At 31.6% G+C, this 144179-nt stretch overlaps 3 protein-coding genes across 4 annotated transcripts; 2 read left to right on the forward strand and 1 right to left on the reverse strand.

Annotated features, from left to right (window-relative positions):
• The first annotated feature begins 5390 nt into the window (after positions 1–5390).
• Positions 5391–15276, forward strand: LOC132749163 (hillarin-like). Its single transcript, XM_060738863.1, has 5 exons — positions 5391–6608; positions 13543–13656; positions 13906–14132; positions 14453–14661; positions 15161–15276. Exons 1-5 carry the CDS (start codon positions 6423–6425, stop codon positions 15190–15192), a joined length of 768 nt encoding a protein of 255 aa, XP_060594846.1. The 5' UTR covers positions 5391–6422; the 3' UTR covers positions 15193–15276.
• Positions 15277–17100: 1824 nt separating this feature from the next.
• On the forward strand, positions 17101–20543 carry LOC132749158 (uncharacterized). The gene is made up of 5 exons (XM_060738854.1): positions 17101–17454; positions 17705–17879; positions 18465–18745; positions 18946–19131; positions 19811–20543. The coding sequence occupies exons 1-5, from the start codon at positions 17101–17103 to the stop codon at positions 19886–19888; spliced, it is 1074 nt and encodes a 357-aa protein (XP_060594837.1). The 3' UTR covers positions 19889–20543.
• A 3243-nt stretch (positions 20544–23786) lies between these two features.
• Positions 23787–66933, reverse strand: LOC132749165 (cytosolic carboxypeptidase 1-like). 2 transcript variants are annotated; one of them, XM_060738865.1, is made up of 24 exons: positions 66909–66933; positions 51281–51351; positions 50763–50893; positions 50134–50201; positions 48547–48613; positions 47798–47944; positions 45298–45429; positions 44776–44907; positions 44071–44217; positions 43436–43654; positions 42302–42414; positions 40915–41741; positions 40526–40672; positions 39916–40006; positions 37015–37171; positions 36066–36298; positions 35361–35514; positions 34961–35032; positions 34044–34152; positions 33474–33603; positions 32934–33071; positions 32164–32343; positions 31316–31479; positions 23787–30780 (listed from the first exon to the last, which is right to left on the reverse strand). In XM_060738865.1, exons 2-24 carry the CDS (start codon positions 51295–51297, stop codon positions 30651–30653), a joined length of 3705 nt encoding a protein of 1234 aa, XP_060594848.1. In that variant the 5' UTR covers positions 51298–51351; positions 66909–66933; the 3' UTR covers positions 23787–30650. The 2 variants fall into 2 exon arrangements, with proteins under 2 accessions (XP_060594848.1, XP_060594847.1); XM_060738864.1 differs by lacking the exon at positions 66909–66933 and adding an exon at positions 61649–61727.
• Positions 66934–144179: the final 77246 nt, after the last annotated feature.

A 144179-nucleotide genomic window follows, 5' to 3' on the forward strand; every position in this document is an offset into this window, starting at 1 on the left:
TAATGTCTTTGATACTATTTGTAATCAATAATAATAACGTAGGAGGTCCAGATGAAAAATACAACACAATAACAAAAAGATTATGCTGAAATGTGTTATGTATATATAAGACTTATTAAAGGGAGACAAAAACTGATGACCGTATCGCATTCAGTAGAATTCAATTATATTACTCATACACACACATATCCCAACAAATCCCATTGCAAATACTAATAGTTTTAAGTCTAGTATTAAATGCTAAGCGATTTATCTTTTATTTAGAACCCGACAAGTCGTTGACACTAAAATATTGGGTCCTGTTTTAGATTAAAAAGCAATTTATTAGCTTACAATTTATTTTAATACATCTGTAAACTCGCTTATTTTTGTGGTAAAAACATTTCATTTGTAACAATATCACAATGAATATTGCAATTGAAAAAAAACCAGAGATTCTTTACTTCTTATACATGTGTATGCATACTGTTCATAAATTTGTACAATGTATTGATTTGAAAATGGGTGAACTTTGATGTCTCCACATTTTCATTTGATATCCTTCTTTTTTTCAAGCATTTTAAAATCAAATGTTAATATTCTCAAATCTTTATGATTATAAATCCGCCTTAACTTAAGAATAAAAGTTCCAATGCACGAAAAATAGCAGTTTTACAGTTCTGTATCTGACAACGATGCATGTCGACAAATATTCGTCAGCGGATTAGTGATCAATACCAGAAAATACGGGAAAATCTACAGAGTGATTTATCGTTATCCATCTACAGCTAACTATTTATGATTAACGATCATGGAGACGATTATATCAAACAGTTTGAGAACCCCTGTAATCTTTCAGCGTATTTTAATAAACTGATAACACAGAGCTATCTAATACTCGTTTAAAAAGACAATCCATTAAAACACACTAGGCTAACATGAATGTGATGTACAAAAATCCAATCATTGTAATGGCTGTTTGAAAGGTTGTAAAATTTATTAAGTTAGCATTGTACTTCAAGTCTATAGTGGGTTCAATCCATAAAAGAATAGGGACCATAATTACTCGCATTACAACAGTACCTAGCAGCTTTAAAATGACTAGAAAGTGATTAACATAAGTTGAATTTCGTTTTCATTTTCTAACATTTTAGATCTTTTCAATGTGTTCAACCAGGAACGTGCATATTTAAATCTATATACCCTGGTTTAACTAATTTTTCCGAGAATATCTATAAAATCGACAATTTGCTCAATTCATTAGAATGGAAAAATTGAATTTTGAATGTAATAAAACAAACAGTAGAGGAGTATTGAAATCATTAAATGCACAAACGCTTTCAAGACTTAAATAAATTCAAAGGCGTTCTTCTCCACCTCTCCAGCAATAAATTTTATACTCAACTACATAATATTTGATCAATATTTGTTTTCTGAATTTCATTTGCAATTCGTTTGTTGTTGGATGTTTTGTATACTTTAAAAGGTGTAGGCTGATGTTTTGTGTAGCATTTCCATATTCAGCTTACATTTACAATGAATAGATTAAATTGACTTTGATAAAATGTGTGTCTTTCTTTAAAGGGAGAATATAAAAAATGGCGTCTGGATAAACAGATGAATAAATTAGATGATCTTTAAATACGAAGTACAACATTGAACGTATGAAAAGAGAAACAGTTTGTAAATGCCGCTGTCATAAAAGAAAACGCGTCTGAGTCTTTTTTCTGAAAATACAATGCATCTAGCAAAATATGTTTGAGCTCTACCATATACCTTCCAGGAAAAAAACTTAACACTAAAATTAAGAAATATGGATTAAAATATCATATATATTTTTCTTTTGAACTTCTTCATTATGATCAATTTACTTCAGTGTCAAAATATGCTCATGAGAAAGAACACATTTGTTACATTGTATAAGATGTCGAGCATGCATAATATTGTCCAGGCTGGAACAAATGATTATATTAACATGATAAGTCATTCAGAGTGAAATGATTATCATTGTTCTGTTTAGTGCTTTGCTTTCAAATCAGAACAAATCGATATTAATAAACCCTGATTCAACACCAACAATTATAGTTGAAAAGAATTTCTATAAGAAGAACTATTTTACGGACCCTGGAATAAAGCAACAGATGCCATCAACTGTAAATTATATTGATGAAAGGTCTATATAAAAACAGGCACCTTTTCAAACTGTATCGATTATCTAAATATCTCGAAGTATAACAACGATATTTGTAGAAAAATATTTGTTACTTGAGTATAAATCACACATTATCTTGACCTGGATTTTTAACATTTTTCATTACAAAAAGAAAAGGAAAGAAGGGCATTGGTCTTGACAACATAAACCCGGAGCAAATCACATGAGTTAGGATATAAAACATGAAACTGCGCGGATGCTCAGGCTGGTCTGGATCCATGCTGGTCGCAAGCACACTATGTTGGTTTTGTCATGACGTGGCTCATATGTGAAATTGATCAGGTATAGAAAATAAATTAATCAATGCATCAGATGAAGACAAATATATAGAAAAATATACCTGATTGACGGAACTTCATTTGTTGAATACGAGAGTCTGAAAAACAGGACAATAATAATTTCATACAAAGTGAATGAATTGTAAGGTTCTAGTCCATCAATGATTTGTTATGACAATTTTTTCATTATGATCTTGTGTGAACTCTTTTGTATTATAATGATCAATATATCATAGAGCTAATATACCCTATGTAAAATAACAGTTTAAAAAAACAATTGTTCTTATATTATATATATGACTCGTTAGAATGATATCAACATGCCTACAACCCTGACCTCGACACTTTTCAACTTTTGTTGAATTTTGAAATAAAGCCCCAAACACATCCGTCGATAAGTTGCTTTAATGCATTGTATTAATTTATATTTAAATTAACATCTTAAACAAACACAATATGTTATTTATAATCCTTTCTGTCATTCATTGTAGTCATAATGATTTGTAGAATTAGTTAATGATAATCGATTAGGAGAATAGTTATATTAATTCCCTCGAGCTAAATAAAAACTGAAAAATATAATATTTGAAAATTGCATAATTTATTTAATTGAGTCTGTTAATGACAGATATTGGAGAGTGCAATATATCTCATACCCCTTCCACAAGCCCCCCCCCCCAACCCCCAACCTCCCAACCTCATACCAGCACAATATTTCAACACTAAAGTATTAGAAATTATTGATCCTGAAGGACCTGAAGAAAAGATATCTGCCCAGAAATAAAGACATACACCACTTTAAATCGTTAATAATGATAACTTCCCATTATGATTATGCAATATAGAACCTTTTGCGTGGGAGGTGCATGTGTATAAATACATGTATACGAAGCCTATTTCTCAATGAATACTTAAGTATTGGCCCGTTTATGTCAACACTCGTCATAATTTCTTCACTGTCAGAATGTTTGAATGTAGGGTTTTGAGGAAGATTTAGTGAGTTTTCTGATAGGAAATATCTTAGTGACAATGTTTGCCTACTTTATATATTTGTTTAAAACAACTAGCAAACATTGATATTAAACATATGATAACCTCCTAATACAATCTCTAATATATACTGGCGTCTGAGGAAGAAATTAATGATATTCTACTACTACATCCAAAATAAACCGCAATTTTATTGACAAAAGTCATATTTTTTTATTGTAGACATTTTGATTTCTAACAGACAGCCGTGTAATTTCCCTGTTATATAAACATTTCGCACTTTTCATTAAAGAAATACTGTTTACGATACATAAAAAAACAAACTTATTTACACTGAAGATATAAATACTCGGATAAGTCGTTATCTGGTCTCTCTCAGTGTGTCTTTATGTGTCTCTGCAGAGATTAGTTTATTGACTCATGGTTCGTTTATTTAAAAAAAAACTTTCTTCTTGTAATTTAAATTAATAGACTTCAAACTTCAAAACTTCCTTTCCTGAATAAATTTTCTTGTTAAAGCTGCTAACTACCAATACCGCGGACATTTTCAAGTGAAAGTCAAATATTGTAAGTAACTGTGTAAAATGTGAAGAAGAAGAAGAAGAAGAAGAACTTTTATTTGCACTAAAGCCCTATAAAGAGCCATTGATGTGTCCCTAAACGTTTTGCTTTCAATTACAGGTACATTGTATATAACTGTTATGTTTGATGGAACTGCTTCAAGTCACATATCATTGCTGTTTGTTATGGTATATTCTAGTTTTATATTATCACCTAGATCTATACCGTTATCCGTGTAAACTGGTATTTAGTTCTATAGTGTAAACTATATAACAAAATCGTGTTTATTTTTTATGTAGACTGTCACAAAACCGTATGTTTTATTCACTACTTCGACAATTTACTTTAAACTGATTAGAGACGCCCATGTTTACATTTGAGAATAAAGAGCTACATAAAGTATAGAGAAGTGTCCTCGATTGATAACTTACCCTTACTTGAAATGATAAAGACAAACTGTTATCACGTTGAGATACATTTCTCTACAGCAAACAACTATCTAGTGACAGCCTTTATGTTATAGATTTGTTCAGTTATAGATTTGTTCACTTTAGTCATTGGTTTGTGCTACAATTTCATGCGATTTGCACATCACACTCGAAATTGATAGCGTGGTCTTATGGCTAACAATGACACACAATATTGTACGACTTTTTGTTTAAAAAAAATTCAAATTCATTGTTTAACTAGATTATCAGAAAGAATAAGAATGTCCAGGTGCTTGTCGCATTATGAAACAACTTGCCGAATAATTCACTTTTTCTTTTGTTTACATGCTGCTTTTCATGTCAAACACTGGTCAAATCTAAACTGTAATTTGATTTTGTTTATCCCGGGGATGGCATATATTACAACCCCTTTATTTAATTTTGTTAATTTTATATACAAAAAAAGTGAAAAGGCGTTCACGTTCTGTATACCATTCTGTAAATTAGCAATCATTTATCGCTTTAAGTGGTTAAGGTGTCTGCCTCTCAACTTAGGGATCATGGGTTCGAACCCTAATCGGGTCACACATGTCTCTTCATGACACCAGTACTGGTTGGTTCCAGGAAGCAGACTCGAGAGTGATTAATATAAGTTGCAAGAACTTGTTCGCAATCTAGCTTAAATAGATATGTTTAAACTTTAGAATATCACGAACATTTAAAGCTGCGCGTTTCTGTCTTAATATACATTGTATTAAGAATATGTACATTAAACTTGGGCGGGATTATCTTAAAGTTTATTAGTAATATAAAAAGCTAAAAAAGATTGAAAGATACTAGATGAAGAAAAAAGTAAATAAAAGCATTAAGTGCGATAAGGGGAATATTTCATAAATTAACAATTATTTGCGGGTGTATTGATATTCTGAATCTTCCGAATCTTGACTGGAGTAAATGAAAAAATATAAATGACATTTATAGTGTTAAAATCTGAGATACAATGCATTGGTAATCGATTTCGAAACGTCGATCTATAATTATGCCGCGCCGTGCTTATAATTACAGAAACTTTTATTGAAGGGTTATCATGTTCTATACTGTATTTCAATATTTCTACGCTTATTCACAAAAGCTTCATATTTACAAGGTGAATATATAATTAAGGGTACAAATTCAAATAATTTCTTTTGTGAGAATGATTGGTTTTTGCCTTTTTGAAAAATGATCAACGGCACGATGTAGGAACTTATATACTTGCAATCGTCATAAGTGTTTGATTGGAGTAAAATAGTTTAAAATATGTATGTTATTTCCAAAAGATATAAATCTGATGCAACAATGTGTTTATTCGCTCATTGAATGAAATACAGAGATAAGTTGAGGCCTGATGGATACGGTATCATATAACAAACACGGATGGTTTTCTATCTAGAGGAAAACATCGATTGTGGTGAATTGAAAGCGCGGGCACGTACCGTAAATCATAGCAACACACTGTTTTGAAATAAACACAAAACGGAAAATAGAGGGTTTCTGGGAAATTGAATTTAATAAACCAGAGGAAGTAAAAATAATTGGATCACTATTTAGCGTTAATTTTGAATCTGCTTTTATTGGATTTATCATTGTTTATGACATTAAGTATTTTTATGATATTAACATATTGAAGCCCAGCAAGTGAATTCAAGTACTCTTAAGTAAGGGCAAATATTTGATAATTCATTCAAAAAAGTAAAAAAAAAACGGTTTGTAAATCAAACGCACCATGGATACATCAATATTCATTATCGTTGAAAGAATGTAAAACGGAAAAAGGAATATATGAATTTTAATTATAAAGAAAAGTGGCTTAAGAATTAATAACTTTAGTCCGGTTAAGTGCTTTATCTATATTGTCGGAGATTGAACGTGATAACGTTAAAATAAACGGTTTATATGTTAAGGGATATGGTTGACAATTGACAAATTAGAAATATGGGTTGCGGAAGTTCATCAGAGGCATCCGATCCAAATAACAATGAAAAGACCGGCAAACAGACGACAAAACCAGTCCCGAGTAGATCAAACAAGACCGGGCAAGAAACTGGGAACGACCAGAATCAGAATAAAGGGGAACGCGGAGCACTTCCGATTTTGAAGGACGAGCCAGAAATCGAAGATGTAGGTATCATTTTGTTTTCCTTATTTCTTTTCCTGTAATTTAATATGTTTTGGGTTTTTTTTTCATTAAAGTGTGATCTCGCTTTTGCGAATCACGCGGATTTAGTTTATCCATCAAGTGTCTTATAGTTTTGTTTTAGTAAGCATTCGCTACTATAGAAAATTTAAAAAAAGACTGGAATACTTATTCAAAGACACTACAATTCAGTCGAGTTGTTAAAAATATTCCCGCCTTGATTTGAAAAAAAAAATGTGTTTCATTAATAAATGTATTTTTACAAGATAAATGGATTTTTAACAAATTCAACACATAAAAAAGTTAGATATTTGATAAGGCTGTAATTTTGTAAGCAATATCTATCTGAACAGCTACATTTAAATGTTCTTCGGCGCAAACTATTTCATTTAACTCCACGCGAGGTTAAATGTCTGACAATCCTGAATGTCTACTAATATACACAATAATAATATAAACATGCAAGTCGTCGAGTTTCTTAAACCACATTAAGATAAATACTAATGTATACATGCATGTCTGTCATATAGATATATGATATTATTTTATATCTGATTTTTTGTTTTGTTTTTAAAATGCAATCAGACATCTTGATCTTATGGGTGATAGAGTGTTGAATGTAAATAATTGTTAGATATTAATATAATATAGGTAGTTTATTATACCGGGATCTATCAAATATACATGTACAATGTCATGTACAACGTTATTAATTAAAGACCCGTTATGCTTAAGAAATGCTTTTCTTTTTATTTCTAAAAATATTATATTTTTGTTGTCCTGTTATAGTTATACACATTGGCCTAGTACCTGAAACATCTTTTGCGGCTGATGTTTTTGTTTAATTCGTATAGTTATAATGAGTTGGAACTTAAATTCTACATTGTTTACATTTTGCTACTTTTATGACAAATAATTTAGTGTCGTTGTCTTCAGGTGATAAGTTTAGTATCTAACATGCTTTCATTTAAGCATTATTAAACGCATGTTTACCATTTCAGTAAAAAGAATTATCAATTTCAATAAATAAATTGTTTCTTAGGCATAATATGCCTTTAAGTATACTAAAAATTGTTGCGTACAGTACGCTTTATTCATTACTCGTACATGTTCAGAAGGCAATTAATGAAAAATACAACTTTTCAGATTTTCCTTTGGGTTTAAGTAAATAAGTTCGACAGATATACAATGAAAAAAGAAAGTGCTCGCATGCTTTTACGTTAAATCACACTTGCTTTCAGATCGAATATTGTCTGATTTTATTGACCTGTCAATTATGAATACATTATAGCACTCATTTAAATATTCGACCCCACTTCGGTTTGGTCCGTGTAGTTTACGAGAATTAATGTGGAGTATAAAAGTCATATTTTGAAAGTCAGGCCAGCTTAATGTGAAGGGTTTCGTTAATTCGCAATAGCGCAGTCGGTTAAGAGAATGCCTGATAATTGAGAGGTCTGTGGTTCGATCCTTACTGATGACATTCTTTTAGGCTTTACTCTCTCTTTATTTTTGCAATATATTTTAATGGAACCGATTTGTAGTGTGTTTTACGGCATTGTAAAGACATTTACTGATTTTAATCCGTTTTAATTTAAACATGAATTCTTAAAACATGTTATTTAAAAAGAGTATAGACTTTGCAAAATTAAGTAAAACATAATAAAACAAAACAAACAACATAAAAAATAATCATGTGTAGCTTTAATAATGTTGAAAGTATTAATAAGAAAAACAACAACATGGACCAACGCGGTCTCGAACTTAAAACATCTATGGCACTTATTATTGATTATAAACTCGTGCTTTACCCTATTGCGCTATAACGATCAGTTCACTTAGTTCATACAAATTAAATTAAATTCCATCGTACAGCGTACATCTCACGGAGCTGACCGAAAATCTACCGAAGATTAATATATTGTGTGCATCGACCGTGTAATCAGTATGTAATTGACAGGTTAATAAAACCAAACAATAGCTCATCAACACAATTGTTTTTTTAGTTTATCTATGCATGCTCTATAGTTCATGTGTACATTTACTGCATTAAGGTATATGTGTTCCATAAATGAAATAGAGAGTGAAGATTTACGATTTGAGTAAAAGTAAACGTATTCCATAGTTAACAAGAAAAGCATTGATGCAAAGCATCAAAGGGCGACGCCAAAAGAATTTGATCCAGATTTGCACCTAAATACTTAACAAAAGATGTGTACTTTATAGCAGTACCATTACATGTGACCTGGAGGCTATGGCCAGGTTAAGTTGAAACTTAAACCAAAAAAGAATAGACTCTGTCTTGCCAAGATGCAAAGGCAATTTATAGTCAATTAAGCAATCTTATAAGACTCATGTTATAAGAAAGAATTTCTTCAGATTTCATTTATGAGACACAAGGATTCCTGAGTCATCAGCATATAATCACAGGCACGAGTATCAGACCTTGGATGAAAAAATATGGCCAGATTGATAAAAAAACCTGTGTTCATCTTAAACATCTTAAAAAATAAAATGTAAATAATGACCCCCTTTAAAAATATACTTCAAGTTGAAGTATATTTTTAAAGGGGGTCATTATTTACATTTTATTTTGGTTGTTGACACTTTTAAGATGAACACAGGTTTTTTTATCAATCTGGCCATATTTTTTCATCCAAGGTCTGATACTCGTGCCTGTGCATTATAATAAAAGCTTATTGCTTAGGGTTGAAGACATGTGATTGACATATATTAGACATAAAAGAGGACCTAAAATGAACATCAGGGGGACAGCATAGGTACTCAGAGCAGTAGTAGAATAAGTACCAGCCACATCAACCAGCTACTATCAGAGATAAGACTTAACCTCTGATCCCCGTTCAAAATTCCATTTTATTTAGTTCCGCCCATTGTTTTCTCGTTTAGGGCACACGCTTTTTATTACTTGGGGACCATACGCCGCTTTTCATGGAATGGCACGGAAGTGTCACATTGAAGGTTCTATGATAACCGCCGTATGAACACATCTGCGGATGTTTCTAAATTCAAAATTTTACTGTTTCGTGTTTAAACGTTGAATTCTGCTTAAGCCGGTGCTAGGGGGCGTGGACGGTAACTTGCACTTTCCAGTACCGTCCATGAACAGGCTCAATCAAACCGAGCCTGCAACATTTTCAATTTTGCCGTGTTGGGCTTTCTTTAGGGATTCTGTATTTATCTATTAAACCATGTAAGAATGTCATTATATATGGCAGATGCTTGAAGTTTCATGAAGAAGAAGAAAAACAACTTCTTCATGTGCAGGATAGTGTGTTTAACTGTATCAAATGCCCTTTGTAGATCTAAAAGTATCATGCAATACTGCCTTTGTCCATTTCAAATAATGCAATCTGTTAAATGAATCAAACATGTGTCAATTGAAAAACCACTTCTAAACCCTGACTGAAACTGCCTGACCATGACTCAAACCCATGACTTTCAGAAGACCAACTGAGCTATCCGTCCTGCTACACATTTTCTCTTTAATAATGAAACAGTTCTAAAACCACAACATATTTCCCCACTATATCGATTTGTGGTCGTGAATTTCTTATGTTACAGAGCATAGGAAATTGAACTCATGCTTATATGCAGTCATAGGATGAGAAAAACTTTGAGCTTGACCAGAAACTCATTAACCTGTGACCAACATAAGAAATTTTATGAAGGCTGATTTGTATTTTGCATCAAGGGCACCGGGCAAAAACATGAAAAATGCAACAAACAAACCACTTTGTGGTAGATTGTATTTTCATGTTTTCATCTGGCGCCCAGTTACTTTTTGTACTATGTTGTTTTTCTTTTTCACCATTGTTTTCATGTGGCACAAATCACCCACTATAAATTTAGTGCACAAATTTATTCAAGGGCAAGTAACAATCTACTCTATGTACAGTCTGTTGTCGCGTTGACTCAGGAGACCTGGAGGTTGAGACCGGTGTCTCTTCATTACAAATAGATAAGACAGAAGCTGTCCTTTTCAAACTATGCACATGTTAGGAAAAAAATAGAATAACTATTCAGAATATGATTTTTTTTGAACTTTATTAATTATATTGCTTGATCCAAGTTTAAGGACATTTTCAATCAATACATGTTTATCATTTATAAACTTTAAATGAAAGTCTCATCCCTTTAATAATAATGAATAACTGTATCTCTTAAAATGCAGAAAAATTATAAGTCTCAACATATCAATATACTACTGTCTAAGATATACATGTACATGCACATAACATTAATAATTCCCAGTTTATATTAAATTAATATGAAATCCTAACATTAACATTAACATGCTTTTGATGACCTTACAACTGGTGAATTATATACAACAAAAATAGTATTATAAGTAATACCTAAGATAGACAGAAAAGAACAAATAATTTAGTAAACATAAGTTTACTTCCCCTTTAAAATAAAGAAAACCTGAAACCCAAAAGAACACGATAAACAGCAAAATTATGAAATGTTGCAGGTTCAATTTTATCAAGCCATGCAAATTAATGGTAAAGTATTCATAAAAAAATAGATGGCCATGTGTCAGCAGTAATTGCAGAAAATCGGATAGCTTTCAACATCCGGATACTGGTACACTTGTAAAAAAAACAACCATTCTGCGCAACAGATAAATGTAATAAGGATAAAATCAATAGGATAATCGTTTACAAACAGTTCCATTACCTATCCTTATACTCAATTGCAGGTGAACTTTCTTCTTGTAGGAAAATTTTGAAAATGTATAAATGATACGGCCTCAATCTAGACCACAACGATATTCGAAATCCGGGTTTTAGTATTGTCATTAAAACTAAGGGACAAGCTGTTAAACTTAACCCGCAATTTCGTGAAAATAATATCACAATGCACATGCTTTTTACATAAAGTTATTAAATACAAATATAACAACACATTTGTTTACTTGATTTTTACGAATCAAAATAAAACTAATTTACACAACATGAAATTAACTGCTAATAATAACAGCTCCTTCCATAGGCAAAAATAAAAAGCGTTCCATAATAGACGACGCCGCTCACCGGCGTCGCCAATGAACGACAATGAATTTGCATATTTACATGTACTTTTAAGTTAAGTATACGTGTTTCATATTTTATAGATGAGATAGAAAGTGCACATCTACAATTTGGGTTAATTTATACGCGCATGTTCCAAATTTCATAAATGAAATAGAAAGTGCACATTTTCTATTACATTAGTTAAAGTGTACGTGTTCCTTAGCTCATATATGCAATAGAAAGTGTACATTTACTATAAGATTAAAGTCTACGCGTGCCATACTTGGAAATAGAATGAAATAGAATGTGCGAATTTACAATTTGGGTTAACGTAAACATTTTCATAGTTAATGAACAACATTGAATATGCATATTTTCTATTAAGTTAAGTGTTTCATGGTTTATAGATGAAATAGAAAATGCACATTTACTATACGGTTAAAGTATTCGCGTGCCATAGTTCATCAATGAAATAGAAAGTTCAGAATTGTTTTTATGTTCAGTTTTTCCCGTCAATAGTTCAACAATAAAATAGAAAGTTCACAGCTGGTTTTACATTCAATCGATCAGAGATGAAAACGAAATTACTAACGCACATTTAACCGATTTGTCAAGCGACAATTACTTATTGTTCACTATTATATTTCATTTGCTCTTATATATAAGATATTCTGTCCGGTTGGGAACACACCGCATTTGAAATCTAGCGGCAGCCAGTCCGATCCTTGGGCGTGACGAAATTTCCCCTCAGACATAAAGATTTTATAGTCATTGAAATAGAAGCCTTTTACTTGCGGAGAACTAGGTAATTGTTGGTAGGTAATCCAGGAAATCCCGGTTGGAAGGCATAAAATGCAAAACAACCAAAAAAAGAATATGAAACTTAATTACATATTTATTTCAGTAAATTGTTCCCTTCTGATTACTTTATTCAGCTAATCAATATTATAATGCTATTGAAATATCAAATAATTATATGTTGCCTTATGTATATTTAAATAATTTAAACATTGCATTATGTATGAGCTTGGATTCAGATACGCAGAAGCAAAATCATATTTATCTATGTGTTTGATTTTACGTATGTGTTTGTTTTTACATCAAAAAATAAATAATTAACGTCAGAATTACTCTAACAATGAGGTTTAACTTTAGAGAGCCTTTTTTATTAAACCAAGCGTTTAGTTTAGGGACTACCTCAGAAGCGTAAACTATAAAGAAATAATGATATATAAATTTATAATATACGAGTACAAGGAACTGAACAATAAACAAACAAGAGCAAAATCAACTTCAGTGTAGTCCCGAATTTATTTACCTCATTGTACGTAGAGTGTTCTGATGTTGAAACATGTGTTATACATGTAATTTGAAAGCTCAAATGAACTCAGTTTGTGCGTATAATAAAACAAAAATCAATTAACAATAAAAACGGTTTCATATGATTTATTTTGTATCAAAGCCAGTATGTGAAACGATTTTAATAGCCAGTTTCTTAATTGGTCTTAAATGGCATTACGTTATGTCAATAAGTCGATGATAGCATGTTGGATAATATCAGACAAGAAGAGAACAAAATAATAAAGTCATTCCTAATCTATATTAATTTCAATCCCTTCTTAAATAAAGAATCATTTTTTATTTATGGTGTCAGATATTATAAATATATAGGTAAAGGTTACATATAAAGCAAATGCTATAAATTTTATATACACAATGTAAATATATGTACTAATTACGATTATTCTGATAATTTTTAAACTTATCTAATTGCATTAATTTTGTGATCTAACTATAGATTGTTATCATCTACATGATTTTTGTTGTTAACCTTTGTTCTATTTTGATATATAATGGTTTTGTCTATTTTGTTTGAATTCAGGTGGACGTAGCGAAGACAGAGGCAGGATATCCTGCCGTCAAAGTGCCAACAGAAAAAAGGGACGCCATCTTTAATGCCAGTAAAATGAAACATATTGATGAAAAAGCGAAACAGGTAATGTTGTATCCGTCTATGTTGAGTACCTTGTTTACAATTTTTTGTTAAACAGGCAAATACATGTATCTTGAATAAGATGCAAATACAGCCAGGCATGTGGAAAAGTAATCACATTCAAACCAAAACCCTTGAATCTAAACCATTACCAATAAAACAAATCATTCAGAACTTTAAATTCATCCTGTGATGTTGTCCATTTAAATTGAACAATCATGATAAAACAATCAATTTAAAACTGTATTTCAGACCCCTGCTGATAAGGCAAACGACTACCAAGAATTAATAACACACCTGACATCATTCTGTAAGACTGATGTGGAAAAGGTCCGCTCCATCTTTTGTTGGATGACCTGTCAGGACGTGGACAATGCAGACTACTCTTCTGTTACCGATAGCGACACTCCATTAGGGTTTCTAAAGCTAATCCGAGACCACAGAGCATCCAAAGGTTCCTTCTTTGCAGTTCTGTGTCGGTAAAATATTAAATAATTATTTACAATTAGTATTACATTTCATGTGGAAGATTTAATCGATTAACAATCCTTTTATATAAAATGATACTTGATGTAGTCTAGGGCAAAACTAATCGTGATTTTGAGTATCATTTTCCATATTAGAGATACATTGATATATATTTGAGCCCATAAAATACATTTTTTATACTATATAGCTAGATAGTCCCCAAATATGTATGCATGTTTGACGTTTTTAAACTATTACCGAGCATTTCGGATATACATATAACAAGTTCAATGTGTTCTCATGCATAATTATAACATAATTATAACAATAGGCATGCGAACATACCGTGCGTTATTATCAACGGTTATGGAAAAAGTGTCTCCTATGATGTTGGCGATCCTGACGAGAAGGTGATGACACTAAATAACAACTGGAATGCCGTGTATGTGGCTGGGGGATGGCGTCTTGTGTTTCCTTTATGGGCAAGTTCTGGTGTTGTAGGACATTCCAGTGGGGCTTACACCAAAGTGGAGTCAAAAGGTAACACCGAGTAAATTAAATTTTTAAACATACACAATTTATAGATTTATGGCTGAATATATATTTTGTAGCACACAGTAGTCGTTGTCTCTTGATTATTATACAAAAATGGTTGAATTTGAAGAGTTCGGCAACATTTCTTATACTAATCAGCCAAGATTGTCAGGCTCCTTTACAAATATAAAGGTAAAAAGGAAGAACACCTTTAAGATGGTGACAGCTAGCTATGAGCATGTCAGATTTTGCGCATAGCAAGCCGATTGCGTTTATTTGAATTGATTCGTAGGACGAATTTAAAAAGATTAGAAAGGATTAAAAAAAATTATGATATTTTATACAGATTGAACTATCATTTATTCCTGGCTTTACATACTTCTTCTTCTTATGATATGAGAAGACGCGTTCTGATAATCGCGTTTCACACGTCACACCTTTAATAACTAAACATTGCTATTATTTCTACAAACTGAAGTTGATATATGTTTGTGCTTTATTCCAGACCCCATACCGGGTAACTTTATTCATTTTTAATTTCACGTGTAGAAAGATGATGACATAAAAAGTAGATAAAATTATAGGAGTAAAAAAACAACAACAACAAAAAAAAAAACAAAAAAAAAACACGTAGATTTCTACTTTAAAAGTAGAAATATATTTAGTAAACGTTATTTTAAGTTTTATTCTTTTGGCCAGATAAAAAGTAAAAAACAGTGTTAGATAGACTGTATTTTCTATGGAATGTTCCGAACTCAATTTCTTTGATACGATCATAATTTCAGTATTTGCTATGTCAGTTTAGAAAGTATGCTTTCCTTCCTTAAATTCTTTCAAAACGAAAATATATATAATTATATATAGTTTACATCATAGTTTTATTAATTCTTTTTTTTTTTCTAAATAATTGCTGTAATAAATCGCAAACATTAATTTTTAAATATTTTGTATGCATTAAAATTTTAGTTTTTTTTTTTTTTCCCCAGTACTTTTTCCAACTCTTTTTTAAATAGAAAAAACAAATCCTCCATGTTACTAAAACCACAAGGGAAGTTGAATATCATTAAACCCATCATTTTAAACCCGATTAGTCAATCATACTTTACTTACTTTGAGTTTTCTACCAAAATAATGATTTCATTCTATATAATAATAATTTTATGATAAATGATGATTTCTTTCATCAATTTTTATTTTCTCCTGATTTCTTATGTTATTTATTTGTCATCAAATTCTGATAATTTTTGGATTTAACTTTTTATGGTTATATGACTTTTTTGACCACCATTATTAAAGGCTTGTACATAAACAGGCTTTATCAAAGCAATTTTACCGCTTTGTGCGTTCTTTGGGGATTTCGTTTTCTCTATTTTGTAGATTTTAATTTTTTTAGCTCAAGTTCGATTTTCTTATGTCTGTTTATTTAAGCAAACTTCTTACATTTAACTAACTTTTCGTATGTATTTAAGATTATGAAGAACTTCATAAATCTCTTGTTATACAAATAAAGTTTCGTACCATACTTTTTATCATAACAGTCAAATATACATACACATGTACGAATCAACCATTTTCCTAGTTTTGTATAAACATAATGAGAATATACTGTTAAAATGTGTACAAGAAGATCAATAAAATATGTTTTAAATCTAAAATGCATGTACGAATATTAGCTAAATTATTTGTAATCAGGGTTAATCTCGATATAAAAGACAAAAAAAAAGAAAAATAAAAACGTTTTTTAAAATTTTTTTGATATTTGAAAAAAATATGATTAAAGAAAAAAGGTATTAATAATTTGTAATATTTCAAATTTCCCTAGTTCCCGGGCATCTTTTTAAAATAAAAATAGGGGAAAAACTGTTTTGTGAAAAAGGGAAAAGGAGGCTGCTGGAACCCATATTCAAAAATTGGACGATTACTATTTCTTTACCGACCCAGAAGACTTTGCATATGTGGCACTAGCAAAGGAGAAGCGATGGCAGCTTTTGGCTAGGCCTTGGACTGTGCAAAAATTTGCTGACGTACCGTTTTGTTCACGCTATTATTTTGAAAAAAAAAGTAAAGTTTTTAGTGTTTGTTTTGGGGGACTAAAAAAAAAAAAGGGAAAGGAAAAATGTCCCTGTGGGAAAATTTGGGGGTGAGGGAAACCCCAAAAAAATGGGATTTTATTACGAATTATATTACAACCCTAAAAAATTTGGGGAAAAAAATATCGGGCAAACTTTGCAGCTAAATAATTTTGTACTGTTAAAAAAAGATCTGATTTTTAAAAGGGATTTTTTTGGGAAAACGGTTTTTTCCCAAAAAAGGAATTTTAAAGCTGGGAGATAGTAGGTGGAAGGCATTAAAAAAAATAAGAATGTGTTTCATTTTTAAAATTTTTGTAACGAAGTTCAGGAAAAACTGTCCCCATAACCCCTTTAAAACCGGGAAAAGTTGGGTATGGACCCCAAAAAGCAGATACTGAAATTGCCGGAAACAAAAACAACTTTACATCAATCCGGAATAGTCAAAGTGTTTGCACGAAAGGAAATAGTTCTTAACTTCAACTTAACAAGAGACATACAAGTAAAAACCGAGCTAGTACACAATACTTTATCAAAAGAAGAATTATCGAAATATATAAAACAGACACAGTCAAACAGAAATGTTAACGTTCAAGTGAGCGTCCCGGAGAATGGAGAGTATGCTCTAACAATGCATTCAAAGCAAAAGAATGAAAGCGAATTCAAGAACGTTTGCAATTATCTGCTCAGTTCAGAACATGGAAAGAAAAAGAGGATTCGAAATTGGGAGGTAAGACTATAAGTATAAAAAGGGACATTTGACAAAATATTAAAATGTGGCAGGGAAGATCGTAATAAATAATTCAAATATTTCAAACTTCATGGTGGATACCTATTCTTAATTCATTAAAATCAATTAAATACTAAATGTATGAAGTTAAGCATTATCTAACGCAATGGCAGATGACTAAATGTGTTGCGTTTTGTAGTTATTGAGATATTCTTTAATATCTATTTGACAGTTATTGTTTTATTTTAAGAACCCAATAGAAAAGAGAACGAGAAACAGTATACAATCGATGGCAAAGTCAAATGGTACTCGAGACATAGAAGAACTCGAACTTCAGTTGTCGAGGTTTGAGAAGATGGATATGGACGATAAAGGTGACCTGACAGCTGGACAAGATGCTTTAGAACTCAAGAAAGTGAAGAAAGGTACATATATTTTCATGAAAGCGATGTAGAAAACTAAATATTAATGATAAAGATTAAATGAAAGGGAGATAATTACAATAAGCTTTTAGCTTTCAGTTCAATCCACTTTATGATGCCATTGTATTTAAATTCTAAATCTTGTTTACATCTCTTAGAAATTTAACTTGATAAAAAAATGATTGTGTTTAAATAAAAAAAAGTAAATGGAATGCCGTTTAGATCTTGCCATGCATGTGTTGTACATGACAAAATGAAGACTGAAAGCAATGTGTAAGTTGAAAAGTGTTTAATGTCACAAGACAATGTTTGAAAAGGCAGGTTTGACCAACCTCATTATTACAAAAACCTTTTTACATTTTTTTAGGAATTATCATTCGGAAATTAACCTGGACTGACTGACACTAGCATCACCCTTAATTATTTTGCCTGTTTTAAGGTATCGCGGTATATTAAGGACAAAACTTTCACAGTACATAATTATACTGTGTCAGAAAATCCTTATTTTTCATAAATCACATGAAAAATGTCTTAAAACAATTATTGCATCTATCATCTTTGCGTTTCAACGTTCAACACTTTTTTCAGAGCTCGAAGATGCTATCATGCGGCGTCATCTTCAAACATTGGACAAAGCAATAAAGCGCGGGAAAGAATCACGTTTCCGGGAAAAAGTAAAAAAGCAAATAAACGAGGCTGAAGATGTCAGTGAACATTTAAGACACCTCAACAAGATCGCGCATGATGTTCTCGAAATGAAACAACCAACAATATCAGAGTTAAGAAGCTACAAATACCCTCCTAAAGTTATATTTGATGTTATGAAAGCAACGTTTCTTTTGCTTGGAGATAAAGAAGAGTACGTTGAGGTAATGACTTTAAGAATATTTAATATTTGTTGTACTATTAACTGATATACCGGTATTTCAATTAAGAATTGGTTTAAAGCAGTATGGAAATAAGCTTAGTATGAATAGCTTGTGGATCACTCATTCACTCACTCACCAACTCACGCACTCACTCACTCAGTACAAAACTTATGATTTATAATAAAGATGATATATTTCAGGACTGGGAGGATTTACAGGTGTTAATGGGTAAGACAGGTAAAAGTGGGATGTTGAGACGAGTGAGACAATTTGACACGGTGAATGTTCAACCTGACACCAAGTATCGTGTAGAGAAAACATTAAATGACCACACAGAGGTTGAGGTTAGACTTGCCAGTGCAGGAGCTGGAACATTCTACGTCTGGGTAAATATCCGATAACGTTCCTTAACACGGGCGTTTTTAATGATATTTCTTTTTTCTTTTCAAGAAAGAAAACTATTTAATTATGTGAAATCCTTAAAAACTAATTACTTAGTAACACCAAAATTGAGTTTTCTGTATACCTGTACATCTATATATTCTGATTTTAATATTTCTGAAAATTTTGAAATGACATTATACTTGATCAACTATTATCATCTATCAAAGATTCAAGTTATGATGAACATTTTCAGTTATGATTTCGTGTTAAAATATTTTACTAGTATTTGACAACAACCGAGCTTAGTAAAGGGAGACAAAACAAATTTCAAATATCCTGTTATACATTGGATAAAAAAGAAATCTGTGTTCTCTTTCCGTGAATAATTAGTTTTCCATGTATAACTACTTGTCTTTTTTTGTTTTAAATGAAAATACTTATGAGCACATATATCTATTCATATAATTCACTGGCCGATAAATACAGGTGTTCTAGCATGCATATACGTATTTACGCACCATGATTGAACCACCGTTTATTGTTTAACTGAAACACCGTAAACAAACGAAAAAGAAATATATGGGGCCGTCATGGTAATTAGTATTAGTCCATATCAATTAAATACTATAATATCTACATACACTTATGCCAAGTTAGGTTATTTCTTACTATTTATTTCAGCTGCGAAATGTGACCAAGGCCATAGATTCTGAGGAAGCCAAACAGACATCTGAGGAGCAAGAGAATGCTCAAAATTGAGTGTCATATGTAAAACGGATACATATCATTTTATATTCACATTAAATGCTGTGTGATATACTATTATATTTGCCATACTGCCTTCTTTGTGATAAACATTTTTTTCAATTTGCAATAGTTTTCTGATTTAGGAATATGTAATTATTTGCAATACCTTTTTATTATTATTATTATTTCATCTTTTCTGTATATCTATGTGCACAAACATTTACTGCATGCATAAAATTCTTGTGTCAATGTCCTTAATTTCCGTTCTATTGTCTAGTTAGATTAGAAGCATTGTATAAAAGTGTGTTACCGGCATTCATAAAACAAAGCAGTAGAAAAGTTCTTAGAGACAATGTTTATTAAGGAAATCTTTAAGACGTCGTCATGGTCTAAAACTCCTGTATTTTCGGCACGTTTACATTGTTTATCTTACGGTTACGAAGATAAATATAAGTATTTTCTTTTAAAGGGTATCCACTGAGGTTTTTTTGACATGATTGAACTGAAAATAATTTTTAGAGATATATGTTTCATTTCATGTCGATCTAAGCTCACAACTTGTGTATACAATTTCAGATCATTCTCTCATTCTCTCTCTTTCTCTAGAATAATTATTGTAATTATGAAAAATGATCCAAAAATTTAATCGGGCTAAGAATAGCACAAACATACGCTTTTTAGTTTATTCCTGTATTATTTCTTAATATTTCTTTTAAATATCTTTCTGATTAAAGTGCCCCAGCTAATCTACATGTATATAAGAATCTCAAATTTCATTTCTGATACTTTTGTACCTTGGTGGAGTTCCTTTAAAATGAAATATGTGCCCAACAACAAAAGCTTTTTTGACAAATAATTCCTAGTTAAATGTCGTGCTAATAATTTCAAATGGAGTGCAAGGCTCTCTATCTAGAAATGTGTTTATTGTTCAGAACTGATTTCTACTCACATGTCTTATATAATCTTCCAAATACTGCCAAAATAATCAGAAATTGTAATCATGATTTCTTATGTACATAAAATATCTGTTCCGTCCTAAAGTTATCTGTGATTAGTAGTATACTTTTTAACTATACTATAATGATAATAAATGATCAAAACAAATAATTCCGTTTGTTTTACACTTAAACTTTAATTAGTAACTAAAGTAAATTTAATCTGGACGAAAGTGGAGTTATTTAATCTTTGATCGCTAGTTTGAGATACTCTTTGGGTACTAGCGACAGTATTGATTCATTCGACGTCTAGTATTGATACAGAATAATATGGCACTGGACGCTAAATCCGATTCTGAATCCAAATTCGCAAGCGGCAGTTCTGGTTTTATTGACAGCACCTGTAATACTGATACCTTGGATGCTAGCGAATGGGCATTCAAATTCTTCGGACGTTAGCTCAGATAATGTTTCTTAGGTCGCTTGGGGCAATACTGCCTCTGTCGTTGCAATCAGCAATATCAACTTTATGGACGCTAAACTAGTATAGGTCTTGCTTTTCTTCGGATGTTAGATTAGATACTGACTCTTTGACCGCTTGTGGCCATAAGACACGTGCAGCAATACTGACCCGTTCGACGGCAGTAAATGCGATAGTGATTCTTTTGGGCGCAATAAGCAGTACTGGCTCTTTAGACATAAGTGAAAATTGGCCTACTTATTCTTAAGACGCTAGCTATGATACTAACTATTTCAAAGGAAGCGGAGATGCTACCTCTTCGGTTGTTAGCAGCAATACATTTTCTTTTGACGAAACGGCAATAGTGACTGATTCCTCGGCGCCATTTGTGATGCCGAGTCTAAAGGTGCTTGCGGCGGTACTGAATATTTGGCAAAACTTACTTTTGGCGAAACTGAATCTTTAAACACTAGCAGCAAGTAGGTCAACTGATCCTTTAGACGCTTGAACGCTGACGGCGATACTGACTCTTTGGACGCTAGTTGTGATACTTATTATCTGGCGCTTGCCAGAGTACTGATTCTTCGGAATTATGCAGTAAAAATGATTTGCTAAACATATGCTACAAAAATAGAGATAGCCAAAACTGCAAATATTTGTATTTGTTTCTTATGTTAACTGCTTAATTATCTAAATATCTTTTGAAAACACTAACTTGCAATAGCATAGCTTATATTCAGCGGCAAATTCCATGGGAACATATGTGAGACAATTCAAAAACTAAATGGGTTCATTATGCTATTATTATTTCTTTACAAATTTTAGCAGTTCTAAATGTGTCAAGCGCATCGTAAAATTCAATTTAAACCTTTAATTCTTCACTGAAAAATGTTTTATCTTAATTATCCTTACAATACTTTGACCTCAGGTGCATGATTCATAGAACTTTGTAGAGATCTACTAAGCATTGCTACATGCCAAGCATATACGTTTTCCACAAAACATTTTGGTGTTTGATGTTTTTTACATATCACTCTATATAAGGCATGTGTTCCCCATGAGCATAGGGTCATGGTTAATACAATTTTTGCCGAAGACTACAAATTGATGCTACAAGCAAAATATTAAGGATTAAGGAGTAAATACATTAAAGATATGTTTATAAGTCAATATGAACTAAGTGACCAAGATGGGGCCATTTTGTACCCCAGGGTAATGATTTACTTAGCTATTAAAGAGGTCAATTAAGATATGCTACATACAAAAATAACTTAGCTGTGCGTTGTAGTTTTACACAATAATACTTAATTATGTTTTCCTATAGAAGTCTATATGAATCAAGTGACCCCAGGGTGGGGGAAATATTGATCCAAGGGGCATACTTAATATCATTTATGTAGATGACTACAAGACATTGCTACATGCCAAATATCTAATCTGTTGACATTGTGGTTTGCACAATAAGACTTAAATGCGTTTTTTCTATATAGGTCAAGCTTAGCTAAGTGACCCCCAGGGCGGGGCAAATATTGACCAAGGGGCATGATTAATATCAGTTTTGTAGATGTCTTTGTAGATGACCACAATACATTGCTACATGCCAAATATCTAAGCTCTTTGCATTAAAAATAAAACTTGTTTTTCTATACATGTTTATATAGATCAAGTGACCGTCAGAGTTTGGTCAATGTTGACCCAAGGGAAATAATTCAAATCACTGTTGCAGAGGTCTTGTCAAGTAAGGCTTATTGCCATTCAGTGGCTTACATTTCTAACAGCTGTCACTTCGATATGGCGAATGCTAACATTAGGCGGCATTTGAGACAAGCAAAGTAATGGAGGGCTGTAGTGATGGTGCAGCAGGAGACACCTTTCGCCAGTACGGACCGTATAGTATACACGGTGGACCATACAACACTGCCTAGACTTCACAGATAGGTGAGCTAGAGTCTGGAGAAGACGAGGTGGACGGTTTCAGGCTGCAAATATTGCTGAGCATGACCGCTACGGAGGTGGGTCAGTTATGGTGTCGGGAGGCATAAGCTGAGATGGACGGACCGACCTTGTTGTTCTAAATTGACAGGTCAGCGATACATAGACGACATCTTAGACAAACAGATTAGGTTGTATACTGGAGCAGTCGGCAATCAGTTCATTCTAATGAACGAAAATACTCGCCCCCATAGGGCCAGGGTGGTCGAACGGGAATCTATTGAGCGCATGAACTGGCCAGCTCGCTCATCGGACTTCAATCAAAATTTGGAAAGCACGCCTCATGTTCTAAAAATCTTCAAAGAGGGGGGTCATCCTCTTCTCTAGCACAAAATCAGTGTAAAAGTCATTTATAGTGTAAGATTTGTCCTTCAGCTGAATTGATAAAATTGAAAATCAACATTTAAAACCTTTCGTTTGCTGTAAATAAAATTATCCAAAAAAATATTCACACTCAAATAATGGTGCTTAGCAATAGTAGTTTATAATATTTTTAAGGTGTATAAAAATGAAGATAAATATATAAATGCTTTTTTTCTTTATTAAAATCTAATGCATTCAATACAGCATATCATGCTAAACAAGGGAAAATCAGCTAAACTACAATATTACAACTACGGTTCCCTGTGTGCAAATCAGAAACTGGTATATATTCTGTATTGGCTTGTTTCTCTTTATACCCTTTACTGTACATTAATATTTCTTTACACAAAGGGAGAAAACTATGCAAATAAATGTAATATAAGGAATTAAAACGTTTATAAGCTAGACAAAGGTTATATACTAGCAGCCTTGGAGTTGATTCTAGTGATGGTATTCTTTAAAACTACAAACTTGTAATAAGCGACCACGGAAGGGAAACGCCAAATATGGTCGCTTAATACAACAGTCTCAATGGTACCAAATTATGTTGAACATAACAAACTTTAACAAGAGCTGTCCGTAAGACAGCGCGCTCGACTTTTTTATTGCTTGCCAATAAAAAAAGTTTTTGCAGTAAAAGGCAATACAAGAATCTCTGTATTTTTAAAGTGAACAATGGCCATGAGCATTAAGATATTTAGTGAAGAATTATTTTACTGAATTGTGTGATACCCTTGAACACTGCAGCAAAGTTTGAAATGTTTAAGTCAAAAGAGGGCTGGTAAGAAAGAAAAAAAAACTGAGTTGAGCCTTAAATAAATTTAATAGTATTAAACCCACTTTGAGAGAATAAGGTATTTTTACGTCACTCAGAACACCTTGGTAAATGACATAATAACATAATTTTTCAAGAAATCTATGCCAAGGAAGCAGTATATTTTTGTACAATCAGCATAATATATAGATTTGACTTTGTATGTGAAAGTATTATAGTTACCTTATAATACAAGTAATAGATAAATTTTATCAAGCTTTTTTAGATTCTAAGTCGATAAAAGGCCTTAATTTTTAAAACAAATCCTTGACAGAGTTACCTTCTCTTGCGTACAGATGGGGGTAATGATGTGTAATAGCATTAAAAGTTTTAAAGCAATATCTCAAAGGGTTAAGGCAATAAGTGGATTTTACCCATATTCAATGTATTTTCTAAGTCAAAAAGGGGCATAATTCTGTCAAAAACCTTGACAGAGTTATGTCCTCTTGTCTGTTGATGAAGGTCGTGATGGTAAACAAGTATGGTCAGTTTCAAAGCAATACCTCCAATGGTTTTGAAATAAAGTGAGGTGGTACAAAAAACTTAACCAAGCTCAATACACTTTCTAAGTCAAAAAAGGGCCATAATTCTGTCAAAAACCTTGACAGAGTTATGTACTCTTGTCTGTAGATGGAGGTTATGATGGTGAACAAGTATGGTAAGTTTCAAAGCCATACTTGTAATACTTCTGAAATAAAGTGGGGTGGTACGAAAAACTTAACCAAGGTGTGACGCCAACGCCGACGCCGACGCCGGGGCGAGTAGGATAGCTCCCCTTTTCATAGAAAAGTCGAGCTAAAAATGTATTGGATTATGTTGGACAACTGGCCAAATGCCTCTATAACTCTATGTCTAGCTAAATTATTTAAAAAATAACATATCACAGATTAAAACATGTAAATGTATGCAAAGCCTGAACATAAATCATATGCTAAATGCAATCAAAAGCTTAAAACTTCAACAATTTCAAACGGCAAATGCTCCATCAGTCAGTTGTGGCAGATTTTATTTTAAACGGAAACATCAAAATTTACTTTAAACGTTTTAATATCAAAAAGTTTGTTTACTATTTCGTATCACTTTCTTGTAATTTGCTGACATAGCTTTGAATTTCATTTTCGACATTAACAAAGTTTCCATAACTAAATGTTATGTGTTTTCCTATAATCCAGCAAAATTAATCAAAACACCCTTATTGCAGTTTCATTTATAACTTTATTCTCTTGTAGACTTTTGATGAGACAATAATTTCAATTGTGAATTAATCTTTTTTAGTATAAAAGCTTAACAACCCTTGAAACTTGTTAAAAAATCTTATTGTTAGTATAACTTAGCTTAAACAACATTAAGCATCTTTAAAACACTAAACAAACCAAAAGACAATTCTGGGAAAATAAAAATCTTCATTATGGCTGTTATGTTTCAGATGTTATGTTATGTTTCAGATAACAAAGAGTTTATAACTACATCATACTGTAGGCACATTATATTTTTCATTTCACAATGATAAATACTGGTTATATGATTCAACTTTAAAATAACCATATTAATTCATTTTCAGGCTTAACAATAATTTGGTTTATACTCATCAATGTCCATAAACATTTTCAGTAACAAACGTTTCTGGTTTTAGAATGAAAGAATGTTCAATAATAGGAACATTTTCTGTCAAACTGACTTTACATGATATCTCAAATATTCTTTATCATATGATGTGGCTTGTTAATTCTTGTTTACTGGTATATAACCAGGAAGTATTTCTTCATATTACACTAAAAATTTACATTTTTCTAAAACATTTTATGGCTATATAATATCATATGATAACCTACACAGGCTGTCATCAAATATAAACTTTTAATCATTTACCGATATTTACAAATAACCTGTTGAAACCATAGCAACCAGTATACAGCCAGGCCAGCTTACATGTCCATGCAGTCTTACCAGGATCTATACTGTTGGTGGACTGACGTCACACTTTCATTTTTGAAATTCACAAAGTAGATAAAGGGAAAGTCTAAAAATGGAAGCTTGACAAGTCCATTTCAGAAAATTCAACAGGTTCAAGGTCAAACTCATCTATGATAAGTTATGAATGTCCATTACTTTCTAAAACCTGTTTAATTCAAGTATATATAAAATGACAACTGTATGAATATCCTATACATATTTTACTTTATTCTTTCAACCTTTTAAACACTGATAAGTATAAACCAAAGTCTATTTGAAAAAATATATAATAACATATGTTAATTAAATTTGTCCCCTTTTCTTATAAAACTGGCATATAAAATTAAACAACCTGTAAAACACAAATAATGTCCCAGAGCAAAAATCAAAAACAATAATGCAATAAAATCTTCACATTATATATACAAAATCTCTGAAAAAAGATATGAAAAGTGCACCTATTGATGTGAAATGATAAAATGCAGTGTTATATGAAAATATTGAGTAGGCTTTTTTATACTAGAAATCACTTTCTCAAGCTCTTGCCCTGTATATTTTGTTTATGGTTTATAGCTATGTTAAAATTTACTAATAATTCAAATGGCACCCTTTAAAACTGTAAATATGTTGTGTATACATCTGCTTTCAAAGAATATGCTTTATTATTTCAGCTCTTTAATCCCTAAAACAGCTGTTGGTAGGACAGCGTGCTCGACTTTTCACAGTGCATCATAGTAAAAAAAAGAGCAAAAAAAAAACACAATTGTTAAATTGTCAAAGTTCAAAAAGGGTCATAATTCTGTCAAAATCCATTTAAGAGTTAGAGGCCTTAGATAGTAACCTATTATACGCTCAAAATCAACCCATTTCCCTTCAGTAAATTTGGGGATACCGACTAGCACACAAAAACTTAAGCAAAGTGTAATGCCGAAGCAGACACTCACACAAATGCCTTGGTGAGTACAATAGCTCTCCCTATTCCTCAAATATTTGTGCTAAAAATTGAACCTTCAAAATCCAGAGTCAAAATACATAAAAGTGTTAAGTTGAATTTCCCATAATGCATTTGTTGTAAATTTGTATCTAATCTATTACATTTTTCTGTCTACATTATTTATTCCTATTTCAAGATGATAAATAATTACACATATTTTACTTTGACAATTAACAAAGCAAACCATGTTATAATTCTGTATGTGCAGACACTAATAAAAAAGATACATTTCATCAAATCAGTCATAAATATGGAACTATACATTCTTCTATGACTAGATATCTAAGCTTATCAAAAATACTGACACTGTTCTGTAAGTAACACATTAAAAGATACTGGGATCTTGAACATTTAGATAAATACTATTCAAGACATTCTATAAAAATACAAGCTGTACCTAATCATATTCTTTTCCAAAAAAAAATTATAAACATATGAATATATTAAGTAAAACTTAATTACATAATTCAATCTCAATATAACCAAAAACATCAATTAAAGTCCACATCCTAACCTACACAGAAATAATTTGAAATACGGTATAAGTAACTATCGATAAAACTTATATTAAATGATACTGTCGGAATCATATTTAATGCCCAAGTGCCTTGCCAAAGATATACATGTATATCTGGTTGCATGTCTTAAACAGCAAATTGTAACTCCCTATCTACATTTACAACTCTCTATTGTTTTAATCTAAGTGCCTTTTTATATGTAATAAATTTACAGTCAGACAAAAATGAACTTAAGGTTTGGCCGACAACCATCAGAAAAATGCAATTTTCTTAACCTTGTAAAGTGCAAGTACTAATAATCTAAGTTTCAATATATTCTAACGTAATATTTTCTAAGGCACTAGTTTCACAATGGTTATCACTTCCTAGCCATTTTACAATTATTTCATATACTTATCAATAAAACATAAATAAATTTCTAAAATACTGAACAAAAGCTAGACTACAAACAAACATGAACACTTTTTTAACAATAAAACAATAAGTAAATGATATGAGAATTAATGCAACTTCCAAATATAAAGATTTAGTTCATTCAACAAGTAACAAACATGTTTCATATACATATATATGTGAACCTATGAAATTTCAATGCAATATATACTTATAATATTTACTTATAAAAATAAAGAATATTTTAAAATGATATTACACTGATTATATAATTATATTTCTAAAGTTAATATATTTTTTAAACAAACTGATACTGTTTATTTTTGCCTCCAACTTTAAGTACTATTAATTGTTAAAAACATCCAACTAAAAAGCAATTATTGAAAAATCTTACTGACTACAACCTTAATACTCCCCGGCTGTATAGAGGGGCTTAATGACAAAGTGGTTAACCCATCAGACTATTAAAAACCCAATTACAAGCAAGTCATTGTTTCCTTGAGCAAGAAACATTACACTCTTTGGAATAGATTTGAGTGTGTCTATATATTTCTATCTTCCTACACAATCAAACTTAAATAAATTCTGTACAAACTATTGAACACTCTCTGTCACAACACAATACAATGATATCATATTATAAAGGTTACTCCCTAAAATGCTCAAAACTAGAGTCAATCACATGTGACTTGTTTACCACAAATATGGTAATCTAACAAACAAAGCAGCAGCAGTAGTTTTGAAAATAAAAACTTTAAAAAAAAAAAACTCGAGCACATACCGTAACAAAATGATTGGCAATCTATATGTACAGACACTTCAATTGAATGAATTTAAATGTACAAATATACAGGAAACAAAATAAATTTAAAAAAATAAAATACAAAAAGCTGTGTATGATCATGTACAAGTATATAACACAGAAATTTTGCTTCCAGCTTTTTAATCAAAACTGAACATACCACAGAGTTAATAAACTTATCACAGGTAAGCAAAACATGGACCTTAACCCTCACTCCATTAAATATGTCAAATCAACTTGTCCATCATTCAATCAAGACAAATAGGTTTGTCATCTATAGGGAATGTTTCAAAATAAGTGCTTAATAAATAGCCAACAGTGCAGACCACAACCAACTACACAGACTGTATATGCAGTGTGAGAGTTAACACATCTTCATTCTGTATAGTCAATCAGCAAGTTATGTTGAAATTAAATATTTCATATTTACATGAACGTTAGAATGGTTTTTCTTCTTGTTCTTATTTATCTTTTATTAAATTAGGAATTTTTTTCTTTTAAATGTTATTAAAATTGGCACTTATATACATCGTCATCATAATTGCCATTATAAAGTTACATGATAATTTTTTAATTTGGATTACTGAAGAAAATACCACAAAAATATTTATCAGCTAAGGCATGTTTAAGCAATTTCAGTGAATACCATTTAGCTAAAATTGAAGAAATCAATGCATTCAAAAAGAAGTAAAGAACATTTAATTTCAAGAAAATTGCTGATTTTCATCACAGGACTGTTCTTATGAAATTTGTAAAGGTTAAGGTCTCTTAAAGTTGGACCACAATTATAAACATAACATTTACATAGCACATTGATAAATTAAAATAAAAAAACAACATTTCATTGATCAACAATTTGCAACTTTAACAAATAACTGAAGCTAAATGCTTTTTCATTCCAAAGCTTTTTAACTCAACAAAACATAAATTCATTTAATAATTCAGTAATTTGTATTTTGATGACTTTGATGTTGTGTTGATAAAATATGAAAGTGTTTTATCCTAACCATAACTTATAATATATCAGTTTATATATCATCATCCTTAATAAAGGGACATAATTCCAATTCAAGGGTAAATGGTCAGTGAACAGGTAAAAATAAAAATAATTTTATATCCGACTATGTAAAAAGAAACAATAACCCACGTCACCAACAGAAATTCCTAAAATATAGTTCACAATTTATCACTTATGTTCAAATCTTAAAAAAAGTGTGCCAGTCTTTTTATAATTCAGGTAGTTTCTATATTGTTTCCTAAAACATATTTCGCCTTTCATTATTTGTCAATCACTATTATAATAGCCATTCTTTTCAAATATATTACTAATTTAACTCAACTTGACAATGAAAGAAAGAGCAAACTGTCACTTTAATTAATTATATATTAAGTCATCATCATTATCATCATCATCATCCTAATCATCATCATCAATGTGACCAAAGCGATCATCATTATCATTGATTGACTTCTTTAAGGTGATGGTTTCCCATTATCTTCATCATCACTGTAACTATACTCATCATCACCATTATTAAGTCAGTGATGATTTACATATCTTCATCATAATCATCATCATCCGGGGTATCAATACATGATGATGACTCATCATCAGCTAACAGATCACAATAATCTTTATCTTCTTCCTCTATAGAATGGAGATTGGCAGGTACGTCATCCCTGTAATATAAAACATACACTGCTAATATATAACATATATAGTACTGATATATATTTTCTTTCTTATTCTTATTTAAGAATTAAATGAATTTAATTATGCAATAAAGGTTATTTTACAATGTACTGTATGAATAATTATAAGATATCAGGGTTCTGTAAACTAGTTGGGTAGCTACTTCCAAAGACAATTCTACATAACATTAGAGAGCAACTGATTCCATGGCAAAGACCTCACAAACAGCATCTCTTTTAACTTAACCACTACAATATGCAAAGTTAATGCCAGCTCTCAAAGAAGCAAACATACCAAAAAAGATCCCATTTGCCTCTAACATGAAGTTCAAAACTATACACTGATACAAGACAGCATAAACAGAAAGAACAAGCAACACACTTAAAGTGTTGCATTTTTAACTTAGAATTACTTATGTAGTATTTGAGGGAAACAAAGTTAACAAACTTTTAAATACACAATGTTTAAATAAAGTAATAACAGGAATAACATTTACAAAAAATATAAATTATGAAAACTTACATGTAATCTTGCGGATTTCCATAAGCACCAAGTTGTTCTAATGTGGTTTCTGAAGGCATGGCAGAATTTGCATTATATGAGGTCCTACCCCGTCCAAGCCTTAACAATGCTTCACAAAACTTGTGACCCATTTCTTCTAAATGCCATGTAGAAATATGCTGATCCTGAAATATTTAAGAAATAAGTTGATGTTTTTTTAAATACAATTTTTTCATTTCATATTCTTCAGACTACCATGGATTATCTTCTGTTTCATTAAAAAAATGAATAAAATGAGACTTATAATAATCATTGACATTGCAAAACTTATTCTCCAGTAGAACTTCTGTAAGTCAAAGCTGGAAGGTCTTATAAAAATAACTTGCGACATCGGGATTTCCACCTGTGTATTGTCTCAATTTAATGACACAATTTGAGCTGTCAATGTTAACAAGTGAGTTACGAAAGACGTAACAAAGGGCAATAAATAAATCAGTTTACAGGAAAGATAATACATGTAATTATCATGTGACAGAGTCTCTAAAGATTTCAAACAAAATGTATTCTGTTTATTTTCAAATAAAACTATGGCAATAAAAATGATAACAATTAAAGCATATAGTCTCATACATAAGAACACACACAAAGACTGTAATAACACACATAGCTATTTAATCAACACCCGCCAAACAGCCATACAAGCTGATTGGCAATTATCAGAATTTCTGCTGTTTATATTTTGTTTTGTATTTTAGTATGTCCCTTGCTGTAAATACACACTCTACTGTTCATTGTTACCTATGATCTTTAAATATGTAAATATTACACAATATACTGTATTTGATGACTTTAATCTGTAATTAAGTTACCTTGTATTTCCCCTCTCTATCCATACCACAGTATGTACTCTCCATAGTGTAACTTCTATTGACACCAATCTGTCGCCACACCACAACACGTCCTGTAGCCTCCTTGGTCTTCTCCACAAGAAAACTACAGTTTGCCAGAGAGAACTGTGGAGCTATACAGTCTAACACTCTTGGCAGTGTCTGAAATTAAAGACATTTCATATGAAATTTTAAAACCAGTTTATTAAAAGAAAAGCCACTTCAACACAACAAAGTGTATTCTAAGCCATAAACCTTAGAAATTTATCGAGGTTAACAAACTCAATTCGTCTAATGAGGCTTTAACATTTGGTTTCCCAATCTTCCATGTGAGCCTCAGCAATGTGTAATTAGGAAATAGATATCAATTTTGAGTGCATTGTTGTAGAATAATGCAGGAATATAAGGCTGACAGGCCTCAGTGATTAATTAAAAAGCATTTGAATGATAGACCATGCATTATTATACTAGTATTATGCAAGAAAAATTAGATACCATGTAATAATGCACTTGATTTTCCTATCTCATAATCTGTTTGATATGGAAATAGTGCGAAGTGTGTTAGATAATAGAATGATTGATATTTCATTTTTTGTGTGAATTTTTTGGCAAACCATATTACTAAAGCATTGCATAGGAAAACAACAAAAGCAACAACTATCAAATGTACGAAAACATTTATTCTTTTAATATTGTATATATCTGTATTTTGATATAGAATAGACTTGCATGTTTAGACAGTATTATCTTACTTTGAAGCCATTATCTTCTATCTTGTTTCCTGTAGATCCAGGGTTGTTGGTATCATTGACAATCCATGACATCGCTGCACTGCAGCCATATATAAATATATTCTTCCTCCTTGAGTGACCATGATAGTCACAATATACCTGTAAACATGACATTATTGATGTGAATAACAATGTCTAGTATCTATGTCAACTTATTGACCATTTAACATAAGTTATAAGAAATCAATAGCAGTAGTGGTGGTTTACCTGCCAGATCATGGCAGTAAGCCACTTTGAATTCTGCACAGCATAACAATTAATTCTACCTAACAATTAATTCTACCTGTGCAGAACAATAAATGCTTCTCTAATCTACATGAAGGCATTTTTCTGGAAAATGCACAAAAATAAATCATTGTATATCAAATGTCAATTTACATACAAAGCCAAAATTATTCAAATACCAAAGTGGAATAATATTAAACATATAACATTGTAAAAATTAATATATCACCATGAAACTAATGCACACAATGTAAACCATGACATGTAAAAACCTACCAGAGGTGTTTTGTTGATCATCTGTAGGTATTGTAAAAGGCCCTTGGTGTGATATATGGTAGGATGTAGTTTAGGACAGGGATTGTCCCAGCGACGGTTTAAATCCTCGCCTGCCAGTGAACAACGATGACTGAAAACAAAGATACATATGTTTTCATTACAGAAACAATTTCTTGTCACATTATGTAGATCATAGGACAAATTAGAAGTAATTTTTTTAGTGTTCAAAGTCTAGTATGTTTAAAGAAAGTATTATATAAAATGCCAAAAGATGCCAAAAGATCTGAAGTCACTAGAAATATGTACAAATGAAGCATAATTTAAGCAAACACATACAAATGATAAACATCTAGTTACAAAACAAACTGATACATAAGAAGTTTTAAGCCTTAAAATTAGAATTCTTTGACAGTGTAATACTGTCCAAATTACTGCAAGTTCTTACATGTTTCATACATTGGAAACACATGAACTGAAACGTCAAAAAGAATTTACAAACAATTTTACCTGCAAATAAAATGTAAAAATTCATTTGAACAAAAAAATATCAAAACAACCAAATGAACTTACTTTCCATTGAGAACACCATCTGGGTTGAGCATAGGAACAATTTTAAATATGAACATTTCGCGTAGTCTGTAGGCTGCTGGCCTTCTGCTTAACAAGAAATCTATAGTGCCTACAATATATCACACATATCACCTTGAAAAAAGTATTATGTCCATTGTTATATAGAGGGTATTGAATGAGTGTAGGTTTAATACTAAATTTATTGAACGAGTTGAATAAAATCATATTATGCGAGCCTCTGGCGAGCATAATATTGTTTTATTCAACGAGTTCAATAAATTTAGTATTGAATCTACACAAATATAATATTGTATTTATCACATATATAAAATAAGAACGGTAAACTGTTATCAAGAGTAATTTTTCTTTGACGCGCCTATAGTGTCACGCTAACATTAGCGGGCTTTAACGCTATGTTTATAGCGCAAATGACGTGACGTCAAAGTGTTATTACACTAGTGTAATATCGTCTAGTGTAATATCGTTTTTATTAAATGGCTTTATTACACTCCTGCGCCGCGGTTTATGTGATAAATCACCATAATATCTCAAATAACGAGCTGTTAAACATTTTGAAAAGTACAAAGTCAAATGAGAAACTAACATGAAAGTAGTAACTTAAAGTACATAAATCTATGGTTAAACTTGACAAAATAATCAAGAACATTTAATTTTTCTATCTTCTATATCATAACAAACTTTTGACACTTCCAAGGTGTCATTTTCTATTTTGATATTCCAGCTTTACTGTGGGAGGACGACCTCAGGTACCCCTGTTATGCAACTGAACGTACATTTCCTAGTCATCATCATAATCATCATCAAAATCATCATCATCAGCACCATCATCAGCATTATTTCAGATATTATTGTAAAATTCATCAAACAAAGGGAAAGAACATTGTGTCTATTCTTACCTTTCATAACCCAGCTAGAGTTACTCTCCCCTGGATGAACTCTGCTAGACAGAAATATATATGGTCTGCTTCCTGTTTATGAAAATAAAAAAAAACTATTAGCAAGCTATAAGAGCTAGGGCTTGCTACTACAGCAAGCATTACAGTAATGCAAGTATCTTCAATGGTATGATTTGAGATTCGACTTGAAGTACTTTCCTGGAGAGGGAAATGATGGATATTAAGTCAGCCAGCTATTCATTTGGATATAAGAATTTTCTGAACACATTCAATTACCAATAATCACTATATATATCACTATAATTATAATCACTGATGATTTGCCCTCACTAGCATACAAGATCAAATCCAGCAAAGAATGAGAGCAAATAATTATATGAAGGAATTGTTATATACTTACTAAATTCTTCAATACCCTCTCGAGTTTCAGATTTAGGTCTGGCAGTTATAGTAAGCACCGAAACCGGATTACCGGACATTGTCTCACAAAAGGTTTGTTGCCTGAAAAACACCTGCTCACAATCCACGGCCTGTTCCCAATGGACTAGATGCATCTGATAATAGAAAACATTCAAAACAACATCACAATTACACATTGTCATATTAATTAACCTTAATATAGAAAGTGGATAATTTTTCTGATAATAGAAATGTTTTAAATATCATCAATTTTTTACACTGTTGATAATAAGACATACAGAGACTGTTTTTCATGGAAAGATTTTAAGTTGTACTGGTTTAAAATACAAGGTGCTTCTCCATTAATCAAAATTAATTCAGTAAGTGGCAGCATGGCTGAGTGGTTAACACATCAGACTAGAAATCTAAAGATTGCTAGCTGGGTGGGATTAAACCCCATCAGGGGCAAGTCAATGTTTCCTTTAGCAATAAACTTTACACTCATTGCTTAGTGCTGATTGGTTCAAGGAATGGATTCAAGAGTGTTTCAATAAGCTTATAGCTTCCAACACAATCAAACTAAAATAAATCAGTATAATCTACAAACAATTCAGAAATAAGTCTGCCAATGGGTAAATTTAAAGAAAACCTAGCTACATTGTATATAAGGTGAAATAGCTCTAATTACAAATGCAGATAGATTTACCTGAAGAGTTGCAAAAGTGTACGGATAATGATAGGCCATGTAGCAGACGTCTTTACTATGTTTGAATGTAACAGTAAATGTTGTAGTGTAATATGTCTTTCCTTTCACCCCTCCTGTTGCCTGGGCACTGCGTGTAAAATGGTTTCTATAGTAACAGATATCTGTCCCAGTTCTCACCCAATATGGCCGATTTTCCATAGCTTCCATTACAGAAAACAACAGTGGTTTCATTCCTGAAAGTAAACAAATAATGGTACATGTATAAGGGTTGAAACCTTTTTCAAAGGCTAAAAATTGTCCAGGACTAGTGCCTAAAATATGTTTCTGACCTTTAGACAGTAACAAATTGCCCCCAAAATATTGTATAAATTATTCCCGACATTTTAAGTATCGGAAATTAATGCAATACCGTGAAAAAATCTGAATTTAAAAAGGCAAATGAATTGTTTCTAAACACTATATGCACTTTCTAAAAGTGATGCCAATAAACAAGTGTTTAAAGTTTCAAACAAATACTTAATAAGCTTCAGAGGAAAAAGATGCAACAGGAAAACCTTAACCAAACTTGTAATTCAAACATGGGGCATAGCATTTTCAAATAGTTATGTCTTTCAAGTATTCCCAAGTTAAATGCAAGAACAGTGATATGAGCAAAGTGGATGCAAATTCTGTAAAAGAAGGAAATCTTACCATATTCTTCAAATTGTTAAGCTTAGTATTAATAAAACTGCAAAAATGGCCATTTTTTAAAACTTTGTTATGTTAGTATTAGAATTTTCAAACTTTGCTCATACACTGTAGTTATTTTTTAATTTTTGCACATATTCCATTTTGTATAAGTAATTTGGAATGAAAATCACACAGTTCAGATAAAATATACAATTACTACTCTACAATTAACTATATTTCTCAAATAAAGTCGTTTTTATTTAATAGGAAGTATACATACCAAAGTTGAACTGGCTGTTCAATTTCTCACAGTTGACAATATTAAACCTGTATGGTCTGTCAGCTACCATATTAGATACCTCAAAATAGAACCATTGATGATGGTGATTTGTGTTGATGTCTGGGTTCAATATCAGATCATACTCATATTCTCTCACCTGTAATTATACATATCTTATATCATGTAACAAGTACAGCAATTTTTTATGATTTAATTTTACTTTTGCTGGGTATGACACTGCTAAATATAAGAAATAGACTTGCCATGCTTTTGATCTAGAACTGTCAATAAATGATTTATGAAACAAAGTGCTAAAATAAACAAGTTAGGCAGCAGTAAAATACTCTAGTCAGACTGCATGTAGATACTGACTTGGAGTAGCTATTTACAGTGATAACATTACAAACTTTAATGCTATAAGTGGCGGCATGGCCAAGTGGTTAACGCTTCGGACTAGTAATCTAATGATCGCTAGCCTCATAGGTTCAAACCCTGACAGGGGCAAGTCGTTGTTTCCTTGAGCAAGAAACTTTACACTCATTGCTCAGTACTGGTTGGTTCCAGGAACGGATTCGAAAGTGTGTTTATAAGCTTATAGCTTCCTGCACAATCAAACTAAAATAAATTCTGTATAAACCAAACTTTAATGCTCGGCAAATTGATATAGTTTGCATTTCAATCTTTTTGTTTCGTATCTGCTGCATTTTTTAAACATAACAAAATTTAAAAAAATTCTAATCATTGTTTTTTATCAAGCCAGCTTGCCCATTCACACACTACACTGCAAAAAAATCTACATGCATACATAAAAATTGTAAGCATGGGGTACATTCACGCAAAGTAAAATCATCAGAATGAATGTTTGGGATAGCCTAATATGCATATCAATTAAATGTCGTTGCCATCTACCAATTGTTAGGTACGGTCTAAACTCGGTCTCAATTGCATGTCTGCTTTCAAAAAGTCATCTCAGTCTGATTCGTAAATATTTTAGCTACGTCTTTACATCACATGTTCTGTCTTAAGAAAAAAGGTTTTGGATATTTACAAGTTTACAACTGCCAAAAAGTATTTTTAGTTCGCAAATGATCAACAAAGTCAGTAACTTGATTTTTTTTTAACAATTTACTTCAACTTCAATTGTGAGCTTTACAAATGTTAACAATTGACCTTTTGAAATAAATGAACACAATTTCGGATATACAAAATTTGGTTATTGGTAATAACCGTATGGACTTAACAAAAGATCAGTGATTGTAATGGCTGTTATATTGCTACCTTATGTGATGAGTTTGTGTCTGTGTTAGTGGGTAGTAATACTAAGTGAAACAGCTGTTCATTAATAACATGTTGACTAAAATGTTCTTACAAACAACAAGAGGGCCATGATGGCCCTGAGGTCGCTCACCTGTATACAGGCCCCCGGAGTGGGGCCAGTTTAAACCCCAGGGCTTTTATTGGAACAAACTTGGAAGACACCCATTAGAAGATGTTTCATGATGTTAAGTTTTTACTACACACATATAATGAAAAACAATGATCTCCCCCTTCCCTCCTTCTCCCCCCCCCCCCCCGGCAGGGCCAAGGGCTTTTATTTGAACAAACTTGGTAGACACCCATAAGAAGATGTTTCATGCTAAACATCTAAGCTCTAGCTCATTGGGTTTTTTAAAAGAAGATTTTTAAAGTTTTTACTGTACACATATAGTTAAAAACAATGACACCCCTGGGGCGGGGCCAGTTTTGTTCCCAGGGCTTTAATTTGAACAAACTTTGTAGACACTTACTTGAAGATGTTTCATGCTTAATATCTAAACTCTAGCTTTTAGGGTTTTTTAAAGAAGATTTTTAAGTTTTTGCTATACACATATAAAGAAAATCAATGACCCCAGGGGCGGGGCCAATTTTGACCCCAGGGCTTTTATCTGAACAAACTTTGTAGACACTTACTAGAATATGTTTCATGCTTAATATCTAAACTCTAGCTATTTGGGTTTTTTTTCAAAGAAGATTTTTTAAGTTTTTGCTATACACATATTAGGAAAATGAATGACCCCCTGGGGCGGGGCCAATTTTGACCCCAGGGCTTTTATTTGAACAAACTTGGTAGACACCCATTAGAACATGTTTCATGCTAAATATCTTAGCTCTAGCTCTTATAATTCTTTAAAAGAAAATTTTTAAGTTTTTACTATATGCATATAGGGAAAATCAATGACCCCCTGGGGCGGGGCCAATTTTGACCCCAGGGCTTTTATTTGAACAAACTTGGTAGACACTCATTAGAAGATGTTTCATGCTAAATATCTTAGCTCTAGCTCTTTGGGTTCTTTAAAAGAAGATTTTTTAAGTTTTTACTATATGCATATAGGGAAAATCAATGACCCCCTGGGGCGGGGCCAATTTTGACCCCAGGGCTTTTATTTGAACAAACTTGGTAGACACTCACTAGAAGATGTTTCATGCCAAATATCTAAGCTCTAGCTCTTTGGGTTTTTTAAAAGAAGATATTTAAAGTTTATTCTTTCGGTTGCCATGGCAACCAGAGTTCTGCATGGAATTAAATTCTTTGAACAATCTTTAAAGGTGACCACCAAAGGAACATTCCTGTGAAGTTTGGATGAAATTGGCTCAGTGGTTTCTGAGGAGATGTCATTTAAAGTAAAAGTTTACGGATGGACGGACAACGGACGGACGACGGACGGACGCCGGACGAAAAGCGATCACAAAAGCTCACCCTGTCACTTTGTGACAGGTGAGCTAAAAACACATTTAAACTTCTGTGTACCCCCAGATTTTGAGTGGGCATACTGCAAGTTCTGACAGGTAACAAAATTCCATGTATTTACGAGTATGTGGACTTCATGTATACATAGAAATTGTTTATAAACAATTACTTACAAATATTGCTTTCCTCAGGTTTCCACTTTCAAACTGTGATGAGAATCTAAGACAATCAGGACCTGGTTCATATCTTCCACCTGATCCAACCCTGTATAAACATTAAACATCTCCACAATCAATTACCTTTTTTAGATGATTACAAATGTTTTTGTATTGTACATTTATGTGTCAAGGGCCAGTGGCCTATATCACAAATTCATGAGTTGAGAGTTGAGTTAAAGAAATCAAATGCATCTCTCAAAATAAATTTACTCAAAAACAAAATCTCTTGCTGAACAGTTTCTTTATATATAAAGTTGTAGGCCAAACTTAAATTCATAGAAACAGTAAACATACTAATTGTATAAATCAAGTTTCACATGCTAATTGTTGCAAGTTTAATTCAAATCAAATCCTCTTTTGCCTCTACCTCATACCAATACACCATTTGAATTTTGGTATCAAGACGTCTGCACATTTACCATTCATCACTTTCAATTTTCATGATAAATATTTCTAGTGAAAAGAATAAGTCAGCCTGTCAAACAACCTTTGAATCTTGTAATAACCTTAAGATTGTTAATTAGAACAAATAATACGGAGCATTAACTGTACTGGTAATAATTACCTGAATTCATCCCTGTTGGAGATATTTGTATTATCAGATGAATAGTTTGCACCAGTTCTGGCTTTTATAGCATCTAGGTCATAAGTGTCTCTGTCTATTACAAGTTCAGGGTGAATCATACGATCAATGTCTTCAAACACTTTTGCTCTGAAAGAAATATTACATAGTAACTATGATTTTTAAATATTTTTTTTTATCTAATACATGGTATTGACATTTAAGAGATCATGGTTATATCCCAAGACATCTTTTTTTTATCTAATCTGGTTTTTAGGTCACATCGTCACTTTCTATTTATTTATTTAAAATATGTAGACTTTTCAGCTTTAGTGGAAAGACCTCAGAAACCTGACCTGTGTGACATTTATTAAATATAAACAGTTACTGACCTTTGAACTCCAAATTTTCTATGATACAATGGTTCTATGTCAAGAGGTGACCTTGCTCCACACAGATCTGGATACGCGAGTTTTTCAAACTTGTACACAGATTTTGTAGCACGTCCCATCTCCTGGTAAAGTAATGGATCTGGTTTTATATCAAACACATCTTCATCATCCTCACATGGTGAAATATTTGGATCATAATCATCGTCTTGATCTATCACAGTTGGTATTGGTGTGATACACAGTGCATTAGTGAAACATCCCATTCCATCTTGACCAGATTGACTGTCTTTTGTTGTTTTCTTTGGCTTCTTATCCTTTCCAGCACGTTTTGAACCACCTTTGGCTTTCTTTGATCTTTGGTTTGCTGACTTTTTAGAACTTCCTGATTTGCTAGAACTGCTTGACGAGGGAAAATCTAATGAAATCACACTAGCACCTGTTTTGAGATTAATTGCACTGGCTGTACTTGATCGGCCATAACTTTCTATATATTCAACTTCATTAGAATTTTCTGGTAAATGTCCAGTTCTAGAACCACTAAAGTATCCCGAACTATCAGAATATTCACTAGAATTGGATGGAATTCTAAACATGGATGATGGACATGATACTGATTTATGTAAACTGTCTGTAGAAACTGGATAAACGCCTCGTAACTTCTCTCTGTCTATCACAGTATCATATGATGCTGTGGGAACAACCACAGATTCTGACGGCTCCTGAACATCAATTTCAAACAATTCTGGGAAAAATTGATTATACTGTTTCAGGTCCTCAGGTGAACGTTTGAAAGCTTCGGGACTAGAGTTACATACATCATCCTCTATCTGTAATCAAGGATAGTGTTTAGCAATAAAACAAGTAACGGCATAACAATAAATCTATAAATAATAAAATAACATTTTACACAGTGACTATACAAAGTAAACGTTGACTTAATTAACAGGAAGAAATACAGATGGATACAATGCATTACATCAATGAGACAAGGTGTCTCGTGAAATAATATCCAACATCTCTGTAGAAACTAAGCAAAATTCAAAGAGTACATCTGTGTTGAACCAGTAATTCTCTGTTTCAAACAAGAGCTGTTGGTAGGAAGGCATGCTCAACTATTCTCACTGCTTGATAGTAAAACAAAGAGTCTGGATAATGACCTCCAATTATGCTACCAAATAAGTGTTTCAACCCTTTCCCTTTAGTAATTTTAAAGATACCAATTTATGCGCAGAAACTTAACCAAAATGTGATGCTGATGCCTTGGTGAGAATCATAGCTCTCCCTATTCTTCTAATAAACAAGCAAAAAAGGATTGCCTTTGTACAAAAAATTGTAATTCTTCAGATTGGTGAGAAAAAATGTAGCATAACCCAGCATACAAGTATACCTCATCAATATTGTCTGTTTTGAATCTTTCATCATCACTGTCTATATCATCATCATCATCTAGTGAACTATTATCACTATCCCCTCCCTCTGTATTCCTTGCCCCTCCTGGTTCTGTAAATATAAGTAAATCATCTACATCAATATTACCATGTAAAGGGGAATGTTATCATTTAAACAGGTAAGTGTCTTAGATCAGAATTATAAAACATGTTGGTTTGAAATATATGCATTGTCATGATAAAAGTACAAATCATTAAAGGTTTCTCTTTGGTAAATTTGTATTTCAGTCATACCTACACTACCAATTTTGTCTTGGTAGCTTTAATGTTTTATTGGTGGAGGAAGACCCTGTCATTATGTGTGTAAAACTATCTCACTTTTGCTAAAAGATAGTTTAAACGCATGAAAGAAGTGCACATTCTAGCAAGATCAGAACCAACAGCATCTAGCCTTTCAAACAACATAGCCACATCAGGCCTTCATTATTTATAAAACATGCATAGATAAACTATAATATCCATAATTTAATGTTACAAATGAAAAAGAAGGCTTTAATCATGCAAATGTTTACAGTATTTTGATTCAGTTCAATTATTCATTTGCTATAAACATTTACAATGCTTCAAGCATAATTATAAACATAGACTTTATACCTTACATTAATGTGTTTCTTCTCTATTCATATAAATGTTAGCAGGCCTATATATAATATAATATTGATAATGGACATAAGCAGTGCGACAAAAAGTATGGAGACTGCCTGAGCAGGCATTACTATCTTTTTGTTGAACCTCTAAAATTTAGCAGTGGTAACCACAAGGTATATTTTTAAAAAGCATGCATTATACAAGCTGACTGCCAACAGTGTTCTGTACATTTTACTAGAAGTTTTGTTATTTCAACAATATGATTTCCTTTATGTAACAGAAGAATGCAGCATAATATAAGAAATAGAACACAGTAACTTTGGCTTTTCTGTTTAAAGCTTGCAGGGTGACTGATCAGTCACTATAAGTATAGAATGCCCTCAGTGCTGTCTTTTATTTCTTAAATAAGCAGATGAAAAACATGTCCACTTTATCCCAAAAGAAATTTGTACAATATTTAATCATGAATATTCTACAATACTTACCTAAACCTTCAGGAGGGTACAATTCTGATTCTGGTAATTCATATTTGACAACACTACGTATATTTCCTAGTGGTAGTTTGTTTCTAGGGCAACATTTTCTCATGATAACACTGGCAAGGAGAATAAGTCCTTCCATTTCTCTACAGTCAATAACATCCTGGGCACTTTCATACAATACCCGTATGCCATTAGCTTCAACAAGGGCTTTCCTACCTGAACCTGTAAAACATTACAATTTCAGTAATTCATCAATCTGTATTTCAAAATGGTCCTTAACACAATTCATATGAAACAGAGCATGATTTATGGGTCTATCAAGTTCTAAAATACAGACTTTCACACGATTACTTTAACTTATGTTCAAAAACCTTTTTCAAAAATCCTGACTGTAAGTTTAAGGAAGTCCTCATTGGTTAGATATCTTCAATTTTGAAGCTAAAAAGAAGTTCCTAAAACAACAAATAAAATTTTTACTTCAATAAGAACAAATCATTTCTTGCCCAAATGCTTGCTTCTGTATCTTAACTTTTAAATTTCTAAATTGTTTTAATAAAGTAATAATGTGTATTTATCATTTCCTGTGGATATTTTTGTTTATAATGTTTTACATATTTTACATCATATAAGATACATACGTAAGTTTGTTATATTTTTGAGAATGTTGAGCAATCCTTTTCTAATGCTGACATGTCTATGTTTGGTGTCTGCCTGATGCCAGTCACTGTACAGGGACAATATAGCTGGAACATATTCACCACCAATAGTCCTTGCAGCATTGTTTCCTGTTAAATACATGTAGACAGTCATAATTTAAATAGACAGGTAAACATGCACTTAATAGTGACTTGTAGTGGCATAGAACCAGACCAGTATTGTAAAAGATGGTCATATTTCTTGATGGAAAAATATCCTCTGTTTCACATTGACCAAAACACTATTCCATTCTTCCAAAGTATTTAATGTTCTGAATAATACAAAGTAACTTTTACATACATTTTGCATACCAAGCAAGATAGTCTTTATAAGAAAATATATCAGTGATCACTAGTAAAGAAAATAATATTATGCTATGATACTAGCAAAGGTTCATATGAGGAAATAGGCTTGATAAAGGTTAAGTGATTAAAATAAGCTTGAAATTTTCATCACAATTCAGCTAAAATAAATATAATTGATACCAGAATTGTGTCCATTTAACATGCCACAGTTATGTGAGTCTACGGATGAACAAGGCATATATATGCTCCATCCCTTGATGGAAGCATCACTAGTATTGTGTGGTCACATTAATCCTTGAACACTATGAAGATATTTAGATAAATATTGTTTTAAACACTTACTTGACTTTGTGAAGTTATTGAGTATATCAAGACCATATTTTAAGGCACTGGCATGTTTGCGACTACACTGTAACACTATCTTACAGATAGGTGGAATAGAATTATGCTTCCCTAAATATGATGAGTTCACACCTGAAAGGTATAGATCATGATACATGGCATTATTCTACATATAAAATGTCTTTAGCGCTGACTGAAACGCAACAAGTGAAACTGATGTATGCTTCCCTGAAACAAGCTTACAGTACTAAGCCAACCATTTCAAAAGAAGGAGCTTCTTATAACAAATGCAAAAACTTATTAATTTTAATTTAATTAAATATATATATAGCACATTTAGCTTCCTGAAATATTTAATGAAAATCATATCGTTAAAATATAAATTAACAAAAATGTTGAAACATTTTTACCTTCAAAACTACTTGAAAATATAGAAATATATCATATAAAATAATCATCACTTTATTTTTCTCCAGTTCAATATATTTTTGTGTTCCAGTATTAAAGGAAAAAAGAACTTACTGTTATTTGTGTAGAGTTTAAACACAGGTAGCAAGATCAAAAGGTTACGAAAGTTCATGATATTATTCTTTATCAAGTTCAAGGTCACTAACAATGCTCTATTCAATCTTGCTTTCAAGGCAAATTTTCGATCTGAAAGGGAAGCAAAAAACATCATTATACATCATTATGTATCGTATATTTTATTTTTGTTCGGTTTGGTTTTACGCGGCACCAACAAAATTTAGGTTGTATTTGTGCCGAAATAGGAAAGATGATTTTGGCTAACCTTGGGTCTTGCAAACTAAACTTAAAGCAACACCAGGGTTTCAAAACCATCTCACCTGCTTGAGCTAAGATATGCATAGACTCCAGTAATTCAAACCATTTAGTCGCCTCTTACAATCACACAGGATTAAATGGCAGCTGTAATTCTGATACATCAACAGGCAACCTCTCAGCCACAAGGAGAAAACTAGAACTATCACTAAATGTGATTAATACCCCCACGAGTCTGCTTTGGAAATGAGGATGTTACTAGTAACAGAATACCTTGTAAAAGAATTGAAATATAGAGTTATGGTTGTGGGCAATTAAAGATAATTGTGGTTCATGTATGTTGCATTTCCTTTCAATGTGGTTGGCCATTGATGAAGTTTAAATTGAATTACTCTGTAATAAGTCCAGAAAGACAAAGAAAAAGAACAAAGGGCAATAACTCTATAAATACTGAAGATAGAGTTATAGTTCTTGTGCACTGCAATTCCTCTTATTGTGCTTGACAATTGTATGAAGTTGTTTTGAATTCCAACCAGTACGTTTTAAGTAATGCTCCGGACAAGGAAAAGTATCAAAGGGTAGTAACTCTGTATTTTGTCAAAATGGAGTTATGGCTCTTGTGCACTGCACTTCCTTTTAATGTCCTTGACAACTGTATGAAGTTATACTGAATTCCAAACAGTAGTTTTCAAGTTATGCTCTGGACAAGGAAAAGTAACAAAGGGCAATAACTCTGTAATTAGTCAAGATGGAGTTATGGTTCTTGTGCACTGCACTTCCCCTTATTGTGCTTGACCATTGTATGAAGTTGTTTTGAATTCCAACCAGTAGTTTTCAAGTCATGCACTGGACAAGGAAAAGTATCAAAGGGCAATAACTCTGTAATTTAAATTAGTCAAGATGGAGTTATGGTTCTTATGCACTGCACTTCCTCTCAATGTGCTTGACCATTGTATGAAGTTATAATGAATTCCAACAATTAGTCTTCAAATTATGGTCCGGACAAAAGAAAGCAATGGAAAAGTAACAAAGGGCAATAACTCTGTAATTAGTCAAGATGGAGTTATGGTTCTTGTACACTGCACTTCCCCTTATTGTGCTTGACCATTGTATGAAGTTGTTTTGAATTCCAACCAGTAGTTTTAAAGTCATGCTCTGAACAAGGAAAAGAAACAAAGGGCAGTAACTCTGTAATAAGTCAAGATGGAGTTATGGTTCTTGTGCACTGCACTTCCTCTCAATGTGCTGGACCATTGTATGAAGTTATAATGAATTCCAACAATTAGTCTTCAAGTTATGGTTCGGACAAAAGAAAGCAATGGAAAAGTAATAAAGGGCAATAACTCTGTAATTACTTTAGATAGAGTTATGGTTCTTGTGCACTGCACTTCCCCTTATTGTGTTTGACAATTGTATAAAGTTGTTTTGAATTCCATTCATTAGTCTTCAAGTTATGCTCCGGACAAGGAAAATGCAACGGACAAAAAAAAAAGCAATGGAAAAGCAACAAAGGGCAATAACTCTGTAATTACTTTAGATAGAGTTATGGTTCTTGTGCACTGCACTTTCCCTTATTGTGTTTGACAATTGTATGAAGTTGTTTTGAATTCCGACCAGTAGTTTTCAAGTTATGCCCCTGACAAGGAAAAGTAACAAAGGGCAATAACTCTGTAATTAGTCAAGATAGAGTTATGGTTCTTGTGCACTGCACTTCCTCTCAATGTGCTTGACCATTGTATGTAGTTATATTGAATTCCAACCATTAGTTTTCAAGTTATGCTCCGGACAAGGAAAATGCAACGGACGTCTGGACCGACCGACCGAATGCCCGACCAACCGACCACCAGGTGACTCCTATATACCCCCCCAAACTTTGTTTTTGGGGGTATAATAACTTATTTAATTAACAATGTGAAAGTAAACTGATAGCAAATCAAGCTGGCAGTATATGTTACAGTGTGAAGTAGTCACAATTACTAATATTGAGGTCAGAAGCAAATGCTACTTTATTGTTGAAGATATTTTTCATTAACCTCATAATATGTAATTTCCATTTTCAATCAAGAGTAAGAATCTAATGTTGTTACCTTAGTGCAGTAACAGGTTAAATCCTTACAAAATTTAATAGGAAAACATGTAACTGCACTTAGGTGACACATTTTCAAACTTATTGCTGGACTATCTTAGAATAAAAACAATAAACTTTCTTATGAAAGATACCAGCACAGAAAAGGATTGTTACCTTTTTGACCAACCCGTGACAGTACATGGTGACAGGTCAGCATAAAGTCCTCAGAGGGGCTGTTGTCCTCTGACTCCTGCACCATGGTTTGAAACACCACATTTGTAGCATTTACACTTACAAAGGCACTTGCTTTCTTTCCAACTTCTGTAAATGTAAAGCAAAATAACTCATTTACTCTGGTTCTATGGCTATTTTAACAGGCATTTTTCAATGTTTTCAGTCAAATTAAAGGTGACAGTTTTTATATCTTATTCACTTCAAACTTTGATTGCATATCAGTGTAATGAACTATATATCACACACATTGGCCAATTCACCATATATCAGAAATGAGGACAAACGGACATAAAAGACACATCAGTTTTACACAAAACATGGAAAAAAATAACTTTTTTTCCCCCTTGTCAACCTACAATAATTACAACGATACCCTTAATGTATGTTGTTAAACCAAATTACATTAATCATTTTTTTAAGTGTTCAAAACATTTAGTAGGCATAATTTCAGGGTTGTCATTAATATTTTTGCAGAAGGTTTGTTTTGAAATTGAGGCGGTCATTTCTGTCTTTATCATGCATAACAAAGAGTGTTTTCTTAATTTTGAGGCGGCCCATAATGCATTTGAGACAGGCATTTTTGCCGCCTCGTTAATGACAACCCTGAATTTAAGAGTTAAATAAATACAATTATGTTTTTAGGGTTAATAAACACATTAAAAAAATTACATAAAAACATGATAACATACGTGTTTTTCCCAGCAACTCACTACATATGTTGATGATGTTAACCAGTACTGCACGGTCTGTAGCACTCTACAATATATATATATATATAAATAATGTACAAACTAGAATGAAAAAAAATATAACACTAGACAGTGTATGATCTTTTAAAGGATTCATGAAAAACTGCTGCAAAATAATATGCTCTACGGTCTGACATTAAAGCATTGAATGACCTTGTGTATAACATGGTTACCTTTCTACAAGGAGTTAGTCTGTGACCCACTGGGGTCACAGACATGTTTTAATCAGATACACTTATAAAAATAATTCACAAGTGACATAGTGACACTCAAATGAGGTTGGAAGAACTTTTGATCTAAAAAAACCCACTTAAAATGCAAAAAGCATGTTAAAATTATTATTTCAAGTTAGACAAAATGCTTTATTTTCAATTTATTTTCAAAATTACAGATTTGATTTGCGTTAAAACATTTGCCTAGTTTAACTTATTCACTGTTGAATTCTACACATATAAACTCATGCTTTGCTAGAGAAAATTTCACCTTCATAAAATTACAACAAGACACACAAACTATTACACAATAAGGTTACAACTTCTCATTTATATATGTACAGCAACCTACAATAACATTCTTACCTCTAGAATGTATAAAGCAGATCTATTATAATACTTTGCATTTTCAGCCTTTAGAAAATATTAAATGTAAAAGGTTACTTTATGTTTGTATAATAATGATTTCTATAAAGTCAGTGGAAAAGTTTTGGACATTTAATATTTCAGATGAAAACAATAACAATGATAACAAGCTGAAAATCACCACAATAAACAAGATCAAGGATAAAGAATATCCCAGCTGTCTCTATAATACAGAGTTAAAAGTTGGTTAATTTAGCATTATTTTTGAAAGTGAACACTTGAGTTTAAACCTTAGTCCCTCAAAGAGTAGATTTGGCAGTTCTTTACAAACTTGTCTGACATTTGACTTAAAGGTGTGACCTTGACCTGGGACAGCAGCAGCATAGTTTTTGCACATCATCATGTTGAAGGTGTTCATTTGAGCCAAGTTTAAGGAAAATTCTTCAATGGGTATAGCATATAACAGAAACAAAAACAACTAACAAGTAACTTTGACCTTAAGGCAGCAGAAAGTCAGCATATGTTAAGCAAATAACCTTACTGACCTAACATTTTGGCTAAGATTGAAGAAAATCCTTCAAAGGGCAAAAAAATAATAGAACGGGAGAGGGGGGGGGGGCAGGGTTATTATTATTCTAACTGGATGTTTGCAATTATCGTTCATAAATACATTGTAGTGAAACAAGTTATATGTAAATCTGCAATCAAATAAACTTACAATTTATACAACTGACTTCCACATACATATGGATATTTCAATGTGTGTAGGCAGCAGAAATTATGATGTAACATGAACTAATTCTTGAATCTTGCAACATTTTTATCACTGAATATCATTGGAATATATTTATTACATCTGAGTTCCAAATGTAAATTGTAAAATAAAGGCATTCCTCTGTAATAATTAGCAACTATTTAAGACAAATTTCTGCTAAGAGGAGTCTCTTACCTTTAAAGTCTGCACCAAAAGATCAAGTTGAGCAGGGTTCTTCAATATTGAGTCTTTATATATCTTCTCTGAAATTAAATATGTACATTATGAAAATGTCAAGTAGTGACTTATTTTACAAATTATGTATGTGTCACATTTATATTTCAAATTCAAAAAGTAACTTGCAGGTTTACACTATAGATACAGAAGGGTTTTCCCCGATGGTCGCCCTTTGCAAGCGACTGGCATCTATGTAATAGCAATTTGTTAAATTGGTCAGTCTTGCAGTCGAAATATTGAGACAACGCTCAAGTTGTGACTTCATAACACTAGGTCTCCCTAGTTAATAAAAGAGGGGCTGGTTAACACATGATTTGAATCTGACTGTTTGAGTTCTTTGTTATATGTTAATTTAGGAAAGGGTATCAATTGTATATCTATGGTTCTACCTGAGGTACTACATCTTGCATGAAATAATGTATGAAAGCATCAAAAAGGACTTTCATCCAACAGTAAATCATGAAATTTATAGTTTAGACAAATAACCATACCAAGAGTTGCTGTTATTTAAGGACCAACCAGTAAGTAAACAAACTATACAGATTTTGTTTTTTATACTGAAGTCTACGAAAAAATTTCTGACTTACCCTGAGTAGTGATAATCTGGAATATTTTACATGTTACATATCTGATCTGCTGCAAGTCTTCCCCTGTCTGATGTTTGGCTGCTTTTCCTCCAATTTTCTCCAACTGCTGGAACATGTTCTGCAGCCTTGATCTGTTCAATGATTGCAAAACATATTGATACAGTATATATAAAATACGGAAAAAAAATAAATTAATGTACAGTGGCATTTTGTTACTTAAATCATAATAAAACTAATTATATACAAGTCACTGATGTAAAAAAATATCTTTTATTTCATTTGTCCATTGACACAGCTGTATTTTTGACAGATGTTTTTTTACACATTTGGAACAGATCTGGCAGACAAATTTCCCTACAAGTAGGACAAGTCTGGCTGAATTTCCAAATCCTTTATCAAATATAAAAACAGAATACATTTTCAGATCAATTTTTTCTGATCAGTTTATTTCTTTTTTATTTGTTCTGAAAGTTCTCAGCATTAAAGATACAAAATGAAATATGGAAACATTAACTTACCCAACACTGCGGTCCATGTTTGCAGACTTATTTCTCCAAAAACTAGTATAAAAGTGTCATTTCTTCTTTATCTGTGTAAAAAGAAATAATTAAAAAGTTGATTTATGCTTCATAAATAAGGACATGTATATCTTAGCCAAATATTTATTGATACTTAAAATGACGTCAGACAGATGGATTTTAAAATTCTTAACTTAAAGGGAGAACTTCTAATGTATGTGTACAAACTTTTTGGGTACTAGACTTGTAGGTGAATTCAGTGAATTTATGGTACCCGTAAATACTTTTTGGTACCAAGTTATACTAAAAGACCCCCATACTTTCTATCTGCTGTTACAGATTAAGATTTATCAATATTGTAAATTTCAAAAAGCATTATTTATAAAGATATTAGAGTTAAACATTTCATGAAAATAAAGGGAGGTAATTAGAAATTTATTTTCTATAATTTCTCAGTCAAATTTTCAATAAGAATTGAATGTATATAATTTTAGTGATCAAATATAATGTGCACAAATGTTTGCAGAACATATTTTACATATTCTTCGATGTTTGAAAATTGTTTTATAAGCATAATTATATGCACATAATTTAATGTGACATTACACACTGCGGTATACCGTACCCCGGATATTGCTCGATATTATGAGGACTTTCATCCCATTTCGCGACTTTGAACGGGGAACGAAGGTAAGTTCAGCGACGATATTTTCCAAACTAATGGCTATTTCATTTATCTAAACGGTTTTTATATATCTAGAGGTATTTTTGTAGCTCTAAAAGACGTAAAAGTATTACAGGTATTTGTAAAATTGATTAAACTACCCCTAAACGATCCGCTGCTCACTAGAAAATACTGACCGCGATACTGTAGAATCGTTAGAAATTATTATATTACCAATATAAAAAAAATTGAATCGAGCAATTTTTTTATTCACAATCCAAGTATGCCTTGTCCAAATTTCAGGCAAAAAGTGTGAAAGTACAAAAAGATACAGGCCAAAAAAGATACAAGACAGTGTACCGAGTATTGATTTTAAGTGTACAGAGTATTGCAAAATAGCCCAACTTTAGTGTACAGAGTATTGCAAAACAGAATGAGCACATTAGTATGGAAACTCGATATTTTTGTCTAATTTTCACGTCTGTTTATCGATTCAATTTCATTTTTCTGATAATGTACTGTTTATATGATATTTATTCAAATATTTCAGATTCAACAGTGCATTTTCAGTGTTTTTACTGTTCTTTTCCTACGGGCAAAATACAGAGATTTAATTTCCAATTTGGTTGAAAATCACACTATGGATGAAATTAAGTATGTGCAGGCTCGGAAGCAAGGTAGAACCATCAAAATTGACGATAAAAAACTTTAAATACATGTCTCAAGACACTTTGATCAAGGAGACCCATCTCTGAAATTGACAAGAATAAAAAAAATATTTAGATGAAATTGATAATAGGTTTTTACAGGGCAAGTTTGCCTTAAGAAACATATCGACGCACTTAATAAAATATTGGCCTGAGGGCTTATGCCGTCCAAGCATGCCGGTATCGTCTTAACCTTTTACTGCATGAGCATAATGCGAAAAATGGCTGTTTTCATTAAATTATAATTAAGCCTCTTGTTACAAGTTCAAACTGCTATGAAACTATAAAAAATGCTTCAATACTGATCAAACAGGGCACAAATGTTAGCTGGACCATAGCCTGTGGAATAGCATGCTCAATTTTAAATTTCCAATTATCATGGCAACGGGGTAGGGGGCGTCTCAAAATTGCCAAAAACCTCTATTTTGCGTTGTTTTTTCCCATCAAAACTGATTTCAAGGTGCACCAACTTCTCAATTGATTGAGATAAAGTCTTAGGTTTTCGGCGTTTATTACACGGTACCTTTAAATAGACCTGAGGCCATTTAGCCCCCCACAAGTTCCAAGTCTTCTCGGCGATTAGAGGGGCTACTGCCCCACTTCAAACCCCCAAACAGAAGGGGGCACATCCCCCCCCCCCCTGCGTAACCCCCTTGATGTACCTTTTTAATGGGGGTGGCGCCGAAAAAGTGATCACTCTTTTGAACAACATTTCTCAAACGAAAAAACCGTGTTTGGGGCCTAAATAGCGCATGTTTTACACTATTTGAGGCCTCAAAAGGGGTGGGGTGTAAAGCCTTCAAAACACGCCTTTATGAGGTAAAAGGTTATAAGGAACATAACCTTTTTATTGCATCTGCTGCCCTTTATCATAATCTTATCAAAATCTATTATTCGGTTTTTGAGCTGTACCCGCTCGGCAGTCATACGGTAACTCATTGCTAATGGCGTAACAAAATTTCACGTGCAGACGGTCTGCCGTTGCTAGAGTGCAGGTACAAAATGCCCGAAAGTTACCTTTATATGGATTTTTGGCATAGAAGGAAGTCGGTTGATATTAGATATTGGCACACTTGCTCAATACCGTCTAATATTAACAATATTGAGGCAGTATTAATGCACTTTGGATGCATTTTTTTACTATTTAAAGTAAGATATGCAATAATTATTAACAAATTCTGGAAAGGTTGATCCTTCGATAGCAACGAGAACATTTCAAACACAGAAAATTGCTGAGTTCGTTCGGCTGAGATTTTTCACGAGCAGGAATGTAAATCTGGATTATTCGCAGATGTTTTCAGTAAAGTACCTCCGAATTCTGCATATTCTGCACATATAGTGTAAATAAGTATACACAGTAAGAAATATTTAAAATTAAATGTGGTAAATACTTTGTGTTTACTACTTGCATTTACTCTTCATTAAAACCAATACTCGTTACACTAAAAGCAATACTCGTGCCACCGGCGGGCAACTCCAACGCAATACTCGGTACACTGACATGTGCATTTATTCTCTAAATGCACTGTCATCTGAGGTTCTATTGTTGATTGAACATTTACAACATAAACATTATCATCATTATCACATTTCACTCGATTCAAGTTTTTCTTTTAAGGAAGTATATGCACAAAAACATCAAATTTGACTGATCTGAGCTCATTTATCACGTGAGCAAAGAGACGAATTTTACCTCCTAATTATATTTCAAAGCAATTTCTCAACATTTTTTGAGTTTCAGTAACTAGAGAAATTATCGTAGTATTTGTTTTTCTACAAAATTTATATCAAACCAATTCAAAATAACTAAATATCGTCACTAAACATACCTTCTTTCCTCGTTCAAAGTCGCGAAATGGGATGAAAGTCCTCATAATATCGAGCAATATCCGGGGTACGGTATACCGCACTGTTACAACTTACAAGATCATAAAAGAATTTCTGTAATCATTCTAACAGAATAGACAGATATTGTTAAGCAATATCCAATGTAACTTTAACTTCTATTAAAAGTGAGGAAAGTAATAATATAAAATTAATTTATTCATCATACTTTTTCTTACACATTATTATCAATAAATCTACATGAAAATATATAAACAAATATTTAGAGAAAGCTTATAAATAGCTGATAAATAGACTGTGTTTATATTATAGTTAAAGGATGTATAGCCATGCACATTGAGTTGTTTCCCTTCTCCCTATTTTTCACGAGGAAGTCACTTCTCCCTAAAATTTCCCCCCAGGATGAGCCCTGCTGTTGTTTTTCAAATATGCATCACAGTATATTTTTTAACAAATTTAAACAATTTCTTCAAAAGCTCTAGATATAATCAAATGTAATTTGCATTGTGCATTATTGTTGTGATGTTTTAAAACCAAAAGAAGATTTTGTTTGTTTGTTTTGGGCTTTACTTCACATCGACACAGTATAGGTCATATCGCGACGTTCCAGCTTTACTGGTGGAGGAAGACCTCAGGTGCCCTTCCGTGCATTATTTCAGGCACGAACGGGCACCTGAGTAGAACCACCGACGATCCGTAAGCTAGCTGGATAGCTTCCTCACATGAAAGAATCCTAAGTCCCTGTCAGGATTCGAACCCAAGTAACGTTTGGTTAGCGCGAAATCGGAAGAACTCGGATTTCCCGCTTATCTAATGGTTACTTGACATTATATTCAGTGCGGTAAAGTAGGAAATGGTTACTCTCTGGTACGGAGCTGTCAATAATTTTTATTTTATTTGCTTGTTGGCGTTATCATCGGACAGTTGAGAAGTAAAGACTTCGCAGTTTGACTGTAAACAAGTGTTTTAAAGAAAGTATGTGAAAATTTTAACAGTTATTCGTTGATTTTGTAGAAATTGACCAGAATTCACCTTTGTTTACTCGCATCGCTTGGACGTCGAAAACGACATGCAATGACATTTCAGTGAAATTTGGAAACTTGTTCGTATTTTGGAGCATTTTGAGTGATTTCGATGAAGTAAAAAGTATTTATGATAGGATAAATTATCCCTAGAGACGACCACAAAGACAAAATAGTGATCTGGTGTATTTTTACAGAACAGTTTTTGTTTGTTTTGCATGATAGTTTTCTCTTGTTAGGGGCCTTTATTCTTTATAGCGAGCTCGACGAGCTGGCCCGAAGGGCCTGCTCACAAAGCGAGCTTTACGGTAACGCAAGTACCTGCTAAGCGATGGTTTTGAAAACTTTGGTCCGAAGTAGTACCAGGGTTCGACACTAACGGGGTCCCGGGATTCCGAGGATCCCAAAAAGTCGGGAGGAATCCCTGTGATTCCTAGCTGGGGATTCCGTTGGGATCCCTGAAAAATTGCTGTGTAAATTTTTGAAATTTTCTGAATTAATGTCATTGAATCACAAATATTCAAGAAAAGTGGTTCAAGAACTTAGAAAAGAAAAACCCCGCCGGTAAAATCTACACTTTTGAATTATGTACGCTAGTTTTTCTTTGTGCAGTGACTGCTATCAACTCATTTGCGATATATAATGACAAAAAAGTTTTGACTAAAGAAACGTTCTTGTATAATTTTATATCATGCATTGACTTCATAAAATAGAGTTGTGAAAATTCAAAAAAGAAATGTAATTATCGTATAATTATAACACAAGCGATGTGTACTTCAAATATGTGTTGATCGGCAATACCAGCGGTAGCTACTGTACAGTTATCCAGTGTTTGTTGTTTGTTTTTTTATTGCCAAAATTCGGCACTTGTGACCATTGTAAATGTTCGTCAAAATTGTGAAAAAAAGATAACTGGTGTATTTTTTCTCCCTACAGTAGACTACAGCAAAAGTATGGCGACATATAGGGATCACTTCTCCGTCGTCTGTCTGTCCGTCTGTCTGTCTGTCCGTCTGTCCGTCCGTCCGTCACAAAACTTGTCCGGACTACCCCTCATAAACTACTGGTGCAATTTCATCCAAACTTTACAGGAATGATCAGTATCAAGTCTAGTTGTGCATATTGTCAGCATTTTCCGGTTCAATGATTTTTGTCAGAGTTATGGCCCTTTAATAATTTTTAATTTTAAAGTTTGTCCGGACTACTTCTCTTATACCACTTATGCAATTTCAATGAAACTTTACAGGATTGATCTGTAGCTCAAGTCCTTGCGCATATTGCAAGGGTTTTCCGGTTGAATGATTTTTGGCTGAGTTATGGCCCTTTGATAAAAAGGTGTTTTTTTCTGTGTGTTGCCAGATACACAATAGCTTGTCCGGACTACTCCTCATAAACTACTGGTGCAATTTCATCCAAACTTTACAGGAATGATCAGTACCAAGTCTAGTTGTGCATATTGTCAGCATTTTCCGGTTCAATGATTTTTGTCAGAGTTATGGCCCTTTAATAATTTTTATTTTTAAAATTTGTCCGGACTAGTTCTCTTATACCACTTATGCAATTTCAATGAAACTTTACAGGATTGATCTGTAGCTCAAGTCCTTGCGCATATTGCACGGGTTTTCCGGTTAAATGATTTTTGGCTGAGTTATGGCCCTTTGATAAAAAGGTGTTTTTTTCTGTGTGTTGCCAGATACGCAAAAGCTTGTCCGGACTACTCCTCATAAGCTACTGGTGCAATTTTATCCAAACTTTACATGATTGATCAGTACCAAGTCTAGTTGTGCACTGTCCGTCTGTCTGTCTGTCTGTCACAAAATTTGTCCCAACATGAAATTGGCCATTATGAGGCGACACATGTGATTACTGATCGCTCGTTTTTTTATTGCCAAAATTCGGCACTTGTGACCATTGTAAATGTTCGTCAAAATTGTGAAAAAAAGATAACTGGTGTATTTTTTCTCCCTACAGTAGACTACAGCAAAAGTATAATTAACAAGAGCGATCAGTAATCACATGTGTCGCCTCATAATGGCCAATTTCATGTTGGGACAAATTTTGTGACAGACAGACAGACAGACGGACAGTGCACAACTAGACTTGGTACTGATCAATCATGTAAAGTTTGGATAAAATTGCACCAGTAGCTTATGAGGAGTAGTCCGGACAAGCTTTTGCGTATCTGGCAACACACAGAAAAAAACACCTTTTTATCAAAGGGCCATAACTCAGCCAAAAATCATTTAACCGGAAAACCCGTGCAATATGCGCAAGGACTTGAGCTACAGATCAATCCTGTAAAGTTTCATTGAAATTGCATAAGTGGTATAAGAGAACTAGTCCGGACAAATTTTAAAAATAAAATTTATTAAAGGGCCATAACTCTGACAAAAATCATTGAACCGGAAAATGCTGACAATATGCACAACTAGACTTGGTACTGATCATTCCTGTGAAGTTTGGATGAAATTGCACCAGTAGTTTATGAGGAGTAGTCCGGACAAGCTATTGTGTATCTGGCAACACACAGAAAAAAATACCTTTTTATCAAAGGGCCATAACTCAGCCAAAAATCATTCAACCGGAAAACCCTTGCAATATGCGCAAGGACTTGAGCTACAGATCATTCCTGTAAAGTTTCATTGAAATTGCATAAGTGGTATAAGAGAAGTAGTCCGGACAAACTTTAAAATTAAAAATTATTAAAGGGCCATAACTCTGACAAAAATCATTGAACCGGAAAATGCTGACAATATGCACAACTAGACTTGATACTGATCATTCCTGTAAAGTTTGGATGAAATTGAACCAGTAGTTTATGAGGGGTAGTCCGGACAAGTTTTGTGACGGACGGACGGACAGACGGACAGACAGACGGACAGACAGACGACGGAGAAGTGATCCCTATATGTCGCCACTACTCCGTAGAGGCGACACAATAAACAAAATAAAAAGAATCCATACTTTTAAGTTTAAAATCCTTTTTGAAACTCACAGCCTTCAATGCTAAAAAAACATTGTCTAACTAAAGTCTAAGGTCAATCAAGGTCACGCATTATTTACCGACAAGAAATACAAAAATCCTTACGTGAAACATACAGCAAATGACGAAATATACAGCAAATGACGTATATTTCATCTGACAGTGCTTTGAGCCAATCAGTGTTGTGAGCTACATGACTGCTGTATGGGGTGAGTGCCTTTGATGTGACAGGTGTCAAAACTTACAAAAAAATCAATACACAGGGAGGAAAGGGATCGGACATTTCAGTGTAAAAATTGAGAACAATAAATTTGGATATTGCACATCCTGTCATGGACTTGGAGCAACTTATCATTTTTAAAAATGAAATCATTTAAAGGTACCGTACTTGTAATGCAAACAAAACTGTTTCTTGATATTTTTATTAGCTTAAGTAAAAAATTATCAAAATATTTAATTTACAACAATCTATGGGATTTTTCCTTTTAAACACAAAAATGTAAAATGAAATCAAATATTCTTTTAAAGTGATCATAATTAAGAATTTCCTTAAAAATGACATGAAAGTAAATAATTATAGACAGTTATCCATACCAGACCTTTCTGGAATATGGAGCCTAATCATTACCTGTAACTTTTTAAGAATGTAGGACAAAACCCCACCAGTTAAAACCCCACCACTCAAAATTTTATAGAGTGGACAAAACCCCACCACTAAATTTTATAGAGTGGACAAAACCCCACCACTTAATTTTATAGAGTGGACAAAACCCCACCACTTCAGTGGACAAAACTTTTTTGTAAACATGTTAAAAAACAAACAATTGTGCATCAGCAGAAACTCAAAAGAATGTGTGAACAACTCATCAATAAGGAGAAGACTGTACCCGAGTTTCTTCAGGCTATCAGCCACAGTATCCACTTAAACTAAGTACAATGAAGTACAATGAAGGAAAATTGACTGAACTGAATGAATTAGAAATGTGCTATAAAAATGTGCCAGTTTTTAATCATTTATTGATGAGTATGTGCTACATTCTTGATTAATAGTTAATAGTTTTTTTTTATATAAATAAATTGAAGAAATGAATTTGAAGAAACTAAAAATAATGGATAATTCAAGGTCATAAATGTAACACAGTCTCAAATAAATGACTACTCTTTAATGTTGATTTAACAGTTTGTAAATTATTTGTATAATCTCTTATATTACACAAATGTTATATTGAAATTAAAAAATAAAATGTGAAAATGTGTACTATATATTATATACCACATTTCAATTCATCAAATCTTGCCCAATAATTGGTAAGTGGTGGGGTTTTGTCCACTCTGTAAAATTTAGTGGTGGGGTTTTGTCCACTCTATAAAATTTAGTGGTGGGGTTTTGTCCACTCTATAAAATTTTGAGTGGTGGGGTTTTAACTGGTGGGGGGGGGTTTTGTCCGTCTTCCACTTTTTAAAGATCTACATATGATAAGTGGGCTCTATTTCAGTGAACCCTAGGCTATCTGGGAAAATGTTTCCCCAGTTCCTATTTAACTTCAAAAATTCAAACCACCTTGTCAAGTCACTTGCACTATACCTTCATTTAGATACAGCAACTGGTTCACAATGATCAACTCCAGGGAGAAAACAGGTTTTAGCAAGATAGCTATTTTCAAATCGAACTCTTGTTCAGTGAGCTTAATGTTATTCTGTTTCCATGTTCATGTAAAAATATAATATTATGTTTTAATTTATCTTAGCAGTCCAAATATATATATATATACTAGTAAAGTTAACACTTTGAAACGCTTTTAAATATTTAAATAGCATTTTTTCCAAAGGGCTCATAAACTACATTTTCTGCATCTGAAACAAGACAATATATCCTGTATGTAGTCTCAAAAATGAAAAGAATTTGAAATCAAATTGCTGCACTCCCTTGTTATTCTTCGCCTCCATATTTTACTATTTTGATCTGAGGAATCCCTGACATTTAGGAGGAATCCCTGAATTAAATCTCAGGGATTCCTATGGGATCCCTGGTCAAAACAGTTAGTGTCGAACCCTGAGTACCGAATTGGACACATCGCAACTTTTCGAATTTAAAGATAACGATAAAAACTGAGGAATTCTGACTGAAAACGGATATGTAGACTGGTCACCATAATTGAACAGGGAACCAGAATAACGGAAGCTGTGTATAAAATCTCGAATGACAGTTTTAAAATGGAAAATGTAAAATGAAAATTGAAGGCGCCATTTTGATTGAAAAATCCGATAAATAAAAACAATTTTTTGTCGAATTTTGTTGTGAAAACTATCTAAAATGAAAGAAAATGGTCTAACTAAGAAAATGAATCCGAACACCAATATCTTTTAATCAGTCGTTAACGCTGTACAGACGTTTAAAGTATTGTTTACGTGACGTCACAATGTAGGGCCAAACAGCACGTGCAAAACAATCAAATCAAGTACGCTATTTTAATGTCGCAAATGTTTTAAGTTTTACATTTATTTCACTTTTGATAATCTTTATTTCGCTTGAAAAATTATAGAGTGAAATAAAATAAACAAACAAAGTTTTATCAACGTTTTCAAAACTCGTTATTCATTTAACGACAGGGGTGGAGCCATATTTAACACAGTACCTGTGACGTCACACGCACTCGTCACTGCATTTGAAATAAAAATGAGCGATTATTTCATACTATTTCATGTAAAAAGTACATCGAGCTCGCTTTGAGGCTTTGCCTTTTTCATATTATATAGTTCTATGAGCGTATATGGGTAAAATAATTGTGTCTAGTGCCTGTGGTATCAGATGACGAATACTGATGATACATCGATATTGCGATATTCAATGACAGCCGTAATATTAATGGTTGCACAATTTAATAATGTTAATAAAATTAAAACATTGAAAATAAATGTAGATAACATTTTGAAATATTCTAGCAATCCTGGTACAATTAATATCACGGTACAAGTTATATTCACACTGTAAGATATGCTTTGGTACGAATTATATCGGTAACGAATCAAAGTCACATAACATGTATTTCAACAGGATTGTGATTTAACCTCCAATCTGACTTATGATAAATTTTGAGCACAAAACTATGTAGATAAATAATACACAAAGATAATCCTGAAACAGACCTAGCTTCTCTTCTTTCTTGTTCAAATATTTTCGCTTGGTTTTTCTCGGTTATTCGCCCCTGTAGTTACGGAGCCGGTGTAGATGTAATTAAACTAATGTTGTGATAATTACGATTGCAATCTTTATGACCGCGAAATTTAAAATTTAGTCCGCAACACGTGTTACATGTGACCTTCTTCTATAATTGTTAACCAATCATTACAAAAACATGATATTTACATCATGTTACTGTCGTGGATGTCAACCGACAAAAATGAAAGCCAGTTTAGAAAATAATTTTCATCATGGCACGGGAAAGATTTCAATTTCACCAGTAGATTTTACAACTGCCACTAATTACATTTGTAGGCCTAATCTACTTTTACTTATAATGTCTATTGGCCGCTTTATAAGACCATGGAGTATATATCTGTGATAAGGCACACCAAGCAATCTAAATATTTTAGATTATTGTGCGAATAGCTAATATTTATGCGTTAGAACACTGTTCAAACACGAACCTATACTGTACCGTTGGTGCAGGTGGGTGGAGGAGTGAGAGTGCGGGGGGGGGGGGCTTTTAAAGGAGTTGAAGCACCCCCACACATAGTTTCCCTGACTTCTGAATGTGAAATATATTCTAAATTATAAGCCAAACATGGCATAAAATGAATGTACGCAACAAAACTCGATCATATACATCTTGAGAAAATTTGTTAAAAGGTATTTTATATCCTTACTCAAGGTCACTGCAGACGCAGAATAGATTTCAAGGGTAGCTGAATAAATAACTGTATGACAAGAGTCCCTCAGTATATCTACAGTAAAATATTAATAGTCTCATAAATGCTAAAGAGACAGACGGTTTGTATATATAGCAACATGGATAGTAGACTACAATACAGCCATCTTGGATACATACTCATATTAACCAGCATGTTAAAGCTTTCACTTACCAGCAATATGTACGTACAGTTCCCTACCTTCAGACTTATTTATTTTTAAAAATGTGTCAGTGCCATTATCATGCATTTTTATCAGAGTTAAATATTTCTTATGAATATTCTGTTTAGATTATTAATTCAAGGGATAAACAATCAGGTGAATAGTGGTGGCCAAGGATTTTGAAAACCAAGCAATGTATAAAGGTGTGAATTTGATATATTAATATTAATTTGATAATTCCTGAAAAGCTTTATTGATGCACACTTTTCCGATATAAAAGCTTTCATCTGAAGTTATGAGGTAAATATCCTCCTGTTTAAATATCTTACGAAAAATTATTATCAGTATTTAAAGTTTTAGCACGGATCTTCATTGACAATTAAAAGGTCCGTAGTTTTAGGTAGAACCTAGGTTGATGATATTTCTTTTCATGTAAATAATATTATCTTATATAATCGGTATTACACATTTTCTTTGACTTAATTCATTGTCAAGCTGGCCCGTTATGTGTCATAAAGATGGACATGTGAGCGGTTGTGAAAAAATTAATCAGTCGTGGTGTTTCATTACCATAAAGTAACATAATTTATGATTTTAAGATAGCTTTTACATGTTTGTAAAGTATGAGTTATTGAAATTAAATGTGTACTTTACGTGACGCACAGCCAATTTATGTTCATAACAAGTTTAACAAGTTTATAAATATTCTGCACATGATTAAAGCGTTTCGAAGCGATACAATTTTTGTTTTCATACAAATCTACAAATAACAGGGGAGTGAAAGTGTATTACAATACAACTTATCATAGTTAATAAACATGGTGAAACGGACTTCATAAAATACAATTTGCATGTGACATTATTGTACTACCATATTTATATTATTTCTATGTTTAAAAGCTTCTTTTAGGTACATTGCTAAATTACATAGTTCTTTTTTGTCATTGCTGTTTAACAATTCATAAAATTTGAATACAGACGGTCTTTTATATATTATATTATCATTTACTGTACATACTTTACTCTAAGATTTCGATAACAAGGACATATACATACAAAGTGGTAAATATCTTCTATGTCATGTAAGTTACAGTTTAAACAAATTCGTTTATGTCTAGGTATTCTGTTTTCCCCGAATCTTCCGGTATGAATGCGAGGAAAGAAAGCAGAAATACGTATAACCTGGTGATGAAAAAGCTTAAATTTTAGGATCTTTTATGTAAAGGATCTTTTAAAATGTGTGTATTCATCCAGGATACCATTTCTGCTAACTGCTCCAAACCATTCTTGTTTAAAACAATCAAGCAGTCTAGTTTTAAATACAACTTGGAAATGTTTTAAAGATAAACAAATATAACTATTTACAAATATATCAGAAAGTCCATAAAAATATAGAATACTTTTTACTCGACTTATTTAATTCGTATGACACATCTAACACATTTTATGACATTTTGATAATAATGTCAATTTTCAACTGAAGCAACAACAGCAGAAGGTGCACCAGGCAACCATTAATCAGGGTCACGTATTTCAACCACGCTTTATTGGTTTCATTTAATAAATCTATAAATTGAAAGAATCAAATGAATTTTTTTCAGGGATTTTCAAATCAATTTCTTCTCACATTTGCATGTTTTTCAAAACAGATTTTTTTAAATGTTAACAAATCATATAAATTAGATCAGAATGCTTAAAAATCTTTATAACCTTGGACCCTGATCCTGTTTCGATAACCGCATCTGTTTAAACAGCTGTATTTGGTGAATATCTTACTATATCATAAAATACGAAGTTGTTTTTTTTAAATGCACTGCACACAAGAGGTTTTCGTCATACATAGAACACCATAATTATTATGAAACCGGCTACACATACGCAAGCACGCCGCGCCCCCCCACACACACACAAACAACAACTGAAATCCCTCCAAATCCCTTTCTTTTAAAGAGCTAAGCCAAGTGCTCTACTTGTTGAGCTTTTAACAATCTCACACTTTACTACAGATAATCTAACAAAAATATCAAACAGAAATTAATTACCAATACTAATTTCTGGACAAGACTTCAATATTTAATCATGTGATATGTGCTCACTATCTTTGGTCTAAAATATACACTATCCAATATTTCTCAATATATAGATAGATATCAGAGCATGAAATGCAATACACATGCAAATTGAATAGCAATACAATGTTCAAACATGCGAATGTGTAAATAGAATACCATGACCTTGATTAGCACAATGTTATAATTAAGTAACATATTTGCTATGTTATAGCCTTTCCTCCGATAAAACATTATATCTCTAAAAGAAGATTATGCACATTTCGTTTCCATTTGTAAATTAAGAGTCAAACTAAATTATCGAAATATTATGTGTCAAACTATATTTAACGTTAGTAGTTATGACACTCGATAGGCAGTTTATCATTTCTTGATTTCCTGGAATAATTGACGAATTCCCGAACCGCTTATTTACAAAGCAATGATATAAATAGCTTACTTAATTGAGTGTGTGTATCATTTCCCAATTGGGATCATTTTTATACTTTCATTACGTTAATTGGCCAATCGTTAAAGTTTTGATGACATACATAAAAGAAATTGGCGGAAATGACAGAACACCTACGAATCTGATTAATTAGCTAAATGGCAATTCGAAACGGTATGATTTCTACACATTTCTGGATGTTTTGTTGAGGGTCAAAGTCGTAAAGTAAATTTTCCTGGTTTTTGCATAAGAACATAACAGAACTGTACGTACATTACTTTAATACAGATTCATGCATTTATTTTTTTGTTATTTATACGGGGAAAAAAATAAAGAAAAACAAACCACCATGCAACATCGCGTACTTTGAAGAAACATCAATGTGCTATATTGAAAGCAATTTATAAATTTATGAAACATAAACTACATTATGACCAAACAAACGATACATTGTTGGAGGCCCCATCTTCTTTAAAATTTCATACAGGTGTCAACATTTTTGTGGCAGCTGTTAAAAGTTGCCCCTTACTTTCGTATTGTTATAATTTTTCTGGTCCTTCAGGCTCATTGATGAAGTGTTAAAATTGAGTACCACTCAAGCCGGTGCTAGGGGGTGTGAGGGATGTTGCACTTTTTCAGTATCCCTTAAAGCTAGTCTGCAATTTTAATGTAATTTGTTGTGATAATAATTCCGAGGGACCATACTTCTTCCAGATTTTTATACATTAGCGTTTGGAAGTTCATTTTTTCAGATCTTTAATTTTTGGAACGATCTTACTGTATTATGGTTAAATTCGCAAAATATATTTCCATATAAGAGAACTTAAAATACGTATTTACCTTTGCTCAAGTTAAGATGAATTGACGAATACATGCTTATTGTCTTCATCAATATGTGGAGCTAGATATTTTATTTAATCTTTTTATGTAAACAATGATTATAGGATATCCTCATTAATTGTAACATGTTCATTTTAAGATAAGGAAGTGAATGATAGGTAGTTTGCTATTATTTTGTTCATGATATATATACATGTATATCAAAATCACTTTGCCAATTATTTAAACGATGGTAGACACTTATATATTATAACAGGTAACTTTCATGCCATTACCAATCTGTCAACTATAGAACACTCTTGTAACAACACATTATCATGTACTCAAAGTTCGTACAAAACCAAGTTAAAGTGACATTATGTTCATTTTATTACTGTCAAGCTCAGATAAATTAGTTGTATATTTCAAATTGACTATTTACATGGCGATTGAATAATAATTGATAATCACAATAGTTAATGAGGAAAATATAAAAGCCTAAAGTATGAAAAGACTGCCACACTCTTTATAAATTGAACAGAACCGATATTTTCGAAAGGATATTTATAATTGAGCCGCATCACGACAAAACCAACATAATGGGTTTGCGACCAGCATGGATCCAGACCAGCCTTCGCATCCGCGCAGTCTGATCAGGATCCATGATGTTCGCTTACAAACCCTATAACAAGTAGAGAAACTGATAGCGAATAGCATGGATCCTGATCAGACTGCGCGGGTGCGCAGGCTGGTCTGGATCCATGCTGGTCGCAAAACCACTATGTTGGTTTTGTCGTGACACGGCTCATAAATTTTTATATTCATATTGGTCAGGAGGGTTATTAATAACTCAGGTGCCGTTTATAATTAAATTGAAAACAAATATGACAAAATGTTATTTTAATTTTACCCGAGTACTCACCATTTGCTTTTTGATTGCAATAACATCACTTTGAATATATCAGCGCATTATGAAAAATATTACTCTACATTTTTACATACAAAAAATGCTTAACTTACTCAGTTGTTTCCAGAGATTGTATTCATAACATAAAAATTTGTTTCGAAACGAATTCACAAGACCATTTAACGTTGTAGTTGGTAACTGAAACACATTTTTAATATTTTAAGGAAGCGAAATTGTACAGTAAGTAAGGAAGAAAACGAATAATAGAAACAATTGAAAAGTTGCCAGGTGGCTTATCTTAGTTATACATATCACCGCCAAGATTGTTGGTATCATAATTTACTTCCATTGGTTTTTCCCTGTAACAATAACAACAAGAGTTCAGTTCAGTTTATTGGCAGTTTATTGGCAATCAGCAATAATTTTGCCTTTGCCCATTTGCAATATTTTCAACTTACAATTAGTCAGGACGTAAATACGTACCTGTAATAGGCGGGAAGGGGTTTAAAAATTCAGTTTCAGGAATATGAGCGAGAAAATAATGGAGTTTCAAAAGTCTCATTTGAAAGGTACAAAACAAGGACATTTCTGTTTATATACACATGTTCATGTATTTGTCTCATTTCATATATTTTCAAAAAATATTCAATTTGTTAAAATACAAAAACTAATTTTGGCATGGTTATGACTTTTCTAATGAAGTGTTTGTTTTTTTCTCAGAATATTTTAAAAACAAAATGCGAATTTTACTATGATTAAATGTATATGATTTTAAAACCTTTGTATATTGCATATTATATTATGAAGTATCTGTTGGCACTGACAATAAAACACTTCATTATCTTTGGTTAATAAAACAGATATCTGCACCTAGTCTGTACAATAGCTTGAATGATGTTGATTAAATTGTGACAACTGTTCATAATTAACATGCATCTATTTTATGCAAGTTATTTGAATGAATCTGCCTTTACAATTAGGATGCGAAAATATATTGTTTTAAACATTATTTTCATTATTGTGTAGGTGTAGGAGGGTGAAATCCTTGAGAATAGATAAACATAAAACAACCGTATGATACTATCTTGACAAAAACACTAGACAATCAGAGCATTACCAAACTCTGAGATGCCTTTGATGTGAATGTATTTTAAACCAGTCTAAATATTGATATCTGAAAAAAATTCTAAGCAGATAGAAGATGTCGTTTTGATTGAGCTAAATTATTATCTTTATTATTATTATTATTATTATTATTATTATTATTATTATTATTATTATTATTATTAAACACGACCTTTTTTGATGACACACGTATTTAATCTATCTTTAATTGATTAAGATTTCAAACCCCGATCGTGCATTCTTCTTTTAAATGCATACAGAGGTCATGAAAAAATCATCAGTCGCTGATATGACAACGTGTTCTAAATAATTAAATGTCTATTGTCATGTGCATACATATCTATACTTGAATAACTTCTGTATTGAAAGACCTGTAAAATACATTTCAGTATCAGATCTGAATTATCACATTGTAAGTTATATTATCGATTCATTTTATATTTAACTTCTTTAAAAAAAACATGTATAAGATTCGTAATTTTCTCTGATTTTCATTTACTTAATTAGCTGTGTCTGTGTAAGTGGAACGTTTTTTGATTAATCTATTGATATAAGGTATTCGTTTGTTTAAGGAATGACTTCTTCAATTTAGCCGCGTTTAGCGAATTTTAAGAGTTATAATTATTGTACTCATCTTAAACAGCAAAAGTAAGTTATTATGGACCATTTTTTGGTGCACGAACTGCAGAATCTAAATATGTTTATTAGTATTTGTAAAGTTAACGATTTTATCATATAAAAAGTTAGGTAATTCTTTAGAGAATCATCGCAAATATGGGGTTACCTTAAAGCCATAGTGCAAATTATAGCAAGCTTTAGTCATCCCTCAGACATAGACGTTTGCACACTTTTGCATGCCTGTTACATCTTATTTGCTCTACTGTCTCACAATTCAAGATAACTTTCAACTATATTAGTTTGGAGTTACGATTTTAAGATCGTATCCACTTTTGATGTTTATTTTACACACATGCATTTTGTTCAAAGATATTTCATATGTTCGTCCTTTGTAGTCTGTACCGTTCTGAATTAAAATAAATAATAAAGTGAAGTATAATAAACAATTAACCAAAAGAACATTAAACTTTTGAGTCACCGTTCACGTTTTCAATATTTTCCTTTTCAGTGTCATGATGTTAAACACAATTAAAACAAAAGCCACAACTAAAAATGTTTTCTATTCGCAGTGTGTATTTTACAAATAGGTATATATTTCTTGTTTGAAAGCATTTCGCCTTAGTTAATAATTTAATAAACACTGAGAAGAAATATGTAAAAACATCTACTTTTGCTGCATTAATAGATTCCAGAAAAACTTAGGATTCTTCTTTGGAACAAACTGTGCAAATCTGTGGTTTCTGGAACATTTTTAAGCAGTGACGTCACTTTACTCATCTAGGACGTAATGAGTTAATGTCAATATTCAACACACTCATTTATTGAAGATTGTTCAGCACGACATTATTGATGTGAGTGCATGTTTTTTGGTGTTTTTTTTGTGCTTTTTTTTCTAGTCGGGAGGTTCCAGTATTCCTCACTTAAAAACTGTTTAATCACCCTTTGGATATGCTTTTTAATTTTGACTTTTGACAGCTTATTTGTGAGATAAAGGCTTTATAACCTCTGATCCCCTCTCAAAATTGCACTTTATATCCCGTTGTTCTTCTCGTTTAGAACACACATTGGAATGGCACGAACGTGTCACATTGAAGGTGCATGATAACCGCCATTTAAACACCTCTGCGGATGTCTCAAAATAATAATAAAAAAGTTTATGTAAGATGTTGAATTATGTTTAAGCCGGTGCTAGGGCGCGTGGATGGTAGCTTGCAATTACCGATACCGCCGTCCATGAACAGGTTCAACCAAACTGAGCCTGCAACGTTTTCAATTTTGCCGTGTTGGGCCTTCTTTAGGATTTCTGTTTTTCTCTATTTCACCGATTGCTAAATGGAAACTGGCAGGAGGAATCACTTATGACGTCTTTATGTAATAAAACAATGCGGTTGGTTGGCCAATCATCAGTTATAACATACCTTAATGGAATACCAGAGCATTTTCCTGTATCAGCGCAGTGCCCTTTCTTTGATGTTTGAAAACTACGAACCAAATACTGCGATGGTGGGGGGAAATAGTCTGAACCCTCCTATTGGCCAAGAATGGAAACCGATTTTTCTCATTTTGTTTTGTAGATTCTATATGTAATACTGTACCATCTAAACAGACAAGAATATGAATATCATGTTCTAACAAATTGTATATGATCGTCTTAATCATAAAACAGTGTATTAAGCAAAACGTTTTAAATATGTCAGTTTAAGAAAATATAAACTTTTTATTTAAAGATTATTCCATGATAAAAACTGAATCAAATATGACATACTACATGTATTTTTTAAAAGGAATGTTCTACCTGTGTAAATAATAAATATTATATTAATTTTGTTCGTTTTATATCTATCTAAGGAATAGCCGCTATAGTTAGCTTGCTTTTGTCTGTATAGAATGACCATGTACTGTGTTGTATATACTCTAAATGTTTATTGATGGGACTTTAATAAACAAATAAATATATTATTAGTTTGTATCCATAATGATCATACTTATACAGAGCTCCTCAATATTTTCAGTTTTGCTATTAAAGTTTTATCATATAATTTTGACATTGGAGTGACCGTTAATCTCTTCAATTTCAGGAATAATTGATGAATCCAACAACAATATAACACAGACATAAAATGAATAGTTTCATTTTCTTTTTCTTCTTCTGAACGTATATTTGCCAGCTCTCAAAGTTCCATTTCATATGATAGAAATTGACAAATGGAAAAGAAAATCTATGAATCATGAAGAAACGTTCATGATAATTTATACCAGTATCATTTTTGCATACATTATTCTCATCTTCTAAAATAGCATCTTTCATAACTTGAAGAGATGTCATATATATTGGTATTCAGACGCCCACTTTTCTGTCCTATTCCAAAATCAATTTCATGTAAAAACGTCAAATGTAAAAAAAGGAAATTGACGATTTAATCAAAACGAAAATGGGCAAAAGACTGTCTTATTCCTATCTCCAAACAGAAATGTCTCTGTTTGTTACATATCTATTATACGAATAGCTTATTGTCATAGTTACATTAAACTTGAAAAATGTGTTGTTTCTGCTCACATAATTTTTGCATCATATGAGATTTGCAAAATATAAGTAATGTATCTGATATATAAATAATATAGTTATCGACAATTAAACATGAAAATGATGACATATGTAATTAAGTTGTTGATTATGTATGCTAATTTATTGATATACTTCCACTCGGTAGGCATATATGCACGAGTTCATGGCATTTTGTGCTTATATGGATAAAATTTTCAAAATGTACGGGTGAAAAAAATCAAAACTATTTAAAACAACTTCAGCCACCTCATAGTCGGGCAATATGTGTAGCTTGATCGTTAAGCATTCCTTTAATTTCTGGAAATAATTGTCGAATTCCCCAGCCGATTATTACAGAGTACTTACATGTAATACGGTAGTTTCATTTGTATGATAATAAATACTTTCTTCCGAACAAGTTAACTTTTCTCCATTCATTATTTAGATTTGTCAGGTTTTAAATTTCGAATATATCATGAAATAGGGAAACCAATTATAAACAAACATAAACAAATAAATAACCGTAATATACGCTTTAAGCAATTCATATCAGTAGCAATTATTTACCCCTTTCGTTAAAATACAGTGCTTGCTGCTATTCAAACGATCTTTGGAAATCATTTCGCATATAGAGTAGAACATGATTTTGATTAAACCTAAATTTTATTGTCATTTATACATTCAAAATTATTTTCCTAAAGAAAAATTGATATTCATTGTACATATACCGACAATGCTCTTTGATTTTTTCATAAAATAACCAGTCGCACTCTTACGTTTAGATATGAATTACCTTTAGTATATTCCAAATTTCTTTGCAAAATCAAATCTTATGAACTACTTTTCCTATCAACTGCCGCAGATCATACTTCCAAGGAAGGAATCAATTTTTATTTCAAACAACAAATGTTATTTATGTACTTATTAGAAAATTAATCCTTGTTTTTTTGTTAGGGATTATACACAAAAATACCGATTGTGAAGTGTATATGAACTCTTTGAAAAACTGCCAGAGAGTCAATTGTACTTAACATATCAAAGTAAAGATTACCATTGTCATAACTTACCTTCTTCTGTTATTCACTGTTAATTATCTTAATTAATAATAATGGGAGTAAGTACAAAAGTAAAAAGGTAGAAAGCCGAAAGAGTAAGTAAAAACATTTGAAACCAAGAAGTTAAAATAAATTCACGATATCGAACATGTATGAGACAAAGAAAGTAAGTTATCTGTTGAATTATGAAAATATATGTATTTTGTAATAAAAAATAAATCAATGAAAACATCATCATAATATTTGTATGATCCAAATTGGTCAGTTTGATGCTTACTCCTTGTATTTTAACCATAAATTTTGATCAACATGTTTTTGGCAACTGAACCTATCTGTAAATCGTTATTTCTTAATACCTTTCCCTTTTTAAGGTCATTGTTATTCATACAACACATATTTTGTCTTGTTCGGCGACAAAAAGTAAGGAATTATACCAATAAATCCCATTCATAACAAACAATACCCTTTAAAGTGACAAACACCGACGCATTGTCTACGATGCAATGGCATAATAAAGCAAATTTATTCATCATCTACGGCAATGGGAAATACAAAGTATCTAATCTCACATTTAAAATCTGAAACATCCCCATTAACTCTGAATAATTTTCTCCAGAAATGCAAATGGACTACTGAAGAATCAATTTATAATTTCACATGCATTCCATTTCCTTGTTTCAGCAAATAATGATTTTAGAGCGAAAACATGAATACATCTGTTTTTCTTTGGGATGTTGGTTTTAATTTTTCAACTGTTCTGCAAGATTCTATTTTTTATGATATTATGCATACAATATATTTTCCATGAACAAACTATGGTGCGAAACTCATTGGAAGTGTAAATAACCAACCCTCAATCAATTAACAGAATAAAAAAATCGTTCATTTTATGGTGGAACAATATCTCTTATGTTAACGATACAAAACAACAAGAACAACAACAACAACAAAAGAAGAAAATTAAAATTTAATGCATTGTCCTTCAATTCAAAGAAATAGCTGTAAACTTTATACTTTGTGTTGAAAGTTTCGTCTTTGACATGTTTTAAAAAAATAATAAATTATCTATCTTTCAATCTTTTATATTTCATTTTATTTCTCTTTTTGCTTAAATAGTTTTGCATCAAGAAATGTAATTATCAGTTACTGTCAGAGGATACTGAGCACGTTTACGTGCATATATAGACTAGTAATAAATATCTGAAACGAAAATTTATTATTGTGCTTATAGTAGTTTAGATGTAGACTTGGCATAAATTCTGATAACAATTACTTTACCGGTGACATTTTCGACTGTTAAAAATGTTATGTTAGTTGATTAAGAGGAGTCGGTGTAGCCGGTGCTTAATTTCAACCATAAGACATTATATCAACTTCATGTGAAATAATTAATGAGTCAAATGTACAGTGACATTTATCATCCCACTTTCTATCTATATTTAATATGAAATAAGGTTAATGTGTGCTATTTACGGCGCTCTTTTGGTCGTTTGTCATGTTTTTATTTTCCCAAAATAATTGACGAATTCCCCGACCGCGTATTTGAGAACTAATCTTCATTAACTGCATTGTGAGAGTTATCATCTTCCCCAAATTATACCGAACTTAGAAGAAATTGACAAATAAACTTGGACATTAATGATTCGATTCATTTTGTCCTACACTATTAACTATTATATCAATATTTTTGTATGTGAATTGCAAGTTAAATAAAGAACCAAAATAGTTATCAAGGGTAATGCGATACATTGGTAAACGCGATTTAATGGCTAAAGCAAAGATTATGCAAGCAACTTCTTACTGACCAGATATTAATGTTATGCATTAGTGCTGTTTTCTGTACGGATGGTACCTTGACATTAGCAACACCTTCAAATTATTTAAATCATACGAGGGACGGTCAGAAAATATCCGGACTTTTCATGCTCCTCTCTTTCCACGTGCAGCTATATACACACATTATATATTGGTGAAAACTACATTCATTCGCAAATAACGTGGTCAGTTTATTTTCAATGATAGTTGTATATACACAGTATTTTGCCCTCTGATATATTATAGGTGTTTCGTCTATCATGGACTCTTTGTTAGAGGAACAACGCTCTGTAATAAAGTTTCTGGTTGCAGAAGGTGAAAAGCCCTGCCCTTAAAAAAGATTTTCTGATAAATGTGTATCACGTTCAACCTTCTACAACTGGGTTTCTCTGTTTCGTGAAGGCAGAACAAGTGTTTGTGACAGACCTAGGACTGGGCGGCCAGCTGAGGCGGTGACTCCAACAATTGTAGCAAATGTTAAAGCTTTTGTCAACAAAAATCGTCGAGTATTTTTGGAGGAGGTAGCCAACAAGTTTAGCATCGGTAAGGCATCGGCACACAAGATTTTACACGAACACCTAGGCATGAGCAAGGTAAGTACCAGGTGGGTGCCTAGACAGCTGTCCGCAGATCAAAAGAAACCAGAGTAACCAATGCAAAAGAACATTTAAATCGTTTTAATCGTGAAGGAGATAAGTGTTTGGACCGCTTAATCACTGGAGATGAGATGTGGTTTCATTATTCCGAACCTGAGACAAAAGCTCAGTCAAAGCAGTGGAAAAGAGCTGGTTCCCCACCTCCTAAAAAGTTTAAGCTGTCTCCTTCGGCTGGCAAAGTCATGCTTGTTGCCTTTTAGGGATTCACAAGGAATGATACTCATTTCATGCCAAAAGGTCAAACTGTCACCGCCAAGTACTATTATGAAGTAATTCTGAAAAATCTCAGAGAAAAGCTGAAGCAAACGCGTCCTAGGTTAGCACAGAAAAATGTCCTCCTTCTTCACGAAATCAAATTGGCAATATGACAAAATAAAATTAACTAAAAACAGTAGTCTATGCAGACAGGACATGAAAGGGGACACAAAAAAAACAATTAACACCGAACATTCCCTTGAGGATAAAGATATAACAACATTAACATCAAATTAATATAGTAAAAGTTTTACTTTTAAATACAAGAGAAAAACATGTTTAATGTGAAAATCCTTTTAGATAAATATACAACTTCCAATGTCAAAGCTAAAACGGCATAGTGAAACATGCTTATAACAAATTTCTAGGGACATATAAAATTGCTTCGTTATAGCCGAAATTCTTTGTTTCCATACACAACGTATTTTTGCTATAATGTTTGGATATAACGTGTTTCGTTACGGTCATTTGCGCGTCTGGTTAAATATGTATGTTATAGTTACATTTAATGCATAAGGATCATTTATATTATATAAAACACAGAATACATGACGACGAGTTTAACCAATGACTCAACGTACACAATGATAAGAAAAAAAGTGAAAATTATTTTTACACATTTTTATCAATACATGAAAGAAAGATATTTATCCTTTTCCCAAAAAAGTCACGGATATTGTTTGCTTGACCGGTACAGCTCCAGTTATGGCGATCTCAATTTCTTTCAGGAAGAACAAAGCGTTCTTAAAGTGATAACTTTACGTCCATTAATGTACAATATCACTAAATAAACTGTATTAGCTTAACAACATAAAGCATATACATCATTTTATCTTTTATTGTAATGTTCTTATTCTTAACGAACAAATAGTTTTACCACCTTTTTAGATTTTACAGGTAAGTATGTAATAACAAATCAAACCATCATTTTTGTGGATATCGGTAACGGTAATTAACTGCCGACGACAATTACCTGTCACCTGTTCTGTTATATAAAAATGAATTCGCTAAATCCCGGCCAAATTATGTAAAAATATGTATGACAGGACTTCTTTCGTTATATATATGATCTTAATTCGTTTTAAGTACGTGAATAGGCATATAAGTGAAAAGGGTGAAGGTTGAAGAACACCGTTACGCTAGTCAAAGTAATATTTATATTTTTAGAATACCACTAGGGTTTTTTTACGAACTTAAAAAAGTTTTCTTTGCTAAAAATCTGTAAGTTATTACACAATGATGTGCAACTAAAAGATAGACTGGCAGTTTCTTTAAGAAAAGACCAACTTTACTTGACCCGTATCAGGGAATGCAGCTTCCAATACACATTTTATTTATTCTTTTATTCAAGTTAGACATATTCAGTTAGAATTTCATAGATTTCAACACATTTCTGTGATTAAATTTTTTCACTAAAAGATGAGCATAGTATATCTTTAAGAAAAATGAAACCTTTCATATGTTTGTTTTTCATTTTAAAGTTTCTTTGCGTTTAAACAAATTTCGGACTCAAAAAGCTTCAGTAAAGGTCGACCAGAAAGAAGAGTTATTTTGACAACCACTTCTTAACAACTTCAGATTAATTGGTATAAGACAGACGAGAAAGCTTGCCAGACCCTAAATCCTACAACATTTTACTTGAAGGCAGTTTCTCAACAAGTTTAGAAGCAACACATGTAAAAGAAATCGTTAAAATAATTTGAAACATAATCGGCGTCATGACGGTTTTAACCATTAATTGATAATACAATATTTGAAGATTTCTTTTTGTCATTTTTATATCCCAAAGTATTTAAGTTTTGCCAGAGTTTGCCAGGATTAAATTTGTTTTCCTCTATTTTGTTAGTAAAATTTTTCTTATAGCCCTTTTCTCCGATAAAACTTTATATATCTCTAAAATAAGATTTTGCACATTTCCTTTCGATTTGTAAATAATGAGTCAAACTAAATTATTGAAATGTTATGTGTCAAACTATATTTAATAGTTATGACACACGATAGGCAGTTTATCATATCTTGATTTCCTGGAATAATTGACGAATTCTCATTACGTTAATTGGCCAATCGTTAAAGTTTTGATGACATACATAAAGGAAATTGACCGAAATGACAGAACACCTACGAATCTGATTAATTGCTAAAAATGGCAATACGAACCGGTATGATTTCTCCACATTTCGAGAAGATAGAAGGTCAAAGATAGTCAAGTCGTAAAGTAAATTTTCCTGGTTTTTGCATAAGAACATAAAGGAACTTAGATTATTTTAACACAGATTCATGCAATTATGTCATTATAAAAAAAGAAATACAAATAACCACCATCGCGTACTTTGAAATAGAAAATCAATTTTCATATCTTGAAAACAATTTATAAATTTATGAAACACAAATGTTAAAGTAAATTATGTCCAAATAAACAATACATTGCTGGAGGCCCTACCTTCAAGTTTTTTTATACAGGTGTCAAATGTGACAGCTGTAAAAAGTTGTCCCTAACTTCACTTTACGCCACCTCTCTATATGTATATGCTATATTTTTCTGGTCCTTCGGGATCATTGATTCCGGCACTTTTAAGTGTCCACTCAAGCCGTTGTAAGGGGTGTGAAGCATGTTGCACTTTTTCATTATCCCTTAAAACGAGTCTGCAATTTTATTGCAATTTTGTTGTGATTAATGCTTCCGAGGAATCACCCTTCTTCCATATTTTAATACAAACGTTTGGAAGCTCATTTTCAGATCTTTAATTATTGAAACGATCTTACTGTTTTGTGGTAAAATTCGCAATATGTATTTCCACATAGGAGTATTGAAAACGAGCATTTGCCTTTGCTCAAGTTACGATGAATTGACGAATATATGCCCATTGTCTTCACCAATATATGGAGCTAGATATTCTATTTAATCTTCTTTTGTAAAAAAAAACTTAGCATGTAAACCATTATAGAATATCCTCATCAATTGTAAGATGTTAACTTTAATGTGAGGAAGTGCATAAAAGGAAGTTTGCTAATCATTTTGTTATGATATACCAGTATCACAGAATCAATCATTCAAACGATAACAGACATAGTAGGTACCTTTCATGACATAAACAAATTTATTTATCTATCAACTATAGAACACTCTTGTGACAACGCGTAATCATATACTCAAAATTCGTAAAATACCAATATCCGCGCATCATGAAAAATATTAGTCTAGTTACATTCTTTCATACATAAAATGCTTACCTTACTGAGTTACAGTTATTTCCAGAGATTGTATTTCCAAACACATGTTGAGAACATAAAAAATTGTTTCGAAACGAATTCACAAGACCATTTAACGTTGTAGTTGGTTACTTAAACACATTTCTAATATTTTAAGGAAGCGAAACTGTACGGTAAGTAACGAAACAAAACGAATAATACATTGTAATAGAAACGTTTGAAAAGTTGCCAGGTGGCTTATCTTAGTTATACCTATCACTGCCAAGATTGTTGGTATCATAATTTACTTCCTTTGTTTTTCCCCGTTAATTGTCTTAATCAATGTATGCTGGTCATAAAAATGACAATAACAACAACAGTTCAGTTCATATTGGCAATCAGCAATAATTTTTCTTTTGGCCATTTTTTAATATTTTCAACTTATGGTGAAGGACACTATACATAATGCAAACATGCATACACAACTAATTGACAAAAAAAGAAAAGAGAAAAACAACAACGAACATACAACACACGCGCACGCACGCACACACGCACGCACACACACACACAAGACAAACATCTCATATATAACAATAATAACAGCAGCAGCATTAACAAAATCGTTTAAACTTAAACAAATACCTATAATAGGCGGGAAGGGGTGTAAGAAATTCAGTTTCAGCAATGAGGGAGAAAATAATGGAGTTTCAAAAGTCTCATTTAAAAGGTGTAAAACTTGGACATTTCTGCTTATACAAATATACATGACTGTATTTTATTCATTTCATATATATTGGAAATAAATTGTAAAAATACAAAAACTAATTTTGGCATGGTTATGACTTTTCTAATGAAGTGCATTTTTACTCAGAATATTTTAAAAGCAAAATGCGAATTTTGCTTTGATTTAATGTAAATGATTTAAAAACTTTTGCATATTGAAAATTATAAAGTATCTGTTGCTAGTGTCAATAACACACTTCATTATCCTTTTATTAATAAAGCAGATATATGCACTTAGTCTCTACAATAGCTAGAATGTTGATTAAACTTTGACAACTGTTCATAATTAACATGGATTCATTTTATGCAAGTTGTTTGCATGAATCTGCTTTTACAATTAGGATGCGATACTCGTAACATATTGTTTTAAACTGTGTAGTTGTGGGAGGATGAAATCCTTGAGAATAGATTAACATACAACGACCGTATGATATTATCTTGAAAATTAGAGCATTACCAAAGGCTTAGATGCCGTCGATATGAATGTATTTCAAACCAGTCTAAATATTGATATCTGAAGAAATTTCCGAGCAGATAGAAGATGTTCTTTTGATTGAGCTAAATTATTATTATTATTATAATCGTTATTGTCAAACACGACCATTTTGATGACTCACGTACTTAATCTTAAATTGATTGAGATTTAATCCCCAATTGTGTTTTTTTCGCTGATTTGATATACTAAATGATTAAATGCCTAATGTATTCTGCATATATATTCTATACTTGAATAATTTCAGTATTGATAGACCTGTAAAATATATCTTAGTATTGTAAGTTGAATTATCGATTTATTTTATAGTTAACATCTTTAAAATACATGTATCAGATTCGTACCTTTATCTGATTTTCATTTACCGAATGATCTCTGTCTGTATAAGTGCAACATTTTTGGATTACTAAATATAAGGTGTTACTTTGTTTAAGGAATGGCTTATTCAATTTAGCCGTAATTTGACGATTTTTAGGGTTCTTCAAAGTTTCAAAGATTATTTGCAAATCAGTACAAAAACCTATGGCCTATATATACATACATATATTGTTCTAATTACTGTACTCGTCTTAAACAGCAAAAGTAAGGTATTATGGACCATTTGTTGGTAAAAGAACTGCTGAATCTAAATGTGTAAAGTTAAAAATTTTATTACATAAAAAGTTACGTAAGTACAAGAATCAACATATGTATGCGTTTACCATAGGTCTTGTAAAATTTATAGTAAGATGTTAAATCATGCTTTAGTCATCGCTCAGACACAGATGCTTGCACACCTCTGCGCCCCTGTAACATTTTATTTGCTCTGCTGTAATTAAAGGTAACTTTTCTACTATTATAGTTCTGAGTTACAATTTTAACACCACTTTTGATGTTTATTTTCCACACTGCGATTTTTGTTGAAAGATATTTCGTCCTTTGTAGTCTAGCTGTACCGTTCTGAATTAAAATAAATAATCAAGTGAAGTAGTTTAAACAAATTACCAAAAGAATATTAAAATTTTGAGTCACCCTTCACATTTTCAATATTTGCCTTTCAGTGTGATGATGTTTAACACAATTAAAACAAACGCCACAACTACAAATTTCTATGCACGGTCTGAATTTTACCAATAAGAACATACAAGTGTATTAATTCCTTATTTGAAAGCATTTGGCATTAGTTAACAATTTAACCCATTACTTCATATACACGCCTTTTAACGCCTTTTTCACCCCCCCCCTTTTTGTTGTCTCACATGATGAAAAAATGCCTTATTTAGGCCCCAAACACTTGTTTTTGTTTGAGAAATGTTGTTAAAAAAAGTGACCTCTTTTTCGGCGCGGCCCCCCAACCAAAAGATACATCAGGGGGTTGCCAGAAGGGGGATGTGTCCCCTTCTGTTTGGGGGGTTTGAAGGGGGGCGGAGTCCCCCTCATCGCCAAGAAAAATTTTGGACTGTTGAGAGGCTGTAAATGACCCCAGATTGATCATAAGGTAACGTGTAACCAACGCTGAAAAGCATTTGACTCTATCTCAATCCATTGAGAAAGTGCAGCACTTTGAAATCAATTTTGATGGAAAAAAATCAACGCAAAATAGTGATTTTTGGCAATTTTGAGATGTCCCCTCGTTGCCATGGTAACAGAAAATTTAAGCCTGAGCATGTTGTTGCAAGCGCAATGGTCCAGTCAACATTTGTGCCAAGTTTGATTAGTGTTGAAGCAGTTTTTATAGTATTATAGCAATTTGAACTTGTAACGGGAGACTTTTCAATGAAAACAGCCATTTTTCACAAAATGCTCATGAAGTAATGGGTTAATGAAAAAAATCAAAAAATCTACAAAACAACAATTGTTCTTCAAATTTATATGACAGGCCATGTTTAAACATGAAAAAACGCGATTTAGGGTAATTTCAAGTATTTTCATCATTTTCAGTTAACCCATTACTTCATATACACGCCTTTTAACGCCTTTTTCACCCCCCCCCTTTTTGTTGTCTCAAATGATGAAATAATGCCTTATTTAGGCCCCAAACACTTGTTTTTGTTTGAGAAATGTTGTTAAAAAAAGTGACCTCTTTTTCGGCGCGGCCCCACAACCAAAAGATACATCAGGGGGTTGCCAGAAGGGGGATGTGCCCCCTTCTGTTTGGGGGGTTTGAAGGGGGCGGAGTCGCCCTCATCGCCAAGAAAAATTTTGGACTTGTGAGAGGCTGTAAATGACCCCAGATTGATCATAAGGTAACGTGTAACCAACGCTGAAAAGCATTTGACTCTATCTCAATCCATTGAGAAAGTGCAGCACTTTGAAATCAATTTTGATGGAAAAAAATCAAAGCAAAATAGTGATTTTTGGCAATTTTGAGATGTCCCCTCGTTGCCATGGTAACAGAAAATTTAAGCCTGAGCATGTTGTTGCAAGCGCAATGGTCCAGTCAACATTTGTGCCAAGTTTGATTAGTGTTGAAGCAGTTTTTATAGTATTATAGCAATTTGAACTTGTAACGGGAGACTTTTCAATGAAAACAACCATTTTTCACAAAAATGCTCATGAAGTAATGGGTTAATAGACACAGCATTGTCATATGGCGACGTTTCATCTTAACTTGTGGAGGAATACCTCAAGTGCCATTTCGAGCATTATTTCAGGCACCTGAGTAGATGATAATACTTGTACAGTGTCACTAAATATTTTCATTATTGCTTTTAAAATTGTATACATATATTTCTGACATTGGATTGACCGTTCATTATTCCTTCAATTTTCGGAATAATTGATGAATCCCGCGAACATTTATAACACAGACATGATAATGAATAGTTTCATTTTATGAATATTTTTCTAAATGAGACTTTTTTGTTCTTCTATTACGTTAATTCGCCAGCACTCAAATCGATTACAAATGAAGAGAAATTTAAAAATGGTAAAGAACATCCATGAATCAGACGAAACGTATATGATAATTTATATCATTTTTGCATAAGTTATTCTCTTCTTCTAAATCAGCATCTTTTATCATTCAACGTCTGTAATTTTTTATTTTTCCTAATGCGACCAGTTTTTACATTGGTATTCGGACGTCAAACGAATGATTGTTCCCACTTTTCTGTCCTATTCCAAAATCAATTCCATGTAAAAACATGATAATTATGTAAAAAGAGGAATATGAAGATTTCATAAAAACAAAAGAGGGCAAAGAAAAACATCCCGTATCGCTATCACAACACAGTTTATTCCTATGAATGAGTTTTGTCTCCAGATAAAAATGCCTCTGTTTGTTATATATCTATTATACGAGTAGCTTATTGTCATAGTTAATTTAAACTTAAAAAATACGAGTATGTTTTTTCTCCTTACATAATTTCTGCATCATATGAGTTTTGCAAAATATAAGTAATGTATCTCATATATAAATAATATAGTTATCCACAATTATACATGAAAATGATGACATATGTAATTTAGTTGTTGATTATGTATGCTAATTTATTGATATACTTCCACTCGGTCGGCATATAGGCACGAGTTCATGGCATTTTGTGATTATATGGATAAAATTTTCAAAATTTACGAGTGAAAAAATCAAAACTATTTGAAACGAACTCAGTCTGTCTGTAAAAAGTAGACACCTCAAAGTCGTGCAATATTTGTAACTTATGACATACGCTTTATCGTTTAGCATTCTTTAAATTTCTGGAAATAAATGTCGAATTCCCAAGCTGATTATTACAGAGTACTTATATGTAATACGGTAGTTTCATTTGCGTGATAATAAATACTTTCTTCCAAACAAGGCAACATTTCTCCATTCATTATTTAGATTTGTCAGGTTTTAAATTTCGAATATATCATGAAATATGGAAACCAATTATAAACAAACATAAAGAAATAAATAACCGTGAGAACGCTTTTAGCAATTCATATCAGTGGCAATTATTTACCCCTTTCGTTAAAATACAGTGCTGGCTGCTATTCAAACGATCTTTCCGAAATTATTTCGCATATAGAGTTGAACATGATTTTGATTAAACTTAAATTTCATTGTCATTAATACATTCAGAATTTTTTTCTTAAAGAAAATCGATATAAATTGTACATATACCGACATTGCTCTATGATTTAGGTTTAGATGTTAAATTACCTTAAGTATATTCCATTTTTTTTTGCAAAATCAAATCTTATGAACTACCTTTCCTATCAGATCATATTTCCAAGGAAGGTATCAATTTTATTTCAAGCAATAAATGTTTTTTCATGTACTTTATTATTAGAAAAATAATCCTTGTTATTTTTGGGGATTATTAAAAAAATAACGATTGTAAAGTGTACATGAACTCTTTGAAAAACTGCCAGACAGGCAATAGTACTTACATATATCATAGTAGTACTTACCTTCTTTTGTTATTCACTGTTAATTATCTTAATTAATAATAATGGGAGTAAGTACAAAAGTTAAAAGGTAGAAAGTCGAATGGGTAAGTGAAAACATTTACACATTCAGGATAAAGTAGTATTAGATAAAGAATTGCAAGTTAGCTCTTGAATTTGGAAACAAAATTGTTTTTTGTAATGAAAAAAGAAGAAAACGTCATACTATTTGTATGAACTAAATTGGTCAGTTTAAAAGCTATTTCGATGATTACCCCTTGCATTTACACCATCAATATTGATCGACATCTTTGTGGCGACTGAATCTATCTGTAAATCGATATTGCTTAAACTAAGTGTCCAATGCTTTTCCCATCCTTGGGTCATTGTTATTCATAGAACACATATTTTGTCTTCTTCGGCGACAAAATGTAAGGAATTATACCAATAAATCCCATTCATAACAAACAATATCTTTCAAAGTGAAAAAACACCGACGCATTGTCTACGATGCAACGGCATAATAAAGCAAATTTATTCATCATGTACGGCAATGGGAAATACAAAGTATCTAATCTCACATTTAAAATCTGAAACATCCCCTTTAACTCTGAATAATTTTCTCCAGAAATGCAAATGAACTGCTGCAGAATCAATTTATAACTTCACGTGCATTCCATTTCCTTGTTTCAACAAATAATGATTTTCGAGCGAAATTATGAATAAATCTGTTTCTCTTTGGGATGCTTTTTTCAGTTGTTCAGTAAAATAATATTTTCATGATATGAATCATAAAAGATATTTTCCATGTATACATGTTTCTGTACTTACTATTTTAAACGCAAATTATGGTGAAAACAATGGTCCGAAACTCATTGGAACTGTAAATTACCAACACTCAATCAATTCAATTAACAGAAGAATGTTATTGTGAAATTTAATCTCCTTTTACCTATTTATCTATTAACAATACAAAACAACAACAACAACAAAAAAAGATAAAAATGGTTTACGCATTGTCCGTCGATTAAAGGAAATAGCTTTTTATTTCATATATTATGTTGAAAGCTTCGTCTTCCACTTCTTAAACTTATAAAATGTTAAAGAGTTTTAAAATCAAATATGACATATAGGGATATTTTTCTTTCATGTAACATCGAAATATAGTTCCCTTAGTGAGCACTAGATATATTTTCATGATTGGCGTAGCAAAACAGAAATCATTTAAAGAGAACTTTTGAAGAATTATAAATAATAAAAACAAAATCGAACCAGAAAATTTTGGCATTATAAAAACTCTGTTCTGACATGTTTTTAAAAAATAATTATCTATAGATTTTTTAATTCATTTATTTCTCCTCTTTTTGGGTGGATAGGTCTGCATCAAGCAATGTAATTATCAGTTACCAATACACTACATAATCATATTTGTACAAGAAACCATCGTATTAACAAATCTAAACGTATATTAAATTAACAAAAAATAAAAACAAAGAAATACAAAAAAACAACAACAACAAAATAACACACATATACGTAAAACAAACAAACAAACAAACAAACAAACAAAAACAAAAAACAACAAAAATATTACAGTTTTAAAAACAAAACCTTAAACGTAATTTATTATTGTGCTTTTAGTAGTTTAGATGTAAACTTGGCATGTATTATGCTTACTTTATTACTTTACCGCTGGTAGATGGTAACAGCTTAGTCGGTGCAGTCGGTGCTTAATTTCACCGATAAGATGCTATTATATCAAGTTGCTTGATGTCAAACAATTAATGCATCGAATGTACAGTGACATTTATCATCCCACTTTCTATCTATATTTAATATAGTATAGGGGAAAGGGTGTTATTTATGGCGCTCTATCGGTCGTTTGTCATTTTTTTAATTTCCCAAAATAATTGACGAATTCCCCGACCGGTTATTTGAGAACTTATCTTCATAAACTGTCTTGTGAGTGTTATCATCTTCTCCAAATTATACCATACTTAGAAGAAATTGGCAAAAAATCTTGGACATTAATGACTTAATTCATTTACGTCCTACACTATAACTATTATATCAATATAAATTTGTATGTAAATTGCAAGTTAAATAAAGAACTAAAATAGTTATCAGGGGAAATGCGATACATTGGTAAACGCGATTTAATGGCTGCAAGCAACTTCTTACTGACCAGTTATTAATGGTATGCATTAGTAGTTTATTCTGTCACGGATGGTACCTTGATATTGGCAACATTTCAAATTATACAAATTTATATAATTATCTTTTACCATTTACAAGTACCACCCAAATATTTTATTTGCCAAATTACAACTTTAGTAATAATAATACTTATATATGGTAAAAGTGTCAACATTTATATTTGAATGAAACGAAGGCATATAATCAAACATGTATTCACACACAGATGCCATTATCATATAATATTGATTGAAAATCAAAGGTATTAAACATTTGCAGACTCAGTTTTTTAGCCTGTTTTAACACAATAAAGGTAAATGCAAGCTACTGTCCATGCTCCTTAGCACCGGTTTATGGGAAAATTTCATATCTAAATATAAACAATGGCTTGTAATTAAGTCTGTAAGAAGTAAGCAACATCAAAGGATATGCACATACGGTGGTAACCATGGGACCTTCAGTGTGACATTCCACGAATAGAAAAATATGGTCCTTGAGTAAAAGAATGTGTCACATACCAAGCATTCTTTCAAAATTTTCAAATTCGAATTATTTTTAAAATAGATGACAATCCCCGATACACTCTACTAGTATTTAAGGTGGTTAGCGAATAAGGATTCATACCAAAGGATGTATACGTGTCAGATTTAATTTATCGAAATGTCAGAGCGTAAAATATAAGTACAGAGATCAACAATATATTTGCATTGCATATCTGCTTTCGTTGAATACAGCCCCTAGAAAATCCAGGAACATCGTATCACCAACACGGAACAGACACTTTTTGGGCAATAAACAATAGTATATGCAGACAGGACATGAACGCCGAACAATCCCTTGTAGATGAAAATATAACAACATGAAATTCATGGACAGCATGACTCTTTACGGACACCACAAGACTGTGAGCATAGAACATGCGGAAAAAGATCAACAAGAGAGGGCGGCAATTTTCCCCACAAATCCAGTAATACAGAAGCAAAGATACGGAACAATCAAAATTGGGACATGGCAAAATACAATGAACTAAAAACAGTAGTCTATGCATACAGGACATGAAAGGGGACAAAAACAATTACCGCCGCACATTTCCTTGAGGATAAAGATATAACAACATTAACATCAAACTAATATTGTAAATTTTTTAATTTTTAAATACAAGGGAAGAAGAGGTAAAATGTGAAAATCCTTTTAGATAGAAATAAAACTTCCAATGGCAAGGCTAAAACGGCATAGCAAGACAAGCATATAACAAATTTCTAGGGACATAGAAAATTGCTTCGTTATATCCGAAATTCGTTGTTTCCATACACAACGTATTTTTGCCATAATGTTTTGTCGTTACGGTCATTGACGCATCTGGTTTAATATGTACGTTACATTTACATTTAATACATCAGGCTCTTTCATATTACATAAGTAGCGAGATTCGAAGAACTTTCACTATAGACACTGGTTCTGTAAATAAGTTTCGAAAGAAACATACCAAAATTAAGGTTAATCATCGCAAAGATTTTTACAGTTTGATTCGCACGAGGATTACAGTATGAGAAAGTTTAAGCATGAGACAAATTCAACGTTGATGGCGCGAAAAGTTTCTTGCCAGAATGTAAAATCTTGCTACTTTATCTTTAAATATTTCAACTGTATTTAATCCACGTGAAAAGTAACGGTTATTTAAAAGTGTATTCTTACAGACGTAAGAAGACACTTTTTGAATAGCTCTGCTGGGGTATAGTCGTATAAATATGTGATAACAAATCAAACCATAATTTTTGTGGATAATCGGTAACGGTAAGTAATTGTCGACGGCAATTACCTGTCACCTGTACTGTTATTTAAAAATATTGCTAAATCCGGGCCGAATTTAAAAAAAATATGAATGACAGGACTTCTTTCGTTATATACGTTTTATCGCTGTATCTAAATTCGTTTTAAGTATTTGAATAGGCATATAAGTGAAGAAGGGTGAAGGTGAAGATTGAAGAACACCGAGATGCTAGTCAAAGTAATACTTACATTTTTAGAATACCACTAGGGTTTTTTTAGGAACTTAAAAGTTTTCTCTGCTAAAAATCTTTTAGTTATTACATATGATGTGCAACTAAAAGATAGGCTAAAACTTAAACTGTACGTTTATTTCCTGTATGAACAAATGTGATATTCATGTTAAAATTTACAGTTATAGATATAAAATATTTTAGTTTTCTAACAGTCAGTCTTTACTTTTTAAGAAGAAGAAAACCTTGCATATGTTTGTTTTTCATTATAAAGTTTATTTCCGTTTTAAACAAATTTCGGACTCATAAAGCTTCAGTAAAGGTCGATCAGAAAGAAGAGTAAGTTTGACAACCAATTCTTAACAATTTCATTTTTATTCTACAGATTAACTGGTATAACAGACAGACGAGAAAGCTTTTCAGAACCCAAGTCATACAACTTTTTACTTGAAGGCAGTCTTTTTCAACAAGTTTAGAAGCAACACTTGTAAAATAATCGTTAAAATAATTTGAAACAGTATCAGCGTCATGGCGGTTTTCACCATTAATTGATAATACAATATTTGAAGATTTCTTTTTGTCATTTTTTGCCAGAGTTTGCTAGGATTAAATTTGTTTTCCTCTATTTTGTTACAGCCTTTTCTGCGACAAAACTTTATATATCTCTTAAATAAGATTTTGCACATATCCTTTCCATTTGTAAATAAAGAGTCAAACTAAATTATAGAAATGTTATGTGTGAAACTCTATTTAATATTTATGACACACGATAGGCAGTTTATCATTCTTGATTTACTGGAATAATTGACGAATTCCCAAACCAGTTATTTACAAAGCAATGATACAATAGCCTAATTTAGTGTGTGTGTGTGTACATGTGCGCGTGCATGCGTGCGTACGTACGTGCGTGCGTGCATGCGTGTTTGTGTGTGTGATTTTCTAATTTGGATCATTTTTATTCTTCCATTACGTTAATTGGGCAATCGTTAAAGTTTTGATGACATACAGAAAAGAAATTGACCGAAATGACAAAACAACTACGAATCTGATTAATTGCTAAAAATGGCAATACGAACCGGTATGATTTCTCCACATTTCGGGAAGATAGAAGATCAAAGATAGTCAAGTCGTAAAGTAAATTTTCCTGGTTTTGCATAAGAACATAAAGAAACTTAAGATTATTTGCTATAAGTGTTGCTATATTTTTTCTGGTCCCTCGGGATCATTGATTCCGCCACTTTGTTTGTCAACTCAAGCCGTTGTTAGGGGTGTAAATCATGTTGCATTTTTTCATTATCCCTTAAAACGAGTCTGCAATTTTATTGCAATTTTGTTGTGATTAATGCTTCCGAGGAATCACCCTTCTTCCATATCTTAATACAAACGTTTGGAAACTCATTTTCAGATTTTTAATTATTGAAAGGATCCTACTGTTTTGTGGTAAAATTCGCAATATGTATTTCCGCATATAAGTATTGAAAACGAACATTTGCCTTTGCTCAAGTTACGATAAATTGACGAATATATGCACATTGTCTTCACCAATATATGGAGCTAGATATTCTATTTAATCTTCTTTTGTAAAAAAAACTTAGCATGTAAACCATTATAGAATATCCTCATCAATTGTAAGATGTTAACTTTAATGTGAGGAAGTGCATAAAAGGAAGTTTGCTAATCATTTTGTTATGATATACTAGTATCACAGAATCAATCATTCAAACGATAGCAGACATAGTAGGTACCTTTCATGACATAAACAAGTTTACTTATCTATCAACTATAGAACACTCTTGTGACAACGCGTTATCATATATTAAAAATTCGTAAAATATCAACATCCGCGCATCATGAAAAATATTACTCTAGTTACATTTTTTCATACATAAAATGCTTACCTTACTGAGTTACAGTTATTTCCACAGATTGTATTCCCAACACATGTTGATAACATAAAAATTTGTTTCGAAACGAATTCACAAGACCATTTAACGTTATAGTTGGTAACTGAAACATATTTTTAATATTTTAAGGAAGCGAAATTGTACAGTAAGTAAGGAAGAAAACGAATAATAGAAACGTTTGAAAAGTTGCCAGAACGCTTATCTTAGTTATACCTATCACCGCCAGGATTGTTGGTATCATAATTTACTTCCCTTGTTTTTCCCCGTTAATTGTCTTAATCAATGTATGCTGGTCATCAACACAAACACAAAAAACGACAATAACAACAACAGTTCAGTTCAGATTGGCAATCAGCAATAATTTTTCTTTTGGCCATTTTTTTAATATTTTCAACTTATGGTGAAGGACACTATACATAATGCAAACATGCATACACAACTGACAAAAAAAGAAAAGAGAAAAACAACAACGAACATACAAAACACGCGCACACACGCACGCACACACGCACACACACAAGACAAACATCTCATATATAACAATAATAACAGCAGCAGCATTAACAAAATCGTTTAAACTTAAACAAATACCTATAATAGGCGGGAAGGGGTGTAAGAAATTCAGTTTCAGCAATGAGTGAGAAAATAATGGAGTTTCAAAAGTCTCATTTAAAAGGTGTAAAACTTGGACATTTCTGCTTATACAAATATACATGTATTTTATTCATTTCATATATATTGGAAATAAATTGTAAAAATACAAAAACTAATTTTGGCATGGTTATGACTTTTCTAATGAAGTGCATTTTTACTCAGACTATTTTAAAAGCAAAATGCGAATTTTGCTTTGATTAAATGTATATGATTTAAAAACTTTAGCATATTGCAAATTATAAAGTATCTGTTGCTAGTGTCAATAACACACTTCATTATCCTTTTATTAATAAAACAGATATATGCACTTAGTCTGTACAATAGCTAGAATGTTGATTAAACTTTGACAACTGTTCATAATTAACATGCATTTATTTTATGCAAGTTGTTTGCATGATTCTGCTTTTACAATTAGGATGCGATACTCGTAACATATTGTTTTAAACTGTGTAGTTGTGGGAGGATGAAATCCTTGAGAATAGATTAACATAAAACGAACGTATGATATTATCTTGAAAATTAGAGCATTACCAAAGGCTTAGATGCCGTCGATATGAATGTATTTCAAACCAGTCTAAATATTGATACCTGAAGGAATGTTTAAGGAATGGCTTATTCAATTTAGCCGTAATTTGACGATTTTTAGGGTTCTTCAAAGTTTCAAAGATTATTTGCAAATAAGTACAAAAACCTATGGCCTATATATACATACATATATTGTTTTAATTATTGTACTCATCTTAAACAGCAAAAGTAAGGTATTATGGACCATTTGTTGGTAAAAGAACTGCTGAATCTAAATGTGTAAAGTTAAAAATTTTATTACATAAAAAGTTACGTAAGTACAAGAATCAACATATGTATGCGTTTACCATAGGTCTAGTAAAAATTAAAGTAAGATGTTGAATCATGCTTTAGTTGCTGCTCGGACATTGACTCTCACACACTATTGCGTCCCTGTAACATCTTATTTGTTCTGCTGTCTCACAACTAAAGGTAACTTTTCCTCTATTCTAGTTTTTAGTTACAATTTAAAGTTCGTATCCACTTTTGATGTTTATTTTCCATACAGGCATATTTGTTCAAAGAAATTGCGTATGTCGTCTAGCTGTACCGTGTTGAAATAAAATAAATAATCAAGTGAAGTAGAATAAAAAAATTACCAAAAGAACATTAAAATTTTGAGTAACCGTTCACTTTTTCAATATTTTGATTTTCAGTGTCATGATATTAAACACAATTAAAACAAAAGCCACAACTACAAATGTTTTCTATTCACAGTGTGTATTTTACAAATAGGTATATATTTCTTGTTTGAAAGCATTTCGGCGAAGTAAACAATTAATTAACACTGAGAAGAAAACATCTACTTTGCTGCATTAATAGATACCAGATAAACTTAGGATTCTTCTTTCAAATCTGGGGTTTCTGATACATTTTTAAGCTATGACGTCACTTTACTCTACTGGGACGTAATGAGTTAAAGTCAATATTCACCACACTTATTTATTGAAGAAACTAATGATGTGAGTGCATGTTTTGATGCTTTTTCGTGTGTGTTTTTTTCTAGGCGAGTGGTTCCAGTATTCCTCACTTAAAAACTGTTTAATCACCCTTTGAATATGCTTTTTAATTTTGACTTGTGACATTTATTTGTGAGATACAGGCTTTATAGCCTCTGATCCCCTCTCAAAATTGCTTTTTATCTCCCGATGTTTTCTCGTTTAGAACACACAATGGAATGGCACTAACGTGTCACATTGAAGGTTCCATGATAACCGCCATTTAAACACACCTTCGGATGTCTCAAAATAAGAATAAAAAACAACAATTTATGTTAGATGTTGAATATTGTTTAAGCCGGTACTAGGCCGCGTGGATGGTAGCTTGCAATTACCGCTAACGCCGTCCATGAACAGGTTTCAAGCAAACTGAGCCTGCAACGTTTTCAATTTTGTCGTGTTGGGCCTTCTTCAGGATTTCTGTTTTTCTCTATATTACCGATTGCTAAATGTAAACTGGCAGGATGACTCCCTTTTGACGTCTTTATGTAATGAAATGATGCGGTTGGTTGGCCAATCATCAGTTATAGCATACCTTAATTGAATACCAGCATATATACTGTACTTTAAGTATAATTTAAAAAGAATTATAAACATTAATAGTCCCCTTACATTATAACATTAATGATATGAAGTAAGATCACAGGTCAGAAATATTAATGAATAAATGTAATTTATACACCCTTAATATATCTTACCACTATCTGCTTAATCTTCTGTCATTCTACACTAACTTATTGCAGGACAAGACACAAGTGATTATTTTTATTTCCATTGTGAATATTTTGTCTTAATTAAGAGTAACGGTAGGACTAGAGTTAGGAGAGTTTCTTGAAACGCTCGTTAGTGCAATTTTATTTCAGTCCTAACTTCAGTCTTATGTTTAAGACTTACGATTCTTTATGAAACGCACCCATGCTTTTCCTGTATCAGCGCAGTGCCCATTCGCACAATGAAATATTCTAGGATGTTTGCAACCTACAAACAAAATACTGCCAAGGTTGGGGAAATAGCCTTGAACCCTCCTATTGTCCAAGAATGGAAACCAGTTTCTCTCGTTTTTGGTTTGTGTATGTAATACTTTACCATCTAAAAGAAACAAAAAGATGAATGTCATGTTCTAACAAATTGTATATGATGGTCTTAGTCATAAAACAGTGTATTAAGCAAAGCGTTTTAAATAAGTCAGTTTAAGAAAGATAAACCTTTTATTTAAAGATTATTCCACGATAAGATCTTAATCAAATATGTAATTCTACATGTACTTTTAATACAAATGTTCTACCTATGTAAATAATAACTATTATATTAGTTTTGTTCGTTTTATATCTATCTAAGGAATAGCCGCTATAGTTAGCTTTTTTGTATAGAATGGCCATGTACTGTGTTGTATATACTCAAAATGTTTATTGATGAGACTTTAATTTATAAATAAATAAAATATTAGTTTGTATCCGTAATGATCATACTTATACAGAGCTCTTCAATATTTTTATTTTGCTTCTCAAGTATTATACATATATTTCTGACATTGGAGTGACCATTATTTCCTTCAATTTCAGGAAGGATTGATGAATTACACAACCACTTATAACACAGACATGCTAATGAATGTATCTTTTTTTCTTTTTCTTCTTCTTAACGTTAATTTGGCAGCTCTCAAATTTCCATTACATATGAGAGAACTTAAATTGACAAATGGAAAAGAAAATCCATGAATCATGAAGAAACGTTCATGATAATTTATACCAGTATCATTTTTGCATACATTATTCTCATCTGCTAAAATATCATCTTTCAAAACTTGAAGAAATATGTGTCAGACGCCTAACGAAGGATTGTTCCCACTTTTCTGTCCTATTCCAAAATCAATTTCATGTAAAAACGTAATATGAAAAAAAGGAAATTGACGCTGAATCAAAACGAAAGTGGGCAAAAGACTTTCCCATATCATATCACAATACAGTCTATTCCTATCTCCAAACAGAAATATCCTTTTTTGTTACATATCTATTATACGAATCGCTTATTGGCATAATTACTTTAAACTTGAAAAATGTGTTGTTTCTGCTTACATAATTTCTGCATCATATGAGTTTTGCAAAATATAAGTAATGTATCTGATATATAAATAACATAGTTATCGACAATTAACATGAAAATGATGAAATATGTTATTTAGTTCTTGATTGTGTATGCTAATTTATTGATGTACTTCCGCTCGGTCGGCATATAGGCACGCGTTCATGGCATTTTGTGATTATGTGGATAAAATTTTCAAAATTTACGAATGAAAAAATCAAAACTATTTAACACAACTTCAGTCTATCTGTAGAAATTAGACACTTCAAAGTCGGGCAATATGTGTAACTTGATCGTTTAGCATTATTTAATTTCTGGAAATAATTGTAGAAATCCCCAGCCGATTATTACAAAGTACTTATAATGTAATACGGTAGTTTCATTTGCATGATAATAAATACTTTCTTCCAAACAAGGCAACATTTCTCCATTCATTATTTAGATTTGTCAGGTTTTAAATTTCGAATATATCATGAAAAATGGAAATTAATTATAAACAAACGTAAAGAAATAAATAAATAACCTTAAGTACGCTTTTAGCAATCTCATATCAGTAGCAATTATTTACCCCTTTCGTTAAAATACAGTGCTTGCTGCTATTCAAACGATCTTTGCGAAATCATTTCGCATATAGAGTAGAACGTGATTTTGATTAAACCTGTATTTAATTGTCATTTATACATCCAAAATCATTTTTGATATTCATTTAACATATAACGACAATGCTCTATGATTTCTATTATGTAAAATAACCAGTCGCACTCTTATGTTTAGATGTGAATTACCATTAGTATATTCCAATTTTCTTTGAAAAATCAAATCAAATCTTATGAACTACCTTTCTTATCAACTGTCGCAGATCATACTTCCAAGGAAGGAATCAATTTTATTTTCAAACAATAACTGTTATTTATGTAGTTGTTAGAAAAAATAATCCTTGATAATTTTGGGGGATTAAAAATTAACGATTGTGAAGTGTATATGAACTCTTTGAAAAACTGCCAGACAGGTAATTGTACTTAACATATCAAAGCCAAAATTACCATTGTCATAACTTACCTTCTTCTGTTATTCACTGTTAATTATATTAATTAAATAATGAGAGTATACGTAAGTACAAAAGTAAAAAGGTAGAAAGCCGAAAGAGTAAGTGAAAATATTTGAAACCAAGAAGATATAGCTAAAATAAATTTACGATATCGTAGAACATGTATGAGATATAGAAAGTAAGTAATCTGTTGCATTATGAAAAAATATGTATTTTGTAATGAAAAAATAAATAAATGAAAACATCATCATAATATTTGTATGATCTAAATTGGTCACTTTGATGCTTACTCCTTGCATTTTAACCATAAATATTGATCAACATGTTTGTGGCGACTGAACCTATCTGTAAATCGTTATTGCTTTATCTGAGTTTCCAATACTTTTCCTATTCTAAGGTCATTGTTATTCATAGAACACATATTTTGTCTTGTTCGGCGACAAAAAGTAAGGAATCATACCAAAAAATCCCATTCATAACAAACAATTTATTTCAAAGTGACAAAAACCGACGCATTGTCTACGATGCAATGACACAATAAAGCAAATTTATTCATCATCTACGGCAATGGGAAATACAAAGTATCTAATCTCACATTTAAAATCTGAAACATCCCCATTAACTCTGAATACTTTTCTCCAGAAATGCAAATGGACTACTGCAGAATCAATTTATAATTTCACGTGCATTCCATTTCCTTGTTTCAACAAATAATGATTTAAGAGCGAAAACATGAATAAATCTGATTCTCTTTGGGATGTTGTTTTTAATTTTTCAAATGTTCTGTAAGATTTTATTTTTTATGATATTTAGCATAAAATGTTCCATGAACAAATGTAAATCCTTTCTAAACTATGGTGCGAAACTCATTGGAAGTGCAAATAACCAACCCTCAATCAATTAACAGAATAAAAAAATCGTTCATTTTATGGTGAACAATATCTCTTATATTAACGATACAAAATAACAAGAACAAGAACTGCAACTGCATTGTTCTTCAATCCAAGGAAATAGCTGTAAACTTCATACTTTGTGTTGAAAGTTTCGTCTTTGTCATGTTTTATAAAAACTTATAAATTATCTATCTTTCAATCTTTTATATTTCATTTCATTTCTCTTTTTGGTTAAATAGTTCTGAATCAAGAAAAGTAATTATCAGTTACGGTTGCCAAAAGACTGCTTATGTATGTACAAACTAGCTTGGACAATGTCATAGATTACTGAGCACGTTTACGTGCATATAATGACTAGTAATAAATATCTGAAACGAAAATTTATTATTGTGCTTATAGTAGTTCAGATGTAGACTTGGCATAAATTCTGGTAACAATTACTTTACCGGTGACATTTTCGACTGTTAAAAATGTAATGTTAGTTGATTAAAAGGAGTCAGTGTAGCCGGTGCTTAATTTCAACCATAAGACATTATATCAACTTCATGTGAAATAATTAATGAGTCAAATGTACAGTGACATTTATCACCCCACTTTCTATCTATATTTAATATAAAATAAGGTAAATGTGTGTTATTTATGGCGCTCTTTCGGTCGTTTGTCATGTTTTTAATTTCCCAAAATAATTGACGATTTCCCCGACCGGTTATTTGAGAACTAATCTTCATTAACTGCATTGTGAGTGTTATCATCTTCCCCAAATTATACCATACTTAGAAGAAATTGACAAATTAACTTGGACATTAATGATTCAATTCATTTTCATCCTACACTATTAACTATTATATCAATATCATTTGTATGTAAATTGCAAGTTAAATACAGAACCAAAATAGTTATCCAGGGAAATGCGATACATTGATAAACGCGATTTAATGGCTAAAGCAAAGATTATGCAAGCAACTTCTTACTGACCAGATATTAATGGTATGCATTAGTGCTGTTTTCTGTACGGATGGTACCTTGACATTAGCAACACCTTCAAATCATTTAAATCATACGAGGGACGGTCAGAAAATATCCGGATATTTAAATAATATAATTATCTATTACCATTTACAATTACCACCCCAAATTATTTTCATTTGCTAAATTACAACTTAAGTAATAACAATAATAATTATATATGGTAAAGATGTCAACATTTATATTTGAAGGAAAGGAAGACATTTAATCAAATATGTATTCACACACAAATGCCATTATCATATAATATTGATTGGGGAAATAAACCGTTGTTTAGCCTGTTCATGCACAATAGTGGTAAATGCAAGCTACTGTTCATGCCCTCTAGCACCGGCTTAAGCAAAATCTAACATTCAAACATAAAAATTGCATGTATATCATACGATATGCACATTCGGTGGTAACTATGTGACCTTCAGTGTGACATTCCATGAATAGAAATGTATGGTCCTTGAGTATAAGAATGTGTCACTTACCAAGCATTAATTCAAAAATATCAAATTCGAATAACCTTAAAATACAAAAGCCGGTTGAACCGGGAGATGCTCCCCGACTAGGATTACACACAGAAATGTATATCTTTTGTAGTTTCAAAGTTATGTCCCAGACAAAGTTTAAAGTGTGATAATTCCAAACTTAGGCAATGCAGATTTTCTGGGGTTTTTTTTGCACTGCACTTCTTCTCAATTTGATCTATCTACCAACTTGCGAGCGACACTTCGTCTCAATTTGGTGATAATTTCTGTGAAATTGTTGTAAAATCCGACTTCAAATAACGAAGTTATGGGCCGGACACAATTTTGCTTCAGGGTCATGCTGTGACCATGACCTTCAAGGTAGCGACCCAAATCTTGCTCACGACACGTCGTCTCAATATGGTGATCATTTCTGTGAAATAGTTGTGAAATCCGATTTCAAATAAAGAAGTTATGGGCCGGGCACAATTTTGCTGCAAGGTAGTGCTGTGACCTTGACCGTCAAGGTAGCGACCCAAATGTTGCGCATGACACGTCGTCTCAATATGGTGATCATTTCTGTGAAAAAGTTGTAAAATCAAACTTCAAATAACGAAGTTATGGGCCGGACACGATTTTGCTGCAAGGTCATGCTGTGACCTTGACCTTTAATGTAGCGACCCAAATGTTGCGCGCAATACGTCGTCTCAATATGGTGATCATTTATGTGAAATAGTCGTAAAATCCAACTTCAAATGAAGAAGTTATGGGCCGGACACGATTTTGCTTCAAGGTCATGCTGTGACCTTGACCTTCAAGGTAGCGACCCAAATGTTGTGCGCAACACGTCTTCTCAATATGGTGATCATTTCTGTGAAATAGATGTAAAACCCGACTTCAAATAACAAAGTTATGGGCCGGACACGAATTCGTGACGTACGTACGTTCGTTCGTACCTACGTACGTACTGACGAACGGACTGAAGGACGGACAGACGGTCGGACAACCCGACGACTATATGCTCCCCCGAAATATTTTGGGGAGCATAAAAAGACAATTCCCGATACTCACTACGAGTATTTAAGGTGGTTAGCGAAATTTCATAAGGATTCATACCAATGATGTATAAGTGTCAGATTAAATTTATCGAAATGCCAGAGCATGAAATATAATTACAAAGATCACCAATATCTTTGCATTGCATATCTGCTTTCGTTGAATGCAGCCCTAAAAATCCAGCAACACCAAAACACGGAACAGACACAATTCGGGCAAAACCCAGTAGTATATGCAAAAAGGACATGAACGTCGAACAATCCATTGCAGATGAAAATATAACAACATGAATTGCAAGGACAGCATGACTCTTTACGGTCACCATAAGACTGCGAGCATAGAACATGCGGACAAAGATCAACAAGTGAGGGCGGCAACTTTCCCCACAAATCCAGTAATACAGAAGCAAAGATACGGAACAAACAAACTTGGGACATGACAAAATGTAATGAACTAAAAACAGTAGTATATGCAGACAAGACATGAAAGGGGCAACAAACAATTAACGCCGCACATTCCCTTGAGGATAAAGATATAACAACATTAACATCAAACTAATATAGTAAAATTTTAAATTTTAAATACAAGGGTAAAAAGGTTAAATGTGAAAATCCTTTTAGATAAATGTATAACTTCCAATGGCAAGGCTAAAACGACATAGAGAATCATGCTTATAACAAATTTCTAGGGACATAGAGAATTGCTTCGTTATATCCGAAATTCGTTGTTTCCATACACAACTTATTTTTGCTATAATGTTTAGATATAACGTGTTTCGTTATGGTTATTGACGCATCTGGTTTAATATGTATGTTATATTTACATTTAATGAATAAGGATCATTTATATTATATATACCACTGAATACATGACGACGAGTTTAACTAATGACTCAACGTACACAATGATAAGAAATACGTGAAAATTATTTATTTACACATTTTTATAAATACATGCAAGAATGATATTGATCCTTTTCCCAAAAAAGCCAAGGATTTTGTTTGCTTGACTAATACAGCTCCAGTTATGGCGATCTCAACATTTTTTAGGAAGAAGAGACTGTCCTTTAAGGAATAACTTTACGTCCATTAATGTACAATATCACTTAATAAACTGTATTAGCTTAACAACATAAAGCGTATGCATCATATTGTCTTTTATAGTAATGTTTTTATTCTTAACGAACAAATAATTTTGCCACCTTTTTACATTTTACAGGTAAATATGTGATAACAAATCAAACCATCATTTTTGTGGATAATCGGTAACAGTAAACAACTGTCGACGGCAATTACCTGTCACCTGTTCTGTTATGTAAAAAATAAATTCGCTAAATCCGGCCGAATGTAAAAATATGCATGACAGGACTTCTTTCGTTATATACGTTTTATCGATGTATCTAAATTCGTTTTAGGTATGTGAACAGGCATATAAGTGAAGAAGGGTGAATGTTGAAGAGCACCGTGACGCTAGTCAAAGTAATACATAACTTATATTTTTAGAATTTTAATATTTTTTACGAACTTACAAGTTTTCTTTGTTTACAATCAGTAATTTTTTACATATGATGTGCAACTAAAAAAGACTGATAATTTAACTGTACGTTTATTTTCTGTATGAACAAATGTGATATTCGTATTAATATTTACTGTTGTAGATGCAAAATATTTTATTTTTCTTACAGCCAGTCTTTACTTTCTAAGAAGATGGAAACCTTGCATATGCTTGTTTTTCATTATGAAGTTCCTTTGTAATTTAAAACATACTTTCAGACTCATACAGCTTCAGTAGATGTCGACCACAAAGAAGAGTTATTTTGACAACCAATTCTGAACAAATTGTTTTTTATTCTACAGATTCATTGGTATAACAGACAGACGACTTAGATACATTTCTTAAATCAAATGACTCAGTCCTTTTGTTGATTTTAAACAAGATCTATACCATGCTAGACTGATCAAATGTAAGTGTTAATGGCACTGAATGTCTGAGAGCATGTATCAATTTATCGGTTGTAAGGAATCTGATATAACGTCTAGGAACTGCGATTTCGTTCTTTATTTAATGTAAGTGATTAAAGTATATATTTCCAAGCAAACATGTTTTGTCTAGACATTGTGAAGCATTAACGTTTGACCCGTCATTTTTCAAAACAAATCTCAAACCATGTTTCAATCAACCTAAGATAAGAAAATTTATATTCCAATAGACATGACAAAATAGTCAATTTCTATCATGTTAAAATTATTGACAAATTTGTATAAAAGTTGTTGTTAAAGATTATAATGAAATTTTTTTCGGCTCTAAATATATGAAGATGGTAACATACTTAACATCTATGGTTGCCATTACGACATTTTCTATTTCTGATATATTTTGATACGTCTTAAAATTTGGTCGATTACTTTTGATGTATTTTTATCATAGAGAAATAAACAACATATCTAATAAAAACTGAAAATATCACGAACCTTCCAGAAACATTTGGTATTATAATTTATATAGATGTTGATACAAACATAACAACAACGTCATTTAAAAACAAAGGAACGACCAACATGGGTTAAGCTCAGCTTGAGTGATTAATATATGTGCAGCAAATCCCAGCCGAATCAATTATAAAGAATTATATCCAAATAAAAATGTGCCGTTAGGCATTTTACAATGTGATAGCAGTTGTGAATTGGTCTTTCATTGTAAATTATTTATTAAAACACTGTAGGTGAGTGAGAAATTCCGCCTCGACCGAGGATTGAACCAACGAGTCCTGGATTTCTAATCCGATGTTGTCCCTTTTTTGGCTAAGTGGGCAGAATTGTAAAATAAACACACCGATCAAAATGTGACATTACATGTGAAACGATAAAAGTTAAGAAAACGACTTAATGTTACTGTTTTGAAATTGTTATAATTTTCTTTATCAAAAATAGCTTTATACTCTTTAAGTCATTAAATTATTTGATAATAAGGATGAAAATGGTTGTTGATACAAATTTAAAAGTGTTTGACAGTTATTGCATATCCGAACAACTAGTATGTTTTTCTTTATTAACAGTCAAACATTTTTAGCGTATAATCTTATCATAGATGTCTGGACCTGATATTAAAGTAATGTATAACACTTTTATAAGAGATATATCGTTTGTCTTCATACCCTGTATATCTCAGATAGAAACTGTGATTTATAGGAGGTTTCATTGGTAATCTGTCTGATAAATTCGGCTCTAGATAGTAGCAATGTGATTATGCATGTTGCATTCAGTGGTAATCTATCTTGCTCCTGTGTGTCTCTCTTACATGTTTTATGAATTGTTTTTGTAGATATCTAGCAAACTATTTTCTGTCAGATTCTAAAGGTCAGGGAGTTTAATCAATCTGGTAGTGGAATCTATAAATATGCCAACATATTTAATTGATCAGTACGTCAACATTTCTTCTGGCATTCATATGCACGAATATCTTTATAATGATAACAAACACACGAGTTTGAGAAGGTAATTCAAAATGCCATATATAATGTTTTTCGACACAGTTTGTAAAGAAAGCCTTGAATTACATACAAGAAAGGTAACTTTTTCCCATGCAAAAGATCTGAATAATGGGAATGTGTTTACTTGTAGTGCAAGAGGTACAATTAGCAATGAATCTGGCCTTGTAAGGTTTTTAATGTTATTTAGGATCTAATACACAATAAGAAGACATTTTCATCAATGATTGTAAATGGTCATTTGACTGAAAAACATGTCTCAAATTTAATAATTATCAATTATTACAAACGTTGTAATAGTTTGGGGTCGGTGTGGTTTGTCAAAGAGATCCAGATCTTGCAAAGTCCGTCTATGTACCAAATAGTTACCCGGGTGAAAAACTCTTATTGTTGTTAAAACTTTATTTACCTTATCCTTTTGAATAAATATAAACTCTTACATAAACAAATGTTTAAAGTTTCAAGGATGGGCAAGCGAAAAATCTGCTGTTTATATTAATGTCAGAAAGTGTTTGTATTATATTGACAGATGAATTTATTTTCCGCAGTCAAAACATTTTAAAGTGGCTGTCATTTCTCTTTGACGCACCCTGCGGAACTTTATCCTGCTTTTCTAAATTGATTTCTCACTTATCAGATTTCAAATAAGAACTCTATTCTATTTCTATTTATGGTTCTGCATAGCATAGATGCATAAAACAATTCAAATATTGGCAATGTTCCAGCTGAAGCTTAACAGATGGAATAGAAAGATAAAAAAATAAATAAATAAACACGAACAACCGAAACAGCAAAATTTAAGACGTTGCGGGCTCTGTTTCAATGATCCTGTTCGTGGCCAGTAGTGGTGCTACCGTCCAGATTCCTAAGCACCAGCTTTAGCAGAATTTAACATTTACACTAGTAAACTAATAAAAAGAATAAGGAAAGTGAAACACACGAAACAAAGTGGGTCAGGTTTCTATAATTTTATTTAAGACCTACGTTTCGGCTATTCAATATCCTTCATCAGGGTAACTACACTAGTAGTGAAATTGTAAATTTAGAAAACATTTATGAACAGACCATGTGTTGACTGTTTTTTTTTTTTTTTTTTTTTTTTTTTTTTTTTGGAACCACGTTTAAGGCCCGTTTATTTAAGAAAAAAAATAATACAATACAAGTAAACAAACCATGATAACTTTAGCATTTTCATTGACATGTAGATAATTAAAGAAAAAAAAAATTATTTTGTTATGTTTTTAGTTAGAATATATAAGACATTTTAAAAAGTTAAGAGGTTCATTCATTTATCCAATTACACAAGAAAAGGGGCAAAAGGTTGAAAAGTAAATAAAAAGTAAAAAGTAAATAAACTGCTTTAGTAGCATTTTTTTCTGCATGTACTATTTAGAAATCAAACAATTCAATTAGATTTATCCAGCAATTTTCAAATTCTTCTAGTGTATCATTTTGTAACGCAACAAATCTTTCAATTTTTAATCTGTTTAAAAATTTTCTTTTGAAGATACTTATATCTGGAGTTTGTTTTTTTAATTTACTGGTGTAAATGTAATATTTTGAAAAGAGAAAAATATACGATGTTTTCTTATCTTTAGCATGAAAGAAAGATGTGAAATTATCATACGTAACATTTATTGCTATTTCATTAAGCCATTTGAATAAATTATTCCAGAATATTTGTACTGTTTGGCAGTCCCAAAATAGGTGTTCTATACTTTCAACATCCATACAGCAAAAATCACAGAGACTAGATTCGGTTAATTTACATTGAAGGAGAAATTTGTTTGTTGCAATATTCCTGTGTAAAAAATTATATTGAAAGTTTTGTAAAATATTATCTTTGCAATAAACAAAAACGTTTTCGTAAATATTTTGCCATTGAAATTCTTTTTGAGGAAATCGTTCTTCCCATTTTATTTGCGATTTTGTTTTTTTATTTTTACAGAGTCTTATTTGTTTTTGAATCTGTGTTAACTTGTTACTAATATTGGACGTGTTTGTTTTTTCTATGATATCAAAAGTGCTTATTTCTTTAGGCGTTGAAGTTTGATTAATTTGTTGTAGTTTACGTTTCCATTCTTTGGGTATTGATGAAATTAATTTATAAAAGTTAAATATTTCTGTATTAGGAATGTCAAAAGTACGTTTCAGCTGGTCAAAGGTTTTAAATTGTTTTGTTTCAGTGTTAAAAATGTCCTTTATTCTATTGATATTTCGACATTTCCATTTTGGAAAAAGAATTAAAGATCCATTATTTTTTATGTGTGAATTCTGCCATATTATTTGGTCTAATAAATTTTGTGGATTTTTATTAAAATTTATTTTACTCCATGACAGTAGTAATTCTTTTAAGAATGTATTTTCAATTTTAAGTTTCTGTATATCATATGTGTTTAAATTACTTTTAAATATGTCGATTCCACCTATTTTTTGTAAATTTTTCTTTATTATCTCTTTCCACAATCCATGGTTATTTTCATCAAATATTCTTTTGATCCAGCTTGATTTAATCGAGTTCATAAAAATCGGCAAGTCTATCATATTTAAGCCTCCATATTTAAAGTCTTGTATAATTACATCCCTTTTAACTTTGTCTCTTTTTGAGTGCCATATAAATTCAAAACAATTTTGTGTAATTGTTTTCATAATTTCTTCTGGTGGACTCGGAAGAACAGATATTATAAAGGTTAGTTTTGAAATAATTAAGGATTTTAAAATTGATATATTGCCAATTGTTGTTAAACGTCTTGCCCTCCATCTATTAATGTCTGTTTTAAATTGGTTCAATTTATTCTCGTAATTTATTTTGGTTATTAAGTCACATTTTGAGTGGAAAGTTATGCCTAATGTTTTTGCACATTCTGAGGTCCAAATTATATTTGAATATTTTTTTCTACAATAGATTAAATCATGTTGATTTCTAAGTGAACCTATTCTGAGAACTGTACATTTTTTGTAATTAAGTTTAAGACCAGAAATAAAGGAAAATTGTTCAAATATGTTCAAAGTTTCTTCAAAGCTGCTTGATTTACCATTTAATATTATAGTCGCGTCGTCTGCAAACATGCTATTTTTAACTTCTACATCAAAAATTTTAAAACCTTCAATATTCCTATTTTGTCTTATAGCTATTGACAATAGTTCAATTGCTAGGATAAATATATAAGGAGACAATGGACATCCTTGTCGTACTCCTCTTTTTATAGGGAATGACTCAGACAAAAAACCATTGTAAAGTATGCAACTCGTGGGTCTTTTGTAAATAAGTTCAATCCATGCTTTTAAATTTGGTCCAAAGTTAAAAAGATCTAATGTTTTAAATACGTATTTGTAGCTTATGCTATCGAATGCTTTTTCAAAATCAGCAAAAAATAGAAGTCCCGGTTTATCATTCTTTTCTGCATACTCTATCACATCATAAAGCAATCTTATATTTTCACCTATGTATCGCCCTTTAATGAAACCTGTTTGACTATCATCAATGAGTGTATTTAACACCCGTTTAATTCTATTAGCGATAACCTTTGTAAGTATTTTATAATCTACATTCAGTAAACTTATTGGTCGCCAGTTTGACAATATTGATAAATCTTTATTTGGTTTTGGAATTAGAGTTATTAAACCTTGTGCTTGTAGCTGACTGAGACAATTAATTTCAAAAGAAAAATTCAGAGCACTTATCAAATCATCTTTTAAATAATTCCAAAATATTTTATAAAATTCTATACTTAAACCATCTGAACCTGGACTTTTTCCATTTTTCATATCTTTGATGGCAGTTTCGCATTCAGTTTGCGTAATAATTCCTTCACAAGATTGTTTTTCGTTTTCATTTAGTTTTGGTGTTGTTTCGCCATTGAAAAAATTGTAATTTGAGGGAGTTTCGTCTTGAATGGTATATAGATTCTCATAGTATTTTTTCTGTTCATTTAAAATGTCTGTCTGATTTGTTAAAATATTACCATTTACATTTAAACATTTTATAAGTTTACTTTCCGCATTTCTTTTTTCTAATCCTTTTAGTAATTTTACATTTCTTTCGCCATTATTTATTTTGTAACTTTTTATTCTAGTAATTACACCATTAATATTTTCAGTATATAAGTTATCCAACTCTGCTTTTTTGATATCTAGTTCTTTTTTTAAATTGTCATTAAAATTTTCTAGTTTAGTTTCTATTTCATCAATTTCTTTGACAAGTTTGGTTAGTTTTTCTCTTTCGATTTTCTTTTTATACTTTGAATATTTAATTGTTTCATTTCGAATAGTACTTTTAATTACTTCCCATCTGGTTTGTGGATTTGCTAGTATATTATAATTGTCGTGTTTCAGTAATGGATTTTTTTATTTTTTCTTGATATTCTTTATCAAAGAGAAGACTATTGTTTAATTTAAAAACCCCTGGGCCTCTTTTAACTAAATCAAAACTGATATTGAAAAATGCAATTGAATGATCTGATCTAAAGCTAGTTTTGATTCCTGTAGTTTTAACAAAATTTACTAAGTCATTTGAAACAAGAAAATAATCCAACCTGCATGCTATATTTGCATGTGTTTTCGATCGCCATGTAAATCGTTTGCTTTGTGGATTTTGGATCCTATAAATATCTAAAAGCTGGTATGTTTGTATAATATTTGTAATTTTTTGACGACATTTTAAATGAGTAAAAGCATTTCCTCCCTGTTTGTCGATGTGTTGACTCTTATTTGACACGTACATAACATTCAATTAAATCGAAGTATGATCCCCAATTGAAATAATGTGTATGGCCCAAAACGAGAAACAATACGCGGAAAAAGATAAAATGAATAAGGAAAGGGGATTAGAGGTTTTGAAGGACACAATTAAAATGCAGGCAACTTATATCAAGGATGTTCAAACAGTTTCTGCAGTAATACTGGAACCACCTTACAGGAAAAGAGTAAATTGGAGGAAGACACAATTAAATCAATGGCCATAATTTATATCTTTTTGTGAACAACTTAACATAGTCACTAACGAAAGCGATAGTTCTAGCAAATATAAGGTAAATGCAATGTTGGAATAAAATTAAGAACAACAAGTTTTAATTGTATCTACATATTTTTTAACTAAAAGGATGCATTTGCTTTCAATAAAATGTTACCTCCCTGATTTATTAATACTTCGTCTATGAAAATAGTTGTTACTTTTATGGAAAGAAAGCGCGTTTGCCAGCCCTCCGTTTGGTAGTAAAATTGTAAACGGGTGCCAATATAAAAAAGAAAAAAAAGCTATATCGCTTTCAGAAACCAATATTGATTGAAATAAACCTCATATTCTTCTTATAGCAGGCTCATATTAAAACTATTTATAAGAATATTAAAATTGTTGGTAATGGTTTTGGAAAGCAAAGTGTACATTTTATTTTCCTTTGAATTATCTTTTTTAATGTCATTAAATTTCAAGACTGAATATTCTAATTGTGAAAAGTATATCGACAAAGATATTAAACAGTCATCGAACATTGACGAGGTAAATAGAAGTGATCGATGTATATCACATTAGCTAAGTCCATATACTCTCGTATTTACTAATCTTCGTAAACTTTAAACTAAGGTAACTGTTTTATTACATACAATACAATACAGTACTTCATTTGGTAAATTTGTTTCTTGTTTTCTATGTTCTCATCCATTTCCAGAGCGCACAGATATTCAAAGCCAAACGAGTTTTCATCCAAGTATTTTTTACACAAATAAAGAGGTTAGAATCAATAGTTTTAACTTGAGGTTTATTTTTATGCAATGTTTTTTCAAAGACTTTTATTATTTGTGTCTAAATAAGGCGGCAAAATGTAGTTACGTAACGATCTATGTTTTTTACGTAGTGTTGTATATATCACATATTAAGGAAACAAGGTTAGCTTATAAAAATGTTTGTAGCGGCTCTCTCTCTCTCTCAGTTTAACAACAACCTCGATGATGACAAAATCAAGATGTAACCACATAGAACAAATGAAGTCCCTAGGTATACGCACTTTTACCTTATGGCTTGTTGATTCTTTGATATATTAAGTCCCAGTGACCTTGACCTTTTGACCTGAAAATGTATATGGTAAGGATATAGTAGATATATGGTAGGTATATAGTTCCATCAAGGTGTCTCCGTATATGAAGTTTAATTAATTATAGGTTAATATGTATTTGAATGAGTGACAAGTCCTATACATGTCTATATATATCAAGTACCCCCTTGGTTAGGCCAAAAGTATACGGTTCCTTATAAAGTGAATGGTTTGTATGTATAGAATGAATATGTGAAGGGCATTATCTTCCAAAATAGTGTTGTTAGTGCTGTCTTCACTTGCGCATTCAGACTGCTATAAACAACTTGATTTACAACTATTGCAAAAGACTTGTAGAATGTTTGAGATGAAATCCTCTTTGAAGTCATTTTGCAAAGAAAATTTATTGGCTACCCCTATATAACATGATCATATGTCAAACATTCAGTCATAGAAAAAAATCACCTCTTAAGTATGATAACTCAATTTTAAGGTAGAATTAAGGACCATGTCTCATAATATAAGTTTATGGGAAAATCAATGCATGACTAACTTTAGAGAAGACAGGTGAAATAAAGAAAATTAAACGTCAGCGTAGATATAATTGATTAAAAAGAAATCAATGAGAACTAACATTTTGACATCATCATGTCTTTGCGGTTACAGCAATTCTTGCTGCTTTTTAAAATGGAGTCAAAATTGAAGGTTTTTTAGCCGCTTTGTAAGATTGAATTTTGAGTCAAGCTTAAACAGGAGAATTATATAAAAAGCTTGAAGCCAAGCCTCGGTTGAAATTCGGATAGATTTGGAGTTTTAGGTTGTTTTCTATTGCTTCCTCAGTAAAATCCTAACGTCACTTTCTCGACTGCCTCTCGACTTATCATATCTAAGGAAAATTGTCATACATTTATAATAATAACATTTATAGTATTGGGGGAGGAATTCTCAATATCGATACTCTGTTACCTAGAAAAGACGGATACCTTCCTGAGACAGACGGCAGCCAAATGCGACTATTGATTTTCTTCTTTTGTCAGAAAACAAACAAGGGTGTTAGAAATACTATTTTCAGATTGCCAGATATTCAAAACATGAAAAGCAGACACTTGGCCAAAAATAGATCATAGTTACTATCTTTTGCATCAAAGACATTTCGAAAGTAAACAAAAAGATACGATGCTATACTTTGCTCTAGAAATTATTCTTTCGCGTCAAATACGTTTATACCAACACTAAATAATAATACGCTACAGTATTAGTTTGTCAAATTTATTCATTTCTATTGTATGTTGGGTATGTGATATAAAGAATTTGTATGTTTTCAGTAACGACTCATGTATTAAAAGTTGCATACTCAGTTTATTTGATTACAACAAGTGAAACAACGCTGATGCCTCTAGCATCTTCTATAGAGGTATTCAATCAAAAATGTGTTGGAATCAAGAGTTACCCATTTACTTATTTTATTATAGATGGTGATATTTCACTATTACCAGTCCATGTATAAATCTTAACAGAATTGTCAGTGTTGCATCACTGTGTAATCTTAAGTCACGAACATATAGATGGTATTTCCGGTAAAACTACACAAAACAAACGTTTCCGAAAACTACACATAGAAAAGAAACATTTGTAGACATTATTTGCTTTTTTACTCATTTTTATTACCTTTATTACTATGTTTGTAATGGAGACAATTTTCTCGACATGACTTGTACACTGAATACGGAATAAGCACACGTGGGTTTTGACGATGTTTTATCCATACTATTTCTATTAAGTATGAAGAATATAAAATGACACTTTAAGGACACTTTATATTGACATCATATATACGACTGAAAACACTATGAAAAGTAAAAATTAAATATGTATGAAATATCGAATCCCTCCTAAAATACTTTAACTGAAAAAAAATGTGATATGTCATATCACTAATACAGAAATATAAATGTATCATAATAAAGCTATACGAGTTCTAATTAAGGTAGCCTGTCGTATACTTAGATACACTACATTATCGTATGCAAATGTTAACGTTCCTTCAATAAACTTCAACATGTAAAAATAAGCTTTGTTTTCTTTCCTTAAATGGAAATATAGTTGTAGGAAAATTCATATTCCAGAGTTATTTTCGGATACTGTCTAACATTCTAGACTGAAAGTCAATACAATTGTTTGCTTTTATGCATTCAGTTTTATTTTATTGTGGTTTAATCTGTATGAATATACGTCATTCCAATATGAGTTATAGCGACCTTGATTATACTTTGTCACGCTATATCAATATTGAATAATGTTCCGTAAAAGAAAAGGTTCTGAAAGTGATAAATTCGTGTTATGTTGCTATCGTCATTGGTTTGTTTTGTTTGTTTGTTTCATTTTACGCCTTTTTTCAACAGTATTTCAGTCATATAGGCGGGTAGTTTCCTAACCATCGTTCCATATAGGCGGGTAGTTTCCTAACCATCGTTCCATATAGGCGGGTAGTTTCCTAACTATCGTCATTGGTACTTAAATCGTACTTGTGAATGAACAAAATGATAAAGCAAATTTAAACTGATTTTGCCAAGTGAATTGTTATCAGATCCAATGCATTATCGACTAGGGACTTTTCAAAATGATAACCTGAGATAAGAATTTCAAACTTGTTTCTTTTGTCGTAATTTACTTTGTTAGTCATATTTATTTAGAAATTTCTCTGTTTTATAATCTTTCATCCAATCAGAACACAAATTATTGTTAGACAGGAAAATATCATAAACGGCTTTCCAGCAAGGCTTTGGGAAGTTATGGAACTTATATGTTTTAAAACGGTCAAAAATGGCAGAATAATGTCAAAAACGGCAAAATTGAAAATGTTGCAGGCTCGGTTTGATTTGAATATATTGGTGACTAATTTGCTAAGTGCTTAGACATGGGAAGGAATGTCGTCTGGACTACAAATTTTACCATTCACTCATCTAAATATAAATTGTTTGCTCTTTGACAAGGTGAATGGTTCATTATATGTATGAGCTGTTACATTGGCATGTTTGTATCAAATATTCAAATCAACAAAGAAGATGTTTTATCATATAAGAAATATAGGAAATACTTGAAATTTTTTGCCTTCATCAATATTATCCAAAATAACACTAGTACTAATCTTTTTGATTTCTGATATTCATATACTCATGAACTAAAAAGACTAAAAACTATTTCAATTATCTTTAAAATTATATATTCTTAAAGTGGATATGTCTGCAATGAAAGGCACATTTTTGAGTATTTCAAATATTGATAAAAACTACAGAAATGTATCATTTTTGATATTTGGATATTCTTATAAAATGCTGCTTGAAATTTAAATGTTGATAAAGTTCAAAGTTATTCAGAATTAACATTTATCTGATGAATAATAATATTTTGTTCTAGATCACTTTATTATCTGCTATATAAATATATGTAATATCGGATCATGTATCTCACATTTGATAACAACGTCAATGTATACTTATACTTTTTATTATCAATGACTTATCTGAAAACATTTTTAAGCATGAACTTCTAGCATCTTTGCAAATAGAAGTGATACAGTCAACCACAGAAATGTCAATGGATATCAAATTGCAATGTAAGAAGTAAAAGGCATATTTTACAATATCAGGTCTTCTGTAGCTTAACTAAATAGCTAAATGACTTTTAGAAATAAAAATAATAAAACACCTTTCTTCTTGTCATAGTGTTAACTATATGTTGAGATATCACAAGGTTGTTCTATGGACGTACGAGTTTTGTTTGAAGTGTTACTCAAAATGTACCTCTTCTACAACGTTCAGAAGTTGAGATAGACATTGATTAAATGCACGTTTTTTCTGTATGAACAAATTTAATATCCGTGTTAATATGATTTGTTATAGATGTAAAATATATTATTTTTCTAACAGCCAGTGTTCGCTTTCTACGAAGAAGGAAACCTTGTTTTATATGCTCGTATTTCACATAAGTTTGCTGATTTTGAAGTTTCGTTGCGTTTTAAAACGAACTAATATTAAATTATTTTTCCAGCAGTGAGCCTTTCGGATTCATACAGCAACAGCAAAGGAAAGCTCGACCAGGAAGAAGAGGTATTTTGACAACAAATTCTTTACAAAAATGTCTTTTATTCTTCTGATACATTTGAATAACAGACAGACTAAGATTTATTTCCAAAATCATTTGACTCAGTCCTTTTGTTGATGATTTCGGTAAAGATCTATACCATGCAGACTGATCAATTGTAAGTGTTAATGGCACTGGATGTCTGAGAGCATGTATCAATTTATCGCGTATAAGGAATCTGATACAACGTCTAGGAACTGCGATTTCGTTCTTTATTTAATGTAAGTGATTAAAGTATATATTTCCAAGCAAACATGTTTTGTCTAGACATTGTGAAGCATTAACGTTTGACCAGTCATTTTTCAAAACAAATCTCAAACCATGTTTCAATCAACCTAAGATAAGAAAATTTATATTCCAATAGACATGACAAAATAGTCAATTTCTACCATGTTAAAATTATTGACAAATTTGTATAAAAATTGTTGTTTAAGATTTTAATGAAAATTTTTTCGGCGCTAAATATATGAAGATGGTAACATACTTAACATCTATGGTTGCCATTACGACATTTTCTATTTCTGATATATTTTGATACATCTTAAAATATGGTCGATTACTTTTGATGTATCTTTATCATAGAGAAATAAACAACATTTCTAATAAAAACTGAAAATATCACGAACCTTCCAGAAACATTTGGTATAATAATTTATATAGATGTTGATACAAACATAACAACAACGTCATTTAAAAACAAAGGAACGACCAACATGGGTTAAGCTCAGCTTGAGTGATTAATATATGTGCAGCAAATCCCAGCCGAATCAATTATAAAGAATTATATCCAAATAAAAATGTGCCGTTAGGCATTTTACAATGTGATGGCAGTTGTGAATTTGTCTTTCATTGAAAATTATTTATTAAAACACTGTAGGTAAGTGAGAAATTCCGCCTCGACCGAGGATTGAACCAACGAGTCCTGGATTTCTAATCCGATGTTGTCCCTTTTTGGGCTAAGTGGGCAGAATTGTAAAATAAACACACCGATCAAAATGTGACATTACATGTGAAACGATAAAAGTTAAGAAAACGACTTAATGTTACTGTTTTGAAATTGTTATAATTTTCTTTATCAAAATAGCTTTATACTCTTTAAGTCATTAAATTATTTGATAATAAGGATGAAAATGGTTGTTGATACAAATTTAAAAGTGTTTGACAGTTATTGCATATCCGAACAACTAGTATGTTTTTCTTTATTAACAGTCAAACATTTTTAGCGTATAATCTTATCATAGATGTCTGGACCTGATATTAAAGTAATGTATAACACTTTTATAAGAGATATATCGTTTGTCTTCATACCCTGTATATCTCAGATAGAAACTGTGATTTATAGGAGGTTTCATTGGTAATCTGTCTGATAAATTCGGCTCTAGATAGTAGCAATGTGATTATGCATGTTGCATTCAGTGGTAATCTATCTTGCTCCTGTGTGTCTCTCTTACATGTTTTATGAATTGTTTTTGTAGATATCTAGCAAACTATTTTCTGTCAGATTCTAAAGGTCAGGGAGTTTAATCAATCTGGTAGTGGAATCTATGAATATGCCAACATATTAAATTGATCAGTACGTCAACATTTCTTCTGGCATTCATATGCACGAATATCTTTATAATGATAACAAACACACGAGTTTGAGAAGGTAATTCAAAATGCCATATATAATGTTTTTCGACACAGTTTGTAAAGAAAACCTTTGGAGAATTACATACAAGAAATGTAACTTTTTCCCATGCAAAAGATCTGAATAATTGGAATGTGTTTACTTGTAGTGCAAGAGGTACAATTAGCAATGAATCTGGCCTTGTAAGTTTTTTTATGTTATTTAGGATCTAATACACAATAAGAAGACATTTTCATCAATGATTGTAAATGGTCATTTGACTGAAAAACATGTCTCAAATTTAATAATTATCAATTATTACAAACGTTGTAATAGTTTGGGGTCGGTGTGGTTTGTCAAAGAGATCCAGATCTTGCAAAGTCCGTCTATGTACCAAATAGTTAGCCGGGCCAAAAACTCTTATTGTTGTTAAAACTTTATTTACCTTATCCTTTTGAATAAATATAAACTCTTACATAAACAAATGTTTAAAGTTTCAAGGATGGGCAAGCGAAAAATCTGCTGTTTATATTAATGTCAGAAAGTGTTTGTATTATATTGACAGATGAATTTATTTTTCGCAGTCAAAACATTTTAAAGTGGCTGTCATTTCTCTTTGACGCACCCTGCGGAACTTTATCCTGCTTTTCTAAATTGATTCCTCACTTATCAGATTTCAAATAAGAACTCTATTCTATTTATGGTTCTGCATAGCATAGATGCATAAAACAATTCAAATATTGGCAATGTTCCAGCTGAAGCTTAACAGATGGAATAGAAAGGTAAAAAAAATAAAATAAATAAACACAAACAACCGAAACAGCAAAATTGAAGACGTTGCGGGCTCTGTTTCAATGATCCTGTTCGTGGCCAGTAGTGGTGCTACCGTCCAGATTCCTAAGCACCAGCTTTAGCAGAATTTAACATTTACACTAGTAGTGAAATTGTAAATTTAGAAACATCTGACCATGTGTTGACTCTTATTTGACACTTACATAACATTCAATTAAATCGAAGTATGATCCCCAATTGAAATAATGTGTATGGCCCAAAACGAGAAACAATACGCGGAAAAAGATAAAATGAATAAGGAAAGGGGATTAGAGGTTTTGAAGGACACAATTAAAATGCAGGCAACATATATCAAGGATGTTTAAACAGTTTCTGCAGTAATACTGGAACCACCTTACAGGAAAAGAGTAAATTGGAGGAAGACACAATTAAATCAATGTCCATAATTTATAACTTTTTGTGAACAACTTAACATAGTCACTAACGAAAGCGATAGTTCTAGCAAATATAAGGTAAATGCAATGTTGGAATAAAATTAAGAACAACAAGTTTTAATTGTATCTACATATTTTTTAACTAAAAGGATGCATTTGCTTTTAATAAAATGTTACCTCCCTGATTTATTAATACTTCGTCTATTAAAATAGTTGTTACTTTTATGGAAAGAAAGCGCGTTTGCCAGCCCTCCGTTTGGTAGTAAAATTGTAAACGGGTGCCAATATAAAAAAGAAAAAAAACTATATTGCTTTTAGAAACCAATATTGATTGAAATAAACCTCATATTCTTCTTATAGCAGGCTCATATTAACACTATTTATAAGAATATTAAAATTGTTGGTAATGGTTTTGGAAAGCACAGTGTACATTTTATTTTCCTTTGAATTATCTTTTTTAATGTCATTCAATTTCAAGACTGAATATTCTAATAGTGAAAAGTATATCGACAAAGATATTAAACAGTCATCGAACATTGACGAGGTAAATAGAAGTGATCGATGTATATCACATTAGCTAAGTCCATATACTCTCGTATTTACTAATCTTCGTAAACTTTAAACTAAGGTAACTGTTTTATTACATACAATACAAGAAAAGCATTGATGCAAAGCATCAAAGGGCGACGCCAAAAGAATTTGATCCAGGTTTGCACCTAAATACTTAACAAAAGATGTGTACTTTATAGCAGTACCATTTCATGTGACCTGGAGGATATGCCCAGTTTAAGTTGAAACTTAAACCAAAAAGAAAAGACTCTGTCTTGCCAAGATGCAAAGACAATTTATAGTCAATTAACTAATCTTACTATTTATTTTTCCAAATACAAGGATACCTGGAGTCATCATCATATAATCACAGGCACGAGTATCGGACCTGGGAAGAAAAAGTATGACCAGATTGATAAAAAAAAACTGTGTTCATCTTAAAAGTGTCAAAAACCAAAAAAAAAATGTAAATAATGACCCCCTTTTAAAAATATACTATTAACTTAAAGTATATTTTTAAAGGGGGTCATTATTTACATTTTTTTGGTTTGTGACACATTTTAAGATGAACACAATTTTTTTATCAATCTTGTCATATTTTTTCTTCCCAGGTCTGATACTTGTGCCTGTGCATATAATAAAAGCTTATTGCTTAGGTTGCAGACATGTCATTGACATATATTAGACATAAAAGAGGACCTAAAATGAACATCAGGGGGACACCATAGGTACTCAGAGCAGTAGTAGAAGGAGTACCAGCCACATCAACCAGCTGCTATCAGAGATAAGACTTGAAGCATGTAAGAATGTCATTACATATGGCAGAAACTTCAAGTTCCATGAAGAAGAAGAAAAATAACTTCTTCATATGCAGTATAGTGTGATCAACTGTATCAAATGCTTTCTGTAGATCTAAAAGTATCATGCAATACTGCCTTTGTCCATTTCAAATAAAATACAATCTATTAAATGAGTCAAACATGTGTCAGTTGAAAAACCACTTCTAAACCCTGACTTGAACTGCCTGACCATGACTCGAACCCATGATGTTCAGAAGACCAACTGAGCTATCCGGCCGGCTACACATTTTCTCTTTAATAATGAAATAGTTCTAAATCACAACATATTTCCCCACTCTATTGGTTTATGTCCTTGAATTTCTGATGTTTACAGAGCATAGTGAATTAAACTCATGGTTATATGCAGTCACTGGATGAGAAATCTTTCAGCTTGACCAGAACTCAAACCTGTGACCCACAGAATAATGTACCGCGGCTATAAGCGATTGAACTATCTAGCCGCTTACACATTTTCTGGCCTAAATAGTGAACAGTTCTAAACCGTGACAGATATTTAGATTTTTAAATTAACAGATAATTAATTCTTAATTAATAAACAAGAAATAAAAACCTTACATACTCATAGTCTTAATTAAAATAACAATTTATATATTATGTATAATTATTTTTACTAAAAAGGGCTTAGACAATAAACTATTGGTTGTGCCATTATTTATAACAGGTCAATTTGAAAGTGAACATAACTGTGCTAATACATGTACAATATCTATTTTTTGTACGGATAAAAAACTAACCCTTTTTCTATGGTAAGAAATTTTATGAAGGCTGATTTGTATTTTGCATCAAGGGCACTGGGCGAAAACATGAAAATGCAACAAACACACCACTTTGTGTCTGGCGCCCGGTTACTTTTTTGTACTTTGTTGGTTTTCATGTGGCAAAAATCACCTGCTATAAAATTTTGTGTACAAATTTATTCAAGGGCAAGTAATAATCTACTCTATGAAAAGTCTGTTGTCGGGTTGACTCAGGAGACCTAAGCTTGGAAATTGAGACCGGTGTCCCTCCATTACAAATAGATAAGACAGAAGCTGTCCTTTTCAATCTATGCACATGTTAGAAAAAAATTAGAATAACCATTCAAAAAATGATTTTTTGAGACTTTATCAATTATATTGCTTGATCCAAGTTTCAGGACATTTTCAATCAATACATGTTTTATCATTTATAACTTTAAATGAAAGTCTCATCCCTTTAATAATAATGAAACTGTAACTCTTTAAATTCAGAAATATTATAAGTCTCATCATATCAACATAGTAAGATATACATGTATGCACATAACATTAATAATTCCCAGTTCTATTAAATAAATATGAAATCCTAAACATTAACATTGGTACTAATTAATGGATGGAATTCAAAAATCTAGTAGAATATATAAACTCTGTTATAGATACTATTATTAGCCAGCTAACACTGGTATAAACAACTATAACCTGTAGACTGATCAATACATGTATTATCATTTATAAATTTAAATGCAAGTCTCATCCATCATAACTGTAAGTCTTTTTAAATACAGAAATACACATTATATCCATATACTATGATACACTTGTATGCACATTACATTAATAATTCTCAGGTTCCATTAAAAATGAATATAACATCCTATTGACAGGAATTCATAATCTTGTAGGAAGAAAAAACTATAACGTGTACACATGAATATTGTATAGTATAAAAGTAAAAAAAAAAATCTCAAATAGTCTGTTTATCATTTGATCACAGATTAAGTTGTGTTAGTGTCTAAAAATTAAATGCATATCTCTTACAGTCAAAACAAATTACTGTCCCTCTTTTAACCTTCTTTAGACTTTACTATACAATGTATAACTAATTGCTTATAATGTAATCAAGTGTTTAAAATGAGCACCTATATGTGTAGCTTAAATATTCTGCCTTTTCATTTTTACCAAATGTTAGTTATTTTAGTAACAATTCATATACAAACACATAGAAAAACAATAATTTCACATAGTGATTAGAAGATGCCTCTAGCAGAATACCTATAGGTATTGTACCAACTGAACAAACTAGAAAAATCTGGTCTAGGGTATATCAAGCCAGTAAAAATATATATCAATATTCACTCATCAGGGCCTCTCTGCTTTTGATGACCTTACAACTGGTAAATTTTATAAAAAAAACATAAAATAGTAAGTAATACTAAAGATAGAGTAGACAGAGTAGACAGAAAAGAACAAATAATTTAGTAAACATGAGTTACTTCCCCTTAAAAGAGAGAAAAAACCTGAAACCAAAAGAACACCCTAACATTAAAAATTACGAAATGTTGCAGACTCAGTCAGTTTTATTTAAGCCATGCAAAATTAATGGTAAAGTATTCATAAAAAATAGATGACCATGTGACAGCAGTTATTGCAGAAAATCGGATAGCTTTCAACATCCGGATACTGGTACACTTTGTAAAAACAACCATTCTGTGCAAACAGATCAACGTAATATGGATAAAATCAATAGGATAATCGTTAACAACAGTTCATTACCTATCCTTATACTCATTTGCAGGTGAACTTTCTTCTTGTAAGAAAATTTTGAAAATATATAAATGAATGAACGAAAGGATACGGCATCAATGTAGACCACAACGATAATCGAAATCCGGGTTTTAGGTATTGTCAATAAAACTAAGGGGACAAGCTGTTAAACTCAGCCTGCAATATTTCGTGAAAATAATATCACAATGCACATGCTTTTTATATAAAGTTATTAAATACAAATATAACAACATATTTGTTTACTTGATTTTTACGAATCAAAATAAATCTAAGTAACTCAACATGAAATTAACTGCTATTAATAACAGCTCCTTCCATAGGCAAAAATAAAAAGCATTCCATATAAGACGACGCCGCTCACCGGCGTCGCCAACAATACAGTACTTCATTTGGTAAATTTGTTTCTTGTTTTCTATGTTCTCATCCATTTACAGAGCGCACAGATATTCAAAGCCAAACGAGTTTTCATCCAAGTATTTTTTATACAAATAAAGAGGTTAGAATCAATAGTTTTAACATGAGGTTTATTTTTATGCAATGTTTTTTCAAAGACTTTTATTATTTGTGTCTAAATAAGGCGGCAAAATGTAGTTACGTAACGATCTATGTTTTTTACGTAGTGTTGTATATATCACATATTAAGGAAACAAGGTTAGCTTATAAAAATGTTTGTAGCGGCTCTCTCTCTCAGTTTAACAACAACCTCGATAATGACAAAATCAAGATGTAACCACATAGAACAAATGAAGTCCCTAGGTATACGCACTTTTACCTTATGGCTTGTTGATTCTTTGATATATTAAGTCCCAGTGACCTTGACCTTTTGACCTGAAAATGTATATGGTAAGGATATAGTAGATATATGGTAGGTATATAGTTCCATCAAGGTGTCTCCGTATATGAAGTTTAATTAATTATAGGTTAATATGTATTTGAATGAGTGACAAGTCCTATACATGTCTATATATATCAAGTACCCCCTTGGTTAGGCCAAAAGTATACGGTTCCTTATAAAGTGAATGGTTTGTATGTATAGAATGAATATGTGAAGGGCATTATCTTCCAAAATAGTGTTGTTAGTGCTGTCTTCACTTGCGCATTCAGACTGCTATAAACAACTTGATTTACAACTATTGCAAAAGACTTGTAGAATGTTTGAGATGAAATCCTCTTTGAAGTCATTTTGCAAAGAAAATTTATTGGCTACCCCTATATAACATGATCATATGTCAAACATTCAGTCATAGAAAAAAATCACCTCTTAAGTATGATAACTCAATTTTAAGGTAGAATTAAGGACCATGTCTCATAATATAAGTTTATGGGAAAATCAATGCATGACTAACTTTAGAGAAGACAGGTGAAATAAAGAAAATTAAACGTCAGCGTAGATATAATTGATTAAAAAGAAATAAATGAGAACTAACATTTTGACATCATCATGTCTTTGCGGTTACAGCAATTCTTGAGTCAAAATTGAAGGTTTTTTAGCCGCTTTGTAAGATTGAATTTTGAGTCAAGCTTAGACAGGAGAATTATATAAAAAGCTTGAAGCCAAGCCTCGGTTAAAATTCGGATAGATTTGGAGTTTTAGGTTGTTTTCTATTGCTTCCTCAGTAAAATCCTAACGTAATACAGGCTCGCCTCACTGTCACTTTCTCGACTGCCTCTCGACTTATCATATCTAAGGAAAATTGTCATACATTTATAATAATAACATTTATAGTATTGGGGGAGGAATTCTCAATATCGATACTCTGTTACCTAGAGATAAAGTTATTGGAAAAGACGGATACCTTCCTGAGACAGACGGCAGCCAAATGCGACTATTGATTTTCTTCTTTTGTCAGAAAACAAACAAGGGTGTTAGAAATACTATTTTCAGATTGCCAGATATTCAAAACATGAAAAGCAGACACTTGGCCAAAAATAGATCATAGTTACTATCTCTTGCATCAAAGACATTTCGAAAGTAAACAAAAAGATACGATGCTATACTTTGCTCGAGAAATTATTCTTTCGCGTCAAATACGTTTATACCAAGACTAAATAATAATACGCTACAGTATTAGTTTGTCAAATTTATTCATTTCTATTGTATGTTGGGTATGTGATATAAAGAATTGGTATGTGTTCAGTAACGACTCATGTATTAAAAGTTGCATACTCAGTTTATTTGATTACAACAAGTGAAACAACGCTGATGCCTCTAGCATCTTCTATAGAGGTATTCAATCAAAAATGTGTTGGAATCAAGAGTTACGCATTTACTTATTTTATTATAGATGGTGATATTTCAGTATTACCAGTCCATGTATGAATCTTAACAGAATTGTCAGTGTTGCATCACTGTGTAATCTTAAGTCACGAACATATAGATGGTATTTCCGGTAAAACTACACAAAACATATAGATGGTATTTCCGGTAAAACTACACAAAACAAACGTTTCCGAAAACCACACATAGAAAAGAAACACTTCTAGACATTTTGCTTTTTTACTCATTTTTATTACCTTTATTACTATGTTTGTAATGAAGACAATTTTCTCGACATGACTTGTACACTGAATACGGAATAAGCACACGTGGGTTTTGACGATGTTTTATCCATACTATTTCTATTAAGTATGAAGAATATAGTATGACACTTTAAGGACACATTATATTGACATCATATATACGACTGAAAACACTATGAAAAGTAAAAATTAAATATGTATGAAATATCGAATCCCTCCTAAAATACTTTAACTGAAAAAAAAATCTGATATGTCATATCACTAATACAGAAATATAAATGTATCATAATAAAGCTATACGAGTTCTGATTAAGGTAGCCTGTCGTATACTTAGATACACTACATTATCGTATGCAAATGTTAACGTTCCTTCAATAAATTTCAACATGTAAAAATAAGCTTTGTTTTCTTTCCTTAAATGGAAATATAGTTGTAGGAAAATTCATATTTCAGAGTTATTTTCGGATACTGTCTAACATTCTAGACTGAAAGTCAATACAATTGTTTGCTTTTATGCATTCAGTTTTATTTTATTGTGGTTTAATCTGTATGAATATACGTCATTCCAATATGAGTTATAGCGACCTTGATTATACTTTGTCACGCTATATCAATATTGAATAATGTTCCGTAAAAGAAAAGGTTCTGAAAGTGATAAATTCGTGTTATGTTGCTATCGTCATTGGTTTGTTTTGTTTGTTTGTTTAATTTTACGCCTTTTTTCAACAGTATTTCAGTCATATAGGCGGGTAGTTTCCTAACTATCGTCATTGGTACTTAAATCGTACTTGTGAATGAACAAAATGATAAAGCAAATTTAAACTGATTTTGCCAAGTGAATTGTTATCAGATCCAATGCATTATCGACTAGGGACTTTTCAAAATGATAACCTGAGATAAGAATTTCAAACTTGTTTCTTTTGTCGTAATTTACTTTGTTAGTCATATTTATTTAGAAATTTCTCTGTTTTATAATCTTTCATCCAATCAGAACACAAATTATTGTTAGACAGGAAAATATCATAAACGGCTTTCCAGCAAGGCTTTGGGAAGTTATGGAACTTATATGTTTTAAAACGGTCAAAAATGGCAGAATAATGTCAAAAACGGCAAAATTGAAAATGTTGCAGGCTCGGTTTGATTTGAATATATTGGTGACTAATTTGCTAAGTGCTTTGACATGGGAAGGAATGTCGTCTGGACTACAAATTTTACCATCTAAATAATAATTGTTTGATCTTTGACAAGGTGAATGGTTCATTATATGTATGAGATGTTACATTGGCATGTTCGTATCAAATATTCAAATCAACAAAGATGTTTTATCATAAATTATAAGAAATATAGGAAATACTTGAAATTTTTTGCCTTCATCAATATTATCCAAAATAACACTAGTACTAATCTTTTTGATTTCTGATATTCATATACTCATGAACTAAAAAGACTAAAAACTATTTCAATTATCTTTAAAATTATATATTCTTAAAGTGGATATGTCTGCAATGAAAGGCGCATTTTTGAGTATTTCAAATATTGATAAAAACTACAGAAATGTATCATTTTTGATATTTGGATATTCTTATAAAATGCTGCTTGAAATTTAGATGTTGATAAAGTTCAAAGTTATTCAGAATTAACATTTATCTGATGAATAATAATATTTTGTTCTAGATCACTTTATTATCTGCTATATAAATATATGTAATATCGGATCATGTATCTCACATTTGATAACAACGTCAATGTATACTTATACTTAATATTATCAATGACTTATCTGAAAACATTTTTAAGCATGAACTTCTAGCATCTTTGCAAATAGAAGTGACACAGTCAACCACAGAAATGTCAATGGATATCAAATTGCAATGTAAGAAGTAAAAGGCATATTTTACAATATCAGGTCTTCTGTAGCTTAACTAAATAGCTAAATGACTTTTAGAAATAAAAACAATAAAACACCTTTCTTCTTGTCATAGTGTTAACTATATGTTGAGATATCACAAGGTTGTTCTATGGACGTACGAGTTTTGTTTGAAGTGTTACCCAAAATGTACCTCTTCTACAACGTTCAGAAGTTGAGATAGACATTGATTAAATGCACGTTTTTTCTGTATGAACAAATTTAATATCCGTGTTAATATGATTTGTTATAGATGTAAAATATATTATTTTTCTAACAGCCAGTGTTCGCTTTCTACGAAGAAGGAAACCTTGTTTTATATGCTCGTATTTCACATAAGTTTGCTGATTTTGAAGTTTCGTTGCGTTTTAAAAAAGAACTAATATTAAATTATTTTTCCAGCAGTGGACCTTTCGGATTCATACAGCAACAGCAACGAAAGCTCGACCAGGAAGAAGAGTTCTTTTGAAAACAAATTCTTAACAAAAATGTCTTTTATTCTTCTGATACATTTGAATAACAGACGGACTAAGATTTATTTCCCAAATTATATGACTCAGTCCTCTTGTTGATGATTTCGGACAAGATCTATACCATGCCAGACTGATCAATTGTAAGTGTTAATGGCACTGGATGTCTGATAACATGTATCAATTTATCGGTTATAAGAAATCTGATACAACGTCGAGGAACTGCGATTTCATTCTTTATTTAATGTAAATGATTAAAATAAATGATTAAAATATATAAAACAAATCCAAAACAAGTAGTTCAGTAAACCTAAGATGAGACAATTTATATTCCAAAAGAGACATCAAAAATAGGCAATTTCCATAATGTCCCTTCTTAAAGCTGTTGACGAATTTGCATAAAAGTTGTTGTTAAAGATTGACATTATTTGCGGCGGTAAATATATGAAGATGGTGGCATTACTAAAATATATGATTGCCATTAGGACATTTTCTATTATTGAAATATTTGATACATCTTAGAATATGGTCGCTCACTTTTAATATCCTTTCTTGCAGACAAATAAACAATATTTCTAATGAAAATGAAAATATTACCGACCTTCTGGAAACATTTGGTATTATAATGTGTATAGATGTTGGTACAATCAAAACAATAAATGTAAATAAAAAAACAAAGGAACGACCAAAGGACTGACCTATGTGAATGTTTTCTCAGTAGTGGTGGGAGCCGAATCAATTAAAAATAATTCTAAGAAAATAAATTTGTTCGTAAGACATTCATGTTGGATACGTTCAATTAACCTAGAAAAAATATTTTTCAAGAGACATATTATAAAAGAATTAAAGAATATGCGATTTCCATTATGTTCCTTATGAAACAAACATAGTTTAATTGAATGGAGACTTACAGAAACAAACATAGTTTAAATTGAGTCTTACAGAATAGATGAAAATAGCATATTTATGATAAACTTTTAAGACAGAAAAAAAAGCATTTGATAGTATTGCGGGCAATACAGTAGTCCCCTACCGGTCCCTCAAAAAGTTCTTTAATTGTCATACACTCCTGTGTATTGCCATTTATAATGAATTTGAGGATGAAGTCTGTATTTGAAAATATCGACCACAAAACATAATAAAATAAGTTTGTCTATATCACAGTAATGTGTTAAGTTTCCATGCTTAGTAAGGAAATTATGTTTATACAACCTTGTCATATTATTACGATGTGGGATTTTAAAGTAAATCCTATAAGGAATGAAGAAGTTGGAGTGAAAATACCAGTTTCTCGAAAAAAATCTAAGTTCAAGGGGGACATAATTCTGGAAATAGTCTTGCTAGAGTATTTAACCTTCTCAAAAATGTTGAGTGATAATAAGAAACATATATATGAAGTTTGAAGTAGATACATTAGGAAATAAAAAAGTTATTTAAAAAAGACAACATTTTTTCCCCTAAAAAATCTAAGTTCAAGGGAGGTAATATTGATATTTTTTGTGCTAGAGTTATAACCTTGTCACATATGATGTGGTTGATGACGAGGAACTTATATTTAAAGTTTGAAGTAAACACCTTAAGAAATAAAGAACATATAGTGAAAAAGCTGAAAAATTTAAATCAGAAATCTTGAAATTCAGGCTATTTGTTGCCATAGCAACCAGAATTTTCAACATAGAAAAGAAAAAAAAAAGATGTGCATAATCTCAGACTGCCATCTACCCATATTTCAAGTTTCATAAAAATATTTTCAGTACTTTTTGAGTTATCACTGGATCCAGTTTATGTGTTAAATTTGCCATATTTTCAGACTATTTGTTGCCATAGCAACCAGAATTTTCAACATAGGAAGAAAAAAAAAAGACGTGCATAATCTCCATACTGCCATCTATCCATATATCAAGTTTCATAAAAATATTTTCAGTACTTTTTGCGTTATCGCGGGATCCAGTTCTGTGGACGGACGGACTGACGGACTGACAGACAGACAGACAGACAGACAGACGGACAGACAGACAGACGGACAGACGGACGGAGGGTAAACCTAAAGTCCCCTCCGGTTAAACCGGTAGGGGACTAAAAAGAAATATTATTAAGGTCATGCAAGCAGTTAAGAAAATATAATAATGAAAACAAAAGTTCGAAATGCAATTCTATCGTTGCAATAAATAGAAAATTATGAACCTCAAATCATTAAATGTGTGAGAGTTATTGTATATTGAGATAAAATAATATTTCTTTTATTAATAATTAAATTAAATTTACGCGTATAAACTTTCCATAATTATTTAAACTTGATATTTATGTATTTTATTACAACAGTACATTTATGGTCATAGCTTGTATATCTTAAATAGGAAATTGAAGTTAAGGGAAGTTTAAATTAAGTTTGAATATAAACAAAAACATTTATTCATACACTATATTTCAAATTCCAATTGCACAACAATGAGTAGTTCACAAGACTGAATCGGTTTAAGACACCAGCAATGTGATTATTCGTGTTGTATTCAGTGGTCCTGCTTCTCTCTATTATGCTAAATTTATTGTTTTTATAGTTATTAAGTAAACTATAATGCATGCGGTTTGGTCTTCTGGGCAAGGAAGTTAAATCAATTCGGTTCAGGAATCTATAAATACACCAACAAATTGGGCTGATTAGTACTTAAATATTTCCACTAGAATTAATACGATTACAAATACAAGAAATTTGGGAAATAATTTAGAATGTCATGTTTATTATCGTTATGAATTTACATTTAGCGAATGAATCTTATCAATGTTCCTGTCACCAATGTGTACATACGCTTAACAAAAGCCCCTGTTCTACCAAACGTATCATTTTTCAGATTGCTATCGTTGAACAATACCAAGAAATGGGAAATAAATCGTTTTTTAATGATCGTGATAAGATATATGCCTCAAATGCAATAATTATATTACCGTTGTCATGATTTCTCTCTTACAACACATATTTCTTACGAAAACAGCTTAATCAAATATAATATCTGGTGATTTTATATCATAACTGGTCATGTGACTGAAAGACAGTCTCAAATTTGATAATATTCATATTCATGTTCTCTTCTCATTCCTTCAAACATTGGGAGATAGACGTAATGTTTAGTTAATATATCATTTTCATTATAACATGTGTATAAGTTTTTTCAAAGATTACAAATTCTTATGATAAAATCTTTAAGAAAAAATACTTTCGAAATATATTAAAATCTTGAAACAAAGTGGAAGCATTAATTACAACAAAGAGAATTGCAGACTCGGTTTGATTGAGTCTGTACATAAGGGATAATGATTACGTGCAACATCCATCACGCCCCCTAGCACCGGCTTGAGCGGTACTTAATTCTCAACACTTAATAGTGCTGGCATCAATGATCCTGAAGGACCGGAAAAATATAACAACACTGAAGTGAAGTACGGGGCAACTTTTTTACAGCTGCCACACAGCACTGCTGTTGTGAAGTATAAAAATCTGGAAACTAAGTGATCCCTCGGAAGCATAAATTACAACAAAATTACAAGAGAATTGCAGACTTGGTTTGATTGAGTCATTACATAAGAGATAATGAATATGTGTAACATCCCTCACGTCCCCAAGCACCGGCTTGAGCGGTACTCAATTCTTTACACTTAATAGTGCTGGTATCAATGATCCCGGAGGACCAGAAAAATATAATAATAAAGAAGTGATAACAACTGTTCGAAATGTTGCATTTGATAGAACAGTGACTTTTATAAAAAAATATGTACACATTGATCACATTAATATTGGGAAGATTCAGTCGCTTAATATAAATTCATATTTACATAAGTATGATGGAAGGGCTGACCATATAATATTACGTACCCTAAATGGATTCGTAGTGTTGGTCTATCAAAGAATACAATCAATAGGGTAAATACAGGTGTCGCCAGATTTCGGAGTGGGTATGGTTTGTGTCCATTTATGTGCAAAATACTGAGTTGGGCAAAAAGTAGTTACTGTTATAAAAACTTTTATTTACTATATGTTTGCTTTTGTTATGAAGTTTGGAATAAACATAAACCCTTACGTTAACAAATGTAACCGGCACAAATTTTGCTGAGTGAATTGATGTCAGAAATTGTTTGTATTCTATAGACAGATGAATTTATTTTCGGAAACAATCCGCAGTCTAAACGTTTCAAAGTGGCTGTCATTTCCCTTTGACGCACCTTGTGGAACTTTATCTTCTTTTTCTAAATTGATTTCTCACTTATCAGATTTCAAATAACAACTCTATTCTATTTATGGTTCTGCATAGCATATATGCATCAATTCAAATATTGGCAATGTTCAAACTTGTATCTTAACTAGAAATGTAACACATTAAAAAGGGAAACGAATTATAAAAAACAAAAGCCAAAACAACAAAGCCGAAAAACTTGCAGGCTCTGTTTTATTGATAGTGGTAAACAGTCCTTGTTTTTCTTTAAACTTCTTTTTTCTTAATTTCATTAAATCATAAGTCGATATTCTATCTATAAACAGCAGGTCAGTTAGGATATTACACAGGTATTACATGTTGATTTAGTGAAAAGAAGACATCGTATCACAGTAACATAGACCTCACAGGAATCGTTTTTTTGATATGACTAGAATATATAAAGGATATTCAAGTTTTTTCTATAAATACATGATTTATTTTCATCGAGTGGTATGAAAATAAATATTTCATGAGTGGCGGTAGCCACGAGTGAAATATGGTAATTTTCATTCCACAAGATGAAAATAAGTCATGTATTTATAGAAAAAACTTGAATTTTCTGTTTATTATATACATTTTTATCTTTTTTGACATTAAAATTTGAAAGACTTTCCCTTGAATTTGTGTACTGGCAGAATTTAAAAGAAAGTAGTCCAGCAAGACACCAGTGAAAATACAGAAAATATGTTTCACTGCAGTGAATATAAATTTTTACAGTGAAAATACGGAAAAAGAAAATACGCATTTTATTTCATCAATATTTCTCAATATTTCATTTATAAGTATATAATAAAATTCCTTATTTGGCATGTTTGGTAAACTGTCAAAGTTATCTGATTTTTTTCATGCAAATGAGTCCTAAATCAATATAAAATGCAAGGACTAAAATACAGTTACTTTTCGTATTCAAATACACATTTCTCTCCACATAAATGACACATACAAAAAAATGTCAATGACACTGTCCTTATACTGTATAGACATGCAACTGGGTTTTGATAATTGCATCAAGGCCAAATTGTCATATAACATTTCTATAGTAAACCAAAAAAAGGCAATGTTAAATTTTGTTTGAAAAATCATTGTATCATCCGGGTTTTAAAGTCGTCAAGGTAACGCCCGGGGTCGAAACCACCTCACCTGCTTGAGCGCAGAGAAGTATAGACTCCAATTATTCAAATCCATTTAGTGGCCTCTCCGTTCACGCAGGGATAAACGGTGACTACAATCATGATGCCTCGACCATTGAAGGCAACGATTAAACCACAAGGGGCAATCATTATATCGCGTCAAATAAGTTAACACATAAATCCGAAACAAGTTAAATTTTAGCGTTGCAGTACATTATTAGCACATCAATTCATTTTGACTGTTTGGCATGTGATACAGTATATAGAATATTGTTTTCATGTACTTCCTTATTAACAAATGAATTTAAATAGAGAACAACGAAATCCCTAAAGAACGCCCAAAACGACAAAATTGAAAACGACACTGGCTCGGTTTGATTGAGGCTGTTCATGGACGGTACTGGAAAGTGCAAGTTACCGCACACGCCCCTAGAATCGGCTATAGCAGAATTCAACATTTTAACATGAAAATGATATTTGGAATTTTGAAACATCGCCAGATGTGTCATCATGGAACATTCAATATGACACGTGTTTGCCATTCCATGAAAAGCGGCAGATGGTCCCCACTTCTTGTGAAAAGCGGCGTATGGTCACCACTTCTTGTGAAAAGCGGCGTATGGTCCCCACTTCTTGTGAAGTAAAAATAAAAGTTTCGTACTCTGTTGCATTTAATTAGAACATGTGTAACAACGCGTACGCCCCTAGCACCGTCTTATGAGGTTTCAATCACTTAATGTGTTGGAATCAAGTCTTACCCAGTTACTTTTGGTTTTTTACAGATGGTGAATTAACACCGTTAGATATCAGTGTAACCAGTTCACATAAAACAGAACTCTCGTTGTTTAGCATCGCTAGGGAAATCATAAGTTACGAAATTAGAGATGATAAATCAGACTTAAAAAGAACACATAACGCCCGTTCCTGACAAACAAACATGGATAGGGCCTTTCAAGAAATTATTTGCTTTTTTAAAATAATTTTTACTTACTTTAAGTGTTATGTTTAAAATGAAATATGATAAACAAGATCAACAAGGAAAGGCGGCGTTTAATGACATAATTCATTCCAAAACTATTTGTTTACTCAGAATCAGCTCAAGTGAAATATGATGATTTTTTATCTATTATAAACTTGAACCTTTGGAAACATTTAAAATCAGCAAAATTACATGACAATTACACTCGATTTGATAATGAGTCTGTTCATTAGAGTAAATGACAAAGTGCAACATTTCTCACGCCCCCTAGCCCCGGCTTGAGCATTACTCAATTTTCAACACTTAAAAGAGCTGAAATCTATGATCCCGAATGACCAGAAAAATATAATAACACTAATGTGAGGCCGTGTTTTCTTTCCTCAAACGAAAATTTAGTACTATTAAAACTCATATTCTAAAGAGTTATTTTCGGATACTGTCTCACATTCTAGATTGAAAGTCAATACAGTCCAATTGTTTGATTTTGTACAGCCATTTATTTTATTGTGGCTAATCTATATGAATTTACGTCATTTCAATATGAGTAATAGCAACTTTGATGAGACTTTGTCACGCAATATCAATATTGCATAATGTTAAAAAAAAATGTTGCAATAATGACAAATTCGTGTTATGTTGCTCATGTCATTGGTAATAAAATAGTACTTATCGTGAACGAAAGAAGAGATAAAACAACTTAAAACAGATTATTTATTTATTTATTTACTTTATATTTATTTATAATCGTTTTAAAATGATCTGTTCTCAGATCAAATCTTTATCGTGTACGAAATTTCCAGTATGATGATCTGAGGCTTATCTTTTATCGTTATTTACTCTTTAATTTCTGTGTCATTATCTTTTATTCAATCACAACAGAAAATGGAAACTTAAAGTACGTATCCGATAAAAATGTTGATGACGTATTATTCATGTTTATATCAAATATTTAGTATTCATTATTTGTTTTACGACGGAAATGACATATTCGATTCTAAGTAGACACTGACGTCATTGGCTGCTAGCAATATATATCATTACCGACAATTCATTATCTAGTTTTACACGCTTATCAATCTAAGACATTTATCTATTCTTTAGATGTGTGCATCGTTAACTTTTTAATTATCAAATAAATACAAAGATAATTAAAAAAAATATTGGCGCATCTCGTTGTTAATCTTTCTTTTATATTTTTGAGTTAAATCTATACAAATATATAAAGACGTTGTTTTCTTTGTTCTTAATAAAATACATGTAATACGATCTTCGAGAAATTAAAAAAAGAAAAAGAGGAAAAACAAAAACTTTAAAATTTATTTGACATGAATGAATAAGCATGCATATGAATAAAAATGTGTTTATTGTTTTATTACTTTGGTAGCAATAAAGTATCGTAAAATAATATACGATGATAAAATAAATAATGATTGTGGCTAGTACATAAGAATCAACCATATTTGCACAAGTTTTTACTTTATGACCATACGCACCTTTTATAAATTACGAAATAGCAAAACGTGTCTCATTAAGGGTCCCGTGAATATCACCATATAAACAATTCTGTGGATTTATCCTAACCCTATACGAACACTTTTAATACAATACGATACAAATCACTTTATTTTCAATTGTCACAGATTACATAATACACATTTAACATGTATCAAGCAATAACATGTGAACGAAGAGTAGCATAAATAATTAGTATGGGTAACAACATGATCAAAAATATTCTAATTAATTATGTTTTTGAGTTTTAGTGTTTCTGAATTCGATGAGGAAAGCGAACAATATTTGAAATATTTATTTAAAAGCGGTGAAATCCGCAGTTTTGAGTTCTTAATAAGCTTACAACAATAAAAAAACAGTCAGTGAACATACAGTAGTCAAACATTTATGAGTAAAGTAACCAATAATTTCAATTTTGGCATATGTACTGTCGATTGAGAATGGGAAATCTTACATTTAAAAGTACATAGGGGTGGCAGGAAAATAATCATATGCGAGAACTCATTACCAGGAAAAGTGGTGATTGAATATTATTTTGCCTGATAGTGCAGTGGTTATGTTACTTGTTTTGCATGCGGAAGGTCTTAAGTTCAAATCCCACAAGAGGGTAATACTTTTATCAGGCCCTTTGTATTTTATTATTTATTTTTTTACTTTCTTTTATTTTTAATTTCTATTCATAATTTTTTTACTTTACTTTTTATTTTAAATTATTAATGAAATAAAAAAAACCTTAAACCTATGTGGCACTCTCAGTCGCGCTGGCGCTGGCGCGTTCGTCTCCAGTGCCAAGAGAGTACCTCAATATGTAACTACCACGGAGAAATGGATGGCGTGGTTTTCACCAAGTGGCTTAATCGAAAGATAATCCCAAATCTTTCGGCACACACTGTCGCGGTAATAGACAAAGCACCTTATAACACTATTTGCGATACAAAAAAATGGATGATGTCCTACTAAGAGCGCAACAACATACACCTCAACAAAACATCCTAGGACTCGGGTGCTCGCAATAAATAGATGATTTTCGTTGCAAGCCCAAAAGCTCAATTGAATACCTGTGCATTGAAAAAAAAGGATTATTTAAAAAAATGAAAATGATGGGATTTTAACCTGCACCTGTATCATTGACACAGGCTATTCATAATTGTGTAATTGTAATGACATGGAATGCAGATGGTTGGAAAAAAAACCCAAAACGAAACAGAATAACAAACACATAAAAAAAGAAATTAAGATGGGGATAATTAGGATTAACAATCACCAGGTATGTGAAATTAACCAGTTCATGTGATTGTTATTAATCGATGATTTTTTTATGATAAATTTAACATATTAGCTAAGGTTTGTTAGGGTCTGGCTATCATTTGTGTTAAGTAATTCCTTAAATTTTAGTATATTTGGTCTATGTAGAATCTCTGGTTTTAGATGTCTTCTTTTAGTTCTGAAAAAGTTGCATATATACAGATAATGCATCTCATCGCCAATGTCCCCCAAGTTACATTTTAAGCACTGTCTTTGCTCATGGGGTTTAAAAGACTGATTCCAACGACCCGTTTCTACTGGGAAACGATGTTTATCAGTTCGGAAATGCTAACCTATATGAGAAAGAAAATGAAGGACGTGGATAGTAGCTTGAATGTTTTTGGTTGAGTGGACTGAAATATCTAATTATTCAAGATTTAAGAAACAAAAGTATCTGGTTAATAAGAATAATAAAGCAGAATAAGGATAGCGTCTTTACAAGTACGCATCATGAATGAAAACAATCTTTGAGATATGTTGTATTCACTTTAGATTAATATACAATAGTAAAATACCAAATATGTGAATATCCCACTAAGTTGAATGTACAAAAACGAAAATACTTGCTTTGGACCCCAGTTGGCCCGTCTTTGTGATAGTTGTCTTCTTAGAAATACTGCATGTCGTTCATCAGTTACATTTATTATATTTTTTATCTAAAAGTATATAATTGTTTTTGTTTCGAGATCTTGTTAACCAGAAGGCAAATGGTTAGATCTTACGTCTGATTTGAAAGATTATCATATCTTCAAGAAGTGTTCAATATATTCAAACCAGGAAATGTGTTGTATATTATACATTACATTGATTCAAACAAAACCCTGTATAATATCATTTGAAGTTGTGACAAAAACCTGCTTTTCTTACTTTATATTATATTCATGTCATTATTTTAAAGCAGTGGTGTATACAACAACAACAACTGTCCTTTAATTTTTTTTATTTACAATAACTCTCAGTTTGTATAATATACAAAAACATGAGCAAACCAAATATGTAAACATATAAAAGAAATAGGTCACTGTGATGCTTTCACAAAACAGAAAATAGATATATAACATAGGACAACAGTATAGATTTATGTTTGTAATCTGATATATCATATTTAAAAATCTAGCTTTTAGTTTCCGTTCTACAGTATTTTAAAAAAAATGTTTAGTACCGTTTGATAGAAAAAAATGTAACCTAATTGCGTAAACCGTGGGAAATCATTGATATTGTCTGAACAATAGCTTTTCAAAGGGGCATTTGAATGACAGATGGTCTATCCTAAAATAGATCATGTGGTTAAGGGAATTTCAGTGCTTTATTTGATTGGTTTATTCTTTATCACCGCCCCAAATGTTTCTGATATTGTTGAAACTAGAATTGACAGAATAGACATCGCAATCAAATTTTGTTTAATTCAGTATAACTTTCTCCTATTTTCAAATTTGATTTCTTACTTCTCCAGATTACAGATAATAATTTGAATTTATAACCCGTTTAGCTGAACTGAGACCCTCCAAAATAAAATCAAAATCAAAATAAATTAGCAAGGTTTTAATAAAAGGAGGATTAAAAAGCACAATGAGGAAATTGCAACTGTTACCTAATCAATGTCAGTTCGAAATTAATAGATCAAAACTCTGACGTTTTATTTGAATAACAATAGATTTAACCACAAACATCGACATGTGATGGTAAAATTCGTATTGTTATCCACTAATGTGATAGGGATCTATGCATATAGAGATTCAACATATGCCAAACGGGTGTCCTACAAAAGCACAAAAGCATAGGTAGCCAAAAAAAGTAAAATAAAAAAGCAAACATTATTCCAATTGATTCAATTGATTTTTGTTATTTAGAATGAAGTTAACATAATAAATACTTTATCGCAAAGCATTAAGAAAGCACAATTGTATAGAATAATTTGGAGTAATATGAATTAATCTAAATAATTTCATTTCAAATTAAATTAATAGGGATACAGGTACAGGGAGGGTCAAACTAGGATTTACCTATCTGTAAGTTTTACGAAAGTCTTATGAATTAAAAGACGATGTGAAATTGGTTTCCCACATCATTTGACATCAATGCTTCCTTTACAGTTTTGGGGAAGTAATCCGTTAACTTTGATGTTTCAGGAAAATAATTAGATTTAATATTTACAAAGGCATTTTGAGGTAGTTAAATGCTACGACTGATTCGACTTTCTATTTACTCAGCTCGAAATGCATTAAGAATAAGTTTTTAGGCATTGCATAGATACTCTGACATTTAAATCACCGCAGACGAGAATTAAACATTTGCGATTCATTTCAATTGAAACAAAACACAATATGATTTCTCTTTCAAAGTATTGCGTATAAAATAACAATAATTGTCAGTTTTCGTTCTTACAAATACAACAAACGTGTTTTTGATATGGATCAGTTCTTTTAGACATAAACGTCACGGAGTAGGTTTTATCTTTACTTTGAAAAAAAAACATAAGAAAGCACGTTGCCGTCTATATTTCAATTATCGCAAAAATAACATAAGCATAACTTTAAATGTATTGCAAATGGCACCAAATTACTCAATGCAAGACGGTTGAACTCTTATTTCAGATTATCTTATTGTACCTTTATTGGCTTGCAGCCACGGCTGCAAGCCATTTGTTTTGAATAACTTGTTCCGGTAAGGTGGTTTCCTGTTTCCAATTGTTAGTGCATGATTGAACGGGAAACCAGCTGCAATCGTACCAATCGCAACTTTTCGGCCTGTTCCTTCACTTTTCGGATAAATGATAATAGCCAATGTAGTTCCGATTGCAATCGTGACATTCGGGCGATTCCGTCATACTGCATAATCAGACGAAGTAATATTACGGAAATCTAAGCTATTTTAGTTACTTCGGTAAATATAAATAGGATTTCTATTTTTACTTGATTTATCGGTTTAAACCGTAATAAATTATAAACGAAATTGTTCCGTTTCAATTGTTTTTCAAGACGCAAAAGTTAGTTTCTTTTACAATTGTTTTTTGTCTGTATTAGTTTTATACAATAGAGAATGGTGACTGTAGTAGTATTCCGTCTTCAAAAGGTGGTCACGCATGATCGAGTTATATTTAGATCTACTGAACGCAATTCAACTTCTTGGTGAGGTAATCTAAAAATAGCCAATGCATATCATTAACCTTGCCACGTGCTGATCTACAGATAGCGCATCGTATTTGTGATCGTGTAACATAGTTGATACATGCTTATTAATTGGTACCACGTAACGAAGTATTTTAGTGCATTTACTTGTATATAAAGCAAACGAACGAATGATTTCTCTGCGAAAAAAGGGGAAATGAAATGTGCACACTTGTTTCCCTTCAGTATGATAATTGATCATTTTCTTTATTAGTTTTATACAATAGAGAATATATTTCAAATCGTTTTGACAAAAAATATTCGTTTTTCCAAAAAAAAAGCAACTAAATAAACCCTTTATGATATACAAATACCGTATTTCAAAAAAAATTGTGATAATAAATTGAGACAAAAAAAAACAATTTTAAAGGGTTGGGATGAAGGCACAACTGTGCAAGCCTTTCCTTTTCAAAGGAAACTTTATTTTAATGTTTTAAAGCTAGCAGAAAGCAAAAGATGCATAATATCGATGTGACATAATCTTATGTATGTTTCCAGACAAGAATCATTCGATGAAAATATTTCATGCCAAAATGGTAAATAAGCATGAACACGTGGTTGATTTCTTGGAGCAAACATCGATTTCAGCACGTATATATAGATATCAATCATGTCAATTGCTTCACACGATATTTATATTATGCTCCCCAATATTTCAACACATTCATTAACATGTTAGTTTCCATTTGAGACAGAAAAAAAGGAAATGTTTCAAATGTGAATATCTTCTTTGCTTATTCTTCAGAAAATATTGATAGTTATTATTACCTCTCACTATTTTTGTAATGTAAATTTCCAAATGAGAGGAATTCTTACAGTAACTGTTAATTTAAGTGTTTCACGTAACAGAACTTTTTCACAATAAAAATCTGAAAAATAAAACTATCAGTGTCCTTATCAAATATTTGTTTGGGGTAATAAAATAAACATAGCCTCGGGTAATAGCATTTTCCTCGGGGTGATATGTTTACTGTTATTCATCTATATATATTAAGTAAATTGTAAATACTAACCTTTTTTCTATTCGACAATATCATTATCGTATAAGCTTTATTTATAAGTATTATATAAAACAAATGTCAATTCAGCGAAATATTTTAATGTAAATTCCATGTAAAATCCTGATACGTGAAATCCTGATAATTGAAAACGGAAAAGATGTCTATCCTTTTCCTCAGAAATATATAGAACACTTTACGATTTAATGTACTTAACTTAAAAAGGTATTTCATAATAATTTACGTTTAATTGAGTATTTTAAGTTGCAATTGTCAATCTTTTCAAGATTCGGAAAGAAAAATCAGCGCGACTTCATTTAGTGAACACAAAATCTTGTCTTGGAAATCACTTTAATTGTAAATTTCGTAGACTTGTTTTTTTTTCAAAAGTCAAAACTATGAAAAACGAGATCAGAAAACGAAAAACATCTCCCGAAAGATATTACTTTTTTACACAATCTTCTGTCTGGGCCTAACTTTTGTTAAATAGTTTGCAATTAAAAGATAACGGCAGAAATACATATATAGATCTCTTATCAACTAGTTTATCTACTAGACAAGAATAATGTGATTCAGAGATTTTATGTCAAAATGTTAATCAACCTTAAAACCTCATTGATTTGTTGGAGGAAACAATTTCAGATCTTAATGTAAATGTAACAAGAAATCACATACATTGTAAGTTTGAAGCGATAGAAACGGATATTTAACGTCTAATCGGTTAATTATTTTAAATCTCATCTATATTCCTTTATCGAAACTAGAAGTTGGGCGAAGCTGAAACTGGTGGGAACAACAAGACCGCTGGAAGTAAAAAATCATTGGACTAAAGATCAATAAAAATCTCGAAAATGTTTGATCCCTTTGAAGAATTAATCACAATAAAACAACATGAAAATTGCAGACTCGGTTTGACTGAGTCTGTACATAAGGGATCACAGGGACCCAGCACAGTGTTCGGATAGTGTAAAAAAGTAATTATAGAAAAAAAAACTGTATAATTATATAATATATAGACAAGGGGTTGAACTCACCAAATCGGCCGAATGCCACTAGTCCAGTATAAGTCAAAACTGCAGTCATGTTTATGTAAACAATATACAGCTTTATATCAAATTGCAGCTAAATGACATCACTAGACGTTGACAATAACATTATTGTCCCCACTTAAACCGTTTTTGAAAAAAAAAACCGATATTTCGGATAGAATGTATTTTTGCTAGGTTGGACACGACCATGTAACCTGTCCCCACACGATTTTCTACGTGCAAAAATGAAATTTCAAACCATGCCATTGTACCAACCCGCAATAAATCGATGAAAAGAATTAAAAGAAACAACTTACCGCCGGAAATGGATTTTTAAATGCTTTATTACACCTGTAAACAACTAATTTCTTAATGTGAAAATGAAAGTTGAAATCAGCACCCATTGGCTATCACGTGACTGATTTGAAACGGATTATTACATTGGTTGATTAAAATACGAAACTGACCTGGTCACAGTATCGTCTAATCAAACGGCGTCTAACAACCGGAGCCGAGCATGTATCATGTGTTCAAAATGAATTTTAACGGATGAGTAATAAAAAGAACTGAATGTTTGCTATAATTAATTGGTTTTGGAACAATTCTCAGAAGTAAGTTGTTTCTTTTTTTGTTTTTATCGATTTATTGCGGATTGGTTAAATAACATGGTTTGAAATTGCGTTTATACACGTAGAAAATCGTGTGGGGACAGGTTACACAGTCGTATTCTATCCAAAATATCAGTTTGTTTTTCACAAACGGTTGCAGGGATGTTATATTTCCGATGCCTATAGATCGTTTAACACAGTATTGTTGTGTTTGTGGTATTTTAGTTCTATTTGGCTTTTTCTACTTGGGTGGTTCTAGTATTCTTTACCTGAATACTTTATAATCACCCTTAAGGATATGTAGCCTGCTTTTTTTAGCTTATCTGTGAAATCCAGGCTTCATAACCTCCGACCCTTTTCAAAATTCCATTTTGTTTAGTCCCCACCTATGTTTTTCTTGGAGAGGGCACAATATCTTTTTAAATGGGGACCATATGCCACTTTTCATGGAATGGCACTAACCTGTCACATTGAAGATTCCCTGATCACCGTCGTACATGTATTATCACTTCTGCAGATTTTTCTAAATTCAAAGTTATACCATTCATGTTTTAATGTTGAATATTGCTTTAGCTGGTGCTGGGGGCGTAGAATGCACTTTCCAGCATTGTTCGTGAACAGACTGAATCAAACCGAGCCTGTATTATGTTCAAATTGGCCGTGTTGGACATCCTTTAGGGATTCTATTTCTCCCTTTTTTAACACCTTCAAAAGTTTATGACATTTAATAATTTTTGCGATATCTATTTTAACCTGCAAAGAATTTTGTTTTCACGAAGTTGTGGGTTTCTATATTTCCTATTATGTATAAAATTTACCACCCCGTCCGTGCTTTGCCTTGTACCCAATCCTTCAGACTTTGCACATTTTTGTATGGCACTGACTTAAAATGTTGAAGAAGAATAATTCACCAGAAGCATTAATCACAACATAATTACGCGAGAATTGCAGACTCGGTTTGATTGACTCTGTACATGAGGGATTTTATATAGGTGCAACATCCCTCACACTTCCTATCACCGATATAAGCGGTACTCAATTTTCAACACTTAAAAGTGCCGGGATCAATGATCCCGAAGGACCAGAAAAAATATAACTAACACTACTAAGTATCTTATGTGCATAAAGCTTGTTTTGAGAAATTCAATTGTTCTTTTATTGTATCATATTCAGGGGTTACACCCCTTGATCTTGTCTTTCAGTTAAAACTTAAATAATACATTTTTTCATTAATTCGTTACATACGGAATTTTGCTTGGCCAGATTTTTTTACTTGCATTAAAATATCATCTGTGTGCATTTTTGTCTATTTTTTTTAAACACAGCAATACCCTTTCTTTACAAATCTTTCCTAATTTCTTGAGAAGAAACGTTTAAATCTTTTAAAAAAAAAACTAAAATAATTATGTTGCCTTGATGGGGATTACAACCCCTTACCTCTCATAAAGCATGTTACACTTGAACCAATATAATAAGAAGTAAACAGTCAGAAACCAAATGATTCTTTATTTAGAATTTTTATGAGGGTTTGAAATCGTTAAGTACCCTGCAATCATCTTATTATTTAATAAAGTTATGCCCCTTTGGTTTGGTTTCTGAATGATAACTTTTGAAGTTTATATTTGGCATATAATTTTATCAAAACTTTTGTTATTGATACTGTTATGTCCTTTTATATACAAATTGCCTAGGTTTATCAAAACAGATTAAGTGCAATCATTTTATTATTCATACTGTTATGTCGTTTTTATATACAAATGTTCTGTGAAGTTTTTTTTTGCCTGAAGGGTTATCCCATTATGTCTTTTAAAGATTATAATTATGTATGGATCATTCATATCACTGTGTAAATGAGTAATGTTAACAGTGATGGTTATTTCAATTTGACGTTGCCTTATGTGTTTATAATGCAAATTTGAATTTAATACGGCAAATTAGAAATGCAATTTGAAGAAAAATGAATCAAGTAAGTGCAATTATTTTCCATTGCTAATATGTATGTTTTTCTTTCACATTGAACGGACATTTCATCACTTGTGCCTTTTGCATTAAAATGTGCTGTCCATCTTAAAGGCATACACATATTTTAAAATTGTCTATCAGGTATATATTGCCCCGCATCAGGGGAACTCTTGGATTTACTATTTGATTGAAATGGTTTTTCTTTTTCGACGTAGAGAAAAGGGAGGCAAAAGGTATTTTATTTGCGTTGTTAGAAATTCACCTTTGGCAAATCGTAGGCGATTTATAATTTCGAGCATTTAAAAATACGACTTTCTACCTGTTAAGTAAATTGTAGCACCGTAACAAACTTTGATTGGATAAACTCTCTGTATAAATTCAATAAAAAGAGATAGAATTACATTACAATAGCCCATGGACAGATGTTTAAGTAGAAAATATATAGCAATTTGGTCTAATAAAGGTTAATGAATGAATATCAAACTTGAAATAAAAGAGATCAATTAATTATTAGTAGTGCTCACATGTAAGTCATTATCTAACGTCTACATTGATTTTTTAGAACCCGCTTTTCTTTTTAATCTTTTCTCTTGAAACGTTAGATCTACATATTTATAATTATTGTTTGTTTGTTTGTTTGTTTCATTTTATTCCTTTTCCCATCAGTATTTCAGTCATATAGGCGGGTAGTTTCTTAACCATCGTTCCTGGAGAGTTACACCAGTACTAGACTACCTTCCTCCGTGCTAAACTACCAAAGCATCTCCCGGGGATCGATCCCACGCCAGAGAGGTAACTGGATTAGAAGTCATGGACTCTAACCCGTCGACCACGGAGGCGGTACACATATTTATAATTATCGCTTTACTAGTTTACAGCATTCTGAAATAAAAATGTATTCCTTTTTTTGCATTCGTAAATAATTATACGGAAGCATTTCGGGGTAGTCGTTTTAGCCAAACTTTCTTATCATTTAATGTCTAAAATACGAATCATTATAAATATTTTCTTTGTAGACTATTAGCTGATTGCGAGCAACGAGTGATTTTTGTTTTATTTACACAAGTAGACATCCTCGAAGTAGACATATAATTTATTATATAAACTAATCAGTGTTTTTCTCAGTCAGAACGTTTGAATTATCAGCAAAAAATAATTTCTGTGGAAGCGTAAATATTATATATCTACATTCAGCGACTTCAGAGTGCATGATTTCTTTGCTTGCATTGTATGTCAAAGATAAAAAACCTCTCCTTTTTTGTAAGAACTCTAAAGTTCATGGACTTGAGCATACCAACATAAAATCGAATAGTTTCATTTTAAACTTGTTACATAATAAATTTGTTACATAAAAGTACAAAAAGGAAAAAGAAAACTAAATAAATGTACATACAATTTTAAGATGTAATGGTTTTATCTTAACCTCTGCACAAAATGACATAAAAGTACAAAAGGCAAACTCCTAAACGGTTTCAATAACAAGGAACCTTAACGAGATTATAAAACGCCTACGCTTTTACAAGAAATTAATGAGTGTAGACTATTAATAGATATCAATTGTCAGCAACTACTTGGAGAAGTAGAATAAAGAGCTCGTGTGTCCATAAACGCATTCAAATGTTTGCAAATTGTTTTTTTAATGTAAGACCTTGTTAATGTGACAGCAAATGTGACATTATGTTCGAGTTGTAGAATATAAACAGAACAGAACAAATATTTTATTAGTTTCAGATTTGAGCATACACTTTTGATCTTAACAGAAATACAGTATACCAAGGTATCACATAAACATAACAAAAGCTTTTATATTCTTAAATCCTTCCTTTACTTAGATTAAAATAAGGTAAACAAGATCCACAAGGAAAGGTGGATTTCAATGAACGCGACCCCCACACTACCCAGCAATAAGGACCAGCGGCCAGTAGCACAGAAGGACCCCAAACAAAACCAGGACGGGGAACAAGGCAGACCACGGCCAGAACAATCAAATCCAAATATTTTGACAACATTTTCAGAAAATTATTCTCTATATTTACGTGACCTTGACCTTTTCTATGAATATTTGAAATGTGAGTATTACAAAACAGAAAAGCATAGATGCATAAAAACAAGCAATGATCATAGTATTACAAGCAATTCATAAGTCCCCTACCGGTTAGAACCCCAGCAACATTTAAAGGGCCATTGGCCATTAACTAATCTTTCAAATTTTCTCTTTTTTAAGAAAGTTCTTGAAAAGTGATCACAGGAAACAGTTTTTATGATAGACAGACTGAAGACACTCTAAAGTTAATTTTTTAAGCATCCTTGTTACCAAAATATAACATTTTTAAAAGCAAAATTCTGAAAGAGGAGATAACTCTTGAAATAAAGATCCAAGATGTCATACATGATTTGTGTGTAACAGAGAACAATTAGTAATGAAGCTGTTCATAATGAATGGGTTTTTTTTTAATTTGAAGTAAAAGAAAGTTTAAAGAATGAATAAGAAAAATTTAAAGTTTAAGGGGGAGATAATTTTGAAAAAAAGGAACCTAGATTTTTTAACCTTGTCATATTATTAGAATGTGGGAGTTTGAAGTAAATCCTATAAGTAATGAAGAAGTTGGAGTAAAATATACAAATTTCTCGAAAAAATCTAAGTTCAAGGGGGGACATTATTCTGGAAATAGTCTTGCTTGAGTATTGAACCTTCTCACAAATGATTTGAGTGATAATAAGAAACATATATATGAAGTTTGAAGAAGATACATTAAGAAATAAAGAAGTTATAAAAAACACATTTTTTTCATGTAAGTTCAAGGGAGGCTTTTCTGATAAAAGTGCTAGAGTTAAAACCTGTCACATATGATGTGGTTGATGACCAGAAACTTATGTTTTAAGTTTGAAATAAATATCTTAAGAAATAAAGAACTTATAGTGAAAAAGCCTAAAAACTAGAATCAGAAATCTTGACAGGTTGCCGACGTTTAATAAGTATGACATCTCTCAATATACTCACTATAGTCAAGATTAAAATGATGTGTATAATTTCCATAGTACCATCTATCCATGTTTTAAGTTTCATAACAAATTTCAACTTTTTTTGACTCATCACAAATATTGTTATATTTGCCATGTTTTAAGCCTATTTGTTGCCATGACAACCATTTTATTCAAGATATGTAAAAAGAAAAAGATATGCATAATCTCCATACTGTCATCTACCCTACTCAAGTTTCATAAAAATATTTTCAGTACTTTTTGCATTATCGCTAGATCCAGTTTATGTGTAAAATTTGCCATATTATCAGTCTATTTGTTGTCATAGCAACCAGAATGTTCAACATAGGAAGAAAAAAAAGATGTGCATAATTTC

The sequence above is a fragment of the Ruditapes philippinarum genome, unplaced genomic scaffold (assembly GCF_026571515.1).
Source record: "Ruditapes philippinarum isolate M1 unplaced genomic scaffold, ASM2657151v2 ctg21_1_1_1_1, whole genome shotgun sequence".
Lineage (NCBI taxonomy): Eukaryota > Metazoa > Mollusca > Bivalvia > Venerida > Veneridae > Ruditapes > Ruditapes philippinarum.

Excerpts from the sequence above, each read along its gene's own strand:
- LOC132749165 (XM_060738865.1), bottom strand. Across the intron at positions 44,908-45,297 it reads TAAACTCTACACAAATAACA|GTGTGAACTCATCATATTTA; the intron begins GTAAGTTCTTTT and ends TATACCTTTCAG. Across the intron at positions 42,415-43,435 it reads GTACCCTCCTGAAGGTTTAG|AACCAGGAGGGGCAAGGAAT; the intron begins GTAAGTATTGTA and ends TTATATTTACAG.
- LOC132749163 (XM_060738863.1), top strand. The coding sequence starts at position 6,423 with ATGGGTTGCGGAAGTTCATCAGAGGCATCCGATCCAAATAACAATGAA. Across the intron at positions 14,133-14,452 it reads TTCTTTGCAGTTCTGTGTCG|GCATGCGAACATACCGTGCG; the intron begins GTAAAATATTAA and ends TTATAACAATAG. Across the intron at positions 14,662-15,160 it reads CACCAAAGTGGAGTCAAAAG|ACCCCATACCGGGTAACTTT; the intron begins GTAACACCGAGT and ends GCTTTATTCCAG.
- LOC132749158 (XM_060738854.1), top strand. The coding sequence starts at position 17,101 with ATGGACCCCAAAAAGCAGATACTGAAATTGCCGGAAACAAAAACAACT. Across the intron at positions 17,455-17,704 it reads AGAGGATTCGAAATTGGGAG|AACCCAATAGAAAAGAGAAC; the intron begins GTAAGACTATAA and ends TTTTATTTTAAG. Across the intron at positions 18,746-18,945 it reads ATAAAGAAGAGTACGTTGAG|GACTGGGAGGATTTACAGGT; the intron begins GTAATGACTTTA and ends GATATATTTCAG.